We start from the raw sequence: 120,767 nt of genomic DNA on the forward strand, positions 1-120,767 counted from the left end.
AGGGCAACTAGCTGGAGTGAGGAGCCTGCTGAGAGTGAGGGGGTCCAGCGAGGCCCCTGGTCCCCGTGCTCTGCTAGGTGCCAGAACTCTGGCAAAGGATTGGGGCATTCCACCTTGAGAAAACGACCAGCCCACGAGGAAAGCGCTCAGATCCTGGGTACCACCCAACCACCCCCCTGTAAGGCTCGCTGCTCAAGGAGCTCCGCTCACTCCACGCTCATTCCCACCCTCTTGCTCCTTGCCTGTCTCTCCTACGGAGGTTCGACAAGCTAAGCAGTTGCCTCTGCAGTTCTCCCTGTGCTCAGGGCTGGTCATGTGACTCAATAACGGCCACAGTCATAAGCAAAGCCTTGCTGGGGAAGGGCGGCTGCTGGGAAAGCATCGTTTTCCTGGTCAAAGAGGACAGGCGCAGTCGGATGGACTCTCTTCCCTCTCCTTCCTGCTGTGAACCTGCCCAAGGACAGGTGCTTGGAGCTGAGAAGCTATGGCACATCCGTGAGGGTGAGGCCAGATGTGCAGACGTTGGCCCCATGAGAGAGAACCCAGCCCACACTCCATCCTTCTCTTCGACTCTCCTGTAACCAATGAGCCGCGATTGCCTGTGCTCGCAGCCGGATTGTGTTGGGTGGGGCGGGATCTGCTAGCCCAGGTGCTCTTAGGACCAACCGTTAACCAGCCCTTCTGTTGTAGCCGCACCCTCCTCCCCTCTTTCTCAGGAACCTGGAGCCTGAGCCCTGGAAACGTCCCTGGGGTTTTGAGGAGGCACCTCTGCGGGCACTTTGAATCAGACTTGCCTGCTCTGCTAAGGCAGCTACCGCTCTAACTTCCAGAAAGTTCTCGTCACCTCTGTTGTTGCTTCCTCTTCTACACTTTTCCGTCCCGGTAGGGTTTATGACTTTCAGAATTATTTTTCTGTCTTCAGCTGAAACGTCAAGAGATGTCTTCAAACTCATTATATTTTGAAGAAAGTCCCGCATTTCAGATTCTACCCCAGATCATTTGGAGAAATAATCAGATGTCACCCTCCTGAGTGGTCAGGGTTCTCCTAAGAAGAGACTTGGCTGTATTTTGAATGCTTGAGCAGTCAAGACCCTCTATTTTATGAGAGGCAGAGAAAAAGAGAGATGTATTCATGGTGAAGGGCAAGGGCATGACCTGCTTCCAATGGGGGTGGGGGTGACTCCCCCTTTATACCTCGGAGATGGTCAGGCTAATGCTGTAGCCTGAGGGACTATCGCCAGATGGGCTCTGCTGTCTCGTACATGTGCTTTCCGCTTTAGTCCTGAATACACACACCCCTCACCTCTGCCAGCTCCCAGGGAGCCCCAATGATGCGGGCCTGCAAAGGAGGAAGAGCCGCTGGGTCCTTAAGACACTTGACTGCCATCTGCTGGAGAACTGAGAGAAAATAGACACAAGTCTGATGACGGGGACTGTGCCGCCTGCCCCAAGTGAAGCATAACTGTGTGCGGCAGCCTGCTCCTGCCTCCACCCCTCCCATCTGCCCCTCACCCATCTGCAGCGAGCTAGGGAGCAGGGCGTGGAGGGTCGGAAGGTGAGATCAGATTCACCTCTATTGTTCATGTAGCCTTAGATGAGACACGGAGCCTTTCCGGACCTTACCTAACTCATGTAAAATGGAATAACTGTAGAGTCACCTCATTGAGTTGTGGAGAGGGTCACAAGAAATAACAGCTGGACAAGCGCTTGCCATGGAATAAATATTCTACAGAACCGGCAGCAGGACTAACCCAAGCCCATCCAGGCTTCGCCCTCGTTTGGGTTCCCTGGAAACAGACGCCGAGTTGGAGATTTGCATGCAGGAGGTTTCCAGGGAGTGCCCGCCGGAACAGCATCCCTACGGATGGGAGGGACAGGGCATCTTCCACGCCGTCGCAACAAAGGTCCCAGCCACGCCCACAGGAAGCTCGGGAGCTGCATGGTCCCTTGGGGGTGTGCCAAACTGAGGCCAGAGGAGAGGGAGCAGCTTTCCTGCCTCCACTGCAACCAACCATTGGCAGTGGGCTGCTCTTTGGGGTGGGCGCGACCTTGGGCCAGGTGGCTCCTTTGAGGCGAGGGGAAGGCCCGGACAGGGGCACCCTTGAGCCATCAGAAGCCACACTCCCGGCAGCTGGAGGAGCAGCAGTATGGGGCTCCTCAGAGGGGCTCTGGGCAGCTCGCCGCGGTACCCCCTGTACTCTTGGTTGTGTATGTGGGGGGAGCGTGCGTTCTTGTTGGATACAATACGGCAGGTGTAAGAAAGGAGTCAAAGGTGGATTCTGCACACGGAGGGACTTCCTGGGTTTGGGTTTTGCAGAGTAAGGAGCACCAGGCTGCTGCGGCTGGGGTGGGGTCTCCCTGGCATGATCTCTCCCATGGACCCCTTCCCCTGCACGCAGCATATTCCACAGCAGTCCCCCACTCCACACGGGGCACCCTGGTTTTCCACGCTCCGTCGCATTCCAGGGAGGACACGTGGTCACCCTGAGTCCTGCACCTCGATGATGGCGACATGGCTGCCCTCTGTCCTGTTGTATTTTATATCCATGCAGTGGTGGAGCCAGAGGCTGCCAGATGGCGTCCGGGCATCTGGATGCAGCCCAGAGATGGGTCTTTATTTGGGGGAGGGGTGGCTGGGGGGAGGAACGGCGTACCTAATAGTTTATAATACTGTGAATGCCTTTAGCTGGGCCTTGCACTCTCCAGTTCTCTTGGGTTTCTACCAGTCCTTGTATTTGCTTATGAATATCACCTGCACAGCCCTGCAGGCATCTAAGTTTTTCTCGCCTGGATTAGGCCCAAGCAGCCCCCTGAGGCCTCCGGAGCACCCAGGGTGGTCATGTGAGCTGGGATCACAAGCCGGTCCTTACAATGGGAGGGCTGGGAACGGGGCTCTGGGCAGGCTGGGGCAGGAATGAGACGAAACTGGTGGGGAGGAGGGTGCTGACTGCAGGGGAGCTGGGAGCTGGGAGCTGTGCTCAGAGCTGGAGACCCTGCCAGATGGGCTCTGTGCTTGGGCACTGAGCACCCACCACAGCTGCCTTGTTATACCTTTAAGAGGCATTTTTATTGATACATACGAGATGGCGGCATCTCAGATGTGTTATGTTAGGCGAAAGAAGCCAACCTCAAAGGTTACATATCAGGGACGGGCGTGGAGGGAGGGGCGGGGGAGGAGGAAGGGGCAGCGTGAGGGAAGCGATGTTCTGGGCAATGGAACTCTTCTCTGCACCACGGTGGTGGTTAATGACTCCGCATTTGTCAAAACTCCTAGAAGTGTACAGCAAAAGGGGTGCATTTCCCTGAATATAAATTAAAATATAAATAAATAAAAATTTTGGAAACAAAAAGGAAAGCGTCTTTACCTTTTTGAGTACAAGTGGCACTTCCTTCAGGGATGTGCGGGTGTGTGGGTGTGCGGGTGTGCGGGTGTGCAGGTGTGTGGCTGTGTGGGTGTGTGGGTGTGCAGGCGTGTGGGTGTGTGGGTGTGTGGGTGTGTGGGTGTGTGGGTGTGCAGGCGTGTGGGTGTGTGGGTGTGTGGGTGTGCGGGTGTGCAGGTGTGCAGGTGCATGGCTGTGTGGGTGTGTGGGTATGTGGGTGTGCGGGTGTGCAGGTGTGTGGCTGTGTGGGTGTGTGGGTGTGCAGGCGTGTGGGTGTGTGGGTGTGTGGGTGTGTGGGTGTGTGGCTGTGTGGCTGTGTGGGTGTGTGGCTGTGTGGGTGTGCGGCTGTGTGGGTGTGCGGCTGTGTGGGTGTGCGGGTGTGCAGGTGTGTGGCTGTGTGGCTGTGTGGGTGTGCGGCTGTGTGGCTGTGTGGGTGTGCAGGTGTGTGGCTGTGTGGGTGTGCAGGTGTGTGGCTGTGTGGCTGTGCAGCTGTGTGGGTGTGTGGCTGCGTGGCTGTGCGGGTGTGCGGCTGTGTGGGTGTGCAGCTGTGCGGCGTGTGGGTGTGCAGCTGTGCGGCTGTGTGGGTGTGCAGCTGTGCGGCTGTGCGGGTGTGCAGCTGAGTGGGTGTGCGGGTGTGCAGCTGTGCGGCTGTGTGGGTGTGCGGCTGTGCGGCTGTGCAGGTGTGCGGGTGTGCGGCTGTGCGGGTGTGCGGCTGTGTGGGTGTGCAGCTGTGGGGGTGGGCGGCTGTGTGGCTGTGCGGGTATGCAGCTGTGCAGGTGTGTGGGTGTGCAGCTGTGCAGGTGTGTGGGTGTGCAGCTGTGCGGGTGTGTGACTGTGCCGCTGTGTGGGTGTGTGGCTGCGTGGGTGTGTGGGTAGGAGAGAAACAAGAGGTAGGGGTGGCTCTCAAAGAGCCGGTGGCCAGCCGCTGTCCTGAGCCCCCGAAAGCTGGTGCAGTCCCCGGGCCACAGGCATCGCCTCTCCTCTGCTCTGTGCGGGAGCTTGAACGAGAGGCTCTGGTTGCCCAGAAACAGGGGTCATGGACCTTGAGACGAAAGACCGTGTGCTCATTGGTTCTGCTCTGTTTTGTTTTTCTGGTGAGACAGCTCCTCCCTCCAGCTGCTGTGGGAGAGAAAAGGGGAGCGGGCCAGGGACTGAACCCCAGGCTCACACATAGGAACCCCCTGAGCCTCCCCAGCCCCTGCCCCGCCCTGGCACCCACAGCTTCCTAAAAACGAAAACCTCAGAGGTACCGAAGGGGGACTGGATGTGGGCTCGGCAGCTCCAATAGACTCAAACCCTAGTGTGAACAGACTCCTCGGGTCTCAGTTTCCCCACCTCTAGGAGAAAAGCCTTGGGATTATGGAATCCTCATCTGACATTCGGAGAATGTGCAGGGATGAAGGAAGGAAGCCCACAGCTCCGCAGGCCCCCAAGGAGGGCCTCTGCCCAGAGCTGCCTCCCTCCTCCCTGCATCCAAATGTGGACACGGGTCCTCTGGAGCCCAGGTGTGCAGTTCGCCTAGCCCACATCACCTGCATGCTCCCGAGAGGAGTGGATGAGCCAAGGTGCCGGCCCTGACAGGAGAATTTAGAAGACTTTGTAGGGAAATTGGTTTCTTTGCCGGGAGCAATGCTTCGGGCCAGAAAATGTTCAGAACTGGCAGCGACTGACAAAAGCTGCCTCTCGTCTGCAAGTGTATCAGCTTCTAAGAGATAAGAGGCAGGGGCTGGAGTGCAGGCTTCTCAAGTGAACAGTGACAGGGGAACAGAAGAGCTGCCTCCCACTCTCCCCGCCTGAGAGCAGCCGGGCTGTGAGGCAGAGCGGCTCCCACCCCGGCCCCTCACGGCTCCCATGTGGGAGACAGGCCCAGGACAAAGAGTGAGTTGCCCAGGGCCTGGGAGTGACAGTGGCTATTGCTGGGGTCCCAGGAGGAGGGGCCTGGGGAGCTGGCCTCCCAAACGTGCTGAATGGTGGAACAACTAGTCACTATGATGCGCACTGATCATGGGGGTGGTGGGGGGGGGGAGAGGGGGGCAGACGCTCAATGCAGGAGCTTCCCCCTGGTGGTCAGTGCCCTCCCACAGGGGGACTGCTGCTCAGCCAGAAGCCCTGAGCTTGGCTTACAGCTGGCGAGCACAGCAGCGGTCCTAAGGAGCTTGGGGAGCGGTCCTAAGCCATCAGTTGGACATCCCCCAAGGGCTCCCAGGCTGCAAGAGGGCACAGGCCAGGCTGAGGGACTCTCCCCCGACCCCACCCCCAAGTGCACGAATTTCATGCACCAGGCCTCTAGTTTGTTTCTGATATATTTTAAAATTAGAATACAAATTGGAAGTAAAGAAATTCCATTCAAATCAACCAACCAACCAAACAAACAAACAAGAGTAAATGAATGGAGAGAGTGAGTCTAGATAAATCTTGAGCCAAGTTTTGCTGTAAAAACACACAGGGAGATGGGGCGGGAGACATGGGGAGGAGGGAGAAGGGAGTGTGTGTGTTTAAGATGGGGACTATAGAACCTGTTGGAAGGCTGATGGAATGAGGACGTTGATGATGAAGGAGAAAGGATGAGGATGATGTGATCTGGGGTGTAGACTAAGTTTGGATTGGAGCAGAAGGTCCTTTTCCATTTCAAGAGGAGGAAACACAGAAGACACATTCATAGAAGCAAATTGATCCATTTCTTTGCTGGTGGGAGAATGTCTGATAACTTTATTCTTTCAGTGGAGGGTAACAGGATGTTAAATTGTGTTGATTGAGACACCATAGTATAATAGATCTGACATGCTACAGTGAGGTGCTAGACCAAGAAGCAAATTTTTGAAGGAATAGTTATATGACTCTGAAGCTCCACGCACAGAGGGAGGACAGAGGAAGGCTGTCAGAAAGAAGGTGGAAGGATTTTTGAGACTCACGGTTTGATGGGCGGTGCTAGAGTGTTCTGAGAGAGACCTGTCTCCACCTCCTCTGGGGAAGTGTTGTGGGTGGGTGCCTGTCTTTCATCGAACCTTGTGAGGAGGATTTGAAGAGGCTAACTTTAGGACTCTGTGGATGAGGGATGTAGTGGCTGGTCTTTGACTCCTGCCTGGGACATTCAACAGCTAAAAATGGGCAGAGGAACTGATACGTATGGTCTCCCAGAATTTGTCAAGGTAAAAGATCTGTGAGTGTCATGTATCAGATATAGGTTCTGAGACACAGAGATATGGGGTGTCGTGGAGGAGGGGTTGGCGATGGAGAAGCATCTCTCAGGGCCCCTCAGCAGACAGAATCTGGAGGTGGACCACCTCAGGGTTCTCAGGGCTGTGGAAGGAAGTGAGTGGGCAGCTGAGCTGGAGGAGAGCATATGACTCCAAATAAAAGAACTGCGGTGAGAGATCTCCAGGAGTGAGAGCTTTCAGATGAACTCATAATAGCTTTAAATGCTGGTCAGGCTCAGAGAGCAGAATTTTCCAGTTCCCTTTGCTCTTCAACCCCCATAGCCTGCATGAGTAAGAGACAGGCATCTAGGAGAGAAGGAGAAGGCAAGTGAGTGAGAAAGCAATCGATGCCCCCTTCCCAGGAGCTGGAAGCCCACTGGCAGCTCAGCTTGAGGGAGGGGAGTACTCGGACCTCTGAATGGAGTTGGAAGCTTTGGCTGCTACGACATCGGAGTGATGTTCTAAGGATCAAATCAACTGTGTCTTGAGACTTAAAGGGACCAAAGGACTTCTTACTACATACGGGTGTGGACAATCCAAGATTTCATTCAGAAGTGTTACAAGTTCTATCCTGATAAAATTGGAGGAACAGTGAATGACAAAAATGAGGTTGCATCATTGAATAGAAAAGAAAGTAAGAGTTGGGAACATATATTGGGAACGCAGGAAGGGAAGAAAGCAGGATTGGGAGGCTTAGAAATTTGAGAAGAGAGAAAGAGGCACAAAAATATCATTTTGGTGGGTAGGAAAATGAACTTTCTAGAGAAATGCAATTGTATCATTGAACAGCATTTAGAGCTCACCTAAGGTTTGTGGTCATGATTATAAACGAATGTCACCCCAATGAATTTAATAATAAAGAATAGGGTTTGTGGTCATGAAATTGGAATGAGGCCAGTGACTGTTTGGAGCAGGAGCAGAGGAGATAGAAATTTGGGGCTAACTGGGATAGTTCAAGGTTTTACCAGACATGTGGGATGCAGGGAGCAGGTGGCAAAAGATCTGAAAGTATTTGAAAGCATGTGATTATAAAGATAGACCATGACATCAACGTGGGTGAGGGAAGAATGGGAGTGATGGAAAGTCAAAGGATGGAGGAGGACCTACAGCATTTGGAGAATTATTTAGGTGGAGGTCATACGTTAAGTGTACTGGGCAGTTGGCAAAATTATGAGATTGGTGTTGTTAACAGTATCGACAAGGTTTAGGATATGACCACCTGAGTGGGCAGTGAATGTAGGGTAGAGGGTATGATCATTGGATTGCAGAAACCTGTGTCCTGGATGAATCACGCTGTGACTGAAGACAGGAATAGGGGTGGGGACAGTGAGCCAGAGGCCATGGCACTAATGCATAGTGGAGAATAACCTCATACTGTTAGTGCTGATGATACCCCAGAGTTCAGTGGGTGGATTAAAAGCAGTAGTTCTCAAGGCCAGAGCTAAGATGAGTCAAGAAATATGCCAGCGTGCAAAGTTTAAGGAGGCACTCGCTCTCAGTGTTAGGCAAGTGTAAGATCAGCACCAGAGAATGAATTCTTCCCTGAATTTTGTGCCCAGCTCATGTGCCTCACTCCTGTCTGTACCCGGAAGACAGAATGAGGGAGAAACACACAATCCCTGTTAGAAGGGAGGAGGTATGCCTTCTCCTCAAGGACTGATTTGGAAAAGGGCTAAATTATTGTGTGGGAGCTTCTTGAACGGGAAGTCTGCTTCAGAAGCACGGCTCCACAGTGTTGAGGGCAGTCCATGATGACTGTGGGCACTCAGGGGGGCGGTGTTGCTAAATTCAACTAGAAAACAACTTCTTTGAATAAGAATTCTCAGCCAATATGCTGCTGAGTATCTTCTCTGGTGAGCTCCAGCTGTGGCACCTTGAGGCACTATGGTTATGTTCATGGTCTTCCTGTGCTGCTCCCACCAGTGACTAGAGATGATGGGGGGAGGGAGGACTAGAGCTGAGCCGTTCTTGGCCAACGAAGAGTCCTCACTGGGCAGTTTTTATTCTGAGACTTTTTTTACAGCTGCAATGCAGCCCGAGGCTCTTCCTGCCGACTCCTGCTCCCTCCCTTTTATTCCTCATAAATGTTTCCACCAGTATATTTCTTGCATGTCTATGTATGACTTGACATCCGCTCTTAGAAGACCAGGATGAACCCAGCAGTCCTCTCCCCACCGTGGCAGGGCATTGTGGAAGTTTGTATTGGTCTGTAGAGTCCCTATGGGCAGATCTACAGAGGGATTTGGAGAACTGTTGCTATAGGCAGTATATGAGATTGGTGTTGTTAACAGTATCGACAAGGTTTAGGATATGACCACCTGAGTGGGTAGTGAATGTAGGGTAGAGGGTATGATCATTGGATTGCAGAAACCTGTGTCCTGGATGAATCATGCTGTGACTGAAGACAGGAAGAGGGGTGGGGACAGTGGGCCAGAGGCCATGAATAGTGGAGAATAACCTCATACTGTTAGTGCTAATGATACCCCAGAGTTCAGTGGGTGGAGACCCCTGTCCAGAGAGATTTAGAACTTTGTAAAATATGGTGCAGGCTCTGTCCAAAGAATACATAGTGGGTGGGTTAGGTGGAAGTCATGGTCCACACGCATGATGCCACTGGAATGAAACCAGTGGTTTGACCTCTTATTTATTGGTGTGCAGGAGAGAGCCTTGGATGCTCATTGACTTCTTTTATGTGGGGGACAACAAGGGGGAGGCCAAGGGGTTTCTCTCATAGTCCTCCACTGCTCAGAGTGGCATAAGCCAAGCTGCTTGTTGGCTGGTGGCCACTTAGCATAATCCTGTGCGCCAGCCAAAGGAACCATGATGGCTTCTGGGTAAAGTCTCAGGTTGGAGCACCTACTTGCAAACTGTGAAATTCCAAAGTAGCCCAATACCATACACTGATGAAAAAGGAAGCCAGAGGTGGCTGTAGACTTGTCAGGAATCTTGTCCGTTAACAAGATACAGCGAGAAGCTTGTAATAAACCTTCTACTCATCACAGAATCGTTTTGAAAGGGAGGCAAGGATCCACTTGGTCCCAAGGCAATTGCTAACAAAATCAAATCTTCTATGATCATTTGAGAGGGTGAGCAGAGGAGCCTCGCCCGCCTCATCAGCCAGCAGCAGGTGGGTGCTGGGTAGGGAGCTAGGACGGGGAGATGACAATCACTTCTGGGTGGGACCCTTCACACACCTCACATCAGGGGAAGTGATTCCCTTCTTGCAGACCTTTATATAGCAAGCTTCCGACTGGGATGATGGGCATGTGGACAGCATAAGAAAACAGCTTCTTCATTCTGAGCAGAAAGAGATCTGGGAGTTGATCTTAATTTGTGTTCTAAATCAGAAGCTGAGACAAGGCTTGGGGGACAGGTAGTCTATTTGAAATGTGATACCAGGAGACAAAAGTGAAGGAAAAAGAAGGGAGAGTTAGCTAAGGAAGGAAGAAACTATGCCCTACCCCTCAAAAAAGCTGCCTAGTGCTGTGGGCAACTGGGCGTAGGGTGAGCTGAGAGAGTCTCCTACGTACAAAAGTTAAGGGGCACTTACTCTCAGGTTTGTGAAAAATTGGCCCTACAACTAGGGCTCCGCCTTTGCAGGGATGCTCTGAGACCTTAACTCAGAATTGTTCCTCCAACGCGTGGGAGCCCGGGGCATTCATTTCTCTCCCAACTCTTGTGCCCATTGGTTGAGAGTTGTCCTCAAGGGTGTCGCCATCTCTCTTTCCCCATGCCCTTCTGGGCTGCCATGCCAGTGTGGAGAAGAGCCCAGTGGCTTGGGAGAAAACCTTAAGAGAGAAAGGCTGCGTCCTTGTATTCCAAGTCAGAAGAGACGCCAGCAGTGTCTGCCACAGTGGCCCTCTATCCTGACCACCAGTCAAAGTGCCACCAGGTCCAGGGAGGCTCCTTCGTGGTTAGATGTCCCTTTGTACGTGAAGCACAGTGTGAATCACCAGACATGTCTGTGCTCAAGGGGGGGAGGGGCAGCAGCATCGCCCTTTGTGAAGACCACCCTGGGACACAGTGTGGCAGGAGGGGTTCTCGAGTTGTCTCTACTTTTATCTTTCTCCTTCTTTAAGGGGCAGAGAGAGCATTTTTAGCTCCATCAAACCTCCTGATGAGTTCAGCGGGGCTGGAATCTTTATTCTCATTGTATAGTCCAGGAAAGTTGTTCAGAGAAGTGGTGACGGTTGAGTGACAGAAGGCCTGGAATCAAACGGAACCTTCTACCCTCTCATCCAGAGCTCGGTCCAGAGCAGCATATTGTTTAGGCTCTGAATTGAGTGTTTCCGTGGGGATCATTTACAGACATTTTTGGCTTCCAAGTGGTTCTGGGCTCCCTGTTCTAACTGCAAGAAGCATCATTCTTCAGCAGGCACATGCACATGTGCCTTTATATTGCTTTATAACACAATTACATCTGGAAGCAGGAGCAGCCACATTTTTAATAATCAGTTAACTCCGTTCTGGTCAGGGGAAAAAACAAAACAAAAAAAGAGTCCTCTTCATCATGCTCCTTTAGAATTTGTTATCTTTGTGCAACCAATCGTATCGACCCAGTTTTGTTGTTGTTGTTGGTTTTTGTTAGAACCGGTGTTTTAAAGGGTCAACAGTTGACATAAACTTTCTTGCTACAGATTTGATGCCCACGGGCAAATCCTGCCTTTCTCCCCCTGAACTCACTTGGCTGATGAGTCATCTGGGGCTTCTCAAGAGAGCACATTTCAAACGGATTTCCACTTCAGGGAACGTAGGAGTAATTTTCCTAGGGAACTTTTTTTTTCTTTTTCTTTTTAAATTTTCCAAAACATTTTATTGATTGATTGAGAGAAAAACATCTATCTGTAGTTCCACCTACCCATGCATTCATTGGTTGATTCTTCTATGTGTCCTGACCCAGGATCAAACCCACCACCCTTCAGTGTGTGGGCCAATGCTATAACCAGTGAGCCATGATGGCCAGGGCCCTAAACGATATATTTAATTTTGTCTATCTTTGAACTTCATAAAATCATGTAGTATGTATAGTCTCGTGTATGTATTCTTTCACTTCATGTTATGTTTCTAAGATTTCTGTATAGACTTCCATAGGCTATACTATCCATTCTCATTGCCACATAAAATTACATTAAAAAATGTACCACAAGTTAATTTATCCTACTGCTGTTGGAAATTAGGTTCTAATTTGGGTTCAGTAGGAACAATGTTGATTAAGAAATGTTGTACACGTCTCCTAGAATATGCATGCATGGATTTCTCTAGGTTTCATACCTAAAAGTAGAAAGCCTGAGTCATGGGTAGATGTGTCTTCAACAATCCTAGTAAGGTTGAACTGTTTTCCAAAATGGTTGTGCCAGTTTACTCAGTCCAGCATTGTATCAGAGTTCTTGCTGCTCTACATCCTTGCCAACACTTGATAATTTTTAGACTTTCAGAGCTTTTCAGAGGTAAGGTGGACCATGTTAGGTGGGCCAGCCTCTCGTTTTGTAATTGTATAAATGGAAAATCTTACAAAGTGATAAAATATAATATATATCGACAGATTGATTTGATCCTTGTCATTGTTGCAGGGAATGTCCCAAGAATCAATAAAAGATCATGGCTGTCATTAAGACCCTTTATGTTCTATGTTGTCATATGAACTCCTTGCTGTCTTCCATCTTTTTTTTTTTTTAAATATATTTCATTGATTTTTTACAGAGAGGAAGGGAGAGAGATAGAGAGTCAGAAACATCAATGAGAGAGAAACATCGATCAGCTGCCTCCTGCACATCTCCTCCTGGGGATGTGCCCGCAACCCAGGTACCTGCCCTTGACCGGAATCGAACCCGGGACCTTTCAGTCCGCAGGCCGACGCTCTATCCACTGAGCCAAACCGGTTTCGGCATGTCTTCCATCTTAACACCTGCCACATGCCTGTGGCCTGAATATTCTCTCTGATGACCCTTACTCCATTCCAATTAATCTTTTGGGACTTAACTACCATTATCTCTTGTGCTTAGAGCAGTGCCTGTCACATAATAGGTACTTAATAACATTTGTAGGATGAGTTAAAGAAAATATTGACCGTACCATTTATCTCCCAGATCATCTTTCTCAAAATCTCTCTTTTCTTTTGATTATACTAATTATGAAGTCCTGGCCCACGGGGAATATGAAAACCTTCCTCCTTAAAGTCTGACTGTGAGATGTGGAACAGGCTCTGGAATATATCCAAAAGCTGCCTCTTTAGCTATATAGCAGAGAGGTCTGGCCATTGTGGCTTCAGAAGAGAGAGCGCTTTCCTCATCTACATTGACAGGACACCACTGCCTTCTACAACATAAAATGCAAGGGTTGTAGAGTGTCCAGTGTGTAACCCCTCCCACAAATTTCACAAGTGGGGAAGTTGAAGCTCATGGTGAAAGAGGTTGGCCAGGTCAGCCGGGCAATCAATCAATGGAGGAGTCAGGATTAGAACAAGTTCCCAGGCCAGTGCCCCTTCTCCCCCCTCCCACCTGAGCCTCAAGCTCAAACTGCAGAATATTAGGAACTCTGAAAGTGAAGAAGTGATTTATGACACATCCATATCACATAATTTTTAAAAATGATGCTTTAAGATACAACATTGGTCTTGACCTACCTTTAAAAATATTAATTTTAATGGCTATTTCGAAGGCCTTTCATGACATAGACCACAGGTGTTACCTGGGGCTGGAGCAGTTGTCTGCAGCTCTCAACATGCAGTCATGCAAAATCCTAAGTAACATTGTCAATCTCTACATGGTGTTTCACAGAGGACTACCTTGGACCTTCAGCAACATCCTTGCCATAGATCTTGGGAAGTTCTGGTCCTGAGAAGTTTGTCTTGATAAATGGAAGCTCTGATCACGTTAAAAATAGAAGAATCAGGGACAGTTTCTGGAAAGTAAGGGAACCCATCACCTGATACTGAAATTCATAAGGGAAGTCACAGTGGAGATGCTCCTGGCTTCTGACTCTTATCGGGGGCTTCTCCAAAGATGGGTAGCAACTGCATTCCCTTGCCCAGTTCTGACATTGTGACCAGTGGCATGCATGGTGAGGTGGTAGCTGGGTGCCACCTGTGGTGGGGAAGAGTTATCACAGAGCAGAAGGACACATCAGAACTGGACATGCCCATGCTGGAGTGGCCTCACTAGGGTGCAGGGCTAGTGGCTTCCTTACTGGTGGATTCACCTACATTTTGTATTAAGCTAGATGTGCTCATGTTGACTTGATCATTAAGGCCTCTAGTGACACTGTCATAGGAGGGTGGGAAAGACGTGGCAGATGCAGTTTCAGATTTGTCTGGAAGCACACTATTCTCATTTCCTACGAATGCAACAAAGTCTTCATCTGGGAGTGACACGGCCTCCTCTCCAGCGCTGGCCACACATGGGGGACTGACGATTGTCCTGGAGCGGTGGAACACATAGCTCCGATAGGCCTTTTGAATGACAGTGGCTGAAATGTCTTCTTGCTTCCACCGGAGGGTGGTGGCTATTGGTTCATAAGATGCTTTTGAAAGATTTGTTGCCATAAACTTCTCCTCCATATTTGCCTTCAGAGAATCCAACTCCCCAGATTCTCCCAGAACATTCTTGGTGAAGGCAAAAAGGATGTCCAAACAATGGATCTTATCTCCAGGGACCAAGGGAAGGTCCATTCGGATTAATATATTCCGATTGGGTTTTGGGATTTGCAAGGGGCCAGAGAGGGTGTCTGCAAAGTCTGAGAGGGCAGAAAAAGTTATAAATTGGGTGGCTTCTGGGTCAAACTTTTCCCAGGTCTCATAGAACATGTCAAAGTCGTCCTCGCTCAGGGGCTCGGTGCTCTCCTCTGTGGCCACATTGAAGTTCTCCAGAATCACTGCGATGTACATGTTGACCACGATGAGGAAGGAGATGATGATGTAGGTGGTGAAGAAGATGATGCCCACGGCTGGGCTCCCACAGTCCCCTTTAGTGCTATTGCTGTTGGGCAGATTGGGGTCGCAGTAGGGGGGCCCCGTGTTGAGGATGGGGTTGAGGAGACCATCCCAGCCAGCCGACGTGGTGATCTGGAAGAGGCACAGCATGCTGTTGGCGAAGGTCTGGAAGTTGAACATGTCGTCGATGCCAGCCTCCCACTTGACATGGGGGAAGGTGGCCATGCCGAAGATGGAGTAGATGAACATGACGAGGAAGAGCAGCAGCCCGATGTTGAAGAGGGCAGGCAGGGACATCATGAGGGCAAAGAGCAGCGTGCGGATCCCCTTGGCTGCTCGGATCAGCCTGAGGATGCGGCCGATTCGGGCCAGGCGGATGACTCGGAGGATGGTTGGGGAGAAGTAATTTTCAAGTGATGAAATAATTGCAAAAACCACCAGGCCTTAAACAGAGAGAGGAAATGATCTAAATTAGTACTCCCAATCATGATCCCTGACACAGTCAGCTGTGATCGCACTCCTTCATCTTGGCTCCAGATGAACTTACACGTGTGCATCTGTATTCAAAGACTGTGAGCCCTTCTAGCCTGGCACAGCGGTTGGCATTGAGTAGGGGCGTAGTAAATGCTAACTGCAGAAATCCTCTCTCTCTCAAGTAGTCTCACCCTTCCTACCATGTTCTTACTTTCTATCCATCCAGAATATCTTTTTAGTCAACCTCCACGGTCAAAACCCTATCTTCTGCAGCGTAATTCAGCTGGAACTGACTGCACCCTATTCCATAAGCTCACAGTCTACTGTCTGCTTCTGTCTATGACCCAGAGCCTGCTCTTCCCTGAGAATTCAGCCTTTGGGTCATGCCTTTTCCTCCACCCTGGTCCTGTGCTCTGTGAAGGCCACGACCCCCTGTGATTCATCTCCCTATTTCCTACTGTGAAGATTGACTAAGTTCCTGGCATAGGGTCCGGGGGATAATTGTACAGAGACTGGTATTAATTACAAGGGGACCTGAGGAGTTTGGCAACTTGCTGACAGCTAAAGCAGAATGGCTTTGAATGACCAGCTGTCTGCATAATGGCTTTTACTTGTTTCTTTCACTTTCCAGCTGTGTTTAAACTATTTGTTAGGGTCTGGAGATGGGCATGTTTAAGGTCAGTTACAGCCCCCACTCCACCATGAACAAGATTAGAAAGATGAAGAATGCATATGTCCCTCCATCTGTTATCTTACTTGAAGATTTGTAAAGCTTGGTCTTGGGGAACTGTGGGACTTATCGGGACTACCAAAGATTAGGCAAGGCGTTTAGGTAAGACATGATTCAAAACTTCTTAGGACAAACGGTGAGGGGTGTGGTAGCAAGCTCTCTCCTTGCCAGGATTCCCTTGGCCCTCTTTCCTAGTTGCCTTTTATCATGGGAACATGAGTAGTGACAGTATTGTGTTGGAAGGTGGAAGGAAGTGGGAGGAGACTTGGGAAATAATTACAGTGGGGCCTTGACTTACGAGTTTAATTCGTTCCATGACGGAGCTCATAACTCAAATTACTCGTATGTCAAATCAATTTTCACCATTACAATGAATTGAATGCTGGGCTGATGTTGTGGCGTTCACTGTGACGTTCGCTGCGCCAACTAGCGGTGGGGTATCTGAAGCTGGCTCGTAATCCGAATTTTAGCTCGCAACTCAAAGCAAAAAATCGGCTCAGAGACGGCTCATATCTTGAAAAACTCGTTAGTCGGGACACTCGTAAGTCAAGGCCCCACTGTATAATTTTTGATTATAAAGTCTTAATGAAAGCCTCTCTCCTAAAGTCCACTTTAACTAGGACATTATATGGACACATAATGGGTCCATATGTGTCCATATAATCTCCTTAGATTCTGCCAGCCAACTGGTCTATGTCTACTTCAAGGAGAATAAGTGTTCATAGTTGTAACATTTAGATACTCAATGCATGTCTTGCTGGTGGGAAGGAGGAAAGGGAGAGAAGGATGGACAGGTGGCATCTGTCACTTGTTTTCTAGCTGTCTCTCAGAGTGACTTCTACCCAGGGACACGTTGCTGTGTAGGTCACAGGAACTGGTAGTTAAGGTGTCCACATTACAGAATTGAGTACTTTAAGTATATTTTATTTCTATAAATAAGTTCCCTTCTCTGAAATCATATCAAAATGGACTTTAGAGTCTGTCACTTTGGAAGACAAACGAACAAAAGAAACTTCCCATAAAAACCAGCAGCAACAAGAAAATAAAACAAAACACCAAACCAAAAGTACATTATCCCCCTACCCCCCTACCTCCTCCCACCCACCACCACTACCACCAAACAACTAAACACAACCCAAGGCTGTATTTCAGCACCAGGTAGGGAGATTGATGAAGTGTTGGCAAGTCGTGCTTAGATGCTATTAGCTTTTGATTGGAAACCAATGGAAAGTTAAATCTACTGTTATGCCCTGATATGAAAAGGTAGCAGGTCAGGATGTATTTATAATGCAAAGTAAAGCTGGTGTGCTGGGATTTGGCTTTTATAAGGCCAAACTTTGGCTAAACCACAAGGAGGCCAGGGACAGTTTCTCGGTTGTTGGTGGGAGACTGCTAGTTCATTAGAACATTAGCCTGTCTAATTTCAGCTCCACCCTTTACAAATTGTATAACTTTGCATAACTTTCCTAATCTCTGGGGCTCAATTTTAAATGTATAAAATAAGAATAACGACACTGCTTTCACATGGCGGCTGTAAAGTTTCACAGCGACCAGCCTAGGGCTCAGAACTCAGCAAACACTCAATTATGGTGGCTCACTTCTCCACTTTGGCCTCTGACTCTACTTATTTTCTCTGAACAACTTTGGCCCCAAAATACTGGGCCCATCATTCAACAACACCCAGACTAGATCATAATAGCATTGATCTCTTGGCAGTGATCCCTTGACTTTTCTATCACTCATATTCCTTAAGAGGAGAGTTATACAGAGATTTAATTCCAGACTCTTGACTTAAGAATCTCCTTTTCAACAATCTCCTCCCAGACTTTCTTCATTCAGTTGGCAATCCACCTCCTTTTTCAGAAGGTGTATTTTATGACTCACTTCACATCACACCACCCACTCTCTGATTTGAAGATCATAAAAATAAGGCCCACTGGAAACTCCATCATCTGAGGTTCTCTGGAGGAGCTATTGTTCCCCATCAGCCTCCAAAATTCTGGTGATGGTTGTGTACACAGCAGGTGCCTGAAGACACCAGGACAGCATGGAGAAGGTCAATGAAACCTCTGCATTTGACTGAGAGGCCCAGGGGCATTTTAAATCTGCTGTGCTCCGAAGGAAGCAAACACTGGGCTCCTCCAATGTATAACGTGTTTCAAAAGTCTGTTTGTTGTCCCCCTGGTTTTGAAAGAAGAGCCAAGCCAACCCCAAGCAGAGGCTGGGCTTCCCCACCATGTGTGATGCCCACTTACTCCCGATGGAAAGGACCACGACGATGAAGTCAAACACATTCCAGCCGTTCATGAAGAAGTATTGCCTCAAAGCGAACATCTTCAGGACACACTCTCCGGTGAAGACAGCCACAAAGAACTGGTTGATTTTGTTAAGGATTTTCGTCTTTTCCTCACTCTGATCATCTGTCTCCACCATCATGGTGAGCATGTTGAGGCAGATGAGGACCATGATGCTGATGTCAAAAGTCTGTCTGGTCACGATGTCAAAGACAAAGCCCTGGTACTTGTTCTGCAGAAACAAGAGATGGCACGTCAGGGCCTTTTGGCCAACATCAATCAGGCATCTGGAGGCCTGTGTTCTCCATAGACAGGGTGTCAAAGTCTGTCTCTTTTGTCTCCCTCACACTCCACATCCAATCAGAAGCCAAGTTCTGTCCAATACACCACTCTTAGTTGATTCTACTTCATTGCCTCAATTCAAGTCCTCATCACCTCTGCTGGCCCCATGAAGTCACCAGGTACTTTGTCCTTGTCCATGCTCTTCCCTCCATTTGCAATGCCCTTCTACCCTGTCTCTTGGTATCTAAATCCCAATTGTCTTGAGTGATCTATGTCTCTTAAGCCTCTCTTCTTCCAGGGAGTTTTCCTTAATCATATCACGCCACATTGCCCCTTCTTTGGGTTCCCACTGATCCTTAATGGTCAGTCTTGAGTTCTAGCATTTCATGTATGCTGCTCGTCTCTACTAGACAATGAGCTTTTAAATATAGGAGCCATGTCTTATTTAACTTCGTGTTCCTGTAGTGACCTGCATATAGCGAGAGTTCAAGAACTGCTTGCAAAATTATTGATTCAAGGGTGAAGTTAGTGTGATGGTGCAACTTCTTCCTGCAAATGCTCTCTATTCCTGGGGCTGTGCAGATGTCTAAGCCAATGCATGGACAAAGCATGGGGTTAAGTCTTGATTGTTTGCACTCTTGGAAAGAGGTAGAATGTCCTGGATAGCAAAGAGATCATTTCTATTTGGCTGTTTTGATGGCGTTTTAAGAAAGTTCCTAGCATGGCACTCTAGTCTTTCCTGTGCTGTTAACTTTGTAGTTTTCTGGGACTCCTTGATCCGAACTCCATTCTCCACTCCTGACCTTCTCCTGAGTTCACCTGCCTTGATCTGCAAACACTTCCTCTTATTTAGGGCTGATACTTGCTCCCCACCCCATGAACTCCAGGGCTAGGAGGCAGGCCCAAGATCCTTCTTGTTCCCCTCTGTCAATTCCAGACCTTTATTCTTGTGTCTTGTAAAGTCCTTCCTTCTTGAAACTTGTGTCACTGATGACGGAGGCTCTTAGCCACACTTGGCCACTCTTGTCCATTATGTCTTAGTTCTGTAGCTAACTATCTAATGACCCAGTTTTTCATAATTTATAGAAAAATCTTCCCGAACCTCACATCTTCCCCAACTCCCACCCTATTTTCTCTCCACTTTCACAGCAAAATTTCTTGAAAGAGTTATGCGCAAGCACTGTTTCTTTCCCATTCATTCCTCAATCCACTCCAACATAGCTTTTGTCCCCATCCTGCCACTGAAATGGTTTTTGCTAAGATCACCAATGACCTCCATAATGCTAGCTCCAAGGACACTTGTTTGGCATTGATTAGCATCCCCATCCATCTTGAAACTCTCCTTTTTTGGTTTTCATCATGCCTTACTTTCTTGGTTCTTTTCTTAACTTCCTGGCTATTCCTTTCTGAGTCTTCTTTACACAGCCTTTAGATGTGAGAGTTCCTCAAGGCTCAGTCCTAGGCACCCTTTGCTTTTCAACCCATTCTTTCTCCCTTGGCAATCTCTCAAACCTGTGAATTAACATAAATGTGGTTTTTGCTAATTATTTTCTTGAGTCACTGGGCAGTAATCTCTGTGAGGGCAGGAACTTTGTCTATCTTGCTTACTGCTCTACCCCAGTATCTGTATAGTGCCTGGCACACAATAGGTGCTCAATAAACAGGTGAATGAATGGATGACAGAATAGACAGCTTTGTTACCCATACCTTAAAAAAACCATAAAGCCAATCCACTAGGGTTTGATTAAATTTACTTCTGCACAACAGGCACTCAATAAATGTGTACTATGTACAAGGCTCTGCATGAGTGAGGGAGGAAGAGAGGAAGCTGTTAGGAGTCTCACCAGGAACTCCCAGGAGCTGCAAAGCAATCAGAGGGGAGAAGGGTTGTGACAGAGGCTGGTTCCTACTTTCTCCTTCATAGTGGGGATGAGTTGCTGCTGCCTTATATGGTTAGAGCAAAGAATCAGACCCAAGTGGGCATGGTTCCGGCATAATTGCCCACTCACGTCTTTTCTGGAGTGGGAGGGGTATTGCTGAGCCAATAATAGTTTCCATTTCATCACTGAAAATGGTGAAAAAACAGAGCCCATTCATAGCCACATGACTTCAAATGAAACAGAACAGGTGACAACATTGCTAAGTTCCAGGCATTGAGTTTGCCCTGTATATTCAGACGCTGGGGAAGCAGCAGCTTGCTGGCTGCTCTCGGCTTAGCTTGTGGGCAGTGATCACACCTTTGCAACTCTTAGTGCTGTCAGAGATGATGAAGTGGGTGACTGATAATGTGATATTATAGAGCCTATTATTTTCCCATAAAGTGGAGTATATAAAACCTGCTTTTAGTGACTTCTATAGTAAAGAACGTTATAGAATAAAATTTCTTAGTCTCATGGAAATCTTAGTTTTTGTTATGGATGTAGCATAAGGGTTAGAACCTGGGCTTTACTAGAGGTGATAAGCTGTATGTATGTGCATGTGTTGGAGGTCCCTACGTCATCCAGGTTGGCTGTGTTATGACATGGCATCCATGCAACTGTGGGTCAGAACTTCTGTGCCAATGCCCTGCTTATCTGACCAGCTTGACCTGTTGGGACTCCTAAGGGAAGAAGGTGAGCATTCTAGTGCCAATGGTCATGTGAAAAGAAAACTGGACCTGAGAAGGTGGATCTTATATGGCAGAGGAAATTTCTCTTTTTCTTTGAGTTTCTTTCTTAGCTCTGGACTTTGAGGAGGACAGGTAATCAGACTTGTGCCACCGGGTGGTGGATGCCAAGATGTTGTCTGCCATATGGATGCCAGCCAGGAGCTGGGATGGGCCTTGGCTGCAGTTGCTACTTGGGCCCTGCAGCATCCCTAAGACTTCAAAGTCTTGTTTGGATGTCCCAGCCTTGCCTCAGTTATGCTGAGGGGAACAAAGGGAAACGTGTTTGCCATTCTTGGACCAGAATATGAAGGAGAGAGCCATGCTCCCCCACTAAAGCTAATACAGTATTGATAGTGATTATTGCCTGCTCCCCTCCCCATCCTAAGGGGTGATGAATCTCAGGAACACAGTTGGTCTATGGTCTCGCTTCCATTATCTATGTGAAGAACCTCCTCCCAGTGCCAATCTTGGTTGTGGCTTAGTTAGGAAAAATGGTGATTTTGTTGTAGGTCTTCCTGCCCAACCAGCAACCTCCACCTCTATTGTAGTGCCTGGCATTGCAACATTAGTTCCTAGTGTCCTCTCCACAGTTCCTTTTTGACATGCAGCCCACCCTGTCCCAGGGAGACTGTCTTCCTTCAGAGGAGGAAGCTATGGTGGCCCGTGGGGTTGGTTGATGTGAGGGGAGAAGCTGAGATATTATAGAGAAATTGAGTAGTTTGTAGGGGGAGGTTCCAGAAACCATTTTGATTTTTTTACCAAGGGTTGTCCTTAGCTTAGAACTCCTTGGTGTCTGGTTCAAACATGGAGTCAATATCAGTCCAGCCATCAGTAAAGGCCAGAATGGACTCAGTTGCTTATTTCTCAGGAAGTCTGAGCATCCTCCAACTGTAGCCCCTGACTTGACTCTGATTGGCTGGGCTCAGCCTTTCACCTATATATTCCAATTTTGAGCCTGTTCCTGCCCATTGGACTGGTTGACAGAGGAATACTCAGTGAACTTGAAGGACTTTCCCTCAGGTTCACCCATGCTCACTCACGCCCAGTTATCTTGATCTTATGGGGATTTGGGAGGAAACTTCTGCCTCTGACATCCTATCACTCCCCATTGTAACATTTCTTACCAGAACTGAGAATAGTAAGAAATTTATGACCACTGGTTCCAAGTAAAGTGTGCCAAAGTTCATAACACTTTTTTCCTCCTGTAAATGTTTTTAAGACTCTGTATTCATGGATATTTTAGTAATTTATGCAAATCCCATGCCTTGATTTAGAAATTCTAATGTGGGTCTTTCTAATTCATTTAGGGAAAGTCCTGTCTCTTTGTTGAAGGTCCTTAAGCTCTGCCCTTGTTTGGGGAAGGGCTAATGGGATTTTGCCATGGACAATGCTTGTAGTTTTCTTCATAAATGTTGCATCTTAACCACAGAAAGGTTATATAAAGGGACAGGATGCCGATTCTATTCACTGGAATAGATGGCTCAGAAATTCTTTGAAGAGGTTCAGCTGTATATTTCCAGCATAGCAACATCCCCACTCCCAAACCTGTTGCTCCACTTCCATCAGGAGCCAGCCACAGGCCCCTGATGCTTTCCACCTTCTGGCAGAGGCCTGAGAAAAACTTAGATGGTAGGTATCATGTACGGTTTGGGTGCTGCATCTAACAGGAGAATAAAAGGGCATGCCTCTTAGGATCTTTGTGAATAAAGGAATCAAAGTGGAGGATGGCCCTAAGTTTTGGTCAATCTTTAAATACTAGAGTGGGATAATTTTTTTATTTCTATTGTGCCACCTGATCATGATCTTGATCAATCCAGGATCCAGAGAGGGTTGGGTTTTGGCCATTTCCCCTCTTTCTAGCTGTAGGAATGGGGGGGGGGGGAATGTAGGGTAAGGCTAGAAATCCACTGCAACCTAGATCATAATGCATACTCACACAATGTCTCATCTCAGAGCTCTAACCATCCTTCTTATCACTTAGCCTAATCAGCTCTCAATCCTGTACTTGAACCCTAAAACTGCTGTGGAACTCAGTACTTCCCTAAACAGTTCTATCTGGAGTAACTGTAGAAGATATGTTCACTCTTTAAGACCAGAGCTGCTTCTTTTAGACGTCTCTTTCCTTGGACCGGAGAATGCTCATTACCCTCATCCCTGAACTCAACCCATATCTCCTCCTCCACAGAGGCACTCCCCAGCCCCTACCCAGCACAGGCGTAGGCTGTCAGGTTGGATTCTTAGACACACTCAGGTAGAGGGAAGCCCTGGGACTCACCAGGGGCCGGGGGATGGGCTTCTGGGGCTTCTTGGAGCCCAGCTTCTTCATGGCGTTGTAGTACTTCTTCTGCTCCTCTGTCATGAAGATGTCCTGGCCCCCTAAGTGCAGGAGAGGATAACACACACCACTGTTATTAAAGCAGTAGGAGTCCCCCGGGTTATCAAAATCATGCTGTAGGGGAAAGACATCTCAACTTTCTCCCCTTTCATGCCAAAGCCAGGATCAAGGAGTGTCCTGTTTCTCGCCTACAGGAACCCAGAGATGCCACATGGACAAAGGTGGGGAGGGGTTGGGACTAGGACCCAAGGGGAAGGGATGGGTTGGTTCAAATCTGAGCCTAGAATCCAGCCTACTCATTCCAATAAGATCCATTGGTTTCTAGAAACTTATCTTGGCCAGGGGCAAGAGCTTATCTCAGGGACTTCTGGAACAAAGACTCTGGGACCCAGCCCCTCAACCCCTTCCTGGAGAGTTATTGCTTTATCCAAGGGTCTTTGGAGAACCCTTGACTGGTTCTCTGAAGGCCCTGCCGGTAACACTGCTCCCTGCTGTTACAGTGCTAGAAATTCCCCCACTGACGATGCCTTCCTCCCTTAGGATTGAACGTTAGTTTTTTTTAGGGACCCTTTGAACTTCCTACATTCAACCCCTCACCTCCACTTCATGACATAATTTTAAAGCCTCCCATTTCAATAGCATGTTTGTATAAATTAGTGACTGCACATGCTGGAAAGGGACTGCGATCTGTGGCATTTGAAAGGAGATTTCAGAAAAATCTGTGGCCCTGACTGGTGTTGCTACGTGGTTAGAATGGAGACACTGAAGGGTGATGGGTTCAACTCCTGGCCCAGTCAGGGCACGGGTGGTAGGCAACCAATTGATAAGTCTCTCTCACATCAATGTTTCTCTCTTTCTCTCTCCCTTCCACCTTCCTTCCTGTCTACTCTCTCTAAAAAAAAAAAAAAATCAAAGGAAAAATATCCTTAGGTGAGGATAAATAAATATATAACAGGTTGTCTGAGATTGGGTTCCTGTTTACTGAAGTCAGCACCCATGGAGGCGAGGGTCTTCTTCCCTAGCCTGAGCAGGGTTGGGATTCTGCCAACACTGAACTCTGGCCCTTCCCAAGGCATCCTGACCCAGAGCTCTGGATGCCAGGGCTCCAGACAGAGGCAGCAAGTGCTGGAGCCCTTTCTTTGCCTGTTGATACTCCCCAAGGGGTCACTTGGGACATACCCAACCCACTTGGTTCAAGTAGGAGGACCAGGGCACTCTGGGAGAGTAGATGGGGACCCCAGGCAAGGTTGGGAGGTAATGCTGATACAGAGAAATACAGCTCTTTCAGCAGCAGCCCAGACACCAAACAGAGGTGAGGGCAGCAACCAGGGGACAAAGGTCAGTGTTGGTGTTAAAGGTCAAAACTGGGTTCCCCGTCAGGCATGAAGGGCTATGAGTAGTGTTGGCGTCAGTCATGAGGTCAGGGGACAAGAAGTATAAGATTGGCCATTACCGCAGAAACACCGGAACCCCACTTATCTTTTTTTTCTGTTGATTGAAGTTGTCAATTATGACCCCAACGAAAAGATTGAGTGTGAAGAAGCCGCCGAAAATGATGAAGATGACGAAGTACAAGTACATGTACACATTGTTCTCCCACTTGGGCTGCAAGTTCACCTGTGAGCAGACAAAGTAGGGCATGGAGATGAGGGGGTGTCTTAGTTTGTATTCACCCCAAAAGCCAACCCTGAGACATGGACCTGGGTGCAGGTGGTTTATTTGGGAGGCGATCCCGGAAGCAGGAGTGAGGGAGGGGGAGGGTAAGCAGGAACAGGAGAAAAAAAAAGAAGGGGATGCTGGGAAGAAAGCCATTGCCATGGGCAACTGGCACTCTATCCTCTGGGGCCCTCTATGGAACCCTGTAGAACGGGCCTCAGGACTTGACCTCCAAGGGACAGGCAAGCTGGAGCATTTATCTACAGACTCCCCAAACTATCTGTGAGAGTTTCCCCCAGGGATGTTAAATCCCTCACCCTTGGGGGAGAGGCTGCTGAGCAAGGTCTGAAGCCCTGAAGAAAGTCAAGTCTCAGAGAATCGGAAACGCAGAATGCCAATGAACTCAGAGCTGGGCCGAGAGGATGGGGCAGGGCACCTGCAATGTCTGCCATGGTGGGAATGGTCTTTCCTCAACAGCATCCTTCTCTCCATCTGGCTGCTCTGGTAGACGCTGAAATTCTATCTCATCCCTTTGTTCTAGCCACTGCCTCTGCTCCTACTCCTGCCAGGGAATGCCCTCACACTCAGTTCTTTATCTGCATTTTCCTCATGCAAGGGAAGTGTTTTCACGGAAGGAGAACAGGCTAGGTTGGCTTAAATAGCCAACAGTGAGCCAGCTGGACAGTGCTCCAGAAAGGAACAGTGCCAGGGTGCTGAGTGGTCACCTCTTCTGGTACCAAGGCCACCATCTTCACTCCAGTTCAAAAAGACTGATGGCGGTGCGGGGGGCGGGGCGAGACGCGTAGGGCAAATGGACGGGAAGGCAGTGGGCAAGACTTACCCCTCGGGCATCGACAGCCGCATACATGATGTCCATCCAGCCTTTAAAGGTTGCCTGGGAACAAAGAGCAGCGGCTACTCAGTCTCTGCCCATGCATCTACACTGGGCTTTGTTTTGATTCGCTTACTTGTTTTTCTCATGGAGCATTATTGGTCCCCCTGGAGCCAGTTCTGACATGTCTCTGTCTCCCAGGGTAGAGCACAATGCCTGGCATACCATAGCTATTCGGGGATTTTTGTCAAATGAATGCATGAACATATGGTGCATGCAAGAACTTATGGGTAACTGCATGACAAATGTATAAGCAATTACATTAACACTTGAAAGGATGGAGTACTGAATGAACAAGTAGATGGATGAAGGCAAGTGATGAAGAATGAATGAATGAATGAATTGAAGTATGAATGTGGTTGACTATCATCATCATCAGCATTATCTATCACTACAATAGACCTAGAACTTAATCTATTGAACTCTAGGGCAGTGGTTCTCAACCTTCTGGCTCCTTAAATACAGTTTCTCATGTTGTGACCCAACCATAAAATTATTTTCGTTGCTACTTCATAACTGTAATGTTGCTACTGTTATGAATCGTAATGTAAATATCTGATATGCAGGATGGTCTTAGGCGACCCCTGTGAAAGGGTCGCGACCCACAGGTTGAGAACCACTGCTCTAGGGGATAATTTGCAGAAGACTGAACATGTGGCTATACTATGTTTATTTTGTACAAGTTGTAAATTCTAACTCATTACCTGATACAATGCCATGAGAAGCTTATCTTTTATTCTAGCCTATTAGCTCACACTGGCCTAATTGTACCTCTGGGAGATCATACTCATTGGTAAGGCCCTCTAGCCTCATGGTGTAGCCTGTAGGAATGACCTCAGCTCAAACTGAGTGCTCTCCCCTACATAGCATCTTCTGAAAGATCCCCATCCCTCCACATTAAAGAGAGGCCAAAGGAAAATACATGATTGATTTCAGGACTCACCACCTGCAGAAGCGCGAGGTAACCCATTGCAACATTATCAAAGTTGACCTTCATGTTGACCCAAAAGAGGTTGCCAGTGTAGTTGTGAAGTCTACAATCAGATTCGTTATTCACAACAGTAGAAGACACAAGAGAAAAGTCTTTATTGGTCATGTTGATGCACCTCCCAAACATCCCTGAAAAGAAGTTCATGCCCATGATGCTGAAGATGAGCCAGAAGATGAGGCAGACGAAGAGAACATTCATGATGGACGGGATGGCTCCCACCAGGGCATCTACCACCACCTGGGGGGAAATGCAAAAGGACCTGGAACCCCACCAATGCCTCACCCCTTTTTGCTGGATCCAACTTCTTTCTATACTCACTCAGGCTGCTTCAAGAGCCAGTGGCCTTCGGAAGCAAGAGAAATGGGTTAATTAGTGCAGTAATTCAGACTCAGAAGACTGAGGAGGTGAAGTGAGTTTAAACCTTCTCTAAACTTCATCCAGGGCAGCTTTCAGTGTCTTCACTCAAGATTGAGGAGGTGGATGAGTTTACAAGTACACACATGCTCATTCAGGAGTGTGAGCATATGTGTTGTGCTAGTGCATACAGATTTCTAGAAACTTGCTTTATTTTCCTTAAATACAACACATGAAATGGTATATGGTATTTGGTTAAGAATGAATGACAACCTAAATCCATATTCACAAACTTGCCTATTTGTAAACTAACAACCTGGAGATAAAATTAAATAAATATCAAACTATTGCAGTCATAAGCGCCTAGTGTTTATAAAGGTACAAGTTAATTTTAAAAATCTGCTTTTGTGTTTGAAGATCTGATGTCTGCTTTGAGTCATGGATGGAGGAAGAAGGCAAAACCTCACTTTCTATGCCAGGAGACCTTTGTAACTATGAGGAAGAGGAGGGGGGAAATGAACAGTCCCTCGATCTCCCCTAAAGCAAGGGCCAGGCGTGTGAGCACTCCACCCTGAGGAAGACAGTGAGGGAAGGTGGGTGCTGATAGAGATATGTAAGAATGGGGATGGATAAAAGGAAAAACCCATAAGACCCATGACTGCGGTGGGTTGGAGAGAAGATATATTCTAGTGGGCGTGGTGGAGGTGCTGAGCTGATGATGTCACTGCATCTAAATGAGTGTCAGAGGAGAGGCTCATTTGTCCTGAAAAGATGAAGAGCTGGGGATGTAGCGAAGATTCTGGCAATGAGGACGTCTTGGCAGGGTGGAGGGTGAGAGAAGGGATGCCTGTGGAGCCATGAAGCAGGATCAGCAAGAGTAGAAGTGAGGTCTGAGCCCAGGTAGGTGTGATGTTTCAAGTGAGAAGGGAAGAAGGGGCTCACAGAGGGACCCGTTGGGGAGCTAGGAGGAGAGTCGGGACACTGCAGCAGCACCAGTGTCCATGCAGAAGGGAGGACCCGGAGCTGACCTGTGGGGTGGGGCCTGGAGCTCAGGGTCAGTGGTCTGGAGGGCATAAGGGGGGAAGTGGTACCGAATGTTGCAGACCAGAGCCATTTGGAGATGGGTCTTACCCGCATGCCTTCAAATCGAGACAGAGCCCGCAGTGGGCGCAGGGCACGGAGGGTCCGAAGGGCTTTGATGGATGCCATGTCAGAATACTTCAGGATCTTCGCTATGAGGCTGGTCAGTGATATCTGAGTGCGGGCAGAGAGCACAAACATCACTCTAGGGTCCCAGAGGGGCAGTTCTGGTGGAAGGAGACAGGAAACCCCTCCCACCCCAACTCTGTCTAAGCCATGGTCCTCGCTCCCACCTCATTCTGGATTCCAACGAGAGTTCCAGAGACAATTCAGTCCCTTTCCTTGTATTAAAGACTCGTTCATCACTGATCTGAAGCTCTGGGAAAGGAAAAGCCAGTCTCCCACATGGGCAGACCCTGCTAGGCAGGTAGCCAAGCTCCCAGTGCATTAAATCCACCTTCCCGTTCCCTCTAGGGGCACCAACCAGGTCCCCAACATCCTTGAAACGTTGATTTACTTTCAGAGACTTGGAGAGATGATGGTCCTTCATGAGGTTATGTGAACGTTTATTTTGAGGAATATAAAGTTAGTCTCAATTGTATTTGCTCAGTAAAACAAGGTGGAAAGTGTCCTGGTCTGGGTAGGGTCTAGTTCCCTCTCCACCCCTAATTTCTTTGCTGTTGTTGTTAATCCTCACCCGAGAATATTTTTCCATTGATTTTTTAGACAGAGTGGAAGGGATGAAGGGAGGGGGGAGGAAGAGAGAAATAGAGGAAGAGAGAAAGAGAGAGAGAGGTGAGTCATATCGATTGATTGCCTATCACACATTCCCCAACAGAGACAGGGATTGAACCTGCAACCCAAGTACATGCCCTTGACCAGGAATTGAACCCACACCCTTTAGTGCCCAGGTTGATGCTCCAACCACTGATCTACACCCGCCAGGGCTTGACCCTTGATTTTTTTTTTTTTTTTTTTTTTTTTTACTTTGGGTCAGTGTCATGTTAGCCTAGGTTGCACTTTCACCCTTTGTGAAATGACAGTCAGATTAAGAGAACTCCAAGGCCCTACAGGTCTGTTCTTTGGTCAGAGTGACTAGCATGGGTCCATGAAAGCCAGCTTGATAGACAGCTGAAACGTAACAACTGAGTCCCTGTTGGTCTGTTAGTTTCTCCAAGGATTGCCAAGGACACGAACTGACATGGAAAAATGGTCACACCTTCCAGGAACGCTGAAGGTGCCGGGGAGATACCATATGCAGGATCTTGCTAGAGACTGTGCACCAATCCTCAGAGATCCTACTGTACCATGACTGGCCGGCCGAATTCAGGCTTAGCTCATCCTGGCAGTTAGGTGGGGATGTACGCCGGAACTTCAGAAGGGGAGGGATTTATATTTGGGTGCTAGAGCCTCAAAAGATGCCTATTCTTGGAATGGGTGGCATATCCCACCAGGATAAAGAACTGGAATGAAAGGACCCACCCCTCCTTTCACCCGTGCAAGGCTCCAGACACCAGCAGGTGGCACCCAACTGCATGGCTGGCAGAGCAGGGAGGTTTGAGGCCAGCTCTATTCGGGACCCTATTCAGTCTTTTGCTCAGCACCCTAGAAAGCCTGGCTCTTGTGCGAATCTGCAGCTGGGACAGCCAGGGGCGGGGGCCTCGCCATCAAAGCCTTTTCACCCAAACCCAGCCCAGCTCCCCCCACTCAGGGCATTTAGCCTCCCAGCTGGCCTCCAGGCTCCTGTAGTGCACCCATCCCATCCTTTCTCCACTGCAAATCTGACTATGATCATGTTTCTCCTTTACTCAGGATAAGCACCCCGAGGATGAGTTCCACCCTCTTTAGCCCAATGACACAGCCACAGCCTACTTTTCCACTCATATTTCACCCATATATTCCACCCAAATCGAATTGTTCCCTAAGTACACCTGTGTCTGCTCCTCTGCTCAGGGTCATCTTTTAACTAAGATTGCCGCCCTCCACCCCCCCCCCCCATGTCCTCTTTGCACCTCCATGCTCCTGCTCATTCTTGTTGTTAATCCTCACCTCAGGATATTTTATTCCACTGATTGTTAGAGCGAGCGGAAGGGAGGGGGAGAGGCAGAGAGAAAGAAACATCGATGTGAGAGAGACACATTGATCCGTTGCCTCCCGCACCAGGGCTGGGGGTTGAGCCTGCAACCGAGATACATGCCCTTGACTGGAATCAAACCTATGACCATAGACTGATGCTCTAACCACTGAGCAACCCAGCTAGGGCTCCTGCTCATTTTAAGCGCGCTATACCTAATGCCACCTCTTTATGAAGCCTTCCTAACCACCAACCCCACTGGGTGGAAGTAGGCTCCTGTCCCTGTGTACCTAAGATACTAATTACTTCCAACGGTGCTCACCACATACCCCCTTATACTATGTTTATTTCTCCCTGTGTGTCTAATCTGCCGGAACACTGAAGTGTAAACTCCTGGAGATACGGAGTTTTAATTGATTGGCTTTATCTCTCTCAGGGCTCTTCATAAGTCAATCCTATAATCAGTAGTTATAAATAAACATTTGATGAATTGAAGAAAAGACAGGGGCATGTTGGGATGGAAGGAAGGAAGGAAAGAAGGAAAAACAGCTGGATGGGAAGTTGATGGATGGATATTATAGATAGTTGAAAGGAAGAATCAAAGAAAGAAAGGAAAAAATACAGAGAAGTGGATGGATGAATGGATGGGTGAAAAGGGATAAATGAACAAATGGTTAAAAGAAAAAAAGGATAGATGGGTTGGTTAAAAGAAGAATAGAAAGATGGAAGAATGGGTGGGTAGTAGGGTGCTGGATCGGAAGGTGCATGAGTGAGTGAAAAGAAGGTTAGGTGATTGAATAGTTAGACAGAGGGATGGATCAAAAGATAAGAAGACAAAGGGATTAAGAACCAGTGGACAGATGGCTGGAGGGAAGGTTAGGATGAATGGATGGGCAGAAGGGAAGAAGAAAGGAATTTTGAGAATGAATGAGTAGAGGGAGAAAACTGATGGAGACGATAAATGGAAGAAGTTAAGATGAATGGATGTTTGGAAGGAAGAAAACGGAAGGGTGAATGGTTGGATAGATGGAAGGAGGGCTGTATGGAAGAAAGGATGGATGGTCAGATGATCACATTTAAAGCATTCAAGTCTGAAGCTGGTGCCCCTGACATGGGTGGGTAGCCAGAAGAAAACATTTTTCATTCATCTATGAATAGTGTGACTCCGATCTCAGGCCCCACAGCTAGCTAATCGCTGTGGTACAGTGGCCTGATGCTGCTGGCACATTGGTATCAGGAAAGAAGAGACTCGAGTGCTCAGACCTGCTGTGGAGGACCTGCCAACACAGGAGGCGGACAGAATGTTCTGTGCTGGACCCCATCCAGCTTCAGGAGGCAAATATCAAATACAGACACATTTCCCGACACCTCTCATGTGCAGACTGTGGTGCTGGAGGCTGCTGAAGTGGGGGAGGCAGAGACAAACACAACACGTGTCTCCCCCGGCCCGCAGGGACCCTCAGCTGTGCATCCTGAACAAATGACACAGGCAGCCACCTTGCAAAGCCAAGAGGGCAAAGGCCTGGACAGAGAAAGAAGATTGTAATGGTTAAGATAAGGGAGAGATCGCTCCTAGCTTTTAGGGTCAGTGGCCACAAGGTTAGTGTGAGTCTGACATATGAGCTTCAGCTTATCACCTCTCCACAGGGACCCTTTCTTCCCGTCAGTGCCCCCAGGGGAAGCCAGTGGTGTTAGCTCAGTGGTTCTCAATCCTGGCTGCACATTGGGTATGTCCAGGAGTTTTACAAAAGACTGATGCCTGGACCCCTCCTAACCCTGTACCCCAGAACCAGAGAGATATGCATCTTTGGGAACAGCAGTGTTTGTTCACTGTATTTTTAAAAAAATATTTTGATTGATTTTTAGAGAGAGAGGAAGGGAGAGGGAGAGATAGATAGAAACATCAATGATGAGAGAGAAACATTGGTGGGCTGCCTCCTGAACGCCCCCTACTGGGGATCAAGCCCACAACCCAGGCATATGCCCTTGACGGGAATCGAACACAGGACCTTTCAGACCGTAAGCCGATGCTCTATCCACTGAGCCAAACCAGCCAACCAATGCTCATTGTAGTGTTAAGAGCCACCCAGGTGATTCTAGAGCGCAGCCAGGGCTGAGGACCAAGCCGGCAGGAGGGCAGATTGTCTGTGCTGCGCAGGCCTCAGCTCCCTAAGTCCAGAACCCTGTCCATGGGTGCAAGGTCATAAGGCCTTGGGGGGCCTCGTGTGCCATCTTGTTTTAAATGTAGACACAGAGGAGAGTAAGGGGTCTTGCTGGGTGGAGGCCAGGAAATGAGGACTCTCCTGAGGCTCATCGTGGTGAGAAAATCACGCACTGCCCGGATCTTACCACTGGCAGGTGTACAGGGCTGTGCTCGGACCCCTCGCAGCCAGCAATCAGAGGTGAGGCCCCTACGCCCCGCGTGTGCCCCCTGAGCTACTCACGTTCACGATGAGGAAGTCGAGCCAGCACCAGGCGTTGGTGAAGTACTTTTTGAAGCCGTAGGCCACCCACTTGAGCAGCATCTCGAACACAAAGATAAACGTGAACACCCGATCGGTGTAGTCCAGCAAGGCCTTCACCGTGGGCTTCTGGTCAAGGTAGTAGTCTTCAAAGGCCTGGCAGGAAGGGCACAGAATGGCAGGCTGCCTGGACTGGACTCCCAGCGCTGGGGGCCCAGTGATGGGGCAGGACCTTGCCAGCCCTGCCCCTGCCCCCCACCCCCACCCCCCAAGGGTTCTGGTAACCAGCTGGCCTGTATTGTTTTGCTTTCTCTGTGCCATACAAACCAGGCCTTCCTCAGCCAACGGGCCCATGTGGTCGCGCTCAGACTTTGCAGGGGAGCTGAATGCAAGTGAGAAGGGAGACCTTCACAAACGGGAGTTTAGAAGTGAACCAAAGGGATGCTTACTATGACCTGGTTTAAGAATAAGAGCATTAAAGGATGTTCCGCATGTTCACAGAAATGAAAGTAAGAATCTCCAGTGAACCTCTGAAACAATGCCGGAGCTCCCCGGGAACCAAGGAAATGTAAATGAAGACACGGGTTTTCTTTTTCTAGATGGGTGAGGCTAGAAAGGAAGGGGGCGGGGAGCCCCGGGTTCGTGTGGCTGTGGGGCTGGGGCCAGCCACTCTCCTGCATGGCCAGAGGGGAGGGAAAGCCAGTTCCCTCTTTTGGAAGGTCAGTTTGGTGATCTGTCTCAAAGGCTGCAGAAACCTAGCAACTCTTCCTTCAGGAACTTACCCCGAGGACAGAAATGCCCTGGTGCCCCGCCCAGATCCTGTGGAAGGGGACAGAGCGCCTATGCCCCACCGGCTGTGAATGTTGGCAGCTGCCAGCTCCTGAATGCCCCTCTCGGAGGATGGCCCTGGGCTGAAGGAAGCGGCCTCCACCTTTGGAGGTCACCTGCCCCCTCGGGAGGCAGCCCAAAGCCAGCGACTGACTGTGCGTTTAAAAGGCCTCCAGGTGGGACAGCTCTGTGGCGCCCCCTATGCTTCAGAGCTCCCGTGGGGCCGGGCTGAGACTGGACTTCCTGGAAACCTGTGTCTTTTTCTAGCTCCTTTCCCTGTTCTCTGGGCTCCTCTCCCAGGCGGCCCCTCCAAGCCACCATTGCATGAGCGAGGAGGGGCCTGTGGGCTGAGACACTGCCTGAGAGGTGACAGAGTGAATAACTGAGGTTTCAGTTTGGAATGTGTGGCAGGAAAATGGGTGATCTCTTTTCTTTGCATTTTCCCATCATTTCCAAGTGGTGGGGTTTTTTTTTTGTTTTGTTTTTGCACTTTGTCAGATGAAAACTCATGCTGGTTTTTTTTTTTGTTTTTTTTTAAAAAGTACTCAAAGTAAAAGCATAAGGAAGACTAAATTTGGTGCCAGCCTATGGAGTCCCTTGGGGAAGGAGACGAGGTGAGTGGAGAGCTGCTGAGGCTGGATCCCAGCTCCCTGCTGTGATGGGGGATGGGGATGAGGGAAGTGGGGCAGCTGGAATGTGGGGAGAAGAGAGAGGGAGGGAGCAAGGGAGAGTGGAGGAGAGAAGGCCCATGAGGAAGGCATGAGCCAACGAGGTAATGAGGAAAGCCCCCAGTCAGCAGCAAATGTGGTTATTATTTCCAGCAGGGAGGGCAGGCCGGAGGGCAGGGTCAGTGTGGGGAGAGCACCTCCAGCCTCCTCTTACCCTGCAATGCGGCCTCTGCACCCGGCTCTGGACGGAGACTGCTGTTCCAGGTGGGCAGTCGCCGCCCTGCTGGTGCTGCTATACCCGCTCTACCTTCCACCCTGGGGGCCAGCCCTGCTCCGGGGAGCCCTCTGCTACCTCCGTCCTGTGCCACCCCCACCTCTCAGATGAGGCCTTCTCAGCTGCCTTTGCCCCTCCCCGAGGCTGACCTGTACCCTGAGCAGTGTGGGAACCTGGCATTTAAGTGGGTGCGCAGGCAGTCAGTAGACTGTTTCCAGGTTGGAGCCAGGAGCCAGGAGAGTGGGTTCTAGGCCTCCCTTTGACTAGCTAGCGGGGACCCCGGGCAGGTCCCTCCAGGTCCTTGAGCTGTGACTCCTCACCCTTCCAATGCGGACAGCTGGGGCCGAAGTGTGCCCGCCTGTGCTGGCCTCTACTTTGGTCCGCTGGGAAGATGAGTGGAGACGGTGAAGCCACACTGAGCCACCAGACAGAGACGCATCCTTCCTTGTCCCACAAAGCCTGGAATTCGGCAAGGGGCTTAGGAAGTGTCCCCTAACTGAGACTCTCCTTTCCTGCAAGGCACAGCTATTCGGCCTCGCCAGGCAGCTTGCTGGGAATGCAGAGTCTCAGGCTCCAGCCCGGATCTCTGGAATCAGGAACTGCTTTCAGACAAGCTCCCCAGGTGACCACATTCTGAGAAGTGCTGTTGTCATGAGTGGCCGTGAGCTTTGAACACGTAATGGCAATATTTACAAGCGGCTTGATAAGATGAGGAAAGACCATTCTCTTTGTCCTGGGCCTTCAGAGAAGGGGTCAGAAGGTGGCAGGCGTGTCAGGGGCCTTGGGATCATATGAGGGCTGTTAGGCTTTGTAACTGACAAGCTGGGTAACCTTGGACGAGTCCCTTAAGCCCTTTGAAGGTCAGTTTCCCCATCTATACAGTGGGATGCACACACTCGCTGCTTGAAATGCCCACAGGCGGGTTTAGCAGGCCAGGTGGGCACCTCTAGCACCCACCATGCCCTGCTGCTGGGAAGAGCCCACATGCTGGGCTGCAGCTCTCCCTCCAGCCACAGGTTGGGGACCTGCAGCCCAAGAGTTAAGGGAACCCACCCATGCAGCTCCAGGGCCTTCTGCTTACCAGAGACCCGCTGCTGAGCAGGATCATGAAGACGATGAAGCTCTCAAACCAGCTGTGCTCCACGATGCGGAAGCAGGTCTTGCGCACCTGCCAGCCCACGGCCCATGGGAACTTGGCCGTGTTCACTTTGCACCAGGGACAGCGGCGGATGCAGCCTGTGGGGAGAGGTGCCTGACGGTGAGTGACCGCCCACTGGGAAAGGGGGAGCATTTTTGCTCCAGCCCTGCAGGGAGACCGCTCTGCTGGGACATCCACCTGCCACCCCTTTGGAAAAGCTTTCCTGGGATATGCAAGAAGCGGGGTCCCTCACAGGCAGTCTCTCTATCCTGCCCTCAGGGGCTCCTCTCCACCATCGGTCTGGCCCACTCTCATCTCCTCCCAACCTTCTTCCTTCTTTTTATTTTTTAAAAAATATATTTTTATGGATTTCAGATAGGAAGGGAGAAGGAGAGAGATAGAAACATCAATGGTGAGAGAGAATCATTGATTGGCTGCGTCCTGCGCGCCTCCTAATTGGGATTCAGCCCGAAACCCAGGCATGTGCCCTGACCAGGAATTGAACTGTGACCTCCTGGTTCTTAGGTCAACACTCAACCACTGAGCCACCCTGGCTGGGATGACCTTCTTCCTTCTTGTAGATGCTCCCTGTGGTCCCTGTGCTCATGCTCGCCTGTCCCCAGAGGCCTGACAAATCATGCGGCCTGGGCCTGGTGGTGTCTGAGGGGCCATGCCCTGAGCCTGTGCTGAACTGAGGGGCCACCACGTGGCTGGAATGGGGCTTGGGTCCAGCCCAGCCCAGGGTCACGTGGAACTGGAAACTAGAAGTGTTTTCTTTATGAAAAATTTTAATTTTATTCTTGAGGCCACAATTTCATGGTATGCTTTATTCATTTATTGCACAAGTATCTACTGAGAACATAATGTGCCTCATTGCTCTAGACACTGAGGGAACTGAAGATGTCTAGAGCAATCAGTGCCACAGTGTCTGCCCTTAGTGGCTAGGGGTCAAGTTAAATTCCCGATTTTTAATACAGTGTATGAAGAGTAAGGTGCAGTTTCTGTCTTCAGAGGTGACACGGAAGACTGAAGGCAACAGCACGTCCCGCCCCCCCCCTGTCCTTTATGTCCCGAATCAAGAGCGGTTGTGGTAGTGACTCCTTTTCCCCTGGCAACCTCAAGAGGGTAAGTTTATAACGGAGGGGTTTTCAGGGGTGCTGGGGAGGGCACAGCACCCATGGGCTATGTCCAACGTGGCATGAGACGCACATCGCGCCCCCAGGACTAGTGTCTGAGGCTGGTCCCTCGAGCCTGGGAGTGAGGCAGCAAGGGGGCCCTGTCTCCTGTGGACCCCAGGCCAGGGCCCTGGACACACAGGTGCTGGATGAGTGTTCAACTGGATTCGGGCCCTAATTCATGTCAGTTACCTTCCGTGAAGCAGTCGTCCGGTTCTTCCAGGTCATCGGCCAGCTCTGGGATCTTCCGAAGGATCTCCTCGGGATCCGGACAGTCCACCGTGCTGCCCTCGGAGGAGCTTCTGTCGCTCGCTCCCTGCAGGACACAGGCCCAGGGCAGTGAGTCCAGCTCTCTGAGGTTGCCAGGGAACCTGCACTGCAGGCCCGACCTGCTGCGAGCTCGGAGATGCAGGGCTGGACCCGCGGGGGGCGGGGGGTGGGGGGCGGGGGGGTCCCTCCCATGCCTGCTGCCTGGCCAGCTGAGGCCCAGACCAGTGATGCTCTCTGAGTGATGCGAGGCTTTCCCCCTCCAGACCCTGATGGAGTGCTGGCGATGGCCCGAGACACCATAATTACACCCATAACGACTGTGCATTCACTGGGCTTGAATATTTAACCACGGAGCAATGCCGCAGGGGCCCTGCAGCCCTCCTGGCAGCTCCGGCCCCGTAATGTCTCCAGATGAATTCAATTAGGAGCTGACGCTGCTGGCCTATTAGTAAACCTGATAGCTTGGCTAATGGACCCAAATGGTGGGGTGTGTTCCCATCTGTCACTGTCAGGCCCCTCCCTGCCTGGCCAGGGTCACGGGCAAAACAAAAACAAAACTAACACCCAGCAGTTGTGTACCGAAAACATGGACAGAGAAAAGCAGCCAGGGAGTCCTTGGCAGGCTCGGGAGGAAATCTGATTTCCCGTGTAGAAGGTGCAACCCTCGCCCGGCTGGACCCAAGTGGCTGTGTTCATCCGGGGCTCCCAGGTCCCGTGTCAGCCCACCCTCTTATCTTCCGCTGCTGTGGTCAGCCTTGCCCAGGGGCCCACAGCCAGTAGCTGGCATTCCTCAGGCTGAAGGGCTTGATAACTTCGGGGATGAATGATATAGCTTCCTTATCTTTGCGTAGTTCAGTGCCTGTCACAGCATCTGCCCTTAGCAGCTAGGGGTCAAGTTAAATTCCTGATTTTTAATCCAGTGTATGAAAGACGCTAACCCTTTACAGACAGCTCTTTCCCTATAGCTCGTCTTCTTCAGAGATTTGTAATGAAACCACCAAGTCCATCGTTACCTCCTCTAAGACATTCCTAACCCCCGAGTCCTCCTCCTGCTCAGTGTGCATACGGCTGTCAGCCGAGTGTTCAGCACTGACAGCCACTCCAGAGCGCCAGGATGTTTTTTTGGTGAGAGAAAAAGGTGTGGACAAAGGAACGCGGGGGTGGGGAGCCACGGTGGGGGGGGGGGCTGTCTCCCCCATGGGCAACCCTGACTTTCATTGGCCGGCTTCACCCAACTCTCTCTGTGCACTGTCTTCGGTTTCCTTTCTTTTTGGTTGTCATTTTCTGGGCACTTTTTCCATTTCAGGGAAGAGCCAAACACTTGACAAGCAGCATCTCATTTAAGTTTCTAAAGAATCCTGCCAAGGTTACCATCCAACATCACAGTGGAGACCAGGAGGCTCCCAGCCCCCCAGCCTCACTCTCCCTCCTAACGTCATGCCGAGTGGCCGAGGGGCTGGGAGGGACTTTAACAATTTCCAGATGTGACCTGAGGTTGGGAGGTTGAGTGCAGCCTGGAAGACCCCACCTCTCCAGGAAGCTCTCTACCTACCTCTGCAGGGGCCTGAACGGCCGCCTGGTCTTTCCACTTCCTGCCCAGGTATGGAGCCAGGTCCTCAGAGGATGTTCCAGAGCCTGGGCTCCTGGGTGCCGGGTGGTCCTCATAGCTCCCGACTTGCTGCAGCTGCTCCTGCTAGTGAGAGAGGATCCCAGCTCGGTACTCGGGCCCACCCTCCGCTGACCACTTCTAAATCAGGAGAGATCTTGTGTCTATGGAACTACACTCTACCCATCCACGCACCCATCCACTCGTGTGACGTGAGCGGGGAGACTCGATAGCCTGATAGATCTGTGTAACTCGTGGCTTCATTACTTACAAGCCTTGTGACCTTAGGCAAGGTACTTAACCTCTCTGATCGTCATTTTTCCCATCTGCAAAATTGAGAAGGCAAGGTCTACTTCATTCAGTTATGTTGATGACTTCAATATGTTCATGCTTGTAAAACACTTCGAACAAAGTGCTTGGCTCAGTCGATGTTAGCCATGACCATTGCCAATTGTCCAAAGGTCCGAGTGGTAGTGAACGTGGCTAGCTGGAGCCACCCAAGGACCCCAAAGTAACTAAAAATGCCTTTGAGTGGAGATAGATGCCCCAGAGTTCATGTCCTTTATTGTGGGGGTGGTGACGCCCTGCCCTTGGCTGTTACCCAGACAAAGGCATGTAAAATATGGCAGCTGATAGCAGCTGCGGGAACGCAGAGAAGTGACAGCTGCGGGGAAGAAGGCAATGGAAGAGCCACAGACTCAAAGCGCAGCTGTGTCAGGCCATTTAGTGGGATGGCCAGCAGCCCTGCATGTCCTGGGCCCCACAGGGATCCCTGCCTTCCCATATTGTGCAGAAGTGCATGCCCGCAGTTATGGGGAAGAGGTTAATGAGGGTGGGTACACAGTAGGGAACTGTGCCAAGTATTTAAAAATATATTACCCAAAGGCTGAAATTCCTTGGTGCCAAAAGGAACAAGTGACATTTCCCTGTAACATCCCTTGTTGGGTAAATGAGTCCCATAATGACCAGGACTCCATAGGCTTCTGCTGAAAGTTAGAGGAGCCTGCTCATGGACAGCATCCTGTTCTTAGAGGAATCTCATTAGCCTCTCACGCACAGAGCCTGGGTATGGTGGAGCAAACCGGGCCGCTGTGTGAAAGACGGCCCCAAGCACCTCCAAGTGGCCTGGGGCTCAAGGGGGCCCCTGCTCCCTGCTTGCCCTGGGAATCCTGACCCTTTCTTCCAGGTGCTCAAATGCCACCTCCTTCAGGAAGCACGGCATGGCTTGCACTTCCTATGTCAAGGGCGCCTCTGCCTGGCTAGCCTGGAGCTCTTCCAGGCCGTGCCAGCCCTGATGTTGATAAATCTCTGTATCATCATTTCCCTTCTGCCCCTGTCGCTCCCTCCCTGAGACTTCTCCTTGCTTCCCATGGCCGTCCAATGGGAGAACTCTCACCTGCCCATGTGGGATCACTTCCTGCTGGGAGCTCCCAGCATCCTCCTCCTCCTCCTCTTCCTCCAAGTCATCGAGGTCAGATTCACCCTCGGCGATGGGCACAGAGACCCATACGTTAGGATTGGTGATGAAGTCACCGTGGCTGTCCCCGGGGTCTCTGGGAGCCGGGAGCCCTCCAGGGCTCCCCAGGGCTGCATCGGCGGCGATGTGGTTCTTGGCTTTGGACCTGGAGAGTGGGATCTTCACCACCAGCTGGGGCTCTGCCTTGGTCCGCGAGAACAGGCAGGGCCTGCGGAAGAAGCTGCGAATAGTCTTCATGGTGCGATGGCCAAACGCCTGGACCCGGGCCAGGGCCACCTGCAGGTTGTTCATCTCCCCATCCTCCTCTGGGGCCGTGAGGTTGTCGGCGCTGAAGGAGTTCAGCAGCAGGGCGATAAACAGGTTGAGCACCTGAAGGGAAGGAGTGGAAGGAAAGACTGCTCAGCCAACGACCTGAGCCCCTCCATGGCCCACCTGGCCCCAGCGACATGGCAGGATAGCCGCACCCGGGCCTCTCCCTGCATCCCGGGATGCTTTCCCTCTTGGGGGAACGGACCGTCTGAGAGCAACCGAGGAGAGCCTTGGGGATGTCATAAGTGACCCGCCCCGTGTACAGAAGGCTTGGAAGCCTGTTCTCCACCACAGAGGAGGATCGCCCCTGCTGAGCGAAAGGACGTCCAGGGACAACAGAGAGGAGCAGGTGTGGGCCTCCCTGGGACCACCTGCCAAAGCCTTGGGTCCTAGTCCTCACTCTGAATCCTGGACGCATCTCATTGCTTCCAACCTCACGCCTTATCTGTAAGCAGGGAGTGGGGATTCTGAACCTCTCAGACTGGCTGTGAAGAGGAAAAGACGGAGGGATGGGTGTAAAAGTGCTCAGAGAGGCAAACCTCCTGCCTGAGGGCCAGGGCCTGGGGCTCTGCAGGGACGGTGAGCTCATCCTACAAGAAAGGGGTTTCAGCCAGCCCCAAACTGGGAATGTGGCCGGAGGGCATCTCTGCCTCAGGAACCTGGGTGGGAAAGACTCGGAAGAGCCTGGATTTGCTCTTTCATCCCTCTTCTTGGTTTAGCGTTCTCTGTCTGTAAAACTCTTACGGGAAAAGAACCTCAGCTGGTTGACTTCCAGGGCAACAAGTAAGGGGCCTCTGGAAGTTCACCTCCCCGCTCCAGCCAGTTGGTGCTGGGAGACTAAGGGGGCCCAGAACCAGCGTGGCTGGAGACAAGCTGAGGGCGAGGAGCCAGGCTGGGGCAGAGAAGGGGTGCTGGGGCCGATTGTCAGGACGTCTCCAGAGAGGCACCTCTCAAGCCTGGGAGCAGACTGTGTCATTGCCAGGGTGGGCTGGACGCTGCCCATGGTGCAGCTTTCCTGATTCATCTTGTCCCATTGCGCTTGCTCCCTGCTCCTAACCAGGCCCTTCGTAGCTTGGAGAAACCAGCCGGCTTTACTCCCCTGGAGAAAAATATTTTCTGAAACTCCCAGGAGCAGGGAAGGAAATTTTTCCTTTAACGACTAACAGCTACCCCTTATTGAGTTCCTGCCATAGCCCAGACACTGCAGCGGCAATTTGCATATGTCATCTCCTGTAATTTAATTCTCCCAGTATGCCCACGAGCAAGCACTGTATTCTTGATTTTAAGGAAATGAGAGCTCAGGGATACTGTCTCTGGCGCTGGGTCGGCCATCACTACCAGCAGTGGAGCTGGGATTCTAAGCCAGGTCCTTCCTTTGCTGCCACGTGTGCTCATTCCCATAAGTCAGGCTGCCTCCCAAGGGACAGCTCTTACAATGTGACTTATAAATGACTCTGCAAAGTCTGAAGGCCTTCAATCCGGGAGGGACTCTGTGGGCATAAAAAAATGTGCAACGTCCAAGCTTTTCAGGATAACCCGGAAGTTTCCACTGTTGCCCAGAGACAGTGCCCCGGGGGGGGGGGGGGGCCTCCGCACTCACCACCAGGTTCCCCAGCACCATCACCGTCAAGAACAGGATGAGGCAGATGGACTTCTGGCCGACCTCCATGCAGGCCCACATGTTCTCGATCCACTCCCCGCAGAGTATCCGGAAGATGATGAGGAAGGAGTGGAAGAAGTCGTACATGTGCCAGCGAGGCCAGTCCTCGTCGGGTGCAGAGATCTTGCGCCGGTTGTCCCGGTAGCAATCCCCGAGGAGCTGCTTGCCCACCAGAGCGAAGATAAAGACAATGATGGCCAGGATGATGGTGAGGTTCCCCAAAGCCCCCACTGAGTTCCCGATGATCTTGATGAGGGTGTTTAAGGTGGGCCAGGACTTGGCCAGCTTGAGGACCCGCAGCTGCAGAGAAACAGAGACGGTGTCAGGTCCTGGAGGCTGTTCTCAACACCTTTCATCTCAAGTCTTGGCCAGGCACCAAAGGCCTAGGAAAATCACAAGGCAGCTCATTCCATTAAGATGGGGCGCTCCCAGGAAGGTGCCCTTACAGAACTTGCTTCCTATGTCATGAGCTACTCAACAATATTATCAGTCCTCTGTGGTCCCTGCATATTCAAGGTGCTTCACTGACTGTGGCAAAGTCAGGGGGCTTATACTGGGGTGGTGGTCTTGCCGTACATACTTTATTCTGTAGCCACTGGCCTCCTGGTGTGGGCCTATTCTAAGGGGGTGGAGTACAGGCTGATGGAACTCACAAATAAGTGAGAACGGTCCAGTTTTGACTTGAAGAGAGGCTGGCCTCCTGCACGTAGGGAATGGCCCATTGCATTTGAGAGGTATTGGCTATTTCTTAGGGCATTTCTTATCTTGGGGCCATGGATGTGTGTATCTGTGATATCATAGATACTGAAATAGCAAGTATCTATAATATCACAGACCCAGCAATAAATGACCCATGTGTCCATTGAATAGATCAACCAAACTGCCCACCTTATTGAATGCCAACCACTTGTATACATGGCACTGTGCCAGCCTGAGAGGTGTGTGGAGAGAGGCTCCTGCCCTCATGGAACGAATGATTTAGTTAACAAAGACAAGTCAAAGAGCCTGGCTGGCATGGCTCAGTGATTGAACGTCAACCTATGAACCAGGAGGTCATGGTTCGATTCCCAATTAGGGCACATGCCCAGGTTGCAGGCTCGATTTCCACTGTGGGGCATGCAGGAATCAGCTGATCAATGATTCTCTCTCATCATTGATGTTTCTATCTCTCTTTTCCTCTCCCTTCCTCTCGGAAATCAATAAAAAATATTTTTTTAAAAGACAAGGCAAAGACCCCCCAAAGTCTTCATTGTACACCCAAATGTGCTAAATTCCACAAGAGAGCAAAAGCACCATGCATAAAGATGTATACACACTTAAAAATACATTTGTGTGGTTCTCTAATTTGTTAGAAAGAAATATCTGGGCTCAGCTGTCATGGGGTATTTATGGAGAACCTACCAAGAGCCAGGCTCTGGATCGGGTGCTAGGATGACAGAGCAGGACAGCAAGTTTTATCGCCCACACAGCAGTGGGTGCATCCCAGGGGAGGAGGGTTAACCCTCTTACACAGGAAGCACCGTACCTTAGACCTAATCAGGACGTCATTCTCCTCATACTGGAAGCAGAGCTTGAAACACCAATTCTGTGGACTGGACATAGAGGCGGCTGACAATCCCTAATCAAAACTGAGTGTTTGTCACTAGACAGAGCCCTTTAGTGGAGGGTATTGGGAGAATGCAAACTTTCCTCAGCAACACGACTGATGTTTCCATTCTCACGGTAAACTCTGGACAAGAGCAAAAGCAGAGGTTGGAGTAGGGCCCTGCCACAGGGTGACAGCCACCCACCACACCACAGAGTCTGAGGGGCCTGACTTGGGACAGTGAGGGACACCGGGGCAAGCTCACTGGCACCTGGGCAAAAAGGCCAGGCATTGGCTCTTGTCTTAATCCCACCTGGCTAGTGGTTCCCATTGGCTCTTGTCTTAATCCCACCTGGCTAATGGTTCCCATTGGCTCTTGTCTTAATCCCACCTGGCTAATGGTTCCCATTGGCTCTTGTCTTAATCCCACCTGGCTAATGGTTCCCATTGGCTCTTGTCTTAATCCCACCTGGCTAATGGTTCCCATTGGCTCTTGTCTTAATCCCACCTGGTTCCTTAATTAGCTGGGGTGGGGTTGGGATGGAGAGTTTAGATATTAATTAGCTGGATTCTAATACAGTTGACCCTCGAACAACATGGGGGTTAGGGGTGCAGGCCTCCCATGCAGTCAAAAATCCATGTATAGTTTTTGACTCCTCCAAAACTTAATTATTAATAGCCTACTGTTGACCAGAAGCCTTACTCACAACCTAAACAGTCAATGAACACATATTTTATGTTGTATGTATTATATACTGTGTTCTTACAATACAGTCAGCTACAGAAAAGAAAATGGCATTAAGAAAGTCATAAGAGAAAATACATTTACAGTATTTATTGGGGGGGGGACCTCGTGTAAGTGGACCCACACAGTTCAAACCCATGTTGTCCAAGGGTCAACTGTATTAGGACCCCCTAAGATAGCAGTTTGTTGTCCATAATTAAGCTTATATTAAACTGCGAGCAAGTTGTGTATAATTCTCATTATAGGGTATAAATGGAGTCATCCTCTATTAATCCTTTTGTTGTCTTTATAAAGGACAGGAAAACAGGGTCCCTCCATTTGCTGTTCTAGAGATGTCTGGGCTTGGGGACCACTACTGTTAGCCAGTCAGTCAACACTCACTTACAGAGCATTTGATGCTGGGCTGTAATGCATGCGCCCCCACTTCCCCAAACCACCTGGCTGGCTCCTGCTGACACTAGAATGAGTGGTGCAGGAAAACATCCCTACCTGTGTCCATGTTCCCCTTGACCTTCACCTCCACCTCCACCCCCATCCAGTTGCTCTCTGTAGCCTTTGCCCAGCTTAGCATTACAACAAAAGAATTGCTTCATATTATCACGGAAAATTTATAAACTATTGCTTTTAATAGTTGCTGAGTATTCCTTCATATCTAATTAACCTCTCTAGTTAATCCCATAACTAATCTAAAATTTTCTGTGTCGGGGGAAAGTACACTGCTTCATATCCCAATCGATAAGCCATGGGGTTCTTTCAGTGTTGAAGACCAGTTAGGTTTTTTTAACGAAACGAAGCCACTCTTAGCAAAGATTTTACTAATGGTGTGGCCACCACTGAGTTGAGAGAGAAAGGCATGGGGACCAGAAAGCAAAGAAATAAAGCCGCGCTGAGAACTCCGTCAAAGAAAGCATGCGGGCATGTTGCACGCAGAGCGGCCTGAGGCTGGCCGTCTAAGTTTTAAAGGAAGTGAATTGCAAAGGAAACCATGGCCCCTGACTGCAAAGCCTTTGTCTGTTTAAAAGGTAAAATGAGCCTCGGCCTCCCATTTCCCGCAAGCTGTAGGCAAGCTCTGAAGGCTGTACAGGCCTGGCTTGCATCATACTATGACAGGAGAGAAAAATACCCATTATTGGGTGGAGACACTGAGTTCGGGGACTGTTTGTACAACACGGGAATTATTTACTGTTGATTAAGTCATAGATTTTAAAAAATTTTTTTATTAAAAATATATTTTTATTGATTTCAGAGAGGAAGGGAGAGGGAGAGAGAGATAGAAACATCAATGATGAGAGAGAATCATTGATCGGCTCCTTCCTGCCCACCCCACACTGGGGATGGAGCCAGCAACCCCTTGCATGTGCCCCGACGGGGAATTGAAATGTGACCTCCAGGTTCATAGGTCGACGCTCAACCACTGAGCCACGCCAGCTGGGCGAAGTCACAGATTTAAAGAAACAAAATAAAACTAAACTACTTAACAGAATTTTAAGTTGGCAAGGGGTAACAAATGAAAATTTGTCTTGGAGGAAAGTAAAGATTTTAGCTAACTTTCACTTTGTTTAAGCTAACTGCTCATGCTGGAATTACTAAGGTAAACCACTCAAAGAATAAAAACAGAGACTTCTGTTTCAAAACCAATAAAAGGGAAAAGGAATAAAGAAAAACAAACAATCCAAAAGAAATCGAGAAGGGTGGGGGCAGAGAGAGAGAGAACACAAGTGTACTTGAGCACCAAAGCAAATGGAAAACCCCAAATGTAAGGATAGACACATATCCAGATCTAGGGGTGCTCACAGAATGAGTGGACTACTTGCTTTGGTTCAAAGACAAAGATTGGATTGTCAGAACTGGATAAGAATTTAAAATCTGACTATGCTATTTACAAGAGACATATAAAAACCTTCATGATACACAAGGATTAGAAGAGAAAGAATGCATAAAGATATATGAGGCAAATTCTAAACCAAAAAAAGAAAACCCCACAAAAAACACACAAAACAAAACAAAAAATAAAGCCATTCTTGAATTAACATTAAGGAAGGAGATTTTTAAGGCAAAAAGCATTTTAGGGACAAAGAAGGTCAATTCTGAGTGGTAAATTTCACTTTACTGGGAAGATATAACAGCTTCAAATTTGTATACATTTAATGACACAACCTCAGGATAACACCAGAAGGAGAAAGAGACCTCACCATAATCATAGTGGGAAATATTTTTATAGACCGTTCTCTCATAGTTACTAGACCAAGCAGGGATATAGAATATTTGGACCATGCCATGAACTTCCTGTACTGAGCGGATTATGCAGTGTATTGCTCCCTGCAACAGCAGAAGGCACATTCTTTTCAAGAACATAAGGAACATTTTCAACATATTGAGCCAAAAGGAAATTATCAATATATTTCAAAGCACTAACATCATACAATACATGTTCTCGGACTATAACACAATGAAGCCAGGACGCAATGGCATAAAGATAACTGGAAATACCACAAATGTCTTGAAATTGAGAACCATGCTTCTAATTAACCCGAGTCAAAGAATAAATCAAATTAAAAATGAGAAAATATTTAGAACCAAATAATAAGGGAATTCTACACATCAAGGAGGTTCTTAGAAGGAAATTGAAGTCTTAAATGAATATAGTGGGGAAAAATTGGTTGACAATTCCATCTTAAGAAGTTAGGAAAGGATGAAATATGCAGAACGGAGAATGTAATTAAGATAAGATGCTGGGTTAATTGACACAGAAAACATCAATGAAGTACAGAGGATCCACAAGCTAACAGTTGGTTCTTTGAAAGGATTGATTAAATTGACGATTTTTTTTTGTAAGACTAAAAAAATAAAATAAAGAAAAAAGATGAGAGAAAGCCACAAATCATTATTTTTAAAAGAAAGAAAAAGGTAACAGAAGTACAGATGTTGTAGGCCCTTCAGAGATAACAGCATGGCAGCTGGCTGGGTGGCTCAGCTGGTTAGAGTGTCGTGCCATACACCAAGAAGGCTGTGGGTTTAATTCCTGGTCACGGCACATACCTACTAGTAAACTGTGGTAAAAAAAGAAAAAAGAAAAAAAAGATAACAGCATAGCACGCACAACTTTATGTCAATACACTTAAAATTTAAATAAGAAGGAAAATTTTAGAAAAATACAACTTACCAAAACTACTTTGAGAAATAGAAAACCTGACTAGTTCCACAGCCATTAAGAAAAGTAAATCATTAATGAAAAATATTGACCTCCAAATGCCTTCATTAGAGAATTTTACGAAACCCACCAGGAGCAAATAATTCCAATCTTACCCAAAGTTTGGGTGTCGAAGAAGAGGAATATTTTTCATGAAGATAAGCATAACCTGGCAATTAGCATACTAAAGCCTGGCCAAGGACAATGCAAGCAAAGGAAAGTAGAGGACAAATATTACTCATCAATACGAATGCAAACATTTTAAGCAAACTCTTAGCAGGCTGAACCTTCCAATGTATCAAGATTATATCATGATCAGGTTGGGTTTATCCCAGGAATGCAAAGTTGATTTCACGTTAGAAAATCAATTAATATAACTTACTTCTCGAATAGATTAAAGGAGAAAGTCTTGTGATTATTTTAGTGCATGCAGAACAACTGTTTGATAAAATTAAACATCTATTTATAATAAAAATATATGTAGTATGTATACTTTTTATTCCTCAACTTAGGATATGTCTTTATTGACTTTTTTTAGAGAGAGAGGGAAGGGGGAGAGAGGAAGAAAGAAAGAACGAAAGAAAGAGAAGGAGGGAGGGAAGGAGGGAGAGAGAGGGAGAGAGAGAGAGAGAGAGAGAGAGAGAGAGAGAGAGAGAGAGAGATGAGAGAGAAACATTGATTGGTTGCCTCCCACATGCACCCTGACTGGGGATGGAACCCACAACCTTTTGGTGCACAGGACGATGCCCAACCAACTGAGCCACCTGACCAGGTCCATAACAAATATTTCTAACAAAAAAACTTTCCTAAAATGATTTTTTTAATCTTTAAAAATTGTCACAAATATCAGGCTTGGTGAAATATTGAAAGCATTCTCTCTGAGAGCAGGAGAAGAGCAAGGATGTCTGCTGTGAACATTCCGTTCCAACAGTGTGCCGGATGTCCTAATCAGCACGATAATGTAGAATCTAATGAACAAAATAAACTGACGAACAAAATGGAGCCAGAAGCATGGATACACGGGACAGACCGGCTTATGCCCGAGGGGGAGGGGGCTGGGGGTGGCTGGATAAAGAAGGAGAAGGGACTCCACAAGAACATAGCTGCAAAGTCCATGGACACGGACAATAGTTTGGTGAAGGAAGGGGCTGGTGGGGTGGGTGGGCAAAGGGCCGGGGAAAGGGGGACACGTGCCATTGTGTCAACATTAAAAATGTTTCATAAAAAACCCCAATGGTATAAGGCTTAGAAAAGAAGAGACAAAACTCATTATTTGCATGATATGATTGTGTTAATACATTTAAAAGATTATATAGATAAATTGTTAGGATTCATGAGAGATTTCTGGATACAAGGATATTAAATAGCAAAATGCTAGTAAAAACATAAAAACCAGAAAAGAAAATTTAAAGAGATATTTCATTTAGAGCTTAGGCGCCTGCCTCTTATCATCATTTTCTAGATACTTAGAAAAATCTGCCTTTTGGTGAAAACTGTGATTTAATTCGGATCCCCTCATATTCCCAGGTGATGGCTAAAGGGCCCTGAGGCCCGCTCTGCCTTTCTCCTCCGCAGGCTGCCGAAGGCACCACGTCTCAGGCAGATGTCGTCACCTGCGGTCCAGGGCACACGTGTGTCCAGGACATGCTTCATTTGGCCTGTGGAGCGTTTGGGTGGAAGGGGGCAGAGGAGGGGAAGAGGAGAGGAGGGGCATCTGTAACACTGTCAACAATTTTTTAAAAATTTTGAATTACTAGCCAATATGAAACATTTTCACATAAAATCTGGATTTCTGTTTTCTCATAAAAAATTAGAAACTCTGACAACAATGGGCGAGTCCCCCGATTTCCGTGTCCTCCCTGGAGCCGGGCTCTGTGCCGGTCGGCCTAGATCGGACGGAGTGGCCCCTGCCTGTTTTATGGGACAAGTGCCCGCTGCCAAAAGCTCTTCATTGGCCAATTTATTTCACTGCCTGCCTGGTTCCTATGGGCATTTGCATTTGCCACCCCAATGCAGGGACCCCAAGTCCAGGAGCTCAGTGCTGTTTGGCTGGGTTCCCTGATGGGGCCCTAAGCAGACTTTCTGGCCTGGAAATGGACTTAGTGACACTTCTGAGCTCTGTCCCCTTCCTTCTGTCATCTCTCCGGAGCCGGACACTAGGCGGCCGGTGGGCCCTGCGAGAATACTGAGAACAGGGGTCAGTGAGGCACCCCGCTTCCTCCTGATGGCCTTGGAAACTGGGAGACCCCAGTGACCCCTGCCTTTCCTGGCAATCTGACAAACCTGACAGTTGTGGCTCTTACAAGAGTGGGTGGCTGTGGGCCACGGGGCACCAGCTACTTGAATAGAAGAACTGCTCCTGTAGAGGGTGCACTGGAGCTGAGTTTGGAGAAGAGTCAGGCCATGAGGCTAGTAGGTGGCAGTTTTCGAGGCGACACATGGGGGCTGTGATTGGGGCACTAGGGAGTCAGAGGATGACCTCTGTGAGGTGGGAAGAGCTGGGACTCCGGGGTCAAGCAACCTGGCTTTGAAATGCAGGTCTGCTGCTCACCCCTCGCCGCCTCACCCCTCGGCAGCTGGGAGACTTTGGGTGGTTATTTAATTACTCTGCATCTCAGTTGACCTCAGCTATCCATGAGGATATCAGAAGCAACTCTTGCCTTAGCCAGTTGGGCTCAGTGCATAGAGCATGGGCCTGCGTATTGAAGGGTCCCGGGTTTGATTCCGGTCAAGGGCACATGCCCAAGTTGCAGGAGGCAGCCAATCAATGATTCTCATCATTGATGTTTCTCTCTCTCCCTCTTCCTTCCTTTCTGAAATCAATAAAAAATTAAAAATAAATAAAATAAAAAAGCAACTCTCTGCAAATCTGAAATGAGGAATGTTATGTGAAAGGATTAGCACTGTGCCCATATCATCAGTGCCCAAGAAGCAATAGCTGCTATGAGTATCCTCGTCACTGTTATTTGACAAGAGAACAGGAGGGTGCTGGGAAGTCCCTGCCTGCTGCAGATGAGGGGACCCAGGCCCGGAGAGGAGAAGGCACGCCCCCACTTTGAATAAGTGAAAAGCACCAAGTCTCCTCTCCAGCTTCCAGGAGTCATGTCCTGCCTGCTTCCCACAGGGACAGGAAGGGAGAGGGAGCAAGGGACAGGGTCTGTTCCCAGGGGTGAGCCTCCCCGGATGTGGGGAGTTTCCCGAGTCGCCAGGAGGGGCCCTTACCAGGCGGAAGGACCGCAGCACCGCCATGCCGCCCTTCTTGGACGTGACCACCTCTATCAGGCTCACGGTGACAATGATGCAGTCGAAAATGTTCCACCTCTTCTGGAAGTAATAGTAGGGGTCAAAGGCAATGATTTTGAAGAGCATCTCAACCGTAAAAAACACGGTGAAGACCTGCGGAGGGAAAGGAGGAGCCATCTCAGCCAGGGTCCCTGGGGGCAGCGGGCAAAGACGAATAGGGCAGCAGCGAGGTGTCTTTGTTTTTTTTGTTTTGTAAACTAGCAAACCCCTTTCCCTTGTTTGTGTTCAGCGTCTATATTATCTGCAGGCTCCTGGAGGATTGGGGCTGGGAACACTGGATGTGGCAGCAGAGAGAACTCTCTGGACCAGAGCTCAGGGCATACGCATTGGAACCCACGCTTGAGTGCATCCATCTGCAGGGTGAAGAGGGGGAATAAGTGGGTAATCATGAGGATAATCGTTATGACATAATTATGTAAACGAGCAGTCAATCTGGTTCAGCAGTTTAAGGCGTGGATGATGGGGCGACGCAGACCCAGATAAAAATCCCAGCTCGGCCATTTCCGAGCTTGTGTAAGCTGGGGCAAGTCACGCGTCCTCTCCGTACCCCAAGCTCCTCGTGTGTACAGTGAACATCAACGTGAGAAAATGCCAGTGCAGGCCTCAACACAGGTCCTGGCTGACAGTCATTCGCTAATAAATAATAGCTGTTGGCAAGAAGAAAAATAATATACTGTCTCAAGTTCTTTCCCACTCTGAGTGTCTTAGGACAGAATTCTGACCTCGAAAGAGGCCAGGACCAGCCCCAGGCCACACAACAACCGGCAGGGGAGGGAGACAGGGAAGAAGAAAGCAGAGACCAGGGGCCGGGGCTTTGCTGTCAGTGGATCTCATCGATGCCTGTCACCAGCCTGGGCAACAGAGGGTTGCACTGCTTTTACAGAGAAGGACTGGGTCGAGAGTGTCAGGGACTTGGGTAACGGCACAGACTGCAACTGTGTTGTTCAAAGGGCATCTGTGGGGTGCGCTCTGTAGGCAAGTCAGTGTGGGGTGCGGGGGGATGCCCTAGAGAAACCTGGACAAGCCTCACTCCCCTTTCCCAGCTGTGTCACCTGGGGCGGGATTCATAACCTCTCTGAGTCTCAGTGCTCCCTTCTGGGCTGTGAGGGTGATGATAATCTCAGAAGGTCGTGACTCTGAGCTAATACTTATAAAGCACCTGTAGGCGCCCCGAATGCCTGCCTTTCTTTCATTTCATAAAAACAGGCGCTCTGCTCTGTCACAGTGGTGGAGGCCTCTCTCTCTCTCTCTCTCTCTCTCTCTCTCTCTCTCTCTCTCTCACCTCAACCTCTCCAACTGTAAAATGGGTGTGTGGACCCAGAAGTCTCTCCCATAAAGCCCTCTATGGTCTACGCGGACTTCTTAAAAATAAGCTCTCTTCTCTTCCCATTTCTCCTTTTCTGGAAGGAAACGGGAATGTCCATATCTTTACACAGGAAAGTGGCCTTTACACTTATTTCAAGGTAGAGGCATCTGAAACCGGGAGGATTCAAGTGGTCAGGGCTTTCCTGGTCCACTTCCCTGTGCTCTTCATCCCCAAGCAATTCCCACCAGCTCAGCCTGGTCCTCTGGACTTGACTTCCTGAACTCAGTGTCCACACATCTCCTGCACTGCTCCTCTGCCTCCAGCTAGCTAGCTAGACCAACACTCCAATCAATGAGGGCATGCGGCCACCCCATCCAGAGCTCCCCGGCCACGGTGGCATGGCTGCCAGGCACTCACAATGTTGCCTATCTGGAACATGGTTTCGAAGGTGTGGCTCATGTTGTGGTGCTCCATGGACATGAAGACGGTGTTCACCACGATGCACAAGGTGATGGTGAGCTCCGCAAAGGGGTCCGTCACAATCCTAAACAGAAGCGTCTTGATCTTCAGCCACGTGGGGCAGCACTCCCAGATCAGATACTTCCGAGCCAAGCTGGTCAGGCAGGGCGGGCACCTCTGTTCAGATTCCTCCAGTTCTGCATCACAGGTGTAGTCAATGACAGCTGTCTGCCAGGAGTCACTTTAGACCCCCATCCCCTAGACCAGTGATGGCGAACCTATGACACGCGTGTCAGAGGTGACACGCAAACTCATTTTTTTGGTTGATTTTTCTTTGTTAAATGGCATTTAAATATATAAACTAAATATCAAAAATATAAATCTTTGTTTTACTATGGTTGCAAATATCAAAAAAATTTCTATAGGTGACACGGCACCAGAGTTAAGTTAGGGTTTTTCAAAATGCTGACACGCCGAGCTCAAAAAGTTCGCCATCACTGCCCTAGACCTTGTCATTATGAATAACCACTACCTTCAATCTCCACTTCAGCCTCCCTTTCTCCGATTAGTGTTTCCTAGTTTTTGAAGTTCCTTCAATCCAGCAACCGTGATCCAGCCTCTCCCCATCTAGTCCTCCAAACCATGCACCCTACACTTTTTAACTGCTCATCACCTATGTCATGTCTTTACTTCTCAACTTTCCTAAGTTAGAGTTCATGTCCTTCCCTCTATTGAGTCCTTTGCAGACACCTGCAATTCCCTTGCCCCTCTCCCCCTTCATTGGACTTATCTGGCAGAACCCCAACTCTGAATACACCCAATGCAAAGGCTATTCCGCCCGCACCTGACCAGCTGAACCTGGATGCAAAAAGTACATGACTGCCCTAACCAGTTTGGCTCAGTAGATAGAGCGTCGGCCTGTGGACTGAAGGGTCCCAGGTTCGATTCCGGTCAAGGGCATGTACCTTGGTTGCAGGCACATCACCAGTAGGGGGTGTGCAGGAGGCAGCTGATCAATGTTTCTCTCTCATCGATGTTTCTAACTCTCTATTCCTCTTTCTTCCTCTGTGTAAAAAAATCAATAAAATATATATTTTTAAAAAGTACATGACCACGTTGGCTGGTCCCATTAGTGATTCATGAGTCCCAGCTGGTCACTGTCCAAAAATTCTGCCACATTTCTCTATTTCAGTCCACACCTTCAGCCTTCCAGACTACTATTTCTCACTTCCTCCTCTCTCCTCTCTCCTCCAGCCTCCATCTCCCCATCTCCACTCCTCTCTCTGGCACTAAAAAGAAGCACAGGAAGCAGTGCTGAGTGAGGAATCTTGCAGAGACACCATTGTGGCAGGAAGCAGCCTGTCTATGAGGCAGGACAGGAAGAGACTCGGCCTTGTAAACAGCCTCAACTTTGCTGCTCTTGACAGACTGGGGAGATACAGAAGCTAAAAGAATTATGCACTTGCTAGCTTGTAAATGATCAGGGTTTTTCCCCCCAAAGAGTCTTCTGCAAAAAAACTATTCCAGAAAGAACTTTCCTCTTGTTATTATTAAAGAGATGTCCCCCCTCTTATTAACAGCTAATGTCTCCACCTGTGCGTTCTCTCCTGCTAGCCACTTCAAGAATTTATGGAACATTCCCTCTCTTTCCTTTATGTTCAATCTCTCCCATTCTCACAGATCATCTCGATTAGCATGTAAATGTCCTTTTTAAAAAAGCCACATAAGAAAACCAAAATAAAATCTTCCTTCAACTCTACTTACACTATAGTGTCATTTTTACTATCTCCTTCTCTTCACAGAAAAACTTCTTGAAAAAGTTGTTTATATATAATATCTCCAAATCCTTATCTCTCATTTATTCTTCATTTCTCCCTCCAATGTGGCTTCTGCCTGCTCCCCACCCCTACCCCACCAATCCTCTCTTGCTCAATCACCAAACACATCACATGACCGAAAGCCCTGGTCTTTTTTGAGGCTTGATCTTACATGTTTCTATAGCATTGCCTCTTCTGACCTTTCTGTTCTTCTTGAAGTAATTTAGACCTTTGGCTCTGTGTTGTATTCCCTGGGTCTTCTCTTATGCCTAGGCATTCCTGCCTAGCCTCCTCTACTGACTGCGTTTCTTCTGTTCAATCATTAAAGGTTGTGGCTTCTTAGAACTTTGTCCCAGACCTTCTCATCTTGCTTGATTCCCTCAACATCATCCATCCACTTGCACCATTTCAAAATTACCGTCTGTACTCAACTGCTTTCAATGGCGTATCACTAGGTCACTCTCAGCGTCTAAGCTCTAGACCTACTTATCATAAAACCAACTTCCTCCTGGGCATCTCCACCTGGATGTCTCAGGGGCTCCTGAAACCCAATATGTCACAGACTCAACTCATGATCATCCTTGCTCATCTTTCCCCAGTGAATCTCCCTGTCCTCCTAAAGTGTTCCCTTTATGTCATTGCACCAGCATCCCTTTAGGTGCTTATGCCAGAACCACGTGAACCACCAAATCTTGAATCTTATGCTCCTTAGATAGTTCTCAGATCCTTCCATTTCCATCCTCGCCTCTGCCATCACCCCAGAGTCCAGGCACTGCCATATTTCTCTGGTTTCCTCCTAACTGGTCCCCTGCCAATGCCATTCCCCTCTTAATTCCCTTCTCTCCATGCATCCAGAGTAACCTTTATAAAATGCAAATGTAGCGCCTCTGCTGCCAATCCTTTAGTGGCACCTCACTGCTCTTAGGATGAAGTCCAAAATCCTTAATATGGTCTAAGAAGTCCTGTGGGTCTGGCCCCAGTCCATCTCTCTAGCCTTATTTTAAGGCCCTCTCTTCCTGGCTCTCTATGCTCCAGCTCCAGCAAGCTTTTTCAATTCTTCAAATATAATGCTGTCTTTTGCTTCGGGATTTTGCTGTTGTTTCTGTCTGGAATACATCCCTAACCCCTGGCTAAACTTACCACATCTCGCTGAGCACCCTGCACTTCTCCTTTAGACACTCAGCACCCCAGAAGTAACTTGCTCCATGTCCTTCTCCCTGATTTAGCATGAGGGTAGAGTTGTGCTCACTGCTGTACTCCTGCTTCTGGTCTTCTGGTTTGGACAACTGTCAGATCTTAGCTTGTATGCCAAGCGTAGGTGGTTCACCTGCCCCAGCTTCAGGGAACTGCCAAGTTCTTATTGGCTTGGGCCAAACTTTCTCAGGCACAATCACTCCCAAAGTGGTGGACCTTGTAAATCCAACCATAATTCTGACAGCATCAAGCTTCCTTCACGGACTCCATGGGTATAGAGGACATAATGTTCAACCAGAGAAGATCACAGCTCATCTGCCCTATGCTCAAACACCTCTGACCTAACCTGAGGTCACCTTTACCCAGAAAAATGTCATTATTTCTCCTGCCTTTCCTCACCTCCTTTACTTCTTATCACTACCTCTCATAGTATCTTCCTTGAGGGTAAGTCTGTCCCACCTCAGAATATATGACAATCCCTGTTCATCAGTCTAGATCTGTGGTTGGCAAACCACAGCTCGTGAGCCACATGTGGCTCTCTGGCCCCTTGAGTGTGGCTCTTCCACAAAATACCACGTGCGGGTGCGCACGTACAGTGCGATTGAAACTTCGTGGCCCATGCGTAGAAGTCGGTATTTTGTGGAAGAGCCGGTATTTTGTGGAAGAGACACACTCAAGGGGCCAAAGAGCCGCATGTGGCTCGCGAGCCGTGGTTTGCCGACCACTGGTCTAGGTCATTATAAATTAGTATTACCGCCCCCCTCCAATATCACCTTTTGTGCATCAAACTCATTTGCTATTCATTCAACAACTATTTGTTGAGCATCTACCATGTGCCAGCACTTCTGTTCTAGGTACTGGAGATCCAGCTGTGAGCCGAACAGACATATCTCTGACCTGTGGAATTTATAACCTGCTGTATACTTCCACTCTTTTACAGGTGAGAAAACTGTGGCACAGAACAGTTCCTGGAGCCCCAAGACTGCACAGCTTACCGCAAGTGGCAGAGCCGGGATGCAAACTCAGACAGCTGGGCTCTAGGGTCTCTGTTCTCTACCACCCTCTATGGCTTCTCATCCAACCAAAACTGCTTTTGTTCTTAGGACACACATTTTGTTCATTCCTGCACAATGCATTGCCTTTGCTGTTCATCTGTCTGGAACCTTCTCCCCCAGGTTCTCACAAGGCTGATTCCCTTACTTTATTCAGATTTCTGGTCTATTTAGGGAGAATAGTCTTCCACAACCACCCCATCTAAGATAGCCCCTTCTGCCCTAGCCCGTTTGGCTCAGTGGCCCGTTGGCCTACAGACTGAAAAGTCCTGGGTTCGATTCTGCTCAGGGGCACATGCCTGGGTTGTGGGTTCGATCCCCAGTAGGGGATGTGCAGGAGGCAGCCTATTAATGATTCGCTCTCATCATTGATGTTTCTATCGCTCCCTCTCTCTTCCTCTCTGAAATCAATAAAAAATATATTAAAAAAAAACTATCCCCTTCTTTAACTCCTTATTCTCCACCTCCTTCCTTCCTTAATTTTTCTTTTACTTCTTATCACTACCTGAATACCTATTTGTGCTTATCATCTGTATACCCCAGCCCCAGGATGTAGATTCCATGAGGGTGGGCTTCCAGCTTGCTGACCACTGAATCCTCAGCACCTGGAACAATGCCATCCACAGAGCGGGTGCTCAACAAACTGTTGCTGATGAGTGAATACACGAGAAAAGAATGAAGGAGGAAGCCTGAGAGTTCTGGGGAATAAATGAAAAAGCAAGCTGTTTGTATTTCACAGTTGCTATTTGAAAAATTATCCACATTCCAAAAACCCCACATTGATTAAGGGTAATAGGCCAAAGGCAGAAAAAGGAGGCGTGTTTAGGATCCCAGGACACAGAGACGGGTGCCCTTTGACACAGGGTTGGGGCATCCCCCCTGCTGTCACGTGGGGACTCATGACAGTGACCTTCCAATGAGTAGCACTTACCCTCGAGGACGGAGGTCATGATACTGACCACACTCATCGCCCTTTGGATTCGGAAGGGTTCATTCAAGTATTCTGCTGTTAAGAAAGTCTTCTTTTGTCCTGCTTCAGACACCTGCTGGGACACAAGCAGAGTCAGGGCACTCCCCAGACTTGACTTAATGGTTTTTCAGTGGCAAAGAAAGCTCACTCGGCCTCTATCGGCCAGTCTCTTGTAGTTGTGAGCTGCCCAGTGAAGCTGGGTCCCTCAGCAGTCTCGCTCAGAGGAACTGGGCTGCTGCTTGAACTTGGGATAAGAACTCAAGCATGATGAGCAGGACACAGAGCTGGGGTGCAGCCCGAGCCCAGGTCTTCAGCTAACAGAGTGGCCTGGGCTCACCTGAGGCTCTGCAAACTCCTGCCCTAGGACAGGGACCTGGCACCAGGGTGGGGGAGGGCTTCTACCAAAGGGAGAGGAGCAGCAGGCCAGGCAGTCATATGAGATGTCCTCTGGGCTGTGCATATGACATTCACACAGAATATGCATGGTATGTATACTACTCCACGATAGACTTTCTGGACCTCCCTTCTCATTGGCCCATTTCCCTCTCCACATATAACCCAGGTTCTAATTCCACACAATCTCTTTCTTTCTGAGGAACATTTGTGAGTGTCCACTGTCCAGTTTTCAGTTATCTGACACAATCCTTTTGACACTTCCCTCTTTGGGCCTTCGATCAGAAGTTCTGTCTGGGTCCTATGCCAGGCCCCAACCTCTATCACCCACATCCCCTGGATGTGGGGAGTCCAAAGCTCACAGCACCTGATTGAGCACCGCACAAACCATTCAGAACCCAAATTCAGCAACCATTTATTGAGCGCTGACCATGGCTGAAGCTGGTAGGTATACAGTAAGTGCTTAATACATATAAAGAAAGTTTCCAATCATGAGGGCTCAACCAAAGATGCTAGCAGATACTGGAGTTATTTGTTAGACTCCTGTATATAAATATAGGCACTTTCTGATTCCATTGAACCCTTTCACTATTTAGAACCTTTTTACAAGGGGAGACGTGGAGGTGTGAAGAATTTAAGGGACTTGCTAAAGGTGACTCAGTCAGTAAATGACACAGCTGTGATGAAACCCAGGTTTGTGTGACACAGAAGGGCTTAAAGACTTAATCCTGCACAAGCCAAATAATTTACCAAACATGTATCCAAGTTGGAATATCTAGGAAAGTAGTAATCTAGGGATCAATAATAAGGTTTCTTAAATGAGGCATTTTCTAGAAGGTTAAGCACCCCTGAGGGGGCCCTGCAGACTGGCTTTGACTTCAGGACTCTGTGCTGAGGATTCCTGTCGGTCCTTAAACACCTACTCTCTCTTCTTTGCCCAGTCCTGTGTACGCATCACCCTCACCCTCTGGCTCTGGTTGGGTTTGATCAATGGGAGGCACAGATAGGAGATCAGAGGCTGGAAGGAGACAGGAGCCCTGGATCTACCATCTGGCTTCCCCCTGCTGGGCTGTGGCTGGGCCCTGGCTGTAATTTTCTACCTGAGATGGCAAGTTCTGTGAAGCCGCCTCTACACAAAGCAGTAGCTCTTGCCGGGTCCTGATTCTGGTCCTTCCTCTTGTCCCTCCAGCCTCGGCACATACAGCTTCCCACGGGGCTGGTCTCTAGGGACCTCATTGTCCCTTCTTAGCTCCCAGAGCCCTGCCCACCCCACGAAAGTTTTCCTCTAAACTCTTGCCCGTTGGAGCCGTTCCTTCGTCTGCTTCTTGCTGGCATCCCATCAGAGATGCAGCCAACATAACTCTGTAAGACTTATCCAAGTCAGAAGAGCCATCCAGTGGTCTTCTCACAAGTCCATTTGCAAACTGCTGTGTGTCAGAGGCCAGCCAGGGCAACCAAGAAACACTAGCAGCATCATTACTGCACCTGGATGGAGAGCTCACATCTGTCATGGCTCCCCATCCAATGAGGAGTCCCTGGCTTGGCATTACATTCCGTGATTATTCTATTGAGAGTGCTGACTATTCAGTCACTGTTGCCTACTTTGCTTTTGCTCAGGTCTATCCAGGGCACCTGCTAGGATTTCTCTGGGTCCCATTAGCCAAGCCCAGAGTAATTTGCACAGAGCCCCAGGGAGGCGGAGAATCTTCCATTTTCTCTTACTTATCCAGAGAGCAAGCAGGCCTATCTCTAAAGCAGTGGTAGCAAGTGGGGACAGGGAAACACTGAAGGAAATATGGGATCAACTGGAAAATAATTTGCATCCCTTTACAGAGTAAACCAGAAAACCTGTTTGAATGCAGGTAAACCCAACCTCTCTTTCTGGGTCTCACTTGTCCAGTCAGTAAAATGGGGATGAATAGGAGGTATTGGGCAGAATGAAGTCTAAAGGACCCTTTCATGGGTGACACTCAGAACGCCGTGGCCCAAGGCCTCTAACTGGAGAGCAGCCCCAAAGAACACTCCCAAACTCACCGAGCCTTCTGTGACTCCAGGTCCATGCTCACCAGTGGGCAATGGGGGGTGTCCATCCTCTTCATGCCCTGATCCAGGGTTGGTGGCTTGAGGCAGCGGGCTCTTGGGGAGAGGGCCTGGTTGGTTGGTACTCCCACCCAACAGCAGGGAGCCCCGATAGCTGTCACGGTCTCCAAGAAAGACTCCATCATCTGTGACCCCATCAGGGAATGAGCCGTCTCGGACAGGGGCCCGGAAATGGAACACACTGCCATGGCTAGCCCGGCGTCTCCCAGAGGTGAGGCCTAGGAAAGACTGGGCATTGCCCCAGAGGAGCAGGAAAGGAGGAGGCTGGAAGCTCACCCTGCAGGACAGTCTGGAGCCCAGCACCTGCCTCTGCTCATTCCCATTTCCCTACCCTTATTCTCATGACCATCTAGCAGCAAATGAAGGACACAGATCTAAGGGGTAGTCTAGGTAAACATGAGGGGAGAATAGGGGAAAATATTCTTGACACAACCTGGGAAAAAGCCAACAGAGATGACAGATTATAGGGTGCTTAAGATCAGCAAATAGGTCCTCATGGCCAAAGACATGTTAGAGGACAACATTGTGGTTCAATCAGATGTGTCATCTGTTTACCAGCCTTTGGCCGTCGGGCTACTCCACATGCAAGTTGTGACCTGAGGAGACTCTGTTACGTGAACTAGCTCTGGAACATGCTTGGTAAATGGTTGTTGAATGACCCAGTGCACTTTATGACCGGAAAATTAGGTTCTACAATTCATTAGACTCAGCCTACATGTGCGGCAAAGGAGAAGACAAGAGCTTTGCCATGCAATAAGCTTCCAGGATCCCCTGAGGCAAACTTTGAATAGTCGACAATGGGGAGATTGAGGGGAGAGCTACAGCCTAATTTCCTGGAAGAATAATGACATTCCTCCAAATCAATAAACATTTCCCATCAAAATCTGCCTCTGAGGGAATTGGGTGACCTACCGTTGCCAGAGAAAAGGAAGTAATTCATAGGCCCAGAGCTCAGGGAGGGTCAGGTTGCTGGGTGAGCTAGTTCCCATGGCCATCGTGGGAACCTGACCATAACAAGTTATCAGTTATGTCCATAGGTCATATCGGTATTTCTAAAATCTAAACACTGACTTCCTACCAAACTCTGATCATACTGCTGAAAATTTCCCCCTTCCTTACTTCTGTGGACAAAAAAGGGGACACATACTATACCTGACAAGCTCAGGGGTGGCCTGCAAGAGGCCTAATGTAATGAAATAGGATGGTCTGAATGAAAACTTCCTAACAAAAGGTGAGTCGTGGCAGGCAGTCATGTCCTAGAGCAGTATCTTCATTGGCAAAGGTCAATTTTACCTTAACTGAGCCTACTATCATCTTTTTGCATCTATGATAACTTACCTTTGGAATGTCAGGGTAATTCCCCTTTTCCAGGACATAATCTCCCACCAGAATATGAGACCATAGAATCCCTGATTGATATCTTGTTCTCACACATACCATCTCTATGTGCTGTAAATGTTAACTACCCTTTATCCACCAGTGTAAAAGAAGTGTGTGTCTCTTCATTTTACTCTCTATCCAATCTCCAAGATTTTCCCAATTTTGCTTTCTCCCCCTTTCCTAATCTCCCACCCATGGAACCCCCTTACATCCTCCCCTTTGATGCTGATACATAAAATAAGTGTGAAAACTGCCATTTTCAGGAGCATTTCCTCAATCTGTTGGGATTCTTGCTTTCCAGCAAGTGTCATTAATTTGACTCAAACAAACTCATAAAAATTCTCTACAGTCCTGGTCTGCGTGGCTCAGTTGGTTGGGTATTGTCCCGTGTACTGAGGGGTTACTGATTCAGTTCCCTGTCAGGGAACATGCCCAGATCGCAGGCTCAATCCCTGGTGGGGGTCGTGCAGAAGGCAGCTGGTTGATGTGTTACTCACACATCAATGTTTCTCTCTCTTTTTCCCTCTCCCATCCTCTCTCTCTCTCTAAATATCAATTTAAAAAAATATTTAAAAAATTATTTACAGCTTTTGACATTTTTTACATCAAGAATTTCTTTTATTTATTAAAGTACCAAAATTGAGACATCTTGTCTGTTAGCATTCTCCTTACTTATCCCCTTAACTCACAGAAGTTTCCCAGCCATCGTTGAAATCCTGAGATTGTAAACAGAGCACTCTTTGCTTAGTATATATGTCCAAGGAACATGGGACTCATAAAAATCCACAAACCCTTCTCACTTTTGAAGCAAAGTAGCAGAGTCAGTAAATCCTTATTAAAGATTGGACAACCAAATTATTTGCACTTGGGCACTAAGCAAACCTATAAAGAAAGGAGGAAGAAAATTTTTTTGTCCCATATTTGACAGGAAGTGCCTCCTTAGCCAACAATTAATATTTCAAAATTAACCTATTGTGGGCAATAACTTCTCTTTTTTTGTTAATCCTTACCTGAGTATATTTTTTTCATTGACTATTTTAGAGAGAGTGGAGGGGAGGAGGGGGTGGAGAGAGAGAAATACCAATGTGAGGGAGACACATCGATTGGTTGCCTCCTGCACGCACCCCAACTGGAGCCAGGAATTGAGCCTGCAACTGACTTATGTGCCCTTGACCGGGAATCAAGCTCCAGATCCTTTGGTTCCTGGGCCGACACTCTAATCACTGACCAAAACAGGCCAGGGCAGCAATGACTCCTGATTTTAAGTATTAGACTTGCCATAGCATGCATCATCCAAGCAGACAAACCAGTTTCCTGTGAGTTCCCTGAGACCCTGACTGTGTCTTTCCTAGCTACCTCCAACCATTCTCTCACCTCTGATGGTAAGAAAATGGCTTTATCTAAAATATGCCTATGGTCTATTTACCACACGAATATACTGGGGAAAAGAGGAAGGGGATGCCTTCTTGAATGGCCTCCAATTAATCAGGTAGCATTAAAGAATTACCCAAATGGCATCTTCCTGTCTTTGCTTGTACATGTTATTCTTTGTGCCTGGAAAATATACCTGCCAAATCCTCCCAGGCCTCAGTTACTGGAGGACCCCCGACTCACTATTTACTTTTCATTTTAATGATTCTCTCCTCCAGCGAAGCCTTTCCTGATACAGCCCAATCCTGTAAGAGTTGTGTTTCCTCTTCTATTTCCCAAACACCATTTACTTGCCCCTGATACAGCATTTAACATGTATCTGTTTTTATGCCTGCCACCTCCATCCAAATGGCAGTCCTTGGGAAACAGACCATGTTTTATTAATCTCTTCATACCAAGCACCTAGTATTGTTGAATGAACAAGACATAGTTCCTCTTTTTTTCCCTTTGAAGGTGAGCATAGCTGGAAAGACAACCACATACACCCAACAATTATTGCAAATCCAGGTGCTGAGTTATGGGGAAATTTAAAGCCCAATTCAGAGTATCATTGACATCTCCTTGAAGCTGCAATTCATCCTGATTGTCAAGTCCCTGGTCAAATCCCCCTTGAAACTTCTTCTGAACTGTGTCCTGTGCATGTCAGGTGTTCCTCAAGAGGCAGAGCAAGGAAGGGAAGGACACAAACTCTGATAAATGCTAAAGTGTGGGTGTCTCTGAGGCCAGTGTGCAGGTGATTGTGTCTGTGTTCTTGTTGCACACACAAGTTTGAGGGTTGTACAGATGCTATTCCAAAAAGTAAAATGTCCTTCAGATGAGCACAGGAAAAGAGATTGAGAAGGAAGTGAGAGTCAGAAGGCCCCAAAATAGCCATTTTATCACCTTTCCTATACTAATAGAATGGTTACTATTGTACCACAAAGGGGTTATTATCTTTCAGGCCTGTGGAAAGGCCATATGTGGGGTACACAGGACTTTGAAGGGAGAAGAAGGTGGTGGGAGGAAACTTGGTGAGTATCGTGAATCTTAGAACGGGAGGCAGAGGCTTGCTGTGGGGAAGAATTGCTACAGGATCTGCAGTGAGGTACTCAAGTCATTCCCAGACTGGACACTATCACAGAGATGGGTGCTGGGATCTTCTGTGCCAACAATAGGTAGGCACTTGAGCTGTAGGGGCTGAGGCATGAGGTCAGAAAAAAGCTTGCAAATGATTTCAGCACCACGGACAAGAACCTCCCTCCAGGTTACAGAATTGCAGACAGTGAGTGTCAGAAGGAAGCTGACTCAGGATGATCACAGGTCCACAGACACCTCGAACTTATCATGCCCAATATGGGTTCACCACTTTCCAACACCCTTAGCTTCTTCCTCCAGTGCTCCTGACTTAGAATCACCACCCATCTAATTGCCCAAGCTTGAAACCTGGGAGTCATTTCGAACTCCTCTACTTTTTCCACATTCCACAGTCCCAGTCTTGTTGATTCCATCCCTACCCATCAAAGTCTTTGTAATCCACCATCTTTTCCCACCCATAATGGCCCTGCCCTGGTATAGGCCACAATTTTGGGGTCTGGCTCACTAAAACAGCCTCCCAAGGTCTGTGCCCCAGCTAGCTCCCTGTTGCAAACCGACATATACAACAGCTGCAATGGTGGGTAATCTTTAGAGCACAAACCTGAGCCCCTTACCATCCTGCGTTGGTTGTAAGGCTCAGATTGTGGTGATTTATTGTCATCTGTGGAGCCATCTGACACCTTTGGCTTCATTCTGTGCCTTTTTTCATTGGCTCTTTTGGAGGGTAAAGGTGATCCACTGTGGGAGTGGAGAGAGGCAGTGTCAATCCCCATTGCTGCCAGCACCTGAGGAGAGAGAACAGCAGCTGCAGCCAACAGTATCTGGTTGAGCTTAGCGTACATGTGTCCCCCAGACATGGGGTGTCACAGAGCTGAAGGCATCTGAAACAGAGGAAGTCGGGATGAGGACTTGGGTGGTGGTGGGATTGAGACACGGCAGGAAGACCTACTCTGGGTCACCTCTCTTATTCAAAGGAGACCCTGTTGATGACCTGTCCAGATCCCTTTTACCTGGTCAGGACACTCATCTCCAGCTGCTGGAGTGTTTGCTGCTAATGACTCACAGCTGCAGCGTCCTGCAGAAAGTTTCCTTTGACTGTACATCTGGCTGGGGCAGGTATGAGGGTACAAAAGACGGGCCCTCTTGCTTCAAGTTAGCATGATACAAGCATGCCCCAGAGTTCCCATGGGATCAGGCCAAATGTAGTCTCTAGCTGAGGCTACTTTCTCATTTAATTCTTACCCTACCCTATTCTGCTTCCTTCACTCTCCATCTTCTGAGGGCACCCCTCAATAAATCACTTATCTAACTTCTTCACTCAGGTTCTTCTTCTTCTTCTTAAGAAAACATGATGTAAGCTAGTCCCTGAGGTAAGATGAACCTTCCTAAAGTTCTTGAGATTAAGAGCCTTAACCTAAGGGACTGGTCCAAACCTCTGCCTAAGACTGCACAGCCTTCAGACTTCACAAAGCTTCCACCCCTCACGGACCTCATGCTCCTTCCGGAGCACCTCGAGGGCCTCCTGGAACTTCTTCTCCTTGGCTTCAATTTCATCCATGGTCGCCTTGTTCTGCTCCTCATAGGCCATGGTGACGACAGCCAAAATCAAGTTGACCAGGTAGAAAGATCCCAGGAAGATGACAAGCACGAAAAAGACCATATAGATTTTCCCAGAAGCCCTCAGGGTCTGCAGATTCAAGAGAAAGAAGAGAGACATGTGCCCAGAGTAGCTGGGCCCCTGACATTGTCAGGTTCCTCCAGGAAAAATGTAGCCATGTTGGAGCTGACCCCTTCGCCTTCAACCAAGTCTCTGTGGGGACATGCAGATCGATACCTGCTGGTAGAGGCGTTCCCAGGAATCCTGTGTCATGAGGCGGAACAGTGAGAGGAAAGCCCAAGCGAAGGAATCAAAGCTGGTGTAGTTAAAATCTGGGTTGTCAGATGTTTTCATGCAGAAATAACCTTTAGGGCAGTGGCTGCAGCAAGAGCAGAGAAGGTCATCAATTACACAGCACCCTGTTTATTGGGGGCAAGGCAGCCTGGCGCTGTGGGGAGATTGGAATTCAAGGCCTGAACCTCCTCTTATGAGCCAGATAACCTTGGACACTTAGTCTCTTTAGGTCTCAGTTTGTCTTGCACATTAAATGGGGGATGACAATATTCTCACTTCAGAGTTTCATGCGGAAGGAAGTGGCCCGGCAGACTGCTCAGACATGGCCCTATATGGTGATGAGCTCTTTGCAAGTGCACACCAGGGGTGGGAGAGCTGGTATGAATAACACAGACTTAACACCTGAGCCTGTTGGCATTCCCTGCAGAATTGTCCATTAAAGGAGGACTCACATTAGCCAAGTTTACCAACCAATTATATATAACAATGAAAACATTTTCCACCTACTGAGCACTTTCTCTCTCTCTCTCTCTCTCTCTCTCTCTCTCTCTCTCTCTCTCTCATGCTTTAAAATGCTATAATTTAATTGTATTTATTTAAAAGGAGAACTATAACTGTCAAGTAGCTTATGGAGACTGACCTATAAAGGAATGTCAAATTGAAGATGATTTCTTGGTGAGCATTGGGGTGGGAGTGCTGGACTCCTCTCTGCTTAATAAGAGGGTAAGTTGATGTCGAGAAATATCTCTAAGCTCAGGGCATGTGAGGTTCTGTCATCCACTCTCATGGGTTGGCCTGGTCAAGGAAACAGTAATGCTACATCTGCATTCTGGGTTCTACTACTCTAGGATTCCCTCACCAACACCAGCCTCTGGGGCTCTCTTCATTTCAGACGTCCATGTGAACACTCAAGCCCGGGATCCATACAACTGATTAGAGCCCCAACAACTTGATTATAATCAATCCCAATTCTATCTCCAACCTTGGTTTCCAGATATTGTAGACCCACATTTATAGTCAGCCTCTTGGCTTTCTCCCCCAAGGAGCTAGTGAACCCCCTCCCCTGTAGGTGTGCTAGTGAACTCTGAGGGCAATCATATTTCTATGCCTTCTGTAGAACCCCACTGTAGCTGCTACGCATCAACAGCTAACTGCTCTGAAAATGACACGAGATCATGGTACGAAGCCTCTTGCCTGATGCCTTCAGCATAGTAATGATGACATATAAAATGTAAATTAAAATTCCTGCTGCTTTTAACCTGATGCTACCAGAAGGATGTATGTGAAAGAATGCTGAAAATCATCAAGTATTCCCTAGTATGTGTTTTCCACCTTAACACCCCAGGCTTTTCTGCCACAGGGCCACTGGTCAGTGTGGGCCTCTGCTCAGGTCTCTGCTTATCTGAAGGCCAGCAGAGGTCCCAGGTTTGCTGGTCACGACATCCCCTTCAGGGCTTACTCTGCCCATTGTCCTGAGTTGGCCTCTACTTGCCATCCCAGCTCTATCCTCTCCTCCACTACCTGCCCCGGACCTGCCCAACAGGCGGTCTGGCTTCTATTGGAGCTTAAGGGGGTACCCATGGATGGACCCCAGTGAATGGGCTACTCTGGAGCCATTGCCATGAGAAATGCCATTATCAGACTGGAAAGAGACATTGATGGGGCCCTATTTTAAGTCAAAGGCAAATGAAAGCTGACATCAGAACAATTCTCTCCCTGAGCCAAAGCACCAAATGCCAAGTGCTTTGTGAAGAAAGAGGCCAGCCTTAGCTGGTTTGGCTCAGTGGATAGAGTGTCCGCCTGAGGACTGAAGGGTCCCAGGTTCAATTCCGGTCAAGGGCATGTACCTTGGTTGCAGGCACATCCCCAGTGGCTGGTGTGCAGGAGGCAGCTGATCGATGTTTCTCTCCCATCGATGTTTCTAACTCTCTATCCCTCTCCCTTCCTCTCTGTAAAAAATCAATAAAATATATTTTAAAAAAAGAAAGAGACCAAGAAGCCTATGTTGATCAAATTCTCCTGTTTGCACCCACCCCTCAGCTCTGTCTGAGATTGTTTTCCCAGTGAGCTGATTAAGGCAGAGCTCCGTATAGGTACCACTAGCTCCACTTGGGCAACAGGGAGTAGGGTCATGTGGGCTTTGATCTTCCAGGCCCCCAGCCATGGAGGTGGGAGAGGTGAGCCCATCTGATCTGTTTCCTGCACTCTTTCTGCTCATATCTGCTCCAGTGGTCAAAGAAGGAGTCAAACCTGGGGGTGGGGGGCTCCCTCTTTTCTTTGTCTCACATTCTGTTCTGCCACCTGGAATGGCCTCCATTCAAACTCTTACTCACCCAGGCTGCTCTTCAACTCTCAACTCAACTCCCACCTCCAGGAAACCTTCCCTGGCCTCCTCCCCGGCCTCACACCATCACCTTTCTGTGCTGCCATGGTCCCCGGAGCTTCTAGCACAGCACTGGGTCTCCACAGTGTAGCATCCAGAGCTCACAAACTGGCAGCCTGCAGGCTGAATTTGGCTTGCAGAAATATTTGGGTCCATAATATATAGGCATTTTATGGATTCGGTAGCCAATGTTAACAGTTGGGAGGTTTCACATGAAAATCGTAATTTCCTATTTCTCTTTTAACAGTGGGAAGAGTTGGAAGTAGTGGATCCTCATGGCAACCAAAGGCTGCACTGAGCAGTGGCTGCCCCCTTTACATGGGCGCGAACTCTCATTGCCATGGGTCCCACCCAGCCCGCTCCTCTCATTGGTTGTCATGTGTCTGGTCTCCATAAGATTTGAAATGACAAAGTCTGATGCATGTGCTTCTTCTCTGTTATGTGAGGATAACGAAACCCATGTGATAATTAAATGTGGAGCATTTGGCACAAAACATATTTAATAATATATGAGTCCCCTCCTGGGATAGATTGCTTATAAAAATGGCCACGATTATTCTCCTCCCTGTATCCACACTCCTTTGCAATATGATCTTGCAGCTCCTCCTATCAAAAGGTGGAGTCTATTTCTCTACCTCTTAGATCTGGACTGACCTTTGACTTGCTTTGGTCAATAGAGTGCAGTAGAAGTTACACTGTGCCAGTTCTAAGCCTCAAGAGACACATTCAGTCTTTCTCTCAGAACCCTGACTCTGCCATGAGAATAAGCCCAGGCTAGCCTTGGGGGATGAGAGACCATTTTCTCTCTCATGGAGCAGAGACCAACCACTCCAGCTGAGGCCATCCTAGATCAGTTGGTCTCTAGCTAATCTGCCCCGGAATATGCATGAATGAGTCCAGTCAATGCCAGAAGAACACCACATTGATCTCAGCACAACATGCTGATGTGTAGAATCCTGAGCTAAATAAATGGCTGGTATTTTAAGTCACAAAATCTTGGGGTTGTTTGTTACACAGCAGAAGCTAAGTTATACACGCTCTCCCATAGCCCTGGGGTGGCAGAAGCCATGACTTACTCATTTCCTCATTTTCTTTAGGATCTGTAGCCCAATCTCTGCCCAGAAAATGCTCATGATGCCCGACTGGCATGGCTTAATGGCTGAGCATAGACCTATGAGCCAGGAAGTCATGGTTCGATTCCTGGTCAGTGCATGTGCCTGGGTTGCAGGCTCAATCCCCCATAGGGGGCATGCAGGAGGCAGCCAATCAGTGATTCTCTCTCATCGCTGATGTTTCTATCTCTCTCTCCCTCTCCCTTCCTCTCTGAAATCAATAAAAAATATATTTGGGAAAAACGAGAAAAAGAAAATGCTGATGACAAGAAGGAGAAAGGATTGTTGGGCGCTGGAGCTATGTCATGGGTTGGACACTCACCCTGAATCAGATCCATTGCCGCACAATAAGCGATCAGAAGTGCCTGGCTTATTGATGTAGAAGTCTGCAAAAGAAAGGAAGAAAAAGTGGGAGCTTTACATATGGTTCTGAACCCTACAACTCAAGCCTTGGGGTGAGGGCAGCACCTGAACGTCTCCCGCCCCAGTGAGGTAAGTTTCCTTGGCTATGAGCTCTCAGTGGACATGCAGGACTCTTGGAAGGAAAAAGCCCCATCTGGGAAGAGAAAAGCTGAGCAGTGACTTCAGCTTCAAGACTCTCCCAGCAGAGGCAGAATGACTTGCCCCTGGACGTATACCTCATTTCCTTGTAAAAGGGACATTTGGTAACAGAAATAGGAAATCAAAAAGTAACATGTAACTCTGGAAAAGCATTTGAGCAGAAAAGAGGAATCAAAATATATGTCTATATAGGTACGTAGGGGTCTCACACCCCTTGCCAACCAGACCTTCGTCATTATGGCAGAAATTCCACTCAAGTTTTTCATAAGAGGAGTAATTGGCTGTATCGTTGAGAGCGGTACAATTCTTGACACATTTGTTCTTGAGGTTGCCCTTGAAGAGCTGCAGGCCCACGAGGGCAAAGACACCCAGACAGAAGACGGTGAGGATGGTCACATCCGCCAGCTTCTTCACCGAGTGGATCAGGGCCCCCACGATGACCTTCAGCCCTATGGGAAGATGACAGCAACACTCCCACATGGATAAGGTACCACACACAGCACACACATGTGCCTGGCACACCTGCATCTTAGCCATCCTACCCTCTCACTACGCACAGGTATGAGGCGTTTTACAAACTCTATGGCAGTTCCAACCCTAGCTCCTCATATGAACCTCGTAAAGATCATTGCCCCATTGTAAAGATGAGGCAGCTGATACCAGGCAATGCATTTTTTATCATCTTAAGGCGAATACATTCCTGACAATAGCAATTCAATTTAAAAAAGAATTGTTGAGCCCTAGCTGGTTTGGCTCAGTGGATAGAGCATTGGCCTGTGGACTGAAGGGTCCCAGGTTCAATTCCAGTCATGGGCTTGTACCTTGGTTATAGACTCCTCCCTAGCCCAGGCCCTGGTTGGGGCTCATGCAGGAGGCAACCAATCAATGTGCTTCTCTCACATCCATATTTCTCTCTGTTTTTCTCTCTCTCTTCCACTCTCCCTAAAAATCAATGAAAAAAGATCCTTGGGTGAGGATTAAAACATAAATTAATTAATTAATTAAGTATTTTTAAAAGATATTTATTAAAAAAAAAAAAGAATTCTTGAGTGCTTGCTATATTCCAGGCATTGTGCTAATCATGATAATCATGAGGCACCTAACTTCATTCCGGTCACTCGGCATCTGTATTTCTTTTCTTACCTCAATATCCTGGGAGAAACTTGAGGCTAAGGACACATGAACCCGTGTGTGTGTGTGTGTGTGTGTGTGTGTGTGTGAGAGAGAGAGAGAGAGAGAGAGAGAGAGAGAGAGAGAGAGAGAGAGAGAAGGTTCAAGGACACAGAGTGAGACAGAGAAGAGAGACACAGACACAAAAACACGGAGGCAGTAGACCAAGACCATGAGAGACTGGAAACGGAGAGAATCTGAGAGGGGCTATGCCAGAGCCAAGCTCAGTTGGCAGCAAAAATGAGGCCCCCGCTCATTTAAGGACGGATGGTTGCTGCTCTGCAAACGAAATCGCCTTCTTTGGGAGAGCAGTTCCAAGGGTAGCAGAATGACCTCTGACCAGGAGAGCAGTCTGGGCTCAATCCTTGCCTTGTTATTTTGGTCCACAAATAACCCACTGAGCACTACACTGCCGGTGTCTGGCCCTGGGCTGGGAGCTGGCGTGGGGCGGAGCTGTGTGACAATTGAGGGGAGCTCCATGGCATTCGCCAGCAGGTGGGCACCCATAGTAGTAGCCCCTAACTGAAGCCTTGGGATGGGGACGGGGTGAGGTGGGGTGTGAGGATGTTGGGAAAGACCAGGAAGTCTCCTCTGGGCTCCTGGTGACAACAGAGATCTTGGGGGCCCAATAAGATGAGCTCTGGTGAAATACGTTCATTTCTGAATTCTCTGTAATCAGGGGTTACCTAGTTCTTTTCTCAGTGTGTCTAAAGACAGGGCTGAGGCTCAAGCTTTCAGATCTCTGGAAATGGCTAAGACACTCACCAGAGCCCTGGGCTGCCTCCCCCTTCCTTCCTATTTATCTCCAAGTTTACACCTTTGGGTTAAGGGATAAATGTGAATCTGACTAGACGGAGACTTGCCTGACCTCCACAACAAGAATATAAAACAAGGACTTGACCTTCTTCTTGTCACTTATTCATGGTGAGACCATGCGATGCTGCGGACAGAGCACTGGACGAGAAATCGAGACACTAGGTTTCCAGGTCACACTTTGCCTCCTGCCAGTAATGAGGACTTACGATTGCGTTTTCTACTCTCTGGGCCTCAGTCTCTTTGTATAGTAAGTGGGGCCAAGAGTCCATGCCCTGGAACTTTAAGAGAGAGAGAATGAGAAAGAGGTGCAAGGAGATAGTTTATTGATTTCAGAGAGGAAGGGAGAAGGAGAGAGGGATAGAAACATTAATGATAAAAGAGAATCATTGATTGGCTGCGTTCTGCATTCCCCCTACTGGGGATGGAGCCACCAACCTGGACATGTGCCCTGACTGGGAATCTAACCGTGACCTCCTGGTTCATAGGTCGCTGCTCAACCACTGAGCCACGCCGGCCGGACCCTGCTCCGGAACATTATAGGGCTCTGGTGAAAGTCAAAGGAGGACACTAGGCTGTGGACCCCAGCACGTGCTCCATGAGTAAGTGTGCTGGTTAAAGCCGCTCACCTGGAATCACAGAGACTGTTTTTAAAGCTCTAAGAACTCTGAACGTCCGCAGGCCTGAGATCCCCTGGAGATCTGTCATTGTGCTAATGTACCTATAGGACCAGAAGTCAGTCAGCATCTCTGCAAGGAGGGGGCGCTGGGAAGGCATGCAGCACAGGTAAGGACGACTGGGGGTGACGTGAGCCTAGGAAGGACCCGGAAGAGACAGAGAGTCCAATAGCACTTCTACCTACAGACCAACATGAACATTGATTGACTTGTCGTAATACCTTTCCGAATGGCCCCTCTGAGAAGATGTGCTGTGGGCTGTGGGGGGGGGGGGGGGGGGAGGGTCCCTTGTGCTACACGTATGGATGGGTATTCAAGCACGTGGGCTTGGCCAACCAGCCTTTGCAGACACTGGTTGCTCAGGAAAAGACCTTCTTGTCAGGTGGGTATAAGGCTGAGCCCTGTCGATCTACTTTGACAGGCCAGTTACCAGCTCAGATTTGAGGTCCCTGAGGACATGGGACTAACCCTGGAAAGTGACCCCGAAAGCCACAGTCTGTGGCAACAAACCCCCAGGCCATGCAGTTTCAAATGAGGAAGCTAGATAGCAATGAGGAAAGGCCCCCGAGTGTGAACCTGGGCACATCCACAGCCCTCCCCTCCTCCCACCACACACACACACACACACACACACACACACACACACACACACACGCCACATCAGGGTGGAGAAATACTCACGCCAGGGTGATGACGCTAAAATCCAGCCAGTTCCAAGGATCTCGCAGGTAGGTGAACTCATTTAGACAAAATCCTCCTGCCACGATCTTTATCAAGGCTTCAAAGGTATAAATGACGGTGAAGACATACCTGGGAGGGAGGGTGGGGAGAGCTCAGAGCGAGAGCTGCTGAGGGGGTTCCAAAGGAAACCGTGCGAAGATCCTCCCCAAGGTGGGGAAGGGGAAGAAGAAAAGACGCAGACAGAGAAACTCAGAGGAATGGGCCGATTGTGTGTGGTTAAGACGACCGGCAGTATTTGCTGCTCAGATGGTAGGCGGGGGCAATGGACGCCCCAGGTTTCCAGGTTCCTAGAGGCTCCCTGCCCTGAGGGAAGCTGGAGGCTCCTCTTCTAACCTGTTGATGGCTGAAGAGGTGGAAGAGGGCCGGACCCTGCGATATTTGTCCTCCCCCAACTTTTCTATGACTGTCTTTTCTTCTCACCCAGGCCCAGGCCCAGGGACCCCCGTCTAAGCCGTATAAGGCAGGAAACAGCTGGGTGTCATGGAGCAAAAAGCATCTATGTCCACAAACATTTTCTCATACCTGCTCTTTTGTTCTGTTGGTTGGATTTGAAGGGAGGGGGGTGGTGTTTCTCAAATGTTCAGAATCCCTCCATCACCTACAGTAGTGGTTCTCAAACTCTAGCAAGCATTGGAACCACCTGGAGGGCTCATTCAAACATGGATTTCTGGAGTTGTACCCAACCTCCCCCCCCCCCCCCGCAGCATTCTTAACTAAGTCAGTCTGGGGTAGGGCCCCCCAAATTGTTTTCTTTTAACAAGTTCCTAGCTGATGTGAATATTGCCAACCCAGGGAACTACCCTTTGTAACCACTGACCAAAGGGATCCAGATGCACACCTAAATCTTATAATCTTGATACATTAAATGTTTTACATTATAAAACACTGGTATTAAAAATGGGAAGACTTTTTTGAACGTCCTTTTCTAAAATTCTTCTTAAATGACAGTAAAGGAATTTTTTTAAAAGCATAAACCCACTAGGACAAAGATAGTAGAAGAACGCAACATCATTCTGGAGATGAGAGTGAAGATGGATGTGTGGTAACTGACAGAGCAAACCCAAGAAAGCCGACACCTTAGTTGGAAGTGGGGAGCTCCCAGAAGCAAAGCAATCCACACTGCAGAACTGCTGAGGACTTGGAGATGCTAAGTCCCTGGGGCTTGGAAGGGGGGAGGAGGGGGGCAAGCAGGGGCTGGAACAGTTTGAAAGTCTTTCCAAGAAGCAGCGGAGCTTCTGCGATCCCACTCCACGCCACCCATGCACTGGAAATGGATTAAATGTTCATCCTCGCAAGAGGTGAACACGAGGGAGAGGGTTGCACACCAAGACAGGATGATGAAGGAAAAACGTACACACTGAAAGGCAGACAACCCTCCCAGCCACCTGCTTCCTCCCTGCAGTATGTTCCTAGAAGCCCGGGAGTTAGGTTAATAGCCCAAGAGGCTGCACTTTTTGTATGGACAGCCAGCCAACAGCATCGGGAATTTTAAGGATGCTTCTAATACCAAAGGTTAAAGAAACCAAACAGGAAAGAGGAAAGAAAGAGAGAAAGAAAGAAAGAAAGAAAGAGAGAGAGAGAGAGAGAGAGAGAGGAAGGAAGGAAGGAAGGAAGGAAGAAAGAAAGAAAGGAAGGAAGGAAGGAAGGAAGCAAAGAAGAAAAGAGAAGAAGAAAGAAAGAAAGGCAATGCAGGGAGCAGGGAAAAAAGTTAGGAAAAAACAACCCTGTCATTAATATTTTAGAATTAAGAAATGAGAAGAAACTGGATACATAAAACAAGGACAGAAGGATATAAACAAGAATATTCAAAGCAGCAACAGAACTTTTAAAATAAAAAATGTCATAGGGAAAGTAAAATATTAATGGGAGGGCTGAAGATAAAATTGAGGAAATCCCTCAGAAAGTGGAACAAAATGAAATGGACAAGAGGTGATAAAAAGGATCAAAAGTAGAGAATCAGACCAATAGTTACAATGTCTAAATAATAGGAGGTTTAGAAAGAAATAGACAGGAAAAATCACCAAAGAAATAATTTAAGAAAATTTCACCAAACTGAAGGATCTAAGTATTCAGTTACAAATACCCAAAAATATTGAAAAAAATGAATGAAAGGCTCATATCAAGGCATAGCATCAAAAGATTCAGAGTACTGTCCACGAAGAGAAGCCTCTCTTTCTGAAGGAGTGACAATCACAGGTCACACACCAAGGACTGAGAATCAAAATATCATCCAGTTTTTCAAGCACAGTCTTGGAGGTTATAAGACAATGAAACAAAGCCTTCAACATTTTGAAGAAAATAATTTATAATGCAGAATTTCTTCTCCACCTAAACTGTTAAGGGTAGGATGAAGACAATTAGAGATATGCAAAGTCTCAGGAAATTTACTTCCTATCTACCATTCTAAGAAGGTTACTAGAGGGTGTGCTCCACTCAAACAAGGACGTAATCAATAAAGAGGAAGATGTGGGATGTAGGGGAGAGATAAATGGAATCCAAAAGAGGATGGAGAAAGAAAAAAGAAAAAATCTCTGGAAAAAGGTGTGCATCGGGCCTAGAGAACGTTAAGACTAGATTGAGGCAGGAGATGGAGCATTCCAAGAGTGGTTTCCCCAAGAAAATTTGAAACTGGTGGAAAACCTGCTGTGTTTGAATAAATTGAAACAATAATTAAACCTCTGGGAACAAATTAGTGATAAATAATTCAACCTCTAAAGAGTTTGGCAACAAATTAGTGATAAATTAGCGAACAAATGAAGAAATAAAATCCTTATTAACTCCAGAGAGAGCAAAAACATGCAAAAAGAAAATATAATCAAAACATACTGCACAACCCAGCTGTGACTAGGATTTGCTTAGCAGCACTATTATATAATCACTAGAGGCCCGGTGCATGAAATTCGTATGCAGGTACAGTCCCTACGCCTGGCCTGGGATCAGGGCCATCTTCCCCAACTGCCCACAGTTGGCCCTACCCCCCGCTGCCACCCACCCCCAGTTCCTCATTCGCCATCGGGTGATCATTGCTTGACGGCTGGGGAAGGGACTGAGAGGTGGTCAGTGCGCCTCACAGTGACTGGTCCAGTGGTCATTCTAGTCATTCTGCCATTAGGGTCAATTTGCATATTATCCTTTTATTATATAGGCCTGGTGCATGGGTGGGGGCTGGCTGGCCTGTCCTGAAGGGGGTCCTGGATCAGGGTGGGGGGAGCCCATTGAGGGGTGGGACCACTGGGGCAGGGGTCACGGGGTTTTTAGGCCACCCCGCCCCGATCAGGTTGGGGGTCCCCGCTGAGACGGGGCTGGCCTGGGTGAGGGGCCACTGGTGGTTTGCAGGCTAGCCACACCCCCGATGGTGTGGGGTCCCCGCTGGGGGCAGGGGTGGCCTGGGCAAGGGGCCTGGGCTGTTTGTAGGGTGCCCATGCCCCCAATTGGGGTGGGGGTCCCTGCTGGGGGCGGGGTCAGCCTGAGCAAGGGGCCTGGGGTGGTTTGCAGGCCAGCCAAGCTCCCGGCTTTGTCAGGAAGAACGTCTGAAAGATGTCTGGTCTAATTAGCATATTACCTTTTTATTATTTTTTTTATTTTTATTTTTTTAATATATTTTATTGAGTTTTTACAGAGAGGAAGGGAGAGAGATAGAGAGTCAGAAACATCGATGAGAGAGAAACATCGACCAGCTGCCTCCTGCACACTCCCCACCGGGGATGCGCCCGCAACCAAGGTACATGCCCTTGACCGGAATCGAACCTGGGACCTTTCAGTCCGCAGGCCGACGCTCTATCCACTGAGCCAAACCGGTTTCGGCATATTACCTTTTTATTAATATAGATATGTGCAGCCAGACAATGTACATATTGTCTGATTATCTCACTAAACTTTATGGTGCAACTAATGGGAAGATGAGTGCAAGAGGGAATGAGTCTGTATATGTGGACCTAATTCTTTTTTCCCCATAACAGAAGGCGAATAGATAACATCTAAAATGGAAAAAAATAGTAGTGTGAGTGTATTAGTAGAGATAGGGAGATAGAAGAAGTAAAAATGTTGAGAGGTTTGCCTTCAGAAATATGGAATTAGAGGTGAGAAGATGAGAAAAAAGAAATTGCTGTTTTTGTTAGACTCTTTATAGAGGCGCGACCTTTTAAACCACAAGCCTGTATATCTTTAATAAAAGTAAAAATCAAATTAAAACGTGAATAGCAGTACTGGTTTTTCACATCTGTGAGGGGAGAAATAGTGTTTGAAATCACTCACGAAGAAATCTCTGGTTGGACAGCTGCGTCAGCTTCCATATTTTGTTGGTTTTCCCCTGAACTCCACTCTTTTGTGTTTTCTGCATTAGAAAATCTTAACTTAGAATTATAGGTTGTTGGGAAGCTTTGACAGATAGTTCTGGCTTTTCAGATCAAATGCAGACCCAGAAATTATGGAGAGAATTCCCACTAAATACAACATTCAGTGTTTCATCAGCAGATCAGCGCCCCAGCTCAGCACCCCTGAGAGCTGAGGTGTCAGAGGTCCTAACCTGGAGACATCAGCTGACAGTGACACCCTCTCTCTCTGCTGGCACTTGGCTTGTAAGATATTTCTCCGTGTTCAGTTGCAGCATTTGGATGTGACTTGTAATATGCAAAAGACATAGCAGCCTAAGTGCTTTTTTTCTGCTGAATGAAGAAAATCATCGGATTCTGGGGAAAGAGTCACGATCTCAGCCATGGACCCATTTGCTGACTCTTAACCACTGTTCAGTTTTAAGAAATTCTGAGGTCTGATCATTTAAAAATCCTGATATTTTGGTCCTGAAGTCAAAGATCCATACTATTCAAAATCCTAAAAGCATTGCCGAGACACGGCACGCATGTTCACAGAAATGATAATTTTAAAAAGATTTCATTCCTTATTTTAAAACACTGTAAACCCTTTCATTTCTGGAGGCATGCAATGGACGCCCGTGAATGAGGCGTGTTCCATGAATAAGGCGTGGTCTGCATTTGGCAGCAATAACTTCCAATGGCATGGTGATGCCTCTGCATGCAGCCCTTGTGGCCGGAGCTTCTCCAATACCAACTCAATGTATCTTTTTTTTTCCAATTGTAGTAAAATGTACATAATACAAAATTGACTACTTTGACCTTTTTAAAGTACGGTATACAATTCAGTGACATTAAGTACATTCACAACATGGTGCAATCATCACCACTATCCATCTCTAGCACTTTTTCATCTTCCTAAATTGAAACTCTCTGCTCATGAAACATCAACTCCCCATTCTTCCCTCCCCTACTGCCTGGCAACCTCTGTTCTACTTTCTGTCTCCATAAATTTGCCTATTCTAGGGGCCTCATATAAGTGGAATCATACCATTTTTGTTTTGGGGGTCTGGCTTATTTTACTTAATGTTTTTTAAAGGTTCACTCATGTTGTCGCATGCATCAGAATGACACTCATTTCTAAGGCTAAGAATCCATTGTGTATGGAGGTACCACATTTTGTTCATTCATCCATCTGTTGATGGACATTTGCCTTGTTTTGACCTTTTGGCTATTGTAAATAATGCCATGGGAGCATTCATGTCCAACATAACTTTCAAAGTCTACCTCATAGTTTACAAACTAATCGTTAATTAAACCAGAATTCTCTTTTAAAATCACTCATGTATATGGCAAATATATGCTGACATTGATTTACTCATAGTTTTATTAAACTGTAAAGTGAATTGTCTGGTTGTGTACATACATAATAGTTATTGATCTTAAATGCCAGTCACATTAGGAGAAATCCAATAGTTCTGATAAAGAAACTCTACCAATTGTTTCCTGCTTTCTTTCCAACCACAATACTTGTTATTGATTTGAAGCTGGTTTCATATTTCACCAGCAAGAATATAATTGCATTTGTTTTTGCTACAAGGGTGAATGATGACTATAGTTTTCATGTCTTTTCAACCTTTAACATTAAATTTTGACAACTTTGTACTGGAAAGCCTTACTTTTTGCTTGCACTAGAGAAAGTCAAATGGTTTAAAAGTAAGGTTGATAAGCTTTATTGGGAAATATTGTGAAAGTTTGGGTAACTTTATATTATTATTTGATAAAAGTGTTAAGGGCTGATGAGCTGCGCACTAGGACAAAAGGCTCATTAATTCAATACAATTTGATTATCATTTCCCATTGTCATGCTTCCTGTTTTCTTTTTTTCTCTGCCTTTGTGAGATTATCCGCATCCATTGTCCACTTGTCACGTGACATACAGATTCCAGCTTTACATTTATGACAGAGCCCACTTACTACTTATATTTGTGACCTTATTTCATTCCTAGGATTTATTTTTCTACTTTTGTTATAATTTATTTTTCTACTTTCGTTATTTTTCTACTTTCGCAAACCACTGTGGAAATGCTGATTCATGTTGTGAATTGTAGATATTATGCAATGCTACAGCAACAGTGACAAATGTGGATTTAACCAATGTAAATAATAATGGTCAGATGACAATAAAATAAATTCTTTAAGATAAATACATTCTTTAAGATAAATGACACCAGTATGAACTAAGTCAGTCCTTGAATACACTGCTTTTCAGAACATAAAAAGTGAGAAATTCTATAGAAATTATGATTAATCTTACATTTCAGATTTTTAAAATTATATGTGCATAAATGATTGCATAGCCTTTTCTTCTGAATCTGTGAAATGATTTAGAAGCTATTGAAAGACTTCTGGTGGTCAAGAGAGATCCGTAGGACACTTATTGAGAAACTTGTAGGGGACGGAGAGAGCTGAACTGCTCTGTGAAACAGAATGAGAAGAATTTGAGCTCCCAGGGATGATACAGAAGGAAACAGTGAGACAGGGAGATGGGAAAGCAACCCAAAGGGACAATTTATGAGAGAAGATTATGGCAGCCTCATTTACCAAGATAGATCAGTTGAAATATTGGCAAGCTGAATCCACCAATGATTAAGTTAGAATCATTAAAAATGGATTAGTAAATTTATTAAGGTAACTTGCTATATTAACAGATGAAAGACTCTATGGTAAGCTTAATAAATACAGAAATGTTGATAAAAACCAACACCCATTCATTATGAAACTCTTAACACACCAGAAGTGATAATGTAAGATAAGATGTGTAAAAGCTGTACCTAAGACATGATGAAATGCTATGGAAGAATATAAAGAAGGCTTGGATGCATTGGCATATACACCATGCTGATGTGGAGGGAGGCATGATACTATAAATGCGGCAATTTTTCCTGTGGTAATAAAGAAATTCAATGCATTTATAATCAAAGTTTCAATAAAATTATAAGAGCTTGAAAATCCGACCCTTACATTGATATGGAGAAGTAAAGAACGAGGAAGAACCAAGTAATTTTCAAGAAGACAACAGGAAGGGTTGCCATCATCAACCAGGTCGGATCATATCATGAAGCGTTTAGATCTGCACGGTGGTATCTCGGGAAGTGACAAATTCCTGAGAGAAACAGATTGAGCATGCATGGAAATCTGGTGCATGGCTGAGGAGTAGAAGGAAGGACTTGGGAAATGACCTATTGAAAGTGATGTCGTAAGGATAATACACATGGAAAAATATTAGAAGCCTGTTTCATGCAACACACACACACACACACACACACACACACACACACACACGTCGAGGAGGATGCACTATCTACCTAAGCAGAGAAGAAAGTACAGGGTGGGGCAAAAGGAGGTTTATAGTCGTGAGTACTATAAATACAGTTTATCCTTGTATTATTATTCATTCATGATTGTATTCTTTTCCATAGGAACAACTGTAGACCTACTTTTGCCCCACCCTGTATTATGGCTTTTAGAAGAAAATACAGGAGAATATCTTTATAGAATATGACATAGCAGTAAAACAAACAAACAAACAAAAACCCCACAAATGAAATAAGTCTACATGTAGCCATTTAGACAAACACACAAGCACCACATTGATTTTTGAAAAGCATCCGCTAAAGCATGCATACAGCGCGGTATCTCTCATAGAAATCTGCAAAGACACAAAACACTGCTTTATGCCACGCAGGGCCAGGCCTCCGCCCCCCCCCCCCCCCCCCGCCCCCGCCCCCGTTTGCTACTGCTTTAGCTTCACTTCACCTGCTCTTTTCCAGGTGAGAAAACATTCTTTCCAATGTGCTTTTCCCTGCAACCAAATTGCTATATTTTGTCAGCCTAGGGACCGTACCCGCTCACGAATTTCGTGTGCCAGGCCTCTAGTATAGTATAAATATATAAATATTCCCACAAGCAGACAGATAGGCAGGCAGGTGGTGGTAGTGGTTAGGGGGGTGGGGCGGGGGGGAGGAGGCAGGGCACCGGAGCTGACTTTATCAGCCAGCAACAGAGCAAAGCTAACATTTCAGGGAGGTACAGTGTCAGGGAGGATAGATAAGGAATGGGAACCACTTGTGTCCAAAAGACTGTATCAGCCACACGGCGATAGGATCAGCTTCTGATTCCTCACTGGCTACGGTTTAATTTCTACTAAGAAATACACAACATGCTCTTGTAGCCCGTCTAACCCAAGGACATTGACTCCTTTCCTTTGGGCTCACGGCAACACAGGGCACCGCCCAGAGCTGTTATCAGTTTGTATTAAAAAAAAATCTGGAGTCCGATCATTTTTGTGAAGCGGAGGATACTGAACACCATTCAAAACCTGTCACACCCATTTCTAGAAATAGGACCAGCTAGGTAGATTTTTATCATTTATATTTTTTCAAAGTGTGTTTATAAAGGAAACTGTGTCAACAATTTAGTTAATACAAAAATCTGATAAAGAATAGATTTAAGCCTGGCTGGCATGGCTCAGTGGTTGATCACAGACCTATGAACCAGGAGGTCATGGTTCAATTCCCGGTCAGGGCACATGCCTGGGTTCTGGGTTTGATCTCCAGTGCAGGGCGTGCAGGAGGCAGCCAACCAATGATTCTCTCTCATCATTGATGTTTCTGTCTCTCTCTCCCTCTCCCTTCCTCTTTGAAATCAATTAAAAAAATTTTTTTTAAAGAATGGGTTTAATAATTAGTGGAAATGGAAATCGGTGCAGCTTTGGAAAACAGTCTGGAAATATTTCAAAAATTAAAATTGTGCGTCCCTACAACCCAGCATTTCCACTTCTAGGAATTCATTGCTCCCATTTACGCATATTATGCGTACAAAGATATGTGTGTAAGGATATTCCCCGAAGAACTGTGATGGCAGAATATGAGAATTATGTTGACTAGAATCAACATAAATGCCTGTCGATAGGATAATAGGTAAACAAATTTTGCTTCATCCATGCAAGTAAAATCTATTCAGGCAATTTCTACAAAATGTCTGCTGCTGGGATTTTTATGGAGATTTCATGGAATCTGTAAATTAATTTGGGCAGCACTAACATGAGATATCCTTAAATTTATTTAGGTACTTAGAAATTTCTCTCAATAATGTTTTGCCATTTTTCAGTATAAAGGTTTGGGCCTATTTTTTACCATAGCTTTTGAATTTATTTTTCTATTATCTAACAAATTAATTTTTCTCTTACGTTATTAACTTCTGTTTTCCTTTCATTAGTTTCTTGTTCTTTTGTCTAGCTTTATGTTAAGCATCTAAATAATTCTTTTCATTTTTGACTGATACATATTCTATGCTTCATTGCCATGGATATTTCCTGAGCACATCTTTACTTGCACCCGATAGGTTCTGATTAAAGTGTGACTTGTTTTTTCTTCCCTAGATATTCTATAATTTTAGTTTGTAGTCTTTCTTTCATCTGAGAGTTCTTTAAGAGAGGTGTTTTTTAAAAAACAAAACAAAACACAAAAACACAAATGAAAGACCTCTCCTTTTTTTTCTGATTTTGTTATTATTTTCTAACTTTATTGCAGTGTGGTCAAAGAATGTTTTCTTTATTGTTTCTTCTTTTTGGAATTTATTGAGGTTATGTTGTGGTTTAATATTTGGTCAATTTTTATGGTCATTTGAAAAGGCAGTATATTCTCTACTTTTCAGGGAATAGTTTAATATGTGTTCATCAGATCTAGCTTCTAATTACATTACTCATGTCATGTATATTTTTTATACATTTGACCTATCATAGGCTGAAGAAAATTAAACTTTCCTATCCTTACAATGTTTTTGTCTATTTACCATTATATGCTCATAATTTTTGATTGATGGACATTGTTGCCATATTATTTATTGCAAAGACGTAGTGAATTATAAGGGTAAATAGACAAAAACATTTTGTCCTGTTTAATGATTTTTGGCCTAAATTCCACCTTCTCTTACATTAAGATCATGCCTCCTGCTCTCTTTTGTTTACCTTTCTTATATCTTCGCCCTTTGTTTAATTTTGACCTTTCTGCATCGCCTTGAGCAATATATATTTTATTAAACATGAAGTTGTATAAAGCTTTGTTATATAAAAATACATATGAATTTTAAAAAACAGGTGCATCAAATCCATTTATATTTATTCACCTGACAGATTTGTTTGATTTTAGTTTACTATTTATATTGCTTTATGTTATGTATTTAATACTTTTTTCAAATATTTCATTATCAGGTATATTTTACTTGCTTTATTTTTGGTGCATGATTCTGAATTGAGTACTGTTTATATTTTAGTTCTAGTGGTTGCCTTTATAAATATGAATTTATAATTATAATTAAAACTATGCAATGCACTGTCCTTGGCATGCAAGCTCTTTAAACAATATCTTATTTCTCTTCCGCTCCCCTCTGCTTTATCCATCATCTGACTGTATTTAATAATATATTTTTCATACCTATGTATTGTTAAATATAATTATTTTCCAGTCCTTGATTTACCAACTTTAAAGAATACTCTTTAAATTCTTGCTATTTTAGAAGCAGTTCCCGCATGCTTTCCTCTTTCTACTCCCCATTTTTGCTGTGGATACCATGTCAATGTTTTCAGAGCCTCTGGGGTTTGGCGGTAAAATGCCTCCATCCTCATTTTTATCCCTCCCTGCAGGCACTGTGGTTTAACAAGCTCTGATCTGCTGAGTCCTTTACTAGTCCTCCACCCCCTTGCAGTCTTCCGAGATTGTTTTGACATCTTGTGTCCTCTGCGCTTTCCTTTGTTCTCGTATATTTATACCGTTCTTGTTCCCATGCTGTCATTTTATCAGCATTTTGAGAGAGTTGGGGCAAAACATATGCATGCTGTCTTCCGTGTTTAACAAGAATCCCCAAATAACTTTGAGTTTTGAGAGAAAATGCTTTGCATTAAAAGTTCAGGGGAAAAAACCAGAAATTTTACATGCCTGAGCTCAGCCATTTTAGAACTCTATCTCCATCCCTCTCTACCTCTATTGCTATCTCTACCTCTATCTTCATATATATATATATATATATATCTCTATCTCTTTATCTATCAATATAGCATCTACTATCTCTATCTCTATCTATGAGGGAGAGAGGGAGAGAGAGAAGGACAATAAGCTAAAATACTAACAGTCATTTTTCTACCTCTCTACCTAGTTACTATCTTCTGATTTATAGTTTTCAGTATTCTGCATTTTACGCATTGGTCATTTATTTTTTTTAAATTACTTTGTATGTAGACTTTTTATTTTGATATGTAACATGCACAATAAAAATGCACATGAAACATAAATTAGTTGTAAAATGAGTGTTTGTGTATTAGTCAGCTCCGTAACAAAATACCATAGGTTGAGTGGTAAAACAATACAAATTTATCTTCTCACAGTTCATGAGGCTGGCAGTTAAAGATCAGGGTGCCAGCAGGGTCAGGCTTTGGGGAAGGCCCTTTCCTGGCTGGCTAAAGTCCCATTTCTTGCTGTGTCCTCACATGGCAGATAGAAGGCTCTGGTGTCCATTCCTCTTCTTAGAAGGGTACCAGTTCTACTGGGTCACGGCTGTGCCCTATGACCTCATTTAACCTTAATCACCTCCTTAAGGCCCTTTCTCCAATACAGTCACTTGCTGGGGTGGGGGTGGGGGGCGGGGGGAGTTGGGGCTTTAACATATACATTTTGGGGGGGACATAATTCAGTCCATAACAGCATATGACAAACTACTCATGTCACAAAATGGAACATCGTGAGCAACCCACAAACCCCTTGCCGATTACATCCTCCCACCTCTGCCCAAGAGGTTGCTACTAACCTAACTTTTGTGCCTTTTTATTTATATTTTTACCTCCTACATATTCATTTCTAGTCAGCATAGTAGTCTTGCTTTTCTGTTTTTAAATTTTGTAAAAATGGAATCATACTTACGTCGTCTTTTGTGTCTGGTTTTTTTGTTCAATATTATATTCCCGAGACTCATCCTTGTGTGGCGCTAGAGTGTATTCATTTTCATTGCTGTCCGTTATCCCACTTTCAGAACATAATGAAGATGTTTAATGTATTCAAAACTTTATGAACATTGGGCTGTTTCCAATGTTTTCCTTTTATAGGCCATGTTCATAAACCTTCTATAACTGGATCCCGGTGCCCATAAGTACTTATTTCTGTGGAGTGAATGTCCCAATAGTGTAATTAGGAGATCACAGTGATATGTGTTTTCACCTTTACTTGATAATATCCACTGCTTTCCAAAAGGGTTGTACACATGTGCCTTCCCACTGGCAGTGGGAATGAGCTTCTATTGCTTCATATATTTCTCAATACTTGGCACTGTCAACAATTAAAAATTTATCTATCCAACAAACTTATAGAAATCTTTCAGTGTGATTTAAGTTCACATGTCCTTAATTAAGAGAAGGTTAAGAATATTTTATCTGTTTATTGATCATTTGGATTTCTACTTTTGTGAAATATCTATTTAAATCTTGGCTCATTTTAAAATTGGTTGCTCTGACATATTTCTGGTGAATTCATACGGCTCATTATTCTGGATAAACACCTTGTAGGTATATGTGTTACAAATATTTTCTGCTCAGTAGGCTTGCTTTTTTAAAAAAAAATATTTTTTATTGATTTTTTTACAAAGAGGAAGGGAGAGAGATAGAGAGTTAGAAACATCGATGAGAGAGAAACATCGATCAGCTGCCTCCTGCACATCTCCTACTAGGGATGTGCCCACAACCAAGGTACATGCCCTTGACCGGAATCGAACCTGGGACCTTTCAGTCCGCAGGCCGACACTCTATCCACTGAGCCAAACCGGTTTCGGCAGTAGGCTTGCTTTTTGACTCTCAAAAAGTAGTCTTCTGATGAACAGAACTCTAAATTTTAATGTATTAAAATGTATCCGGTTTTTCTCCTATGGTTCTTCTATTTTCTATGTAATAAATCTTTCCCTAAACTGAGGTCATGGATATAGTCTCCTTTGCTTTTTTATTTTCCCCCTTTACAAAGTTGAGTAGAACTGATAAAACAGACATCTTTGCTTCTTATATTTTTCTTCTGATCTCAAAGAGAAAGCTTGCCACTTTTCACAATTAAGTAGGATGTTTGTTGCTTTCTTTAAAGTGGTTACCCTTTATCAGAGTACAATTCCCTTATAGTCCTACTTTTCCAAGAGTTTTAAATCATAAGCAGATATCAAACTTTATCAAATAATTTTTCAGCATCAATTAGGATGATCACATGATTTCCCACTTTAACTTATTAATAGAAAGAGAACATGTTTCCTATTGTGTGTATATCAATGTTATCGTCAGCAAGCAAAATTTGAAAGTTGGAAAAAGAAAGCTTCACAGAAAGCTTTGGTGTAGGATGCTTTCGGAAAGTTCCCACATTCTGAAACTACAGTTTCCATTTACTAACTCAGCATAATCTCAGAAATACTAAGGTCACTTTGAAATATATGAGCTATGATAACTGACCCAGCTTCATTCATGGGTTATTTTCTGAACAAATTCCAAATATATATTTGTTCTTCATTCTGTCTCAATTTTGTTCCTGACTCTCTTTCCAAGAGTAGGCCTTCCCTAAAGTTCATTCATGTGTGCACCTAGCCGGTGAATGGGTGTATATCTGGCAGGAATCCCATCTGTCCAGTTCACAGAAATTGGACCCTCTGAGACTGAGATACCAACATCGATATTTTATAAATCTCCCCAGGAGATTCCAACGCACAGCCAAGGTTGAGAACCACTAATGTATAGCTCTTTAAAGCTGAGGATCATATGAACCAAAGCCTACAGAGAAGATATATGACCATTACAAAGTCAGATAAACAATAGGATCCCACATTACCCAAATGAAACCCCACAGAATAAATAACAGGGGGAAAAGCTGCCACGTGGAGAAAGAGAAGAAGGGGGGAAAAGGAAAGGCAGCGAAGGACAGCAAATCTACTCACTCCATCTTCTCTGGAAGGTCGGTGCGGGTCATGCACACACAGTTGACCACGATCGTGACTGTGATGAATGTGCTGAACCACCTGAGAGGCTGGGTTAAGGAAAAGCTGAGTCACCGTGCTTCCCCGATGGCATCTGTGACCACGGTGATGCTGAATGATGAAATCCATACCTGTTAGCTAGGATTGGCTTCATGGTCTTGTCGCTTAATAACCAGGAACATTTCCTGAGTGCCTACTATGGGCTGAGTACTTCGTCCACATTTTTTCCAACACAATTACCCTATAGGTGGATATTATTATCTACATTTTGGAGCTAAGAAAACAGGCTGATAAAGCTTAGGTAATTTTTCCCTGCTCACACAGCTAGTCAACCCTGATGCCAAGATGTGAACTCAGGGCGTTTGCTAAGAGAACCCCGAGCAAGCTGAAAGGAAACAGAACCTTTCTTCCAAAATGTCCTTCTGCCCTGAAGGCTTCACTTCACTTTACAACATACCCTGAAGTTTCACCCATCAATGTCTCTCTTCCCCTAAAAGACAAAGAGAATGCTCCTGGGAACTTAGAAATAATGGGAGAGCTACAAGCTTCCATGGAAATTAGATTAGTCAGGTTGTTTTCCTAGCTTGGCTGAAGAAGTGGACTTCTGGCCAGGAACCGCGGAGGCAGGCAGAGGAAGTGAAATGCTGGTTCGAGGTGGAAATTCCAAGTAGGATTAGGCTGTGGCGAGAACTCTGAACAGGCAGAGAGGAGACTTTTAGAGGAGAGGTTGGGCAAGGGGGTTATCAGAAGTGGAAGGGGACACTGAACAGGAAGGCAAGTGGGAGGGCTAAATAGATGAGGAAAATGTTGGTGGGGAAAATCCAACAATCAGTGTCTCCCTTTGGACGTTTTTCTCAGAACTAGCTGGGTTCTTGACAATTCCTTCCTGAAGAAAAATAAAGCCTGGTGATGAACTTGACCTACAGAGAGAGAGTGAACCGCTCATCTTTCATAATTTCAGCTTGAGCAGAACTATTTAAATCTATTTTAGGTGTGTGTGTGTGTGTGTGTGTGTGTGTGTGTGTGTGTGTGTGTGTGTTTGTAAATGTCTTTAATGTGCCCTGTCTCATAGTTACTTAGGAACACTTCTATTTTAAAAAGGAAAATTCTACTAATTAAGTCACATTTACCTGTTGACTTGCAATTAAAGTAAGAAATGTATTCACATGGAGGGGAGGATGTTAACCCAAGGATTAATGTAAAATTATATCTTCAATTCCAAAAACTTTTAAAAGTAATATATTATGTATAATATTACTTATAAAAACATTCATAGTGAATTTGATTAGAATTATAATTTTGATGAAATAGTAATAATAGGACAGTGAGAATCCCATACCTTAAAGATTATCTTTTGGGGGTAGAACTACCCAAGTTCCTGAGATTTACATCCATAAATGCAGATTTTGATAAGTTTGTGATGAGTAGACCCTCTACATAGTTATTTATTCATAAAATATCAAGATAAAAAGAATATGCATAATCCACGGACACAGACAATAGTGTGGGGAAGGTCTGGGGTGGGGTGGTGGCTGGGTGGCGGGGAGCAAAGAGATGGAAATGGGGGACATCTGTAATACTGTCAACAATAATAAAAAAGAATATTTCCTGGCACTTGGTTCTTTAAAGTGATTTTATTCCTAATTAGCTGTTTCTTATTTATTTAGATGTAATTCAACCAGGATACATGGAGAAAATTTTGTGTATTTGCTGTTTTTCTTTATTTGTAATTTTATGTAATTGTACAGAAAATTACAAATAAGGAAAACACTAGTAGAGATGACATACTGAGAGAATAAATTGCCCTAATTCATTTTCATTAGCTGCCTACTTCCTTATTGTTGATATTGCTCCAAGCAGGATGTAGGATGGACGTTGTTAACAAGCGGAGTGACCTTGGACAATTTACTTAATGCCTCTAGTGTCAGTTTTATTATCTGCAAAATGGGGAGGTTAATCCCTTCTTCAAGGGCTTCCGTGCCTATGAGAGTGTCGACACTTAGGGGGTATATAGCAAATGGGAGCCTACTATTATCATGAAAATTCTCTGTGGAGTCAAGAAATCCAAGATTCAATTAAGAAAATATACTTCCCACTGGTTAACCATAAAGCAAGGAAAAGGAAATTGTAATGCAACTTCCCGCAGCAGCAGTTTCATGTTGAGATCCCTGTGCCAGGGGTACCAGCTCGGTGGGAGCTGCCCGGCGATCCTGCGAGCTGCCCCAGGGTGCAGGGAGAGAGCTCCTTTTCCTGGAGCCTCCTAGGGAGAGGCTGGTGCCACCTGCCAGGCAGCTGAAGCGAGGCTGTTCTTGCAAGTCAACCTCCTGGAAGCCAGAGCTGAAATCAACTCTGGAACATCCAACTTGGACAGTCACCGGGGAAGATCCCTGGAAACAAGCCACAGTCTCTTATTTGTACTAGTGTGACTGGTCTTGGGAAAAATATACAAACAAAAAAACCCCATCTCCTACCCCCACAACAGAAACCTGAAGCCAGCTTCTGAAGCTACCTAAATATATACAGACATTTGATCAATGTATCTCTAATCATTACATTCTCCAATGGCAGGAACCTTGGGCTATTGACAATTTCAACCTGCTGGTAGTTTGGTGGTAACTTATGCCATTGGCAGTGCCACATGACCAGTGGGGGCCCATTGAGACAACCTACCCTCTGCCCATGACTGTCTGTTCTCGTGGCCCTCTGGGAAGTGCTGCTCCTTTGCCCAATAAGCAGCCACTCCCCAGGATGGCTAGGGCTCAGACATACCATGCCTCTCTCACTGGCTCAAAGAAGGCTTAGGGCCTTTCACTGGTCTTTATGTTGTGGGAAGAGCCGACCACATACAGTGAGACTATGCCTGGCATATCAGCAAAGCTCCCCTCATAGAGAGAACATTTTCCAAGATGTGCATCCAGAGGTGTGTCCATACTAGTCTAGGTGAACCCAACCCCATCTCTGGGTGGCGTGAAGACCTCCTTGGCCTTGGGACTGCTTTCAGGTGTTGGATATATTAAAGCCACAAACGGTTCTTTTAATATAACGACTGAAAAAGGGATTTGATGGGAGGAAGGCTCTATTGCTAACCTCTAAAGCGGGTACTAGACACAGTGGGCAAGGCCTGATTCTAACATGTGGCAGAATCAACCGTGCAAAGGATATGAGTGGACAGACACTTTGATGGCTGTTCTTCTGACCGGGTTGAAAGGACTGAATAACCATAGGGCCCGAGTGGCACTAAACCGGGAAATGGTCCTCCCTTTGTTCAGCACCATAAACGTCTACAAAAAAAATAACAGAAGGGCACCGCCAGTGAGAAACACACGTCCTCACACAACCATGTTCTTGAGCACGAGTGGCATCATCTCAGGCTCATGAGCAAGAGGGTCTGGGAACCATGGATCAGTGAGAGCCCAATGGAGAAGCAGAGAGTTAGGGAGGATCAGGGGCTCACAACTACACCCCCACCCTCCCAGCAAGACCCCAGGCCTCGTGGCTGATGATGCATCATAATGAACGCACTGCAAGTGCCCAGTAGACAGGCGGCTGACCAGGGAGCAGCTAAGATGCATCATGCCCAGGGCTGGAGTTCTGGTGGCATTTAATTTTTCTTCTAATTAGTGGATCTCTCTAGTCCCGGGATGTCCCTTCTGTCCTCCACCTTCTAGGTCTTCCCTTTTAAACGCCCCTCTGAGCATCTTGGAAGGTGAGGCTCTGGCAGATTAGAGGAGGAAGGAAGACAGTCCAGTGCCTTTATTTTCTCCACAAACCATACTGGAGATGGCTGATTCCTGACCCTCCCAACTCCCAAACATTCATACACCATTTTTTCCAGCTGCGGAGAACACTTAAGATACCATACAAACAGGGTAATTGTCATGGGACAGCTCTTGCTCAAATGATTGGTTCTCAAACTTTTGAATGCAAAAATTATCGGGGACTCCAAAGAGCTTTTGGTAGTGTTTATACCTTTTTGCTTATACCGTGTGTATGTGTGTGTGTGTGTGTGTGTGTGTGTGTGTGTGCATACATGTTTGTGTACATATACTATTAGAAATTGAAAATGTAGGACATTTTAAAACACGGGAATAGATAAGCAGATGTTCTAGTGGCTGTTAGACCCATGATGTCATTCCCCCATCAATACCTCTGTTTACTATTATCTGTTCACAAAAGAGCATGAGTAAAAAAGACAAATGACATCTAAGCATTCTTATGTAATAGTGTTGACCTGCAGAACTCATTAAAAGAGTTCTGAGAATCCCAGGATTTCCGCGCTCATACTTTGAGGACCACTGGCTTAAATCATCCTCCTTTCTGATCTCCTTGCCTACTCTCCCCTCCCCACAAGATCTCTGCTCCCCGCTTGCAAAGAGAGCCATCATCTCTCCAGATCCTTGGCCAGAACTCATCCAAGGGAACAGCCCCTTCCTCTGAAACCTCCGCAATAGTTCTCACTGCTTTTGAGGATTCGGGTTTCATTAGCCTCTCCCGTAAGTACCATACAGATTCAAAGAGAACGTCGAAGAGGTGAGTTACATTTCTTTCCCATTGACTGAGTCTAGCTGACAACCACATCACCCAAGATGCAGAAGGACTCCCTGGGCTGAGTGGGGACAGAGGCGCCCTCTCCGAGAGCAGAGAACAGCCGTTCCAGCCAGTAGCCCTTACCCTGTGTGCACTGTAGAAGGGGTCCAGATCCTCCAGGGGCTCCCCGACCAGCTCTGCGGGGAGTTCACCATAGAACTTGGGCAGCTGGTTGCAGGCTTTCAAGTCAAGCTGGGGCCGAGGCTTCTCCTCTTGGTCCTTCTGCTTCTGTTTCTGCTTCCACTTGTGCTCACTCTGCTTACCTTTGGCTTTTTTTGCTGCCTGCTTGGCCGCAATTCTCTTTTCAATCTCCACCAGGGACTCCGGAGTGAATCGACGGAAGTTGGTAGTTTCCAGGGACCCAAGGGGGAATTCCATCTTCTCATTCTTCTTTAGGAAGAATTTATACTCTTATGAGAGTGGACATCACCATAGAGAGGTAACAGTCTGCCCACTGGCCCTCTTCCTCCCATCCCTCCCACCTTTCTTGCTAAACAGCTCCCCACCCACCTCTCCTATTCCTTAACCCTCACTAAGCTCCCACCAGGACCCTACAGCCCCTGCACTGCTCTTAGGGAGGCTGTTTGTTCCATCCTACTCCAGGTACTGAAGGGGCGAGTCTGTGTTCTCCATGAGCTTCTAAGTCATTGCTCCTTCCTCATTTTGTAACACACCACCACCAACAATAACCACCACCACCTACCACTACCACCAACCATAGCCATCACCAACCACCACCACCAACCACCACCAACCACAACCACCACCACTACCACCAACCACCACCAACCACCACCACTACCTACCACTACCACCAACCACAGCCATCACCAACCACCACCACCATCCACTACTACCAACCACAACCACCACCAACCACCACCAACCACCACCACCATCCACTACCACCAACCACGGCCATCACCAACCACCACCACCACCACCTACCACTACCACCAACCACCACCACCATCCACTACTACCAACCACAACCACCACCAACCACCACCACCACCACCTACCACTACCACCAACCACAGCCGTCACCATCACCAACAACCACCACCAACAACCACAACCACCACCAACTACCACCAACAACCACCACCACCACCAGATTTAGCCATACTGCCTTCTGTCTTCATTTCTATGACTACTGAGCAATAGGCACTCTCCCACATTCATCAAAGACTTCACTTCATGATCTACTTTACCTTAAGTCTCATCCTACTTTCTGACCACAACCTTATTTTTGTAATCGTTGACACTATTACAGATGATCCCATTGTCCCCCTCTTTGTCCACCTCCACCCAGCCCCAGCCCTGGCCTTCACCTCGCTGTTGTCTGTGCCCATGGACTATGCATATACATTCTTAGGCTAATCTTTTAAACTGATAAACAAAATAGAACCAGAGGCATGGACACATGGAACAGACTGACAGATTTCAGAGGAGAGGTGGGTGGGGAAGACTGGATAAAAGGAGGTGAAGGGACTGACCACAACCTTCTATTTATTGACATTTCCCATGTTTTCCCCCTCCATGAACTCCAGGCTACTTTTTCTTTGTCCATGGCCGAAGACTTCTTTCCAGATTCAGATCAGACCTTATGGTCCCCCATTTGTCCCTTGTCCTTATCCTAAATACCAAGCCTGCATCAACCTACATGAGTCTAATTGAGGTTTCTCTGAATCTGGACTGCTGAGGGGTGAGGGAGAACATCATGCTGCTTGGAAATCATATCATTTCCCTAGGCAGCAGTTTCTCCTAGTCAGATATTTCAAATACTGCTCATCTTTCCTGAGTATTCCCTATTCCTCTTTGTAGAAAGACAATGACCATGTTCCCTGCTTCATGAAGAAAACAGAACTCCCTTAACGTCATGCCCCCCAACCTCCTGCTTACCTGACCCCACACAGTCCTTTCCTCCTTCTCTCTTCTCACAACCTGAAAGGTCTCTGGCAAGGTGCAAATAGTGCCTGCTACCTTCCTGGGCTTTGCTCAGCTAATTGGGAATCCTTATTTCTGAGTCCATTTCAATGCAGTGGGGAAGGCATGCTCCTTGTGAAGCAGCCATAGTGGACCTATGTTTTGTAGAATTAGTCTGGGCTTGGGGTTCACCTCATGGATTGATAGCTGGGGAAGAGCCAATCCAAGCTCAGCCTTGGCTTTGAAACAGTCCACCCACCTGAGTATTTGCAGGTGTATTCTCTCCAGCCCAGGAGCTGTTACTAATAAACCAGCCTCTCTATTTGGTGGACATTCCGCCCTCTCAAGATGAGCCAACAGGGCTATTTGCTTCCCTTTGCCCTCTTAATGTCAGACAAGAGAGGGTCTTTCCCCATTGCTCCTCTGAAGAGCCTATACCATCCAGAGCCTGCAGGACTCCCTGGAGGAAGATGAAGCAACCCTCATACTAAACTCTGCGGTGGGCAGAGGAGATTAGCTACAGGGTCAGTGTTTTCTTCTCTGCAGTGGGGTCCCTGTCTGGTTCCAGCTCCCTGGAGCCAGACACAGGCCTACAGATATTCCTCCCGCAGCAGCTCCCAGCACTCACAGTGCCTGATCAGTCACAGGGGTTTCCACTCAGAGCCTTCGGAGAGGATTTATCTAATCCTGCAGTTCCCCCAATGCCTTCTGCAGAATTTTAGTGCACTGCAAATAGGTGGTCTGCGGGATAAACAATACTGGCCAAATCCTCCCCCACCCCCCCTTGAAATGCATTTGTCAGAAAGGCTGGAAGGCACTAACATGTTTTTCTGTTCTTTTTATTCCATCATGGAGTGCTTTTAAGAAGTGACAGTTATTTCTGGACATGGCAGGCGGCTAAGGAGAAGGCCCCGCTCACTGCAAACACGGCTACACTTAACCATTGAGAGTGTGCTGGCAGCTTGGTGCTCTGGTTTGCAGCATATTTGTAAATTTTTGTTCTAAATAAATTCTTTAACTTTTCTAGTTGGTTGCTTTTTCTTCTAATAAAAAGATTTTTTTTTTAAAAAATAATATAAATAAGATTTTGGTTGTTTCTTCAGGTGATTGATTCCTGAGCCCATTTTTGCTATTTTAGTTTAATCTAAATGTACTAACATTTGAGAGCCTGCTGATGACTTAACAGGCCAGGATGATTTTAAAATTTTTCTCTGGGCCCCCAGCCGGGTGGCTCAGTTGGTTGGAGTGTCGTCTTATACACCAAAAAGATGAGGGTTCAATCCCTGGTCAGGGCATGTATGGAGGCAACGGACCAATGTTTCTCTCACATTGATGTTTCTCTCTCTCCCCCGCTTCCTCTCTCTCTAAAACAAACAAACATATCCTCAGGTGAGGAGTTTAAAAAATTGTACTCTGGTCCTGTAAGTTTGCAAAATCCTGACCTAACACATGGTCCCTAATGCAGCCAGGCAGGGTCTCTGGGACTCTGGTCCACCATGGTCCACAAAGCCTGGAAGGCACTCCAATGACTCCGTGGAGCACAATGTTCTCAGAAATCCTGCCCCTCCTAGGACTAGTCTGGAAGCAAACAGGATGGCTTGCCATCACAGATGGGTAGAACAGTCTCCCTGGGGCATTTTCTCTACTTGCTCTAGAGAAGCTAGATCTGAAGCTCTTACAACAAGCATCTATTTTCCTAGTTCTCTGCAGTAGCCACTGGCTCTGAGGAAAATGTAGTTTTCTCACCTCTTCTAGTAGCATGATCTCCAAATGCCAATCACCGTCAGTCACAGAGGGAGCAAGTTAAGATGCAGATTCCTGGGCCCTGCCTGCAAAAACACTCATTTACTGGCCCTGAGGTGAGGGCCAGGAAGCTGCATTTTAAAAATATATTTTTTTATTAATTTCAGAGAGAGGAAAAGAGAGGGAGTTAGAAACATCAAAGATGAGAAAGAATCATTGATCAGCTGCCTCATGCATGCCCCTTATTGGGGGCTGAGCCCACAAGCCAGGCATGTGCCCTGACCGGGAATTGAACCATGGCCTCCTGGCTCACAGGTCGATGTTCAACCACTGAGCCACGCTGGCTGGGCAGGAAGTTGATTTTTTATGAGCTCATTGCAGAAGATGCTGAAGGTGTTCTACCTTTTAGAGGCACTGGAAGCCTCTGCAACTGTGAATATGAGGAAGAGTACAGGTCAGGGTTAGAGGATCAGGGCAGGAGAGGTGACCTACTCCTGCAGCTCCAGAGCTCTGGGGAAAGCCCTCCTGGATTCTGGAGACAGGTCACAAGTTAATGTTGGCTGTGTTAGGGAAGAAGAGACCCAGCACCAAATGGTGGGTTCTTGTTGAGTGATCATTCCAAGGATGATCACACACACACACACACACACACACACACACACACACACACACACACATGTCTGAGTGACTCTTCAGACGTGTGTGTGTGTGTGTGTGTGTGTGTAAATATATTGTTATTGATTTCAGAGAGAGGAAGGGATAGGGAAAGAGAGAGAAACATCAGTGATGAGAGAGAATCATTTATTGGCTGCCTTCTTTAGGCCCCACACTGGGGACCAAGCCCATAACCTGGGCATGTGTCCTGGCTGGGAATCAAACTGGTGACCTCTTGGTTCATGGAACAACACTCAAGCCAACTGGTCCACATTGGCTGGACTAGAAGGTATTTTCTTACATATGAGAGAAATAAGAAGTATTAGGGTGTGTGCTTACTTTAGGTTATAAAGATATTAACTGGACTAAACAAGCTTGTCTCTGAGTCTTTTGATTCCATACCCAATGCTCTCCCATTTCTGGGATGGGTCTGGCTGGCTGGCGCAGCTCTGGAACCTACTGGCTGGGGGCATCCTTGGAGAACTCTGGGAAGTGAGTGAGGCAGGGACTGAACTGAATACATTCAGATCTGGTGAGGCTTCAAGAGACCTCAGAGAACAGCCTCCTTGTCTCATATAGCTCACTGAGACTTAGAGTCCAAGAGAAGACTTTATCCACTACTGTAGCATCTGGTTCAGACACGATGTGGGCAAACAGGAAATTATTGTGTTTCCAGAGCCTGAGTAGTAGGTGCAAGTGTTGGCTTCCCCATCCATTGTAGGATGACATCTTCTCATGCTCTCATCAACTTGTATACAACCAAAGCTATCATTTTCATGCAGGTGATCCTAAATCTGGGCCTTTCTTCTGAACTCCAGACCCACTAGTCCAATGCCTTTGTACAGATGAAGTACATTCAATGCCTATTGAATGCTTCATGAATACCTCAAAATCATTTCTCCCATGATCACTCTATCTTCTCCCATCCCAACTTCTCCTCCTCCTATGTTACTTATGTCAATAAATTGAATAACCATTTTTCTAAGGTGGAAACTTAGGGGTCCACCTTTATGCCTCTGTCTATGTCATTTCCTCCCTTATTCCAGACACGTCTTAGTTTCCATGGGTATAGCAGTAAATAGGCTACAGACTCATAACCTTTGGGTTATGTAGCTCTGAGTCTAAGTAAACTTTTCTGGCCAGCTTTCCAGGCAGACACTTTCCAGAGGAGAAAAAGATTTAAGTTATGATGATGACATGAGTAGTCTGGAATCACATTTGAAACACAAATTTAAATTTGTATCTCCAGTCTAGGCCTTTCAACTACATTCCAAATTCTTATAGTCAACTGTCTGCTCACTATCCCTCACCAGGATGTCTATAGAGCCTATTAATTTCTTTACCCCAACTGTGCTCTTCCCTTAGTCATCTTTATTTCAATAAATCAAGAACTTCCAGCAGTTCAAGCCCCAGTTCTTGAAACTTTGGAACTAGACATTACTTCTCTTTCTCTCTTTCTCTTCTCTCTCTCTCTCTCTCTCTCTCTCTCTCTCTCTCTCTCTCTCTCCTTACATTTGGTCCTTCAGAAAATTCTCATGACCCTGCTTCTGAAATCTAGCTGTCTACTTCTCATCACAGCCACTGCTACCATAGTTCGACTCACCCTCATATCTTGCCTGGGCTGCTATTAGTGTATGTTCTGAACATATCTCATGGCTAGCATTCTCTCAAATCCTTGCAGTCTATACACTTTGAAGTAGTAAGAATAGTCTTTTAAAAACAAGGCCTGGGGTGGGACAGGGACTGGGAGGAGGTGGGCAAAGGGGAAGAATTGGGGGACATCTGTAATACTGTCAACAATACAAAATGCCTTGAAGTATGTTCCCATAAAGTTAATCTTTGAGCTCATCTCATATCATTCTTTCTTGCTCACTGGAACCTGGTCCCCACAGGAACCACCTTGCTGTTTTTTGGACACACCAAGCACACTCTTGCCTCAAGCATTTTGGACTTGCTATTCTCTCTGCCTGGTATTCTCTGCCCATTAATAACCACATGGTTCATTCAAATGTCAGCTTGTTAGAGAAGCCTCCCCTGACCATCCCTTCCCAATCAACAGCTCCTGGCCACTCCCTTCACCTTTTTTCATTTTTTTATCTTAACTCCTTTAACCAACTAACACTAGCACTTTATTAGTTTACTATCGATCTCCTTCAACTATAATTTTTGCTTCCTAAAATTATGGATTTTTGTCTCTGGTTAACTGTTCAACTCTTAACATGAGAACAGTGCTTGGCACATACTAGGTCAGTAGTCGGCAAACTGCGGCTCGGCAAACCGCGGCTCGCGAGCCACATGTGGCTCTTTGGCCCCTTGAGTGCGTCTCTTCCACAAAATACCGGCTCTTCCACAAAATACCGACTTCTGCGCATGGGCCACGAAGTTTCAATCGCACTGTAAGTGCGTGTCCGCACATGGTATTTTGTGGAAGAGCCACACTCAAGGGGCCAAAGAGCCGCATGTGGCTCATGAGCCACGGTTTGCCGACCATGGTACTAGGTGATCCACAAATATTTGTGTAATAAATGAATGAATAAACTCAAGGGATCCTAAATGTGTATGTATCAGATACTTATGGAACATTGCTGGAGCTTTTCATCTGCTACCAGGATAGGGTTTGGAGAAAACAGGACAGAGAAACTACAAGTACCTGAACTATGAGACCAGGATGGGTAGAAACTGACCATTTCCCATGTTACTAAAGAAAAAAGCATTTTCTGTTTAATAACAAGTCTTAGAGTTCCCCAAATCCACCCTGATTGGTAAAATGTTCTCCAAGGTGAAAGGAGAGTGTGGTTAGGCTCTCTAGTTCACGGAATGAGTTAGCTTCAGCACTAGGATTACTGATAATAGAATCAAATGTCCCTGTTTTGGAGGATGTGACCAGACAAGACGTAGAAAAGTCTTTGAGATGTCAGCATTATAGTCAGGGACATCTCGCTGAGCTGTCTGTTGTCCTGAAATTTTAATTGTTAGGCTTCTGATAGGAGCATCAGGGCACTGGACATGTAAGCAAGCTGCCCAGAGAAGAGAGAGGATTTGAAGTAGCTATGCCACTGGGAAAGTGCAATGAGCTGTTTGTGGTGATGAAAGTGAGACCACACTATCCATAATCCTGCCCGGACGTCAGATATCGAGCCTTAGCTATCTGAAGCACCAGAAAAATATCACTGAGCCATCTTTAAAGTTGAATAGTCCTGACTTGCCTCTGGTGCTAAAGGCAGGAAGCTAGGGGAATCCTGGCAGAACATAATTTACCTTCGAGTGATCCAGAGATAATAGCCAGCTAGTCTGTTGTCCAGGGATGGGTTGTAACCAAGGTGTTTACAGTGTGGAGGAAAGTGCACGGTCTGTCTGTGGTTCTGAAAGAGCCAGGTAGTGTCGGGGATGGCTATCAGCTGTCCGAGGTGCTGAACTAGAGCTGCTGGGGGTGGATGGGAGATGAGTGGGAATGGTTTTTTCTGTGAGGCTTGGTGGGGAGCTGATCTGTTCGTAGTGCTGAGTGAGTGTGCAGGCTGAAGTGCTGAGAATAACAGCTGCTGTAGGGGTTAAAGTTGAAGAAATAAGTAATTCAAGGAAGAAAGGGATTTGACAGTTTGGGAAAGAGCCTAAAAGGCATTTAATCTAAGCATCTCTGCCCACCAGAATGGAGATCCAAAGTCAAAGAGGAGGAAGGCATTTCTTTCTCCGGGGTCTCTGCCTCCCTCCCCTCTCTCTGAACCCACTGAAAATGAGACCATAAGGAGGGAACATATTCCCTACGGAAGAAAGCAAGTTCCTCACCACATGATCTGGGAATGTTATGGAGCCAGAAACTCAGGATGGTTGATTGAGTCAGATCTAGAGACTTTGAGTTATAATTGCTCAGAAAACCCAGAGAAGTCGTGTGATTTTATCAAAATAGTACTGAGCTTGGTGACAGGGAACTTGAATTCTGACTTTAACTAGGTTTTTTAATTCAATTCTCTGAGTCTCACATCTTTGATTTATAAACTGAAGATGATAACATCAGCCCTGCTAATTTGACACTGTTGTTGGGAGAATCAAATAATGTACGTGAAAGCATTTTGTAAGCTAAGTGCTGTACAAATGCACAATATAGACTTTAATATTTCCCATTATGCATGCGATTTAATAGCCAGTAGCCACTTAGCCTATTTCAATTCCACATCACTAACTCTCAGCATATAAACTAAATAAACATGTGAGATCATTTACAATTAAACACAATATAAAAAACTCATAATGTTTCCACTTTCTCCATCCCCCATTTTTGGTGTGGTACTTTTGAATATGGTGCAGCTGCTCAAAATAAAAGTGTTTATTTAATGAGGTGATACAAATTATAATAGATTCAAGAATTTGAATGGGATCCATGCTGTGGATAAGAGTTATTTAAAACATACAGAATCTACTTCCATTCTCCTATTCTCAATACCACCCCCCCCCCACAACAGAATTCCTGTTCTATTCAACAGGATCCCATTAAAATATATCACTAACAGGCCTCCAGAATTTGTGGGGGAGAGGGCCTGACAAGCACTGTGGGCAGGTTAAAACGGTGACTTAACATGCCCAGGTATAGTTAAGAAAGCCGAAGATTTTGTAAGGATAAAGTGCACGCTTCAACAAGAATATTGAAATCACCGTATAGACAATTCTTTGCCATTGGTAAAGCCCTGATGGGCAGTAGAATTTAGGTAATTTCATCATTGCTTAAGGATTTTAGGGATACTAGGGTCCCCTAGCATCAGATTTAACTAGATGACATAATATCACAAAGAACACACATGACAAATGCATCTTTTAATACGTGTTATTACCCCACAACACACTCTAATATGTCTCCCCCAGCCCCTTTCACCAAAGCTTTTATAAAGTTGTAAATGACCTCCAGGGTGCCAAATACAGACAGACTTTAAAATCTTAACTTACTTGACTTAACAGCGGGATTTGACACAGTTGGCCACTATATTTTTATTAACATCCTCTCTCTTTGTTCCATCTGAAACTTAATTGAAGGCTTTTTTTGGGGGGGGAGGGGTCTGGCCATTAAATATTGGAGCCTCTTGGAGTTCTGTGCTAACCTTCTTCTACATCCCCTCTCATGGAAATCTAATCTCCTCCCATGGTTTCAACTTCCACTCAAACCTCTCTTCTGTGCCAGACCTGCCTACCTCCCTGTTCGTTTGGCTATTCCTCCATCTAATTTAACTCCCCCCCCCCCCCCGGTCCCCTATTTTGTTAAGTTGCACCATCAAGCATCATAAACCCATAGACTCTCTCTCTCCCTCAATCTCTCATGTGCTCCAACCACCAGGCCACAGCCATCTCTTATCTGGCTGGCCTCTATGCTTGCTTATTGACTGGTCTCTCTGCATCCTCTGTTTTGCCTCCATACATAGCAACCAGTATCTCACTCCTCAGATGAAACCTTTCAAAGACTTCCCAAGCTCTTCAGACAATGTCTAAATTCATTCGCATGGCACATGAGGCCTAGCATGATCTGGTCGCCACCCATCACCTCCTCCTCCATCACTCTTGCCCTGTTTACCTCCCAGGAGCTACCCTCATCTTCTTCCAGTTACTCAAATTCACCAAGTTTTTTTCTGCTTTGGTAGATTCACACATGCATTTTTCTTTTGATAAAATCTTTTCCATCCCTTTCCCCTGACTGGCTTATACTTTTCCTTCAGTTTAGTTTAAATATCACTTCTTCAGAGGAGCATTTCCTGGGCTGGGCTGATTTGGCAACTCATGGGCACAGCAGCCTGTACTGTCATGGTGGCCCTTTATGTCAACAATGATCTCTCCAGTGGATGCTCCTATGCTAGAAATAAGCTCCCTGAAGCCACATCCATTCCCCTGTAGTATCCTTAGCACCTTAGACAATGTGACATGTTTGTTTGATAAATACTTGTTGTGAGTGAATGATGGTGGCTCTCTAAGAGACAGGCTATTTAGAGGAGCATCATGAATGTAATTATTCAGTCCAGAGTTTCTGTTGCCAGTGAAAAAGATGGTCCCTACTTCCCAAGATGCTGAGTATGACTGCGTTTCTCTGCAGTAGAAAGAGAAGCCCGGAGCTGTACATGGAGGAGAGAAGACTGAAATGGGGGAGAAGATGACTGAAGGAGAATTCGGCAACCATTACTAAGAGAGAGTCTTTGCAATGCAATGAAAATAACTACAATTTGGGCGGGAGGAGGCCTGGTTCAGCCCTGAACCTTCTTCTTACTTGTTTCCAGATGTTGAGCGTTTGTTTGTTTTTTCTCTGAGAAGCAGTTAGCATACAGGAAGTTGAGAAAGTGCTCTGGGGCGACATGTAAGTTCTGGTTCCTTGTGAGTCTGGAAGTAATGCTATGGCTTTAACTCCCTTCTGAGTCTGCTTTTCTGAGGCAACTAAGGTTTTGTTAGGAGCTACGTAGGTTTCCTGAAGACAGGTTGACTTTGCAATAGCAAACATCAGGGCTGGGTTGGATCATGCACCTGACAGAAGGATGTCTCTCTAACATAATTGGACAGTTGCCTTTTAGATGCCATAAAAGGGCTGGGGACTAAGAGGATTGCCCTTCACACTTATTCTGGTTCTTGACTCCCCAGGGGATGAGAAGCAACAGATCTGTGTTCTCTTAGCTACCGTCAAATGCAAACACAGCCTGTGTCTTTCAGGTTCAAGGGCTTCTCTTTTGAAACTGCCAGAGCCTGGAAGTGCCCCACTGAGCTGCTGGAGGTTGTGGGGTTAGCTCTTCCTCATCCCATCAAATGCCCCCAAATGCTTTTATTCTCAGTAATTGCGGAAGGCCTACTGTGCATTTACATGGTTGGCCATTGTGGAAGATGGTGTGATAGAGAGAACAGGGTATAGAGCTAGACATCAGAAGACTGGGGTCCCAGCCACAGGTCTGTGATAAACCACCTTCAGTCTTTGAGTATCTTCTCTCTCTAGATTTTAGTTTTCTCATCTGTACAATGAAGGGGCTGGTTTGCGCTAGACTGAGGCCCTTCCATCTTGACAAGAAGCCATATTCCTTGATTTGGAGGCCTTTGAATGTAGGGAGTGGCTATAGGATTAAGCCTCGGACTGGCCTGTGGCAGGGCCACAAACAAGTCTCAGCCTGGAGGGCAGAGCTCTGCTAGCATAACTAAACCTGACCTTGTAGCCCTCCCTAACTCCTTCCTAAGTAGCTAATGGGCTGTGGGAGGTGCAGCAAGTGTTGCCAAAACAAGAACCTTTGTATACATGTTAATCTACCCTTGTTTTAATCAGACTGTATAAAATAAACGCCCTGTATGGGCTCTGGATCACTGTCTCCATCAGAGGACAGCTGTCCCACCTGGGCCCAGCTTTTTTCTCTGTCTCTGTGTCTGTCTCTTTCATTTTTCTCAATCCCCAGCCACCCCTACTCAGGAACTGGACTGCTCTCTAGCCGCACTGCACGTGGAAAAGAGAGAAATGTTTATATTTGAGTCTTCTTGGGGAGAAAAGAAACCCTTACTTTGAGGAAAAGAAAAGCTCACTTGTGTGATTCTGACCATGGAGGGTTGAGCAATAAAGACAAATGCCTCAGGCACTGAAAAAGGCAAGGGTCAACATGGCTGAGAGAAGCTGGGAGGGCTCGCTGGAGGAAGCTGGGTGTGGAGTGCATGAGTCATGGTCCGGATGTCACACACTTGAGCTTTGAGAGACACAGCGCACTCTGGGCTCTGGGACCCTACTGGATGTGCAGTCCATGCCCACACCAAAGGCACCCACCGGGGCACCTTCTCTCTGTGCCTGACCTTGGTTGAATACCTCCTAAAAGCAGGGGCACCTATATGAGGCCTGTTTCCATGAGGCAATTCTATGGTTGTTAATCTTTTTCTTAAACATTAATTATTCTAGAGCCAAATATGTTTCTCATGAACAATAAACCTTCTTTTTCTTTTTTAAGTTCCCAAAGGAAAATATGCAAATTCTGACGGATAGAAAGGCGTTTTGGACAAGGTCCTCAGGCAATAGCACTGTGAGTATTATGTAAATGCCAAGCAATATAATGCCACCCATCAGTTCATTCCAGGGAAGCAGAAGGGACTCAGACAATCGAGGCTGCTGCGCAGATCCTGGCGTTGAAAGACTCTGTCTCTTGTCCACAATTCACATTCTGATTCAGACCTCAAATTCTGCTTCCAAATGGCAAATTTTTGACAAAAAATAGTATCTCCTTTTAGGCCACTGCTTACATGGCACGCCCTCGGAGAAGGCTTTCTTGATCTTGACTTTCTAAATTAGGCGCCTTCAAGATGATCTCCCAAAGAATCCTGTTCTTTCCTGACATGTATCACAGCTGATAATTACATGTATTTGTCTGTTTGCATAATATCTGCTTGCCCCACTGGACTCTAATTCCTGTGAGGGCAGAAACAAATTTATTCTGTCCCCAGGTCTGTGCTCCCTGACCCTGTACCTGGCACAGGGCCTAGCGTGGAACATTGTCATTAGGTCAAAATGGAATCTTGGTGAAATAATCCCATTTTAGAAATAATGTAGCATATTCTTAGCATTTCAGATCTTTCAAAATGCATTGGGAGAGTGAGTCTAGCATGGGAGCCCTCTAAATCTTTTCAACGCACTCTTACACTTATCACCCCTCTCCTGCAACAACCGGGTTAAAGCCAATGTGTAGACAGGCAGCATGGTGTCATGGTTAAGTTCTTGGATTCTGGAGCCAGACCACCTGGATTTCCACCCCCATTCTACAAATTATTAGCTGTGGGACATTGGAAAGTACACTTAACATCTCTGATTTTAGTTTTCTCATCTATAAAACAGGCATAATAATAGGACGCTGAGGCAGCCATGAGCATGAAATGAGTGCTTAGAATAATGCTCATGCATAGTGCTTAGGACAATGACTTAGAGCATAAGAAGCCTTATATTAACTTTGCTGTTAATGTCATTCCTAAGGGAACATAACAATTAAGTGTTCATCCCAGAAGTGCTCCACAATCTGTCCGATGTCACATCAAACCATACCGTCTTCCTTGAAGGACAGCTACCTCCAGTTGGCAGGTAAAGAATCTGAGACCCTGGTGGATAATGGGTCTTGCCCAAGAACTCCAGCTGGAAGAGGCAGCGAGCTGGGACTTGGTGCTCGCCCTACTCCAGCACCAATGCCATGTTTCCCCAGGATTCTCTTTCTCCTCCTCTCATACTGATTTCCCATGAAGCTAAGATTGGAATAGACTAGGGTAGGAGATCCAGAGTAGTGTTGGGACCAGCACCGAACCAGGGGGGCTAACCAGGACATTCTGAGCTGTCCCTGCAATGAACCCATTTCTACAGATAAGGAACTAACCCTTGAGGCTGGCTTAGCCCAGGTCGTAGTCTATTGGAAACCTAAGTCCTTACTCTTATCTTTTTTGTCCAGAAGGTGAAGAATGAAAGTATTAGCACTGATTAACTTTTGAGTGGTATTATTGGTGATGTCTTTAAAATAGAGGGACAATATATATATACACAAAATGCATAAAGTGCACTAATATTTAAGTTTATACTTTGGTTTTTTTTTTAACATATGCAAACACCTGTATAACTACCACCAAGACCAAGATATTAAACATTTCCTGCACCTCAGAAGAAACCCCGCGCCCATGCCCCTTCCCAGAGGCCAACTTGCCTCCTCCATGGAGATAACCATTAATCTGATTTCTGTCATCAGAGTCAGCACTTTCTCGGTGTCTCTAATTCTTTGCCTATGTCACTGTGACCGGTGCACAGAAACCTTCCCTCTCTTCTCCATTTATCTAACCCACCCACTGCTCAAGGCCTTCCTCAACTCTCCTCTCCCTAAAGCATCCCTGACTTGGCCTGCTGGTCAACTCTGAGCACCTCAAAACCATCATCATCATCATCACAATACTATGATTCACTCCACCTCTTTTGCCCTAGGACTGTGTTTAATGCAAGGTCAAGTTCACACCTGGTGATGCATTTGTTTTGGGCCCCTCCCTACAGAGTGTCAACAAAGCATCTCCAACAGGGACCGGGGGAACACTAACGATTATGGGCAGGGGACCTTGTGCCAGTAACCAGCTCTTCAGGGCCTTGAATGAGTTACTGAAACTGAAACTCCAGGTCTGTTTCTTTATCTATACAATTAAATAAATAATAATAGGAGCAGTAGCTAATAGGTTGGGCTAAGCCCTTGCATCCCCCTGTTTAAACCTCACAATCATCTTGGGAAACAGGTATTATCATGGCCATTTTGCTGTTGAGGAGATAACAGGATGGGAAGAGTTGCTTAACACGCGAATGAATAGCACAGCTGGACACTAACCAAGATCCAGGCCAATCCACAGGTGTGTGCTCCTAGCCACTGTCCTCTGTACCTGGCTGTGGCCACTGTGACCTCTTCCTGCCCTTCTGGAAGAGAGGATCCAGGACACCAAGCCGTAATGCTTGTTCAGGAAGCACGTATAGCTACTATGTACAAAGTTTTGACGGGAGCATAAAAATCAAGGGGACTCATCAAGTCACATGGCAGTGGGGAAGAGAGACGAATAGAAGCCCCCTTTAACAGGAGGCATGCGCCATGCAAATGAACACGGATGTAGAGGTAAGGCAGAAGCAGGGGAAGGGAGAGAGGGCAGTAGGCCTTGTGTGAGAAGGCGGTCCAGCCAGGACTTTGGAGGACGGGTACCATCGGAGCAGGTAGGGAGTATGCAGAACAGGCAATTGCAGTGGAGGAAGGATGCCTGAGAAAGGACACAGCCATCCCCGAGGGGAAAGGAGTGGTGTTTCTTTCATGGGCTCAGAAAGAAGGCAGGCAAAGGATCCAGGCACATGGTATTGGTGTGTATGTGGGACCCTAGGATCTGTCTGCGTCTGAGAGCGGGGGAGCTGGGAGAAGCATGGGGCTGCTGCTCAGGAGTCTTCTGGACTTGACTGGGCTCTGACACAGGGAATGCCCAACTGTGCACCAGCCCAGGGCCCTGACCACTGATTTCTTATCCAACTCGAATAGCATTTCCTGGGCAATACTTATTTGTGAAAGACTCTTTAGCTGCCATTTACCATTACAGACCATTCTCAGCTTCCTGTTCCATTCCCTTCCGACGATGATTTTCTCAAAGCCATCCTTGCAGATCTGAGTTCTTTCATGTGCCTATGAAAAAAGGCTGATGCCACCTTAAATGTTTATCATGTTCATTCCTACCACTATTACTTGACTGCTAAGTGAATGGACAGGGAACCTGTAAATGCCTTCTGAAGACCACTCCACAATCTTCCTCACATATCGAGCCAACTTTATACCATTTCAAAACAAATTTTTCCATCAGACTAAAAGCAAGTCCTTTTTCCCCCCATGTCATTTCCACTTTCCTCACACACCATGGGGTAGAAAGCCCAACCTTTTGGCTTCTTACTCAAAACGCATACATGTGGTTGATCCTACCTGCTTCATTTTGCACGTCCAATAAAGCTGACTCAAAGGGCATTTTTAAATTATACAGGAATTTCTCTCTATTTTTATGGCATCAATCAAATCAGGTAATCTTTAAAAAAGGAAATAATGATCAAGAATCAAACCTACACTAAGTGCACGTGAGGTAAGGGGGAGGGAGACCCAACAGAGCCAGAAGCACACACATTCCCGAGTCACTCTAAGTCTAAACGCACATGAACGCCGCACTGCAGCCTGGAACACACCCTCGCTCACCCGGGTTTGTCTTTTCTCACCACAATCTTAAAACAGGGGTTCCTCAAGCCTGGCCAGTGTGGGTCAGTGGTTGAGTGCCAAACTATGAACCAGGAGATCACAGTTCAATTCCCGGTCAGGGCACATGCCCGGGCTGTGGGCTCAATTCCCAGTGTGGGGTGTACAGGAGGCAGCCGATCAATGCTTCTCTCATCACTGATGTTTCTATCTCTCTTCCTCTCCCTCTCTAAAATCAATAAAAACATTAAAAACAAACAGGGTTCCTCAACCCTGTTGCTATCAGAATTTTCTGGAGGGTCCTGAAAAAATACAGATTCCTGCCCTAGCTGGTTTGGTTCAGTGGATAGAGCGTCAGCCTGCAGACCTAAGGGTCCCAGGTTTGATTCCGGCCAAGGGCCCATGCCCGGGTTGTGGGCTTGATCCCTAGGAGGGGGCGTGCAGGAGGCAGCCAGTCAATGATTTTCTCTCATCATTGATGTTTCTATCTCTCTCTTCCTTCCTCTCTGAAATCAATAGAAATATATTTTTAAAAAATACAGATTCCTAGCTGTCACTCCTAGACATTCAGATTCCGTAGGCCTGCTGTGAAATCCAGGGCTCTGTGCTACTAAAATATCTTCCAGTTTTTTCTGATGTGTGAGCAGGAGCAGAAAGGACCGCCTTCACCCTCACCACCTTCTCTTACAGGAGGACTTGTTGCCTTGAGTTGGGAGCAATGCTCCTCTCTGAGGCGTGTATCACCTCCAACCCCAAGGCCCTGGATTCTTTGCTTTCTGTGTCCATGTTGATCTAGTTTGAACATTTTCATCCATATCCCTAGGATGTTTGACCTCTGTTACCACACCTTCGGTAAAATTTCTGAAATCACACCTGTTAACGAAACATCTCTTCCTATCACTGAGACTCTTTGAAGAGAGCAAACTTGACATTGAAGTGGTATGTAGAAAGTGAGAGTATTTGGACTTAGCTATCACTTTCCCCCCTTTATCCTTCAGACAAAGGGAAGCAGTGGAGCCTTCTCTACGGATAGATCAAGAGTAATTATTTTTTCTAAGAACTATGGGTGTTTGGGGGCGATCAATGTACTCCAACAGTCTACAAAACATGCTTCCTTTTCAGGTCATAGATAAAACCAGTAATTCTTCCCATATAACCCCAGGCATAGATCTTCCCACCATTAGCCATAGACTGGCCCCCGAGTCCCACAGCCAAACCTTTGCCGCTCTTCTTGCTTGTCTTCTAGGTGAGAGAGGCTCTCTTCTGTCCCCGCTCGCCTCCAGGGGAGACCATGAGCTCCTGGAACATACGGTCAGCTTACTACTCAAGCATGGCCCGAGGAAGCAGCTCCATCTGACGTCTGTTCTGCTGGGAGCTAGTAAGTGGCTGCGGCAGGGGAAGCCAGTCTGGGACCCCAGTCGTGCAAAGACTTACACTCGCTTGTCCTCCTCAGCGAAGGTGGTGCGGCCTGTCTGATGGGAGCCTTGCCGCCGCCGTTCACAGAACTGCAAGGGTCCGCGCTTCGTTGGGTGTCATTCCCATTTCCCGTCACGAGTCCCACCCTGGCTGCGGGAGCTCCAGAAAGTGCATTCCTTGGATGGAAGCAGGGCGGGGGCTGTGGGGAGAAGCTTATGTGTGATTAGATGGTAAAGTAACAAATGTGATTTTAAATGATCTCCTGGGAAATGCTGAAACCCGAGGAAGCAAAGAAGCTGCACTTAGATAACAACGCCTCCCACATCCACAAGGCCCCCCACTCCCCCCTGCCCCCCACCCCCGCCACCCCGCCTGGGCAAGGCTGCCTGTCGGTGGACGGCCCGACAGGCAGCTTCCTACCCCCGACCCATTCACGGGACGCCTTCCTCGTAGCGAGGTCCTCGTTCCAGAACAAACACGCGTGTTCATGAAAATGTTGCTGTTCCCTTTCCCAACTAAAGTGTAAAACTTTTATGTCGTGCCTCTTGGATACAGTGAATTGAAAAACATATCGGAGTAATTTTCATGTTCTTAAGGCGTGCTCAGTAACAGCCAGGTCTTAGGAAACGATAGTTTGAAATGAAATTACATAAATGTCCTAAAACCTCAGCTTCGGTTAAGAGCAGGAGAAAATGCCCCGTCCTCATGGCCACGGGACCCAGAGGGAGGGGACACGGTGCAGAGGGGGCACAGCCCATCTCGCTGCTTCGGTGGCCGCTAGGCTCACTCTGGGCTGGCAGGGAGTGTATATTGCAGAGAGCTGGCTGGATGCTTTATTGCATTATGACTCATTTATTGAAAACCTCCCAAATCCAACAAAAAAACAGCTTCTTCAGGTCAGGATTCGGTTCTTAGGATGTGTTGGCCTGTCCCTGTAGAGACCACAACTTCTGAAGGGCGGGTCAAAGAGGCCCAGCCCCCCTGCTCCAAGGCATAGCTCAGTAGCAAGAGTAGAGGCTGGAGGGTTTGAGCACCAGGACAGCTCCATGGGGGCGGGAGGGGAGGGGAAAGAGGGGAGGGCGGTGCTTCTTCCAATACACTCTACACACAAGGGCTAGAATGTTCTTTATAACAGACGCCTGATCAGAGAATCCTCTGCTGGAAACCCCTGACCGGCTGCCCATTGCCGTTGCAATGGAGGCCCGGATCCCAGCAGCAGCTGATGAGCTAGCTCTCCCCAACATCTCAACTCAGTGGTGACACCCCCCCACCCACCCCCCTTTCCAAGACCCAGTGATACTGTGCTACTTTCAGATGCTTGAACATCGCACTCAGTCATCCAACTCAGCAACCCTGAAGATAAATTCTTTCTTGTTTTCTTATATTTAATTTCCTCCTCTTCACTTACTCATTTCTAGTCATCCTTCGTTTTTCAGACTAAACATCACTCCCTTGGGAATATATTCCCTGACCCTCCAAACCATGGTAATAAGGACCTACCACGTCTGTCTGCTGAGTGCTGAAGTTATAGAAAGAAAAGATGAAGCCCTGTGCCCATGAAGCTTACCTTCCAGAAGGGGAGGTAGAACATCATGAAAAATGAACGAATGCAAATGTGATGAAATTTATAATAAGAAATGCATATTTGCTCCTTGTCCTTGTTCCTGGCACAGAGCTTCTAAATGAGGTGACTTTTGGACCACACCTAAGGATGGGGGCTGGTTGCCAGGAGAACCAACCATGTGATTAGAGGGTGGAACTTCTGGTTACCCTCTGGGACAGTGGGGCGTGAGCGGGGGCCTGGAATGGATTCAGTCTCCAATGGCCAATGGTTGAATTAACCAGGCCTATGTAATAAAGCCTCCATGGAGCCCCAGAGGACCAGACTTGGGGAGCTTCTAGGTTGGTGAACGTGTGGAGAATTGGGGAGAGTGGCGTGTGCTTGGCCCTCTCCCCATACCCTGCCCTCCACATCTCTTCCATCTGGCTGTTCCTGAGTTATATTCTTTTCTAATAAACTGATCATCTAGAGAATAAATGGGTTCCCTGAGTTCTGTGAGCCACTGTTGGAAATTAATCAAATCTCTCATTTACAGCCAGTTGGGCTTGCGACTGGCATCTGAAGCGGAGGGCTGAGCTCTTAGCTTGTGGAATCTGACACTGTCTCCAGGTGGATAGCGTCAGAATTGAGTTGAATTGTAGGGACACTCAGCTAGAATTGCTTGTTGGATGTGAGGGAACACCCTTCCCCCAACCTCCACACATGCTGGAATTGGGTACACAGGGCACTCTCAGTATAGTAAGGGGACAATTATTTTCCACAAAGCAACATATTTTACAAAGATTTCTTTGGCTCCAGACAACCAGAGAATTGTATGACACCAATTTTATGAGACCAATTTTCACACCCTTTGACTCAACCTCTTCTTTTCATGCTTCACCCCAGAAACTTCTTGTCACGAGTAACAACACCCATTAAAGTCCTCTTCCCCAATAAGTTACAACCTTCCTGCTGTGTTTTAGAGACTACGTCTTGTGCTCATCTCCCTCAGTTGTATCCCTGCTCCTTGAGAAAAGTGGGACGTACTAGACAGCACAGTAGGTCAACAAAGAGCCATGAACTTAGGGTCCATGAACTTAGTCCTGAGTCTCCAGTCCCTGGCACCAGGCCAGTCTAGATAGAAAGGTACTGAGCTAAGACTCATTGAAGGAATAAAGCAATTGTTCCTTTGAATCCACCAGTAGTTTGTCATGCATGGGTTCATCTTTCCTTTGAACACAGATTATGTTTTCAGCTTGCTAGAGTAACAAGCCCCTAGAAGTATAAGGGCTTTATAGCTTAACTTTGCCTTTGAATCGTGAGACCTGGTGCATAACAGGTTCCTGATTTTCTACGCGGGGAAACAGTAGGCTTAGCGCGGTTGAGCGGCTTCACCAGTGACACCCAGCTATGACATCTCAGGACAAGGATGAGAACTCAAGACTTACTCCGAGGCTCTTGACATCACGAACTCCCCAAATGTGACGGTGCCTTTGGTTACTGCTTTTTGGGTAAGCTGTCTCCTTCCAGGCAATAGCTGTCCCCAGGAACCTGGCAGATGAGGTGGAAGGGAGAGAATCGTTCCAGTTCCCAGGTCCCTCCGCCTTTTCTGCTCCTCCAACCCTGTCATCCATCTCTGTGCCCATGACATGCCCTGGACTCAGTCTGAGAGGGTGAGGAGGGGCCCAGGGCGAGGGTGCTCTGTGGAGTCTGGTCTCCCTGTCAGAACTCCAAGCACCAGGGAAGGCTAGGAGCTCGGTTTCCAGGGCAACCTGCCCACCTGGTTGGTCCCTGCAGCCGCAGTCCCTCTTGGGCGCCTGAAGCAGGGCCTGTGGGGGGCCCGAGCCAGCCCTGTGCCCACGTTGGCCCCCGCCAGGTTCAAACCAGAGGCAGGCTGCTCATTCTGGGCTGGAGCTCTGCCTGACATGGTTCCCATGGGGACGGCTGTGGGCACACGCTGTCTGTGGTCAGATCCCCAGATCCAACCTGCCCTGCAATTTAGGCTGCGCCTCCCGGGCTCAGAGACTTTGGAAGAAAGATTGAGTTTCTGGTATCCTAGTCCCTCTCCCCACCCTAACTCCCCCAAAAAGGTAGGTTTAAGAACTTGGGGCCGTGGGGCTTTCTGTATCATGTATGGGATTGGGTACACAGGGCACTCTCAGTATAGTAAGGGGACAATTACTATACTGTGCCAGGGCCTGGGGAACACCAAAATGACAGAGGCACAGTCCCTGCCCTGAAGAAGAAGAGAGGACAGACCTCGAGCTGATGAGTACAATGCGGCGAGCTCAGCAACCGTGGAACTTGGGACAGGAGACAGGAAGGATTGATTCACTCGAGGCAAGTTTTCTCCAGGCAGAACGGCCTCCTTCCTCATTGCAGCTTTCACAGCTGAGCCGAGGCCCCCGAGTCGCAGGAAGACTTGGGGGATGACCATGTGACTATCACCGGAGCGTGGGTCTGTAAACAAGGCTCCTCCACCTGCCAGGAGCCCCATGTACCAGGGGTGAGGCTGGTGGTGAAAGTGGGAGAGAGATGGGGCGCTGAGCCTAGCACCGGAACGTAATTCCTGTGGTTGATCTTCCTCCAGTGCCACCATCCCCTTCTCTTCCCTTGTGAGTACCCTCGGGAGGTGGACTCTGTTTCTCCCTCTCCACCTCCTGACAGCTCATGGCTTAGCAGCCAGGACATGCCAGGCATGTGCCAGGACCGCATCTCAGTCCTGCCACAGCCCTGCTGCCATCTCCATTTCACAGAGGAGGAAATCGAGTCTCAAAGGCATTAAGGCCCGTGCCTGGATCTCAGCACCATCGTAGGGCAGGACTTGAATTAGACGAGTGAGTCTATCTCACAACCAGGATGTCAGGAGAATGAGGGAGGGTCTGGAAAAAGGGACCAGGATTACAGATGGACAGAAGGACAGAGTCTTGTGGGCTCCAGCAGGAAGGAGAGGGAAGTCGCACAGAACCAGAGGGATGTTGGGCCTGGTTAAGCCGATGGCAAGGGGAGTTCCTGAAGCAGAACCTTGAGAGGGGAGGTGGAGTGTGGAGAAGGACAGGGGTGGCTGAGCTGGCCCGGTGACTGTTAGAGGGAGTCTCAGAACGGGTTTAAAGGCAGTGCTGAGTGACACTCCACCGGGGACCAGGAGACCCCATCTGTTGTCTCCTGGGTCTCAGGGTCAAAATGGCTGGGGTGTGGGTGAGGAGAAGGTGAGAAAATGGTTTGGAATAATGGTTCTCAAACCTCAAGTGCATGAGAATCACCTGGAGAGCTTGTTAAACACAGATTCCTGGGCCCCACCCTGGGATTCTTTCTCCAGAGGTCAGGGGAGGGGTGGGGTTCTCCATTCCTGACAAGCCCAGGGGATGCAGGAGGAGCAGGGGCTCACGGCCACCCCAGCTTTCTGAGGCCTTGAGATGAGCTTCCCCAGCAGACTCCTCTCCCTGTGATGGGTGCTGCTGACTCCGGCGGGGAGAGGGGTCCCTCTCACTCCAGGAGCCACGACGGAGAATGGCTACCACTCTCAGTCGGCTTTTGGCGCCAACTTTACAGATAATAAACCTGGAGGTCAGGGCGGGGATCCCAGCGGTTACAGCTAATAAGTGCTGAAGCCAAGACTAAATCCAGGAGCTTCGCTGAGACCCAAGAGGAGGAGGCCCTCCAGGACCTGCAGCGCCCACTGCACGGCGGGAAGGTGGAACAGGGTATTTGGGAGGCCTGGCGCTCTGCAGGCATGAGAGGCATGGACCCACCTCCCACCCAGAACTCCTTAGACAGGAAGGTCACTGGGATGAGAGAGGCACTCTGGCTCTGGGACAGAGAGTCACCTGGGAGGAAATGGGTTTATACCATGACTTTTCCCCTTGGGGTTCAAACGTACCAGGCCGCACCCGGACCACGTACAGTGAACATCATGGGGATCCTTGAACTTTGCATGAGCAGGCGGCACTGGGAAAGAAAGACGCCCTCACAGAGAACAGAAGAGAGCTTGGAGCCACGTGGATTTGAATACTAAAGGAGATGGGAGTTTATTCTCCACCTCAAGCTCCGGGTCACAATAGGATCGGGTGGGGGCAGTGCTGGCAGGAGACACGTGCATTATCGCTCACATTCTCTGTGAAATAGATTCCCATTCATTTAAATGACAATTGTTTTTTAGAGTCATAATTGATACCTGTTTTCATCATTTCACAGTTAAGAGGGGGGAAAATCAGGTAGAAGAAAAGATGCCTAAATTCAGCACCAGCAACGAGATCTGAAGGCCTCGCGCTACTAGACAATAGCTTTCCCTTTGCAGAGCGGGGTGCAAAGGAAAATGCGTCGCCCATCGTGGATTCGGTAGAAGTTGGGCGAAGAGATTTTTCTAAGAAGAGAAAGCATTTGGGATCTCAGACCTCTTAGTCCGGAGCTGAAGGAAGAACTCCAAGATGGCTGAGAGGCAGGGAGTGCTCTGAGAGCAGCATGCCCAGGAGAATCGGGAGCTCAGAATACAAATCCATCTAAATGGACAAAGGAAATACGGAATGGCTGCTAATGGACATTTCAATCCAAGATGAAATGTGAGCCCAAGGAGCATTTCAATATAATATATATTTAATTGAAATCAACATGTAGTTCCATGCAGAGTGAGAATTGCTCTGGGACCTGTATTTTCTCCCTCTCTCATGCTTATTTTGGGAGAGAGCTGTTAGCTCAAGTATTTGCTGAAGGATTGATTGATTGAATGAATGAATGAAGAAGAGATTTTTGAAAATATACTTTGAATAATGCAGTTTATTTCCTGTGTTCCCCAGGTTTTCTGCAATGAAAAGAGATTATTTTGATAACTACAATAAGATTAGAACTAGGTGGAGGACTGGTGAGGAGTGTGTTCTCTTGAGAGAGAGTTTCCTGAGGAGGGCAGTGAGATGCCCGAGCTCGCTGACCAGAAATGGTACCCTCCTGACCGGGGAAAGATGAAGGCAGATGCTGGTGGGCAAGGCTGGGGCAGTGGCCGGCTGGGATGGAGTCTCGTCTCCCTGTACCAGGAGCTGTGCACAGAGCCGGATTCCAGGGGAGGCACTCAGACTGCCTCTCCCTCAACAAGCTCACGGTTTGGGATGTGAAGGTGCACGCACTTGGCGCGTGTAATGCTAAGACAACCTGTCTGCGCCAGTGGCCAGTAAAGACGGCAGAGCCGGGACGGAGCTGGGGGACTGTGTGGATGGTGGGAGCTGTGTCTACTGAGAGACTGCGGTTGGTGCAAAGGAGAAGTGTGTGTGCTGGCCACGACCCTTCTCACGGCTCAGAAATGACTGGGACAGGGCAGAGCATCTCAGGCCCTCCCCCGGGTACGCTTCCTGCACTCAGAGCAGAACGTTCACCTGAGGGCTTTACCGGGGAGGTTGGGAGGGAGGTCAGGGTGAGCTGGGGCTGTATCTGGGCTCCTCCAGATGGGGAGGCTGGAGAGGTGGGAGACCCAGCAATGGATGGGCAGGAGGGCAGCCAGATGTCATTGGCAAGGTTATCCTGGCCAGCAGCACCTGTGAAACCCCAGGAGTTGCCTGGTGTGGTTGTAACACGCACAGTCCAGACCCCCTACTCCTGTCTCTTCTTTCGGCAAGTCTAGAAGTAATTTCAAGAATCTGCCCTTTTCACGAGCGCTCTGGATGACTGGCAATCGGATACATGGTATCACCCTTCCCTGCTGAGGACAGAGCCACTGTGTCAGCCGGAATTTCCCCCCAATGGCTTGAAACAGAGGCCCCCTGAAGAGTTGCAGCCATGCCCTAGCCCGTTTGACTCAGTGGGTGGAGCGTCGGCCCGTGGACTGAAATGGTCCAGGTACGATTTGGGTCAAGGGCAGGTACTTCAATTGCAGGCTCGATTCCCGGGCCCCAGTTGGGGTGCATGTGGGAACCAACCAATCGATGTGCGTCTCTCACATCAATGTTTCTCTCTCTCTCTCCCCCTCCCTTCCACTCTATCTAAAAATCAATGGGAAAATATCCTCAGGTGAGAATTAACAAAAGAAAAAGAGAAGAGTGGCAGCTGAAAGGCTTGGGGCCGTGGTCGGCAAACCGCGGCTCGCGAGCCACATGCGGCTCTTTGGCCCCTTGAGTGTGGCTCTTCCACAAAATACCATGTGCGGGCGCACACATACAGTGTGATTGAAAATTCGTGGCCCACCCGCAGAAGTCGGTATTTTGTGGAAGAGCCACACTCAAGGGGCCAAAGAGCCACATGTGGCTCGTGAGCCGCGGCTTGCCGAGCCGCCGTTTGCCGACCACTGGCTTGGGGGATTCCTCTGGAGCTGGGTGGGGACCTGCAGGCAAGAGCAGGAGTTGCGGGCGGGCCCTGGGATGGCTCTGGACCACGCTGTCCTCCTCCCCTGCTCTCTCTGCAGCGGGTGGGCACCCCTGCGGTGCTGGGGGAGCACCGAGCACACCACTGAGTCAATGCCACGGGCTCTCAGCAGCAGAAGGGGGCAGAGCCTGCCTGCCCAGTCTCCTTGCCACTGAGCACTTGGTTATTGAAAAGAACCCTTTCAGGGTGGTGTTTTGGATTAAATAAGGCTGCACTCCCATTCCAGCTGAGCTCATAATGGAGTCTAATTGTATAAAAAGTCCAATGAATGGCTTTGTAAACATAAAAGAAAGGATCCCTGCTTTTTTTCTTGACCAAAAGGCCCCAGAAGTTCATCCTGTAAAAATGTCAAATCTTGCTTTAAAGAATGGCAGGATTCCTCTGAGCAGAGCAACAGGAAATGACTCACAGAGGGTACCCCGAGGCCACACCGCTGTACAAAGGGGCCCCCTGCGCAGTAATGGGAGGCTGCTGGCCCACTGCGGGGAGCAGAGTGCCCCGCCCCCGGAGGGCGCTGTCCACTCCCAGCTGGGGTCCTCTGGGGGCCGGGTGCTGCTGGCACGCTGGCTCAGAGGCAGAGCACACGCTGAGGCCGGGAGCACGGCAGTTAGGAACTGGTGCTTCATGGAAAAGTCACCTCGGAATCAAGCTAAATTAACCTCATAAAACTGTCAGTCCGGGACTCGCCCCGGTACTGGACTCTCGGGATCTCACCTTGACCCCTTTGGTGAGCAGGTGGAGACTGGCAGGTGCCTCTCCTGGATTCTTGTGGACTAACTCGGGCCTGAATCTTCTATCCTGACTCCCTATCAGCCTCCCCTCACTTCCCTTCTCCTTCTCCTCCCTCTCCTCCCGCTTCTCCTATTTCCTCCTCAGTCCCTAGGCTTGTCCTGTTCAAGGCCCCAAGAAGGACAGCGGACCTACCCCAGACCCAGATCTTCAGAGGGGGACCCGTCAGAAAATGCTCACATGGAACATGCCAGAACAAGCACAGCATTGTTAAGATAGCAAACTTTCTCTATGTCAGGTAAGTGGCTGCTGCCTGGAGCCCTTGTTAGTCAGAAAGCAGAATGGATGCGACTGTGTTTGTTACCTACTGCTGTGTAACAAGTTACCCCCACAGTTTGCCGCTTAACCACCAGACACTTATGACCTCACGGAGGTACGAGCATCTGGGAGGGGCTTAGCGAGGTGGCTGGGACTCCGTGTCTTTCATGAGGTTGCAGCCAAGCTATCCATAGGGGCTGCAGATCTACTTCCAGACTCATTCAGGGGATTGTTGGCCAGCCGCGATCCTTGCTGACTGTGCGAGACGTCAGTATTTTGCCCTGTGGGCCTCTCCGTAGGGCTGCTCACGACCCAGCAGCTTGCCTCCCCCAGAATGAGTGACTCAAGAGAAAGAGGCAGAGGGAACTCAAGACGGAAACTGCAGACTCTTGTGACCTAATCCCCAAAGTGGCATGCCCTCACGCCTGCTGCGTGCTGTTGGGCGTGCCGAGCAAACCCGGGACAGTGTAGGAGGGGACAACTTGAGGGAATGGTCACCAGGAGGCAACGATGCCTGAGGGCTACCCTGCAGGCACCCAGGGGCCAGCAATGGCAGCCACATTCCTGCCCTAGACTGGAAGGGGCCGGGGGAAGGATGCTAGCGGGAGCTGTGTGGTATTAGAGGAGTATGGCACTGCTGGAAACAGCCCCCAAGCAAGCAGGAGGTGGGGCCATACCCTACTCTGCCTCTTCCTTCCCTTCAGTCTCCTGCTGGCGCCTCCTATCGGTGAACCCAACTGGAAGTTAGGCAGCAAGTGAGTCCAACTAGGCTCTGTCTCCCCGGATCCCAGTCAGAGAGGAGACGGGCAGGAGGGGATCTCAGGTGAGGGTGTGGGTACACGGATTCTAACCAGTCCCCCCAAATGTTCTCCAGCTGCCCAAGCTCCTCCCCTGTGGACTCCCTCCCCCCAATATGTCTTGTGGCCCAACACCTGAGGAGTCGCAGTGGCCGTACCTCTAATGCCCCCTTCCTACATCGCCTTTGGCCACTTCCAAGGACTCTCCCTGGGAGTCAGTGACATCCATCCTGTCCGATCAGTGCCCACGCCTCATCAGGTTCAATGTTTTCAATACCATCCCCAGTCAACACACAGCAAAGGAGATCACTGGGGTCAGAGTGGAAAACAATAGTCCGAGGAGAGTCAAAAGAGGGAGTCCTGTCTAGAAAGAGGGGACCCCTGGTTCACACACTGCTCACCTTTCTGAAGCAGCCTCCACCCCGAGCAGAAACGGGGTCCTGTGTCCCCTGGGGAAGGGCTCCCCTATCTCAAAAGAGCCACCTCTTTTTGCACTGGGAATGAATCTCCCGGGGCCCCCAGCGTTTGACCTGTGGCAGGATGGGGGCAGGTACAGATCACGGGCAGCAGACAAAGCCCGTGTTCCAGACAGAGCCTCCTCCACGCTGGGTCCACCCTGTTCCCCCCACAGGGATAGGATACATGGAGACGGGGAGGGAGGGCCAGGAATCCTAAGCCATCTCGGAGTGAAGCGAAGCAGAGAAGCTTCCAGAGCTCTTTGGGAAGGAGACAAGAAGGGGAGGGCACTCCAGGGGAGGGAGTTGAGGGAGGAGGATGTGAGAGCAGGAGCCACAGAAATATGCGAAGACCAGCCTGGGACGGGCAGGGCCTGGCGGGAAGCAATGAGTGGCCGGAGGAGAGGTGGATTGTGCCTCCCTGGCCTGCACAGGACAACCCAGCCGCCTTCCTTCCTTCTCTCCCCGGGGCCTGCCTGAGCCCGTAGCCAGTGCCCCAAGCCAGCGGTCGCACATCTGGGGCACATCTGGGCCGGCTGATGAAAGGGGCCGAGCTGTGGTGGAGCCGGACGCCACGCAGGAAAGGCGGCCAGGCCCCTGTGGCCGGGACTGTGTGCTGGATGACTCTTTGCATGTCTCTTATAAGGTGTTTTCCCACTCAATGAGCC

The 120,767-nt window shown here is 47.5% G+C and overlaps 1 protein-coding gene across 1 annotated transcript; it reads right to left on the minus strand.

The window, feature by feature from the left end:
- Positions 1–13,733: 13,733 nt before the first annotated feature.
- On the minus strand, positions 13,734–92,852 carry SCN10A (sodium voltage-gated channel alpha subunit 10; the record flags this gene model as incomplete). Its single annotated transcript, XM_081105580.1, is given in 28 exon segments — positions 13,734–14,947; positions 17,964–18,234; positions 23,207–23,307; positions 24,742–24,883; positions 25,764–25,817; positions 26,758–27,042; positions 28,291–28,413; positions 32,758–32,931; positions 35,627–35,781; positions 37,051–37,174; positions 38,681–38,821; positions 40,131–40,580; positions 42,121–42,480; positions 50,923–51,096; positions 52,727–52,965; positions 57,763–57,874; positions 60,229–60,522; positions 64,794–64,964; positions 65,669–65,866; positions 66,014–66,155; positions 69,888–69,946; positions 69,948–69,951; positions 70,380–70,575; positions 72,739–72,830; positions 73,468–73,596; positions 87,849–87,929; positions 91,050–91,168; positions 92,559–92,852. Coding segments are annotated over 28 exon segments (5,898 nt in total).
- Positions 92,853–120,767: the final 27,915 nt, after the last annotated feature.

Source organism: Myotis nattereri, assembly GCF_964212035.1.
Source record: "Myotis nattereri genome assembly, chromosome: 14".
In the NCBI taxonomy this organism is placed as follows: Eukaryota; Metazoa; Chordata; class Mammalia; order Chiroptera; family Vespertilionidae; genus Myotis; species Myotis nattereri.